Source organism: Stenella coeruleoalba (assembly GCF_951394435.1).
Source record: "Stenella coeruleoalba genome assembly, chromosome: 8".
NCBI lineage: Eukaryota > Metazoa > Chordata > Mammalia > Artiodactyla > Delphinidae > Stenella > Stenella coeruleoalba.
This window is the reverse complement of record NC_137154.1, coordinates 11674726-11804569: the sequence shown is the minus strand read 5'-3', so window position 1 is coordinate 11804569 and position 129844 is coordinate 11674726. Positions and strand designations below refer to the sequence as shown.

Genomic DNA, 129844 nt, shown 5'->3' with positions numbered 1-129844 from the left:
GGAAGAAAATTATCAAGGATTTAGCTGGAGAGGAGAATAAACAAGACACGTGAGGACAGTATTATTTGGGGGTGGGGTGGAGATGACAGCAGTGCTTGGTGAAAGATTGAAAGTGAGGAAGGAGAGTGTAGGGAAGCATAGATGCTTTCAATGTTCTGCCCTGACTCTGTTTAAGAAGCAAAATGGAGAGCAGTCCAAAGGAGGGGGAGGGGTTTCTTCTCCCTAAAGTCAGCTTGAGTTGGCTATACAATACCCAAATTACGATGACCTTCAGATAACTGGGAGAAATTGCCTCAAGGGAGAGGCAAAGAAACAAATCTGGGAGATAGACTGCATGGAAACAGGAGAGGATGAGCTCCCTAAGGGAGAGAATTTTGCAAAGGGAAGACTAGAATTGAATTTTTGAAGAATGGTGAAAGATTAGGGGATACGTGGTAGTTCCCTGGAGAACTAATAGAGGCGTGGTGAATGAATTAAATAATTAAAGCAAACCACCAAAGAAAAAGTACTGTGAGAAGTGAGAAGTGAGGGACTTCCCTGGTGGTCCAGTGGGTAGGGCCCTGTGCTCCCAGTGAAGGGGGCCCTGGTTTGGTCCATGGCCGGGGAACTAGATCCTGCACGCATGCCCCAGCTAAGAGCCCGCATGTCACAACGAAGATCCCGCGTGCTGTAACTGAGACCCGGTGCTGCCAAAATAATTAAAAGAAGTGAGACGTGAGGAAGGCACTCTTAGGAAGGGAATGGTAAAATGGGGCCAGCCGGAAAAAGGCAACCCAGAAAATCTTACCAGGCTTTTGTACTCAGATTAACCCTGTGAGCTGGACTGAAAAAAGTACTCATCTCTAAAGCAGGGATGACAATTACAGTGTGTACTTCACAGGATTCTTGTGAGGATTTAATGGATTTATACCTGTAATGCCCATAGAACACTGTGTGGCATCTGGCACTATGCATTTGCTATTATTATAACGGCACTCAAACTCCAAAATCTTGGGTTTGAGTACTAGCTTGGGCAAATCGCTTCACCTACCTTAGTCTCCTACCTCACCTGAAATTGAAGATGATAACGCGACTTTACTGGTGGCTGTGAAAGAGGATACCTGAAAGGGCTTTGAAAAATGTAAACTACAGATAGATGTCATCGTTATAGCTTCCCCTCCTCAACTTACAATAACTTAAGAGCTAACATCAGATGCTTTCTATGTTACAGGCATTGGGCTTAGTACTTTACATACATCATCCTATTCAGTCTTCAAAACGACTTGAAGAGGTTGGGTACTGTTATCGCTAGTTCACAGTCAAAAAACTGGGTCTCAGAGTGTTTAAGTCTGTGATTTGCCCAAAGAATACAAGATTCCGAAGTCCAAACGCATCAGAAGCTTAAAGACGTGGCCTAACCTGTTGCTTGTGGGGTTAAATGACTGACCTTGTATAACTGTCAGGGATTTAGGGCGGGAAACAGAGTCCCCAACAAAACTCCCCACTCAATAGGAGAGAGGTTGTTGGGTAATGATTGACTTGCAGAGTAACTGGAAGAAATTCTTGGACTTCTATTCGTTTATTTAAAAAAAATTTTTTAAATGCTCTCTAGGGGGCAAACATTGTGTCGGGTTGGGGATGACAGTCCAGCTTACTCTCTGATAAGCTGTTTTCCTCCACTTTCCCTACCCCTTGGTTTCCTCGTATCCAAATGCGGTTCTGCTAATTTCCCCGTTTCCAGGCGATCGTGGGACCTAGACCAGCGAGTCCCCTTCCCATCCCGCCGCCCTACCCCTTCCCGGATGGCAGGTGAGCGAGAGTACTGTGGCGAGAGGCCCTGACCGCCGCGTCTCAGCAACCGTTGGCCCCCTCTGCTGGTGCCCGCCCCGCGCGGGGGCGTAACCGCCACGCCTCCTACTCCGCCCGCCCCCGGGCTTCGCGAACAATGACGGCCGCCGCCCGCCCACCTTTGACGTCACGATCAAAAACAATCCATTAACTACAAGTCCCAGAAAGCCGAGCGGCTGCGCGAGCTCGATCGCTCGCGGCTGTCTGGCACAACTACATATCACAGGGGGCATCGCGCGGCCGCGGCTTCTCCACTGCGCAAGTGCGGAAACGCCTGAGCTTCCGGCGTGGGTCTAGGCGAGCGAGGCAAGCTGTTAGGCTTAGGTCCTAGTTAGTGAGGGCTTTTTGGTTTACAAGTTTGGGCTCTTGGCTGTACAGGTAAGATAATAAGCTCAGGAACGCAACCGTCGCTTCCTTGGAGCCTGGGCAGGTTTCGGTGCCTGGGGAGGCTGGGACAGATGCTGGACCTAGAGCTGCGATCCGGGATCGGAGATGATTCTTCGCTGTTCCTCGGCGTTTTCTAGTTTATGTAGTGATTTTTTTCCCCCACTCCAGCAATCGCTGTTAATCCCCAGAGCAACACTTTGTGTGAGGAAGTGTAAGTTCCTCCAGTTGACAGCTGAGGAAAAGGTACAGAGAAGTTAAGTGATTTTATTTGTCTAAAGACACTGCCAGTGGTTGCTGAGCTGTTTTCTTATTGCTGTTTTGAGTCCGAAGCCGGTATTCTCTGCTTTGCATCCGGATTGCTGGTTCCCTTTCTTGTTGACTGAGAGGGTTAGGGATTGGGCATCTATTGCCTTTTTAAGTCTGGAGTATCCCAGTAGGGCGATGAAGGTGATGTAATCAAGTCTTTCAAACTGTAGATACCGTTTTCTTACTCCGAGTCATGTATTCACTGGGTGTTTCTATAGAGGTGCCTTTGGGTTGTCAAGCTGTATTCTAGGTACTAGAGTTACAGCAGCAAACAAAAATACCCCCCCTTACGTCCTAGTGAGGATAGACAGACAATAAACAAATATATAGTGAGACAGATGGTGATCGGAGGTAAGAAGAAGTATGAAGCAAGGTAAGGAGAAACGTCCACTGGAGGATTTTGAAGTGAGTCCTGACTTCTGTTTTGATCTGATATTTGTGTTCTAGGCACAGCAGCCACACAAAAAAGATGGGAGAGGAGGCCAATGATGACAAGAAGCCAACCACTAAATTTGAACTAGAGCGAGAAACAGAACTTCGCTTTGAGGTGGAGGCATCTCAGTCAGTTCAGTTGGAGCTGCTCGCTGGCATGGCAGAAATCTTTGGCACAGAGCTGACCCGAAACAAGAAATTCACCTTTGATGCTGGTGCCAAGGTGGCTGTTTTCACTTGGCATGGCTGTTCTCTACAGCTCAGTGGCCGCACCGAGGTGGCTTATGTCTCCAAGGACACCCCTATGTTGCTTTATCTCAACACTCATACAGCCTTGGAGCAGATGCGGAGGCAGGCGGAGAAGGAAGAAGAGCGAGGGCCCCGGGTGATGGTAGTGGGCCCCACTGATGTGGGCAAGTCCACAGTGTGCCGTCTGCTGCTCAACTACGCAGTGCGTTTGGGCCGGCGGCCCACTTACGTGGAGCTGGATGTGGGCCAGGGCTCTGTGTCCATCCCTGGTACCATGGGGGCCCTCTACATTGAGCGGCCAGCAGATGTTGAAGAGGGATTCTCTATCCAGGCCCCTCTGGTGTATCATTTTGGCTCCACCACTCCTGGCACCAACATCAAGCTTTATAATAAGGTCAGAGCCAGGGCCAAGGTGGGGTGGAGGGAAGGGCTGCTGTCAGGGTTGGAAGCTGTGCAGAAGTTTGCCAGTTAAAATTCTTTGCTCCCTCTCAGCTGGTATTATTGCCACATGATTTTGGAAAAGACGGTTTCAAAAATAAGTCAACCTCAGATTGGTACACGTTTCTATGGACCTGTTCTTAAGTGATTTATTAAATTTGTACTTAGGACATGAAACACAAGAGACAGAAGAAGCAACATAAAATAAAAATTAAATCCACGTTATGGGGTCACAACCACAGCCATTAAGAATGTCCATTTTTTTATATCTAATTCCACTTATTCTAAAGAAGGCTAAAAGAGCTATGGGTTGGTTTGTTTCTGTGGGTTTTTTTTTTTCCCTCACCTCGATCCTTTCTTCTGCGATCCTTTCTTCTGCAGATTACATCTCGTTTAGCAGATGTGTTCAACCAAAGGTGTGAAGTGAACCGAAGGGCCTCTGTGAGTGGCTGTGTCATTAACACCTGCGGCTGGGTCAAGGGCTCTGGTTACCAGGCACTGGTGCATGCAGCGTCCGCCTTTGAGGTGGACGTAGTTGTGGTTCTGGATCAAGAACGACTGTACAATGAACTGAAACGGGACCTACCTCACTTTGTACGCACCGTGCTGCTCCCTAAATCCGGGGGCGTGGTTGAGCGCTCCAAGGACTTCCGGCGGGAATGTAGGGATGAGCGTATCCGTGAGTATTTCTATGGATTCCGGGGCTGTTTCTATCCCCACGCCTTCAATGTCAAATTTTCAGATGTGAAAATCTACAAAGTTGGGGCACCCACCATCCCAGACTCCTGTCTGCCTCTGGGCATGTCTCAGGAGGACAATCAGCTCAAGCTAGTGCCCGTCAGCCCTGGCCGAGACATGGTGCACCACCTCCTGAGTGTCAGCTCTGCTGAGGGCACAGAGGAGAACCTTTCAGAGACCAGTGTGGCCGGCTTCATCGTTGTGACCAGTGTGGACCTAGAGCATCAGGTGTTTACTGTTCTCTCTCCAGCCCCCCGCCCACTGCCTAAGAACTTCCTTCTCATCATGGATATCCGGTTCATGGATCTTAAGTAGAGACGAGCAGGAAGCTTTGCTGTCTGGGGCATAGAGATCTTCTGGCCATCACCTAAGGCAGATGGGCTGAGGTATGAGAATCTCCCGAGGCCAGGCTGACTGGTAAATGGTGGACTACTCGAAAGCATATATTCTACCTCTTAAAACAGGTGGTGGTAACCTAACTCTTCAGATCTTGAACCAGAAGGAAAACCATGAGAATATAATTGGTTTCTTAGATCACCTGAGTTGCCACTTTGAATGATCTGAGTTCCAGAAAAGTCCCATTTTTTTTCACTATGCTACTATGTGGACTAATTTACTACTGCTTTATATTCTGTATATAGTACTTGTTAGCTTGTTTGTCCAGGATGAGAGAGTGAATTCGAAGGACTCCTTCCAATAAAGTTCATACTTGGGGAAAAAAAAAAAAAAAGATTTTAATAAACATTTTTGCCATATCACAGAAGTTGGTGTAATTTTTAAAATTTTTGTTTTTCCCCTAAGCATTATAGAAACATTATTGGAATGATTTATTGCTGAATGCCTAGAGAAGAAGAAAGCCAAGAACACCTGTGAGCTAAGCAGGTGAATTTTTATGATGAGTCCCCTTTCCTTGGCACTTAGGTAAATAGATGCTAAATCTGTTGTTTAATTGGAACCAGACCGTAAGTCAAAACGTAAATTGAGCTTTCAGGTGGTAAGCTGGGAGAGCCCATTCTCTTTGATCTCTTGTAAATAATTGTCATTCCTGGTTTGGACTTGCATTATTGAATAAGTATCATGATGCCTTTCATCCATTCATTCATTTTTTTAAATAAATTTATTTATTATATTTTATTTATTTTTGGCCGTGTTGGGTCTTCGTTGCTGCACACGGGCTTTCTCTAGTTGTGGCGAGCAGGGGCTACTCTTCATTGCGGTGCGCGGGCTTCTCATTGCAGTGGCTTCTCGTTGCGGAGCACGGGCTCTAGGTGCTCAGGCTTCAGTATTTGCAGCATGCTGGCTCAGTAGTCGTGGCTCACGGGCTCTAGAACGCAGGCTCAGTAGTTGTGGCACACGGGCTTAGTTGCTCCGCAGCATGAGGGATCTTCCTGGACCAGGGCTCGAACCCGTGTCCCCTGCATTGGCAGGTGGATTCTTAACCACTGCGCCACCATGGAAGTCCCCATTCATTCTTTCCACACATTTTTATCATGCACCTATTATGTGACAGGGACCATTCTAGATGGGGGAACAAGATAGATGAAGTCTTGCAGAGCTTACACTAAACATAAAAAGGTAAGTGCTATGCAGAGACTTAAGATTGGGTGATAGGAGAGAGTGGCTGGGAGGCTTTTTAGATTGGATGGTCAGGAAAGGCCTCTTCTGAGCAGACATTTTGAGTTAGGACCTGAATGGCTGTGTGAAATTGGGGCAAAATCTTCCTGGTGGAGGAAACAGTGCAAAACCCTAAGAAAGGGAAAAAAAAACTTAATGTGTTGGATGAAGGGAAAGGCCAGTGTGGTTGGAGTGTAGTGAATCTGGGGGAGAGTGGTAAAAGTTGAGGCTGGGGTTGGGGGAGGGAGGCAGCAAAGACCAGATAATGTAGGGCTTTTGTAATCCAAGAGCAGTGGGAAATGATGGGAGAGGGGTAATGTCTTAGTCCCTTCGGGCCGCTGTGAAAAAATACCACAGACTGGGTAGCTTATAAACGTCAGAAATTTTTCACATTTTTGGAGGCTGGAATGGCCAAAATCAAGGCACCAAGCATGGTCACGTTCTGCTAAGGGCTGTCTTCCAAGTTGCAGATTGCCTGTCTCAACTGTGTCCTCACATAGTGAAAGGGGCAGGAAGCTCTCTGGAGCCTCTTTTATAAAGGCACTAATCCCATTCATGAAGGCTCTACATTCATGACGTAAGCATCTTTCAAATATTCCATCCCCTAATACCATCATCTTTGGAGATTTCAGCATAAGAATTGGGGGGGGGGGCGCAAAAATTCAGGCCATAGCAGGTGGTTGGACAGACGAATGACATGATTTATCAATAATTTACATTGAAGAGATCGCTGCTGTGTGGAAAATGGGTTATAGAGGCAAGAGAAGAAGCAAGGACACAAGTTAGGAGACCTGTGGTAGCTTCAATGTGAGAATGGATTAGAAGAGAGCAGCAGAGGTAGAGTTGGTGAGTAGATTGCCTTGGGATATTTTGGAGGTAAAATTGATAGGACTTGCTGATGGGAGAGGTGAGGAAAAGCAAGTGGAATCAAAGATGATTCCTACATTTTTTTACTTGAGCAACCAGATCCGATTTGAGATCAGGGAAACTCTGGGAGAGGGGAAAAGGAAACCGCAGGAGTTCTACTTCGCCAGCGTTAAGTTTGAGCTATTAGTCATCTATAGGGGATGCCACATAGACAGTTGGAAACATGAGTCTGGAGGGTTGGGGAGAGTTAGGGTTGAAGGTTCGTGGGAGCTTTTGGCCTACAGAGGGCATTTAAAGCAATGGCATTGGATGAAGTCACTTAGGGACTGTGTAAGTGGAAATCAGAAGGAGGCAGAATAATGGGCTTTCAGGGCATTCCAAACATAAAAGGTAAATTATAATGGGAGCTAGCGAAGGAGACTTGACTATTGATCTGGAAGCATGGATGTCGGTGTTGACCTTGAAGGGTGTTGTCTTGGAATGGTGGGGATGAAATCCTGTTGAAATATATTGAGATAGATAAACAGAAGTGGAGATGACAACTATAGAGAACTCTCAAGAAGCTTTGCTTAGAAAGGAAGTGGGGGTGGGGTTATGGAGTCAAGGGAGAGTTTGTTGTTAGGTTTTTAGATAGGATGCCTCAGCATATCAACAGATTCTAGAGGGAGAGAATTTAATGATGGGTATGGGTGTGTTCTTTACATGGGTGTGTTTTTCATTTTTCAAATAAAATGTCAGAAAATTCAGAAGAAAATGAAGGGTGTGGGATCCAGAGCACAAGAGGGGAAACCGTGCCTTAACACAAGCAAAGACATTTCAGAAGGACAGGAGGGAAGGCAGCAGTATTTAAACATAAAAAGGTCTTTGGTGGTTTTGGTTGTGAAAGGGCATTCTTTGCACCTAAATCCAAGCCTAGCATTTTGTTCCTGTCTTCCTGTAAATACCAGAGAGTTGAACTAAAAAAAAAAAAAAAAAAAAAAAGTCCCTGTAGTTTGCCATCTATAGACATGAGGAAATGCAAGTGGAGAGGATTTGAAGAAGTACAGATAAACTACACTAGAAAAAAAAAACAAACTATAAGGTATTACTTGACATATATAGGAAAGTAATTTATTTGAAGTTCTGTGGTCTGGATATCTCATTGTTTTAGTCTAGATCAGTGGTCCCCAACCTTTTTGGCACCAGGGACCGGTTTCGTGGAAGACAATTTTGCCACAGAACGGAGGGAGGGGGTGGGGTGGTGTTAGGCGGTGATGCTAGCGATGGGGAGCGGGGGAGCGGCAGATGAAGCTTTGCTCGCTTCCCTGCCGCTCTCACCTCCTGCTGTGCGGCCCGGTTCCTAACAGGGGGTTGGGGACCCCTGGTCTAGTTTTTACTGTGCAGTACTTTTCAGAAGTGGCTGTCAGTTTAAACCTTATGTTCTATTAAACATCCTTTCCAGGAAATATCTTGCACGATCCTAAGGAAAACTGGATAAGAAAATGGAATCTCTCTCTAAACCTTGGGATAGTGATTATGCCACCATTAGTGCTCACCTATCTAAGAGCTTGGCATACAGTAATCCAGTGTCCTAGGGGAGTTTAGTATATGTGGTTGGTTGACAGAATGTAGGATACTCATTCCTATTTAGCACTGTCTAGCCAAGAGACTAAACAATTTACAGGTTCTTAGACTGTTGAAAGTGGGAAGAGAAAGATCCCTAATCCGTGAAGTTGGGTAAATGAAGTCTTAAAATCCAAGAAAAATATACAATAGGAGAATGACATTTGATTTATTCCTACGGAAACAACCTGATTTACAAATAGAAAATCCTCTATAAATAAAACAAATATTGTATCTCCAATACCTTACCTTTACCTTCTATAAGGTCTAAAGTTTTTAAATTTTTCATTTTTTAAATGAACACTGTCATTAAAAGAGAACTCTCCAGTGTGGTGCAATAAATGGCAGATTGAAGCCCTTTGCAAGAATGAACTAGAACCTGTTATATATGCCATGTCAGAGAAGGAACTAGACTAGACCTCGGAAAACAGAAGGTACACTTTCTCCTTTCCCTTCCTGCTTAGTGCTAACTTATCAGAGCACAGTCAAACCATCAACATTTGACACCAAAGCCGAGGACAGACCACAGGATTTAGAATCACACTTTACAGGTGAGACACCTTGGCTTCAGAGAAGTGGCTGGTGGAACACTTTTTTGAAAGACTATTATGTAATAGCCAGAGCCGCTTTCAAAAGAGAAATGGCCTTGAGCGAAATGAGAGAACACCGGGCCTTGCTCTTGGGTTCACAGCTGTGTTGGGCTAATTAGGGCAAAATGTGGCGCTGTGAGCTAAGTAGAGCTGGCCAGCAGCTCGCCAGGGACTGGAGCTTCTAGAGAACCTTTTCCTTCCTGTCTGTATTCCCGGATTGGGAGAGGTTAGGCTTGGGGGCGTCCAGCCTTTGTGTTGCGGTGAAACACAGGGAAATAAGCGGAGCCAAGAGCCGGCCCTCATTCCAGGGGGCTGCCACCACCTCAGCGCGTATTCCCTGCGCCTCCTTCCACGGTTGGCACTACGGCTCCAAGGCTCGCGGCCGCTCTCCTTCCTCTTCCTCCCGTGCCTTAGGCAGGAGCTTCGGCCCCCACTGACTCTTCCAGTCCCTGCGGCCCTTCCCTGCGGAATTCACAGCCCAGACTTTTCCATCATCCTGGGATTCTGCTGGTACCAAGGAACTCGTCGGAGTTCCATAAAGATGCTCCATAAAGATGGTTTTAAATAAAGTTTTCGCCATCCAAAAAGGGGGGAGGGATTGGGGGAGGGCTATTTAGTGGCCAAACCGCATTGGCCAATGCATGAAGGGGCTGAAGCAGGAAGACGCAGGGGCCAGTGGATGATTGGTTACGCCAGAAGCCTGTCTAGACTGTACCATACTTATTGGAGGGGGGGGGTTGGCGAATTCGGGAGGGTAGCTGCTTGTTCTTGAGTACTTTCAGTAAACACATATAATTATTTTTTACTTCTGAGGATTTCTGCTTCAGGAGGGGTAGAAAGCAGGACAAAGGAAAAAGGAATATTCGCTCGGCCATTTCCCCAGTTCCAACTCCTGCGCAGTACGCCCACCCTCCTCTCCCGGTTGCCTGCGGAGCCTGACGGCCCTGCGCGCGCGTTCTCGTTTTCTCGCGTGGTACGGCGCTGTGCTCCTGCAGCCAATCAGGCCGCGAGGTCGCCGCGGTCGCCAGGGTGCGCGCGCACGCCCTAGAGCGGAGTTGGGGTGGGGGCTATGGGTGAATGGGAGAGTGAGCGGGGGCGGGCACGGCGGCGCGAGCCGCATGAATGAGAGAAAAGTGCCCCGCGCGAGATGTCGCGCGCACCCGGGACAGGGAGCCAATGAGAACGCTGGGAGGGCTCGAGACCCGGCACTGAGGGCAACGGCCGCGCGCCGGCTCGAAGACGAGCGTCACCGGGCCGGGAGCGCGCGGAGCGGGGCGGGCGTGGAGCGTGCGGGGGCCGCGCGCTGCCTCTCAGAGGCCGGACGGCGCTGCTGAGAGGCGGCGGCGACTACGACGGCAGCGGTAACGGGAACCGCGCCGGGGGTGAGTACTGGGGACACGGGTCCTTGCGGAACCGGAAGTGCCGGGCCAGGAAGGTGGGAGGGGAGAGTGACCTCTAGGGAAGGGGGACCAAGGAGGGGGAGGTGGCTTGAGGCCCCATTCCTCCCCCGGGCCGGGTCATCCAACTGCGGCGGGACCCTTGGGCCCCGGAAACGGACGACGCGTAGAGGCCGGGGATCCACGGCTGCCGGGGCTCAGAACGGGTTAGTGTCGGGCCGCCGGGTCCTAGCTCGGGACCCCGGTCCCTCCGCTCCCGGCGCCCAGCCGCCGCCCCTTCCGCCCCCGGCCCTGCGCCCCGAGGCTCTGTCGCCTCCCGCAGCCTGCTCCCGCAGCCCCAGTGGGCCCTGCTGCCGCGGATTCCGTCTTCTCTGTCTCGGCCAGCCCTGCCCCATACGGTGTTTCTCAGTGCCCCGGCTCCGCGCTGGGGACTGGATGCTGTTCCCTCCCTGCGTTTCACGTCCCCTCGCCCCATTCTTCTGATACTTATTTTGGCTCAAGCCTCATCCTGTTACCTGTTCTTTCGCATCCGTCCGCTTCCTCCCCTACCCCCACCAGCCGGGAGCTCCACGCTTTTAGTACTTTGTACTTTTTATAAGTGGGAACTCGAATATATTTGCCATTTTTTTACGTATAGGAATCTGTTATGGGACAGGGCAGAAAGTGTTTTACCCACTTGGCCGCATGAAAACATTGAAATGAGAAGTAAGAAAGTGACAGCGTTATGAAAGGAGGTGTAGGATCACTTACATGTTATACTCTAGACCATTTTTCTGCCTTGCATTTTTCACTTACTGGTGAATGCCATCTCGTCTAGGTTGGCCTTATATTCTCATCTCTATCCTTTTATCCCAGTATCCCTTTGTACTATATTAAATCTCTTCAGAATATTCATTATCACTCGTTCTTTAAATGCTTACAAGATTTATATTGCCATGTACTTTGGTACCTCGGTATAAGATGATAATACCCATATTAAACTTCTGTTTGACTCTTCAGCCAGTATCTTGACATGTGGATTATTCCATGAAACGTTGATAACTGTGTTCAGATTTACTGTATTATACTATTATACCACTTTATTTCCACAAACAATACTTTTGCTCTCAGTCATGCTGCCATGTCCATTTACCCCTTTAAGGAGGTACTTGTATTAAACGTTTGTTAAAGCCTTGAAACCACATATTCTATAGTTTGTTTTGTATATACATATTACTATTACATAGATTAAGCCTGAAATGTGTCATACACATTCCTGTACACCTTTCTTACACTGGTATGGATCCAGACTGCTGGCTCTGATGAGCCACACTCACCCTGCAGTCTCATCCCTGCTACCCACAGTACATCCTTCTGCTAAGCCTTGGTGCATCTTTGTTATACCCAATACATTCTTAGGTTTTGTCTTGTCACTTCTAAAGCATATGCCCTAAACATCTAAGACACTGATATCTTTTGTTTCCCAGTATTGTACTCCCTAGATGCCGTGGCCTTTTATGTCTCTGAATTACTTTGGCAGTATTAGCCCATGTGACTTTTCTCCTGTCAGAAAATATAATCTGAAATAATATATGGTGTTTAACTGATATCCTACCCTAGATAAAATATAAGCAGTGCAATTTTCCATCTTCTCTAATCTTTGGGGTTTTGAGGGGCAAGTTTACTTTAATAGTACTGTCTGTAAAGCAAGAATTTGCTTCTCATTGTTAACAAAGTTACTTAAGCCTAAATTCAGAAAGTTCGGTTTTGATTCCTGTAGGAATCAATCTATTCTAATAATGCTGTTTGGCCCTCTAAAACTCTTTTTTTTTTTTTTTTTTTTGAGAGAGAGAGAATGAATGAATCTTGAAGGAAGGCACCTTAGCCTTTCATGCCACAGAAAAGAAAGGAAGTGCTAAGTTCCAGGGTATGTTGATATTTCACTATTCAAAACTTCTGGTATTTTAATTTCAGCCTTTGGAATTAAGGAAGCTATTACTCCTCTTAGGTGGAAAAAAACCTTAAGTAAATTTTTGGTCTGTAGATTCCAAGTTGTCATCACTGAGCAGGTAGTGTAGTGGGTGAGAAAGAGGTAAAAAGGGTTTGTGTCGGCAAAGGGGCCTGTGGACTCTTGGGTTCTGAACCTGACTGCTTAAGTCATTCAGTGGAATGGCCTCAGGCGTTCTCTAGACTTCAGTTTTACCAAGTGGGATAAAGAACTGTGTCACCAGATAATGAGTTAAATGCTTTGCAATCACTAGACGAAAAGCATCCTATAAAATCCAAAGTGCTAATGTTATTTTACTACTACCATCAACAGAAATAATTGTTATTTTTAATCATATAAGGGAAGGTGGGGCTCACTTGACTTCCTAATAGGCCAATGTAGGAACAAAAAACTGTTGAATTGGGAAGAAAAAGACCAGCCCCCCCCCCCCTTGTTGACTCAGTTTCTCATAGAGGGCATCTCACCTTTCAGTGCAGGGACATTTCTCATCCAGCTCCTTTCATGAGTTATTTCAGAAGACCAGAAATTCAGCTTTTGCCTCTTCAAGTTTATAACTAAAAAGTATAGAAGGGTAAGAGTGAGAGAGACATACACAGAAAGGAAATGAGACTGTCCTAATTTCGTCCTACTTTTTTCTTTTTTCATTGTAGCAATAAATATTCTCTTTGTTCAAAGACAAGTCTCTTTTCTAGGACTGCCCTTCACTGCTGTGCCTTTGTTTGTTTTTAGATTTTGATATTCTTGGTATTTGTTACTGCCCATATGTGTCAGGTGAGATGGGCCCCATCTGTGTCAAGAGCTAGTTCTTTGATGACCTTAGGCCAGCTGAAGCCATGTTTTTCTTTTTTCAACATGAAGAGGACTTAGAAGAGTGAAGAATTCTGAACCCATTGTCCTCCCAATTCTCAGTCCTTTCCCACATACACATAGTGAAGTAGAAAATCATCTTTCTTTCAAAAGGCACTTTTTAACAGAGTAGCTTGTGGGGTTTTAGCCTTGCTGGTCTTAAGAAATGCCATGAAAAAATTTCTCTGATAAAGATATTTGTTTTTCTCCAGGTGAGGCACTGTAACACAGTTGAACTCTGCATCCAGAAAGCCCAAGATTGAAGAAGAAATATCAGAGACATTGACTAACCTGGAAACAGGGACCTCTTTGGAACTTTGCTTTCATCCACAGTAGCTTTTAAAAGTATCATCGAGTGGAACTGATTTCTTCATCTTATTTTGCTTATTGGGAAGAACATGGCTTCAGGGATTATATGTTTCCCTTTAGTTTTGCATGAACTCCGTAGGAAAAGGAGCCCTTAAAGGGTTTGGGAGTAACAAGAGACTGAAGACAGGCAAGCTTGCACCAGCTCGAGCTCTCTCTCTGTTTTCCCTCCCCCTTCAAAGAAAAGGATTTACAACTTAACCTTGTAACAGCTGCTGCCCAGCTTTAACCATCAAGAGAAAGTAAATAAAATTAAACCACCATTGCCAGACTACAGGCCCTGAAGTCAAGGTGTGGGAGTGGTGGCATTGAGAAAGCTGCCTGAAAGGGACAAAGACTGCAGTAAAAACGGCTTCTCTTTAAAGCTGGAAGGGGCGCCAGATTCCTTCTTGGATTGAAATAGAAACACCTCTTTTAGGTGCTGCTCACATCTTGTGGAAGTGTGGTAGTCGTGGAGGTTCTGTAGTATCTCCTCCAAAGAATTTTTCCTTGCTTGAAGTGTTCCGTCCTACCCTGATATCCTCCCCTTCTTTCCTTTGGAAGACTCGCCTCCCTCCATGAGCTGTTCCGTGATCTGTCTGACTGCCCATGTTCTCTACCTGCAGCCATTTTCATGTGTACAGCCTACTGTTTGTCTCCAGTTTTTAAGCTGTACAAGTTGTGTTTCTTAATCTCTCCTTCTGCCTTGTTCTGGGGAGGTGGTTATTCATCATTTGGAATCACCTTTCCCCCTCCCATGTGCTTTCCTTCATTTGAGATCTTTTGACCTTTGGTTTTATTTGGGAGGGGGAAGGGTGATAATTCTAAATTTTCTGCTTCCCTGGTTTCCTTCTGTACTCCTCTGGCCGTTGTCTCCCTCATCCCATTTTCTTGTCTGTTCTGCCGCTGTGTGGGCCTGGGCTATGCGGCAGGGCAGATCTTCCATCAGAGCTCCAACATGCCCGCGGAGTCTGGAAAGAGATTCAAACCCAGCAAGTATGTTCCAGTCTCGGCAGCCGCCATCTTCTTAGTGGGAGCTACGACCCTCTTCTTTGCCTTTACGTGAGTTTTCTCCCAGTGGTGGTATGGGCGGGGGAGCTCCATGGGAGGCGGGCGAGGGGGTATTTTTCCTCTGGAGTTCGGCTACTTACTTGCAAAGGCAAGTGACTGGGAGAGTTTGAGGTCTGATACAGGTAAATCCAGATCCCAGAGATGCGGCAAGAAGAGTAAGAACAGGCCTACCCTCTCGACCTTGTTAGGAATTTTACTCTGCTGACTCCTCTACTTTCCCCTGCCTCCCTTCCTTTGAAATCACAGATGTCTTCATATTTTCCTACCCAGTTTCATCGTTAGATGATTCTGCACTAGGAAGGAAATGGGAGGGAATCACCAGAGTCTTGAAGCAGCCTAAGCAGTCAATTCTGTGAGAGAACTGGACTAGATGAAAGGTTTTTCAAAAAGTAGTGGCTTTTCCCCAGGATATCTGAAGCTTAGATTTGAGACTGTGGGAACTGGGAGTACTAGAGAACTTCAGAGTTGATTTCGAAGGTATACCAGTAAGATGGTCTTGGCTCTTAGTGTTATCAGATGGTTTTCTCTGTATTCTTAAGAGCCAAAGCCTGGAGAAGTGAAGGCCACTGGGAAAGGGCAAGTTTTACTTAGGAAGAGAGTTCTAGAAGGCTTCCTTTATGTTAGTTCCTGCTGAAGGGAATGACAGTCATTTCTCCCATTCCCTGGTCCTATTAGGAAAAACAGTTGGTGTCGAAAGATTTCCCACTTAGGATATTCAGCCTTTGTTCGTCTGCTTGTTACTGGAGGAGACGTGAGTGATTTACATCTTTTTCCTTTTCCCTGGTATTTCAGCTGTCGACTACCTGGCAAGCGTCTTTGCCGTTACCTGTTTATAAATTAACAAGTACCAGGCTTCTGAGCCTTAAACTGTTGAGTCATTGAGTTAGTGTTCCGGTTGTGGCTCTTGGAACAATCAGAGCATGCTAGATTTTCTGGGGAGTTCACTTTGCTGTGATTCAGGCTCAGACCTAATGGTGGGGTGCTGTTTAGAGCCAGTGTGAGGTTGCTGGCAAGAGGAAGAGAATGAATTGACGTGGTAGGGAATAAAAGCAGTTTGGAGTCATTGAAGGATGAATGAGCAGGAGTTGCTGGGGTACAGACAAATTAAATCTGAGATAGGAGGGAAGGGGCACCCGCCCCCTCCACCCAAACAGAGCTTCTGATGCCAGAAGGAATTCTAAAAACTATGGGTCGTTTGGCCAAAAGAGTAATAATGCAGAAGTAAAGTAAATACGATGTTTTCCTATTTAGTTTTTAAACAAGGAAAGAGTGAATCTCTTATCTAAGGTGTGGGCATCATCCTGCTTCCCACCTCTTCTTCTAAAGAGTAGAAGTCCTAGATTCTTTGGCCCCCAGCTCTTCAGCCTGAGCATACCTGTTGAAACCCTCAAGGATTCCACTCCTACCCATAAGGAGTGAGTCTTCAGTGTCAGACTTGTTTTGGTTTCTGCTCTTATGACCACTAAGTGGAATCAGCATTTTAACCAAGGGACATTTATATGGGATCTTAGTATCTTTGTAGTTGTTGTGGTGCTGTATCAGGAGGGATAAGTACAACACCAATTTGACACCCTTAGACCTGCTTAATTGGAGAGGGTCTGTTTTCCTTTAAGAGGCAGAGCCTTCGGGAGTTAGGAAATTTGGGGAACTGGCTAACTGGTTTCTCTTTCAACCCATCCATTCTTGAGTTTGGACAAGCAGAAACCTTGTTCTTAATTTGCTAATCTGGAACCATTGAAGTGTTTGGCTGGTTATACCAGTTTTGCCACAAAGAGTTGTCCTGACATAGACATTTTCTCAACTGAGAGTTGAAGCTGTTTAACCTACTTCCCCGTTGCCTGATGCTAGAAGAGTAGGGGGCCCTCCTTATTCCATGGTCTCTCAGCCCTAGGACAAAGAATTTTGGAGGACAGTATTGACTCTTATTTGGAATTACTGCCTCTAACCCAAAGTTAGAAGAGCCTTAGGTCTTAGCTAGAGTTCTCCCTGGCAGTTTCCTCAGGACACGTTTCTGGGCTGTCTTTTCCTCCCTAGGCTTTCCCCTGTCCACTTTGGGGAGACATAAATACCCTGTTTATCTTACCTAGCTCTTGGTACCTCTGAAATTCTCATCTCTTCCTTGCCATCTGACCATAGCAGTTCCTCTGCAAGTCTACACCTGGGCTGAGGTGTGCCGCTGTTCTCCAGAGCTGTTCTGTCCCTTTTGATGTTCAGTTCTATGTTTAAAACCATATACCACCTAAAAAAGAATTACTGGTTTCAAATAGAGATAAGAGGAAGGCTCTTTTTGAACCAGCTCCTATTTGGGGCCTTAAACCTGTAGCTACTTTGTCATCCTCCTGTTCTCTTCTCTAGGCTACAGCTGTCTGTTCTTACATCAGTATAAACCCCAGGTGAGAATTACTTTAGGACCTATAGGACTGGAGTAGGAGGACGAGCCCTTTCAGTTGGCAGACATAATTAGTGGAGGCCTGTGGGCTTCCACTAATTAGGAACAATTTACCCTCGGAGTCTCTCTGTCAGGTAGGGAGGGCTATGAGCAGAAATTATCAGTTGGGCTTCGTCATCAAAAAAATGGTGATCCTCTTCTGCCCCAGAGAACCTCGAATAGAACAGTTGAGGTCTCCCCCTTTGCCCCCATCCCTCTCATTTATAGGGTTTGTCCAGTACTAAAACTAGGCAGGAGTTATTGGGGAACCTGTGTTAATTCTTTTCCCTTTTCACTATTTGGGAAGGAGAGTGTCTGCTAAAGTAACCCTCCTGGTCCCCATTAGGTAACAGACACTGCATTTAAGATAACGGGCCTGGACCCTCATCTGGCTTAGTCTCCTTTTGTGATTGGCAGGGGGCAGTGCCAGGTGAGAGGAATAAGCACTGTTTGGGGCAAGCTGATTTTGGTAAAGTCTGTTAACCTTTGTGGACCTCTTTCTTCTGTGTATAATGAGGAAGTTGACCTAGAGCAGTTTATTTAAGCAATATGACCTTTTTTTTTTCCAAATGAGATCTTTTGGGGAACCCCAGTATTTAAAATGTCAGAGTAGGGCTGCTCTGGTTCGAGTGAGGCTGGTGCATAGAGGCCCATACACTGCGTATCTCCTCTTTGCCTTCCTGGGGACCCCTGAGACCTTCTTAGGGCTCCTGGCAATACCATTTGAAATAAATCGCAGACTTGTATCCCCTAAAGTCTCTTTGAGCTGTGAGTTAAGTCAGCTAGTTTCCCATATATCTGTTTCTAAAACTGATGAGGTGGGGACTTCCCTGGTGGTCCAGTGGTCAAGACTTTGCCTTCCAATGCAGGGGGTGCGGGTTCGATCCCTGGTTGGGGAGCTAAGATCCCGCATGCCTCGTGACCAAAAAACTAAAACAGAAAACAGAAACAATATTGTAACAAATTCAGTAAAGACTTTAAAAATGGTCCACATCAAAAAAAGAATCTTAAAATAAAATAAAATTGTTGGGGAGGACATGGGGGTAAAGTCTCCGCTGCAAGTGATCCTCTGTGGGAAGGCTGAGTCAGGGTTATCCAGAAATCCGTGATGGTCTTTCCAGTGTCCCATCCATGAAAGAGCTTTCTCCATTACAGTTTCTGCTTCTATCCTCTCTCAAGCATTTCATCCACAGAGTTAGTTGGGCAACCTCAGTGACTCTCCCTTCTGGCCCTTTTTTTCCATGACTGCAGAGGTGCTAGCACCTGATTTGAGTGGGAGCAGCCTCGTGATTTAGGGCATTAATTGAGCAGTGGTTGTTCTTTTCTTCCCCACGTTGTTTTCTCAACAAGGAATAAGCGCCCAAGTCCTGTATCTTGTACTCAGCTGCTTGAAAGTCTGGTAAGACAGGACAAATCAAGTCTCTTACGAGAAATTTATCCACTAGAAGCGGAGAGATTGTTTTCCTGTGGAATCTTGAGGATCCCCAGGGGCAAGAAGTGGGATATTCATTCTAGCCTTGCCTCATCACCAAAGAACACTAGTCACAGTGTTCATACACATAGTCAAAGTATGTGCTAGGCATGGGAGGAATGCATAGACCTGTTCTTTAGGAGCAAAGTGCCTCTGTTGTTAAATGTTCTTGAATCTAGTAGTTCAGAGGAGAGGAAGTGGAGTTAGCGATGAAGGTGGAGCTGGAATGATAATTGATGATGATGGAGATAGTTAATAATGTGGTTTTTTTTGTTTCTTCTATCCCATGAATGCTCAGTATTAAACCAGCTGGTTTAAAAAGAATTCTAGGCTCATTTAAGACACTGTCTCCTTCATTCTCGTACCTGTATTAGGTAGCTGACCTAACAAGCTTGGAGACTTTCCTGTGAATTACCTAAGGCTACAATAGCAAAGCATTGATCAAGACAGGGTTAAAATCCAAAGCTTCTTGACTCCTACTTTATTTTTCTTACCAGGAACTTATCCATTTTTTATAATGGGCAGAGTTAGAGAGGGCTAGGAAACAGATTTGCAGGAGTGTGGGTATTGAAACCCACTCTCCCAATTTTATTTGGCCTTGAAAACAGGAGTGCTAAAGGGATGGGCAGAAGAGCCTGTTCTCCCTGGGATGGTGTAGGTTTGGGAGTCTCATCGGTGAGTCAGCCAGCCTTCTGGGCTACGGCCACTCCCTCTGCTGTGGAGCTCTGTGATTATCGCCATCGGCTAAGGACGAGCCCAGCAGCTCCTCAGCCCAGCCCTCCTCTCCGTCCATCAAAGGCAACAGATTCAGATGGGCCACTTGGGGTGGTCACTTAGGAATCTGGCGAAGTTCTGTAGCAATGGCAAGCCTCTCCCGGAGCCAAGCAGAATGTGGGGTACAGTGGGAGCAGGCTTTGGTCTCACAGGCCTCTCCTTGGTGGGATGTTCCCTCAGAGTGCTCAGGTTGGAAGCAATGGTCTTTGACTTGAATCTAGGAGCGGCTGTTGCCTGTGAAGTTGAGTTATTTGCATCATTTCCAGATGCTGCCACTGTGAGGGCAGGGTTTATTTTGGCAACAGATATTGGAACTTGATTCTAGAATTACACACTTCAGCTGGGATGGGTTGATATCAAGAAGGTTGTAGGGGTAAAGTTCATTATCTAGGGGCAGGTCATTGGCAGGCTGTCCAAGAAATAGAGTGATTTGCTTTGTTTGGAAATGCAGAAACTGGAGGAAGAATGGGTTCAGAAAGACTGACATCTGGGCCTGCAAGGGGACTGATGTCTCATTCTCATTCACCTTAGTTTCCCTCAGAGATGGAGAATACCCTTATTTTTTCAGAAGCTCAAGAGGCCATGTAGCCAGTTCTAGGAATGAGACATTTAAATCACGGACACCTCAGTGTTCTAAGGATTTCATTTCTTTTTCCCTTCTAATTATCTTCCCAGGCTGTAGGAGTCAAGTGAGTCACCCTTTCTCCTCTTCCCTGGGTGGAAATTGAAGTGACAGCTAAGTACTAGGGAGGTGCTCTGACCTGGACGACTGGTTTTCAGTTTCTCTCCCTCCCTCTTTAAGATCCTAGGAGGTCAGGCTTTGGGTGGGGCTGTGTAAAGACTCTTGCCTTCTTGCTTGTATTCCACCCCAAATCCTGCCAAGGTATGGGGACATCTTTTTTGAATGAAAGAACCCCCAGAGGAAGAGGCTTCCATAGGAGACTTTGGTAGAATAAAACTAGAGCTGTGACTGAAGGTCGAAAGTTTTTTCCTTGAAATCACTGCCTGCGCTCTAGCTTCATTATTTTGTCTCCCAATTATGTACTGACCCATAAAGAGAAGCAGAGTTAATTGATAATTACTATCTAAAAAGCCTGGCACATCATAAATATTTACTTAAAATTTTTTTTTTAATGAATGGCTAAATGGAATTTGAATAAATAGATGGTGCTGGTAAAGACTTGTGAGATGCTTTGTGACAATCAGTTTTACTTCTTATCATTAGTTTATTTTTCATTGAGGAGCTCAGTTCTTTTGAATTGTCCTGAATCACTATTCAGGGCTGTGCTTTTTATTTTTTAAAATTTATTTATTTCTGGCTGCACTGTGTCTTCGTGGCTGCGTGTGGGCTTTTTCTAGTTGCGGCGAGCAGGGGCTGCTCTTCGCTGCAGTGCGCGGGCTTCTCATTGTGGTGGCCACTCCCGCTGCGGAGCCTGGGCTGTAGGCACGCGGGCTCTAGAGCACAGGCTCAGTAGTTGTGGCGCACGGGCTTAGTTGCTCCACGGCATGTGGGATCTTCCCGGACCAGGGCTCAAACCCGTGTCTCCTGAATTGGCAGGTGGATTCTTAACCACTGTGCCACCAGGGAAGCCCTGTTCTTTTTATTTTAATGGAGACAGATAACCTCTCAACAGAATCCAGGACTGCTGTGGATTAATTCTCCGGAGTCAGTTGCTGTCTTGTTCTCTTGGTCCCTTCTTCCTTTCCTTCACTGAACTCTTCCTTTCCTTCCGCTGGTCTAGATAAAGGGAACAAGGACAGATGCTGGCCTAATTCTGGAGATTAAGTTCTCAGCCACAAAGCAGATTAGGGTGTTTAGCCACTGTCTTGTTATGGGAAGTTCTTCCTGAGCTGAGACAGGAGAGAGGGTGTTTGATACCACTGACCAAGCAAGCAGCACATCACATGTTCTTTTGACACTTCCAGCTCCCAGGAACCATCTTCAGAGAAAGGGAGAGCTCTTGCAGCATTCCTGAGACATATATCCTGACAGAAACTGAGCTTAATCCTGGACTAGGTCACTATTTTGTCAAGGAAAAGTTACCTAAAGCATATCTCTCGATTTGAACCCTGTGGAATATTGGATATGTGTGGCCAGTTTCTTTTTCCTGCAGGATTTGGGGCTGCTTTGGTCTGATATCTTCCCTTTTTTTTCTCCTCCACTCTTCTGCTTCATTTATTCATCTCGGGGTCTAGTCCTGTGTCTTGGTATCCTTCCTTACCTGTGACTGGTTTCCTTTTCTTTACCTTGAGAACTAGCCTCTAGTTGAATAAAATTCTGAGGAATATCTGATGTATAATGTGTCTGGAGAGACTTTAGGCAGTTGAGAGTAGTTCAGAGCCAGCCGGGAGGAGGGAAGAGAAGCCAGAGAGGCAGGTGGTGTCCCATGCTTTGGGTGAATGTGCAGGTCAGTGGGGCATGGCCGGGGTCCAGAAGCCTCAGGCTGTTCCAGAGAAGGGAATGCAGCTGGTGTCAGTTACATACTTAGTCCCTAGCTCTTGTGCCTGGTTAAAAGGAGGTAAGGACAGAGTCCAAAACATGTGCAAAGATCCACGAGGTAAGAACACAGACTTTAGTGCAAAGGGTTATGAGTCTTGTACCTTGATCAAAAATGAGTATTTACTTATTTATTTTGGGCTGCGCTGGGTCTTTGTAGCTGCGCGCAGGCTTCCTCTAGTTGCAGTGAGTGGGGTCTACTTTTCATTGCAGTGCATGGGCTTCTCATTGCGGTGGCTTCTCTAGTTGCGGAGCACAGGCTCTAGGCACGCGGGCTTCAGTAGTTGTGGTGCGTGGGCTCAGTAGTTGCAGCTTGCGGGCCCCAGAGCGCATGGGCTTCAGTAGTTGCGGTGCGTGGGCTCTAGAGCGGGCGGGCTTCAGTAGTTGTGGTGCGTGGGCTCTGGAGCGCAGGCTCAGTAGTTGTGGTGCACGGGCTTAGTTGCTCCACGGCATGTGGGATCTTCCCAGACCAGGGATCGAACCCGGGTGTCCCCTGCATTGGCAGGCGGATTTTTAACCACCGGACCACTACGGAAGTCCTAAAATGAGTATTTCTGTGGGAAACTAGACCCACTTGTTGGGAAGGATAAAGATAATTTGAGACTTCAAAGGTGAACCACACAAGATTTATATATAGGTATGGGGACTGAATCTTTTTTTTTTTAATATTTATTTGTTTGGTTGCACTGGGCCTTTAGTTGCAGCTTGCCGGCTCCTTAGTTGTGGCATGTGAACTCTCAGTTGCGGCATACATGTGGGATCTAGTTCCCTGACCAGGGATTGAACCCGGGCCCCCTGCATTGGGAGTGTTGAGTCTTAACTACTGCGCCACCAGGGAAGTCCCTGAATCTTTATAGATTTTTTTATGTGGTTGGTGTCCAAAGTGTTAGAGACAGCCCCTCACTTCCTTTATTATCTGTGCAGCTGTCCAGGACTAAGCCTCTACGTGTCACCTGCAGTGCCCATCTACAATGCGATTGTTTTTCTCTTTGTGCTGGCCAACTTCAGCATGGCCACCTTCATGGACCCAGGGATTTTCCCTCGAGGTAAGATCTCCCTCCTCTCTCTTGGAAGTATCTTACTGCCTTTGAAAAAGAATGATTTTTGGACATTTATACATTTGGTCTGGGGCCTTAGGAGTCTTGGGTTTTGGGATACTTTTATAGTCTAATGATGAAAAGCAAGTCAGGATCTTAGGAATATATGTCATAACTTCTAGGCATCTGATCCACTTTGGGTCAACTCTTTGATTTTCAGTTACTCATTCAGCAGAAATTTATTTCGAGCACATGGGTTGGGCATTGTTGCTAGTTTTGATACTATCTAAGATGAATTAGAGAGTGACAGTGTGATAACAAACTGTAACGGAAGCATGAGAAAGGTTCTCTGAGACCTTAGAAAAGGGCACTTATATCTGCCCAGATAAATTGGGGAAATGCTGCTGAAGGTAGGTAGGAAGGACTTTACCGAGTAGAGGATGGAAGGGAAAGGCATTCAAGGAAGAGGAAGCGGCATATACAGAATTGTAGCTGTGAAATGCAGAATTCAGTGGGTGGAAGTTAGAATGCATGGTGGGGCCAGAAGGGGCAAGAGATAAACCAGAGCCAAGTGTAAAAGACTTTATGTGCTAAATTAAATAGATTATAATTCTTCCTTTGGACAGCAAGACGTCTTTAATTGGGGGAATCACAGGATCACATTTCCTTTTACAATAATAATTCTTATAAGAATGTACAGATACCTTTTGGGAGGCTATTGCAATAATGCAGACCAGATGAGAACTTGAATGCAAAGCTGGATTTACAGATTTTTCATTAGTAGACCCAGCAGAATTTTTCATTACTAATTGCTTACTAGGGGAGAGCGAGAGGGTGAAGGAATTGTCTAGGGTAGTTCCAAGGTTCCTAACCTGAAAAATAGGTTGTATGCTGGTTCTTTATAAACCAAGACCCAAGTTACAGACTGTTGAGTGGGTTTGGAGGGAAGACAGAGCATCTTAGACATGTTGAATTTGAGATACTTAATGGATCATTCAGGTAGTTACCCAATGGGCAGTTGAGTAGTCAGACTCATGGCAGAGTCCTCAGCCACGTAGTATTTGAAGCAACAGGAGTAAGATCGCCTAGAGAAAGTAGAATGAGATTAGGAAGGAACGAAAGTCAGCCTGACCAGCACTAACACTGTAATAATGAGGAGAAGGAGGAGCCGCTGAAGAGCCACTGAAGAGGGACTGAGCAAGGAAAGTTAGGAGGAGGACAAACCGGACACAGTGGGAACTGAGGAAAGTTCATGAAGTAGCTGATGGTTGGCAGTATCAGAAATTAGGTCCAGTAGTGTGGTAACTCAAAGTTGCCCATTGTTTTAGTGTCTAAGAAATTAGTGATCTTAACAAGAATAGTTTGAGACATCCCTGGTGTTCCAGTGGTTAAGAGTCTGTGCTTCCACTGCAGGGGGCATGGGTTCGTCCCCGGTTGGAGAACTAATAAGATCCCGCGTGCTGCGTAGTGTGGCCAAAAAAACAAAACCAAAACAAAACAAAAAACCACACACACACAAGACTAGTTGTTTTTTGTTTTTGTTGTTGTTTTTTTTGGCCACATGGCTTGCAGGATCTTAGTCCCCGACCAGGGATTGAACCCAGGCCCCAGCAGTGAAAGCACTGAGTCCTAACCAGTGGACTGCCAGGGAATTCCCAACAAGAATAGTTAATAGTGTGTTTATGTATGTATGCGGGAGAGAGACAGTTAAATTACCAAAACTATAATGGTTTGGAAGGCAGTGAATAGGAAATGAGGAAGCAGAGTCAATGAGTATTAAGATTATTCTTTCAGGAAGTTAAGCAGAGAAGGCAGAAGATGGACTATCTTAGGGCAGAGGGAGGAGTTTTGTTTGTTTAATGATACAGAAGACTTTAGCATGTTGATAGCATGAGGAGGTGGAAGCAGAAAAGAGGGAAGCAGGAGGTGATGAAAGAGGGTAATTGAAGAGTGGCCATCTGGAAGGAGATGCTTTCCTCTGCGTGTTGGAAGTGTTATGCTTACAGAAGTAGGCTGTTTCTGGAATAGGAGGTGAGAGTGAGGACCAACCAGCATTAGTGGAATAAGAGATAGAAAGAGAACTGATGATGGTTGTTACTGATGACATCTCATTTTTCTCTCAAATGTGAAGTTACCTTGTAAGAGTGAGGCAGGTGGGATTGGGATAGCAACTTCAGTGAGATGAGGTTTTTCTGAAATTCATTGTGCTCACAAAGCCTGTGTCACTGTGCATGGTGACTTTTGTTTCAAAGCGTAGATTAACAAAAGGTGCTTTGAGTCCCTAAAGCCAAGGAAGGCTATTTTAATGAGTGTTTAATGTTCATTTATCAAATATTTATTGATTATTATGATATGGTCATTTGGAATGATTATTATGATGGTCAAATAGCTCGGTCTTGAAGGGAAGATAGAGAAGACATTTACATAAATACACTGTGGTAACTTTAAAGAGTAATCAAAGAACTGTAGTACTTTAAGAAGAGAAAGCTCACTTCTGATACATGATAGTGTGGAAGAATCAGATATTCAATATAAGTAGCATTTGAATTTTTTTCCTTTAAAAAACTTTTTTTAAAAACGATTTTAATAAGTAGTGAATATTGATTATATAGAAAGTATAAAAAAGATAAATATATTTCCCAGCCCAGAGATAACTACTGTTACATTGTGGTATATTTCCTTCCAATCAATATTGTGAAGATTTATACATACAATATTTATTTATATATACCGTAAATCTGTAGCATATATATGTGTGTTTTTATTTGTTTTCAAAATGGGATCTTTTTGTTTGTACAGTTCTTTACCTTGTACTTTTTCACTTAGTTACATTGTTAGCATTTCCCTAAGTCAGTACATTTGAAAACTTCTAATTCCTATACCATCACTTACTTAATTTTTCCTCCTCACGGGTATTTTTTTTTTAGATTAATAATAAAAAATGAAAATTGCACACTATAGATGAGAAGGCAAATGATGTCCTTTAAGTTTTGAAGTGGGGTGGTGAGTTTCGGACAGCTGAAAATTGAAAGGGCATTCAGGTAAAGAGAATGTCTGCAACCAAGAAACAGTCCTGAAATGTATATAGGGAACTAGGGGAAGATCTTTTGGGCAAGGGTGTCTGTGTGTGGAAAAAAGGTTGATGTTAGTTCGTTACTTCCTCTTTCGGATTGTTGTAGTTCAGTCGTGTACTTGTAGACACTGAACTGTTACGCAAACTCATTATAGATGTACTTTGATATATAAAGTGTCTCTTTCTTTTGAAATATAATATGTAAACCAAGAATAGCAGCATATCCATATCAGAGCCACCTCTGAGTCATATTCTTAAACCTCGTTTCCCAGTGTAGAATAAATTGCTTCCTCATCTGCGTTTCCATAGTGTTGTATATAGAGCTGATCTCACCGTATTAGAGTTACTAGTTCCTAGTCTCTCTCACCATTAGACTGAATTCCTCGAAGGCAGAGGCCATATTTTAAATATCACTGCATCCCTAGTGCCTAGTACACAGTTCTAGCATAGTCATTTTTTCATTAACTTTTACTCTCTACAGCTGAAGAGGATGAAGACAAGGAAGATGACTTCAGAGCTCCCCTTTACAAAACAGTGGAGATCAAGGGCATCCAGGTGCGCATGAAATGGTGTGCCACCTGCCGCTTCTACCGTCCTCCTCGATGTTCCCACTGCAGCGTCTGTGACAACTGTGTGGAGGTAAGAACTCTGGGTGGGGTTAGCTGAACCTAAGTTATCTTCTTCCTACCCACAGAATAAGAATTGAATCCAGTGGATTCTTGGCCATGGACGAAAATGTAGCCCTGTCTGACTGCCTGGGCTGTGTTCTAGCTCTGGCAGAAAGTGTTAGCAACGATGTACACACGAGAGGTAGAGCATAAATATTCTGTTACAGGAGGAGCCCAAGTGGGTAGGCATAGGCTTTCCCAGCACCATTAGTCAGAGCTCCAGCCTTCCATCCCTGGGCTCATCTTTTCAGTTATTTGACCTGCTTAGTGTTCTCCATTCCTTCCACTTCATCATGCTGCTGCATTCAACCTTTCCAATTATATTTCTTTCTTCTGCGTTCCTTGTCTTTTATTTTTAACCCTTTTTTCAGTGCGTTGTTACTTAGCTGTAAGCAGTTGCCTGCCAGATTTTTCTTCTAAGCCTCTTTTTTCATGAATCTTAATGTTTCTGTAAAGCCTCTGACATTTGTACCTCTCAGAGTTCCTTGGTCACATAGGATAAACTGAGAGGTGGCCTTGGCCTTTGATCAACCTCTGGAACGTCTTCCTTATAGATTGATAGAGCAAGATAAACTGCATGAACTGTTTTTAAATTTTGTAACTAAATGGTGAATATGATGACAGATTATTAAAAGAAACACTTTAAGTTCTGCTGTTTGTTCTGCTTGACAGAAATGATCTAGTGCCGTGGTCCAAGGATGCCGCTCAGTCTGTCTCATTTTGCTCCTAGGAATTTGATCATCACTGCCCCTGGGTGAACAACTGTATTGGTCGCCGGAACTACCGTTATTTCTTCCTCTTCCTCCTTTCCCTGACAGCCCACATTATGGGTGTGTTTGGCTTTGGCCTCCTTTATGTCCTCTACCACATGGAGGAACTCTCAGGGGTCCGCACGGCTGTCACGTATCCTTCAAGGCCTGTGGGTTGCAGGAGTGGGAGGGGGAAGAATGTAGAAAGTTGAGTCCTGTGGCAGTGAGGGTCAAAGGGAAGATGGCTACAGCACGGGCTGGGGAAGGCGAGATCACGTTGCTCTGCTCTCCTTGATTGTCTGGCTTCAGAATGGCAGTGATGTGTGTGGCTGGCTTATTCTTCATCCCAGTAGCTGGCCTCACGGGATTTCACGTGGTGCTGGTGGCTAGGGGACGCACAACCAATGAACAGGTATGGGGAGAAGTGATGGGAGATCCCTGAAGAGCAGGGCATGTGTCTCTTGGCCCTCTCGTTAGTGTATACTTTTTATGATGAGGTGTCCAGGTTCCTCATGTAAGCATGAGTATGGGCCATTTCTTAGTTAACAGACATTTATAGAATGTCTGCTGTATACTGGTCGATTTAGGCACTGAGGTAATAGAAACAGTAAAAGACCTGGGCCAGCCCTCAAGAAGCTTATAGTCCTGCTTAAAGGAAAACAATTATTTTTGTGCCCATAACAATAGCTAACCTTACTTGCTTATTCTTACGTTATGTTATCTTAGTTTTCAATATTTAGAGAGCTATTTATCCCCATTTTACATAAGAAAACTGATGATTAGGGTCAGATAGCTACCATGAAGTGGACCCAGAATTTGAACTGATGACCCTGACTTTGGAGTTCCCATTCTTAGCTTATGCTTCTTTATGGTAGGACTGTATTTTACTCATTTTTATATCTCCCCGATAGTGGGTGCACAATAATTTGTCATTGATTTGTGTTTTGGCTTTTGGAGGTCAAGGTCCCATTTTTTGACTGATCTGGTCCTTTTTCCCTCCCTCTAGGTTACGGGTAAATTCCGGGGAGGTGTGAACCCCTTCACTAATGGCTGCTGTAACAATGTCAGCCGTGTACTCTGCAGTTCCCCAGCACCCAGGTACACCTACCCCTTTGCTCTAGTGTTCACCCTTGGTCAACACTTTTGTCTTCTTTGGGTTTGTTCTGGCTGCCTTTTAGGGAGGGTTCTCTTAGAATGAGAAGTGCCTACAAGGGAGAGGCACACCATCCTTTAATGGACCCTGTGAGTTCAGTTGTATTCTTTAGATGTTACTCTCTTTGGAGAACTGAGGATGAGATTTACTCGAGTGCCTTGAGCTAGGTGTATCTGCCCATAGGCCTGGTCTTGCTGTTGTTCTTGTTCTTCATAGAATCAAAGAAATCAGTTCAATGCTGATCTTTTCCCTGGCCTGGTAGGACTGTTTCTTGTATTTGTAAAACTGCTCTACACAAGGTAGGCAACCATTAGATATTTTGGAATGAATGAGTGAATGAAAGCCCTCTCACTCTTGACACTCAGGTATTTGGGGAGACCAAAGAAAGAGAAGACAATTGTAATCAGACCACCCTTCCTTCGGCCAGAAGTGTCAGATGGGCAGATAACTGTGAAGATCATGGACAATGGCATCCAGGGAGAGCTGAGGAGAACTAAGGTGAGGAGAATTTAGGGAAGTAAAGCTAGGTAATTTGGGGGGGGTCTCGCCCATGGCAAAGAGATGGAAACTTGCTTTGTTTACATCTCTCTTATAGTATCTATCACTTTCTGATTTGTGTTAAAGTTACTTAAACACATATCTTCTTTTTCCCATTAGATTGTAGGTTCATTGACAGTAGAAATTTAGTCCATTCATTTGCATGTCTTCATAGGACTTAACATAGCAGTTTATAGATGGTAGGAGCTCAACAAGTAGATGTTGGTGAAAATAAACAAATAAGTGACAGAATGAAACCCTTGTTGAAAGCTTTTCTTTCTCCAAAACCGTCCCCAAACTGATCTTGTGTCCTGTCTTCCAATTCCAGTTCAGAAGTATGTGATGACTCCCCAGTGCCCCTCTTACACCAGTTTCATACTTTGAGTTGCCCTAACGCTCAGTTCTCCAAATCTGATTTTCCCTCATTTATCCAGTCTAAAGGAAGCTTGGAGATAACAGAAAGCCAGTCTGCAGATGCTGAACCTCCACCCCCTCCTAAGCCGGACCTGAGCCGTTACACGGGGCTGCGGACACACCTCAGCCTGGCTACTAATGAGGGTAAGGGCAGAAGCAGGAGTGAGAATGTTATTTGTTAGCTGTGGAGATGACACAGGCAAGGGCTGGGAGATAATGCTTGTGTTGTGACTGAGAAAACCCAGCAAGTGGTACTTGAACCACTTCTTTGGACAGCCGGGAGAAAGGGGATGACATAACAGTTAGCTATTGGCAGTGAGTTGGACATCTCTGTGTGTCTGTGTGTACTCTCAGCATCCGGACAGACCAGAGAACATTCTGGGATCTGTTTGGTACATTCACTCACTCTGTGTTCTGGGCTGGTATGAGTCTGTAGTCTTGGTTTCAGCAAAATCATTATGCTCCTTTGCTTGGTATATCTTTTCCTACCTTGTCCTCCCCCGGTACTTTAAGGAACTCTAGCCAGGTCAAAAGAACAGCTTGTAAAGTGGTGCCCCCTGGGCCTTTTCTTCCTGCAGAGAGCAGCCTCTTGGGCAAGGACAGCCCCCCCACCCCTACCATGTACAAGTACCGGCCGGGCTACAGTAGCAGCAGTGCATCAGCCGCCATGCCTCACTCTTCCAGCGCCAAGGTACTGAGTACTCTCTAAGGAGTAGGGTTGTCATGTATGCCAGCTGTTCTGGGAGAAGGGGAGGAAGAAGCAGAGGGAAGAGAAGAAAACCAAAGGCATTTTACTAATTGTTGGCTTAGTAACAGCGTTGACAGTTTGTCCTTCATCCAAGAGAGGTCTCGGTAGCATGATAGATAAAAGCATTGATTACAGCATCAGATCTGAGTTCAAAACCCAGTTGTGCCATCACAGAGAAGTTCCTTAAACTCTCTAAGCCCCATTTCCTGCATCTTAAAATGAGATATTATTTGTTCCTACTTACAGATTTACTTTAGGGGTTAAACAGGATAATGCCTGTGAAAATTCTAAGCATATTGCTGGCACGTAGCAAATACTGTTTTTGACTGCCTCCTTGGGCTCTGGGGCCTACTGTCCCAAGAGGGGACAAGAGGGGGAGCACTAAGAACCTGCTTTGCTTTTCTCCCTCAGTTGAGTCGTGGGGACAGCTTGAAGGAGCCAACCTCAATTGCGGAGAGCAGCCGTCATCCCAGCTACCGTTCAGAGCCGAGCTTGGAGCCAGAGAGCTTCCGTTCTCCCACCTTTGGCAAAAGTTTTCACTTTGATCCACTGTCCAGTGGCTCACGCTCCTCCAGCCTCAAGTCAGCCCAGGGCACAGGCTTTGAGCTGGGCCAGTTGCAGTCCATTCGTTCAGAGGGCACAACCTCCACCTCCTATAAGAGCCTGGCCAACCAGACACGTAATGGAAGCCTATCTTACGACAGTCTGCTCACTCCTTCAGACAGCCCTGATTTTGAGTCCGTGCAGGCAGGGCCTGAGCCAGACCCACCTTTAGGCTACACCTCTCCCTTCCTGTCAGCCCGACTGGCCCAGCAGCGGGAAGCCGAGAGGCACCCACGTTTGGTGCCAACCGGCCCAACGCACCGAGAGCCCTCACCAGTTCGGTACGACAATCTGTCGCGCCATATCGTGGCCTCCCTCCAGGAACGAGAGAAGCTGCTACGCCAGTCACCCCCACTCCCAGGCCGTGAGGAAGAACCAGGCTTGGGGGACTCAGGCATCCAGTCAACACCAGGCTCAGGCCACGCCCCTCGTACTAGTTCCTCCTCAGATGATTCGAAGAGATCACCCTTGGGCAAGACTCCACTGGGACGCCCAGCTGTCCCCCGTTTTGGCAAGCCAGATGGGCTAAGGGGCCGGGGACTAGGGTCCCCTGAACCAGGCCCAACTGCCCCCTACGTGGGCCGATCTATGTCTTACAGCAGCCAAAAAGCCCCATCTGGTGTCTCTGAGACAGAGGAAGTGGCCTTGCAGCCATTACTGACACCCAAGTAAGTATTAGTCCATCCTGGCCCCCAATGGACTTAAAAGTAGCGTAGTGCCCTGCAGAAGGTATCAGGGCTTCACCTGTACATTTTAGTGCAAGTGGACCCAGGGTTATCCTGCTTGTAAGATAGCCCTTCATTTTCACTCTTAACTCCAGCTGCCTTCACGGGCTATTCCTGTTAAGAGACTGAGGATTAATACTTTTTTCTTATTTCTGTCTTCCTAAAAAGTAATTTATTTGCCTGAGAGTGAAAGGAATAAGTAGAGGAGAGAGGGTATCAGGCTGCTTGTAAGCAGGGCAGTAAAATAAAAGGGAATCTTTGTGTAAGAAAGTATATATGTAGAAAGCACATTTTTTTCTCTTAACTTTTTAAACTACCTCCCTTTTCGGTGCTGTGTGTCCCATTTCTGACACCTCTCTCTTCTTTTCTTCCCAGAGATGAAGTACAGCTCAAGACCGCCTACAGCAAAACCAACGGGCAGCCCAAGAATATAGGCTCAGCCTCCCCTGGCCCAGGCCAGCCACCTCTCAGTAGTCCTACAAGGGGAGGAGTCAAGAAGGTGTCAGGGGTGGGTGGCACCACCTATGAGATTTCGGTGTGAGCTTTGGGCAGCTCCCCTCCCCCACACCTCTGCGCCTACACCAAAGGGCCCCAGGTGGCCACCTTCCTTTCCTCAAGGGGCTCCCCTCCCCTGCATGGACATTTTTTAAACAACCGATTCCAAGAGGATGAGGACATTTTATAAAATGCAGTGGGGTTGGGGAGTTGGAGAGTTGGGGCCCTGAGACTGGGGTAGCAACCCCCTTCACCTTTTAAGACCTTCCCCTTCCTTAACCCCTGGACCAGACTCAGTGGACATTTGTGCAATTGCTCGCCTGGAGGGAACCAGATCATTTTTAAACCAGAAATAATTTTTTTTATTATTGTTACGGATTCTATTTTTTTCCTCTTCTGCGTTACCAGGTGTGTGTGTACATTATATATATATATATATATATAAATATATATATATATATATAAAATAAATATCAAAGAAATTATATATCTATCCTGGGATGGGAAAATGAGGGAGGGATATGTATAAGGAGGGGGATTTTACTCTTCTTATTCCTCAGACCAGCAGGAAAAGAGGGGAGACATCGATTGAAGTCTTCCTTTCCCCCGTGGTTCCCTCTCTTTGTCCCAGTTACCATCTAAGGAAATAGCACCCCCTGTTGTTGGTGCTAAGTGACCAGGAAAGAAACCCAGGGAGAGGCGCGTCTGGGTGGGGTTCTGGTCAGAGGAGGGAAGGACCTGGAGAGGCGAGTTTGTTTTCTAGGCTCACTGGCACTTAGTTTCCCCCAGGGAAGGGGTCGCAGCCCCATGACTTTGGTGGTGGTGGTGGGGAGATCAGGACAAGAGCTTGGCTGAGCTCCAGAAACAATACTGGATAATCCCCCCTTCTTGGGGGAGAGGAATTGTGGTGGGCTTCTTCAACTGGCCCCTCAAAGCCTTCCCCCAACTCACACGGTTGACATTATTTTTAAATTCAAGGCCGGGAGAGAAGAATCCAAAAAGCAATATTTCTCATCACATGCCAAAAACGGGATAGAGAGAAGGAGTGGCAGGCCTAGGCCCCTCCAGTTGTCCCTTGGGGGGTTACCCCTCAGCCCACCTCAGTATGGTGCTGGGTAGAGGGGATACCTGGGTTCTAACCTTTAAGTAGGGGAGACCCCAGCCTCTAAACAGAAGCCCTTTTATTTTTTATTCTGATTAGCCATTTTAAACCAACAAGGAATAAAAAGAAATCCTGATCTAACCAGCTCCCCCTGACTTGTGTTATTTTGTGTGGTTAAGGCAGGGTGAATGATCTCTGATGGGAAGTTAGTTACATGGAAAACCGCATAAGCGTCTCTGGTCCTGGTCCAACTTTAAGCAGGACTGTAGTGAAAATAACCACTTTAAACAAGAGGTCCTGTTTTTATTTCAGTGATTTAGATGTTTCAGAAAAAGGTCTTTTGGAACCACCAAAACTTGTCATTTCAAGGCTTAGAGAGCTCTTGACTTTTGCCACAGTTTTTCCTTAATACAGAATTTTGTCTCTGGAAAATAAAGCTCATTTTGGATGTAGTCAGAGCTGAGCCAGTGGATGATCACAGTATGAAAGCCTGTTAAAGGCAGATAGGCTAGAGGGATATATGGGTGGCAGTCTGACATCTCATATTGTCTCTTCCGTTGGTCGAAAGCAAAAGGCTGTGCCCTCACTTTAAAAAGGCACCATCAGATACTAAATCTCAGAAAACTGGCCAGAACCCTTTATTTTCACTGTCCATAACTTAAGTATTTAAACTCTTGCTCTGAAATCCTAGTTAAAACGAGCTGAATGAGTGGTTTTCCACCTGCTGATCTAGGTGAACAGTCTTGGCTCACTGCAGCAGATTTTAACTGTTCTGTGTCAAACTGAGCTTAAAGTCAGATTGCATTAGCTTGTTTTCTCATGGATGTTTCTGGTTATCTGGCCTGCTGCAAAGACTGAAGGGATTTATTTTACATTTTGCTAGTTTAGGCTACCTTTTTTTTTTTTTTCCTGTCTTAGACATGTTTTCACATCGGCCAAGTAATTTCATTGTCTTAAGGAATGAGGCAGGTCAAAAGTTCTTATAAAGAGAAGCATTTACCTTTGCTTGCCAGAGGTTTATTTCAAAAAATGATAGGCTTGACCAAGAAGCAACCTTGCTGAAATATGTTGGTGACTGTGGGTGCTTTTTCCATTGGCTACTCTGTTTCAACACAAAACTGACGCAGAACACAGCTGAGACCTAAGTGAATCCACTCCTTGAGACAGAGCCTGAAGATCATCCAGGTTACTGGTTCTCAACATTACAGGCAGAGTGTTATGTGTCTGCTGTGGAAAGGTATTAGCAAGCTCTGCCTCGCCTTTGGACCATGTTCCCCAATCTCATTTTGGTTGTTTCCCTGCCTGCTGATGAGAATGTAATACAAGACCCAAATCCCCTCAGATCTTAGCATGCCTTGGCTTAAACCCTGACTCTCATAGAAAGGCACTTACCTCTTAACAGGCAGCCACACTTCAGCCAGTTTGATAAATGCAATTTTAAGAAAATAAAAATCCTAAAAAATCAGATAAAGTCCTAAATCAAGACAAATGGCACAAAAGAGATGAAAAGAAAGCTTCCTGGGAGAGGAAGAGATGTCCATGAGAAAGCAAACTGGGCTGAGGCTTACAAAAGCAGAGCCCTTCTCTCTTACAGTGTGTTCATCTTAACTGAGCACAGCAGGAGCTGGCTTCTGTCCCAGCGGCAGGGGATGCTCCCAAGGCGGTGGCCAAGAGCCTGCAAGGCAGCTTTGTCAGCGGGTTCAGTACAGCAGGAAGGTCCTCCTGGCAGAGTCCCCTGGTCCTGCTAGCGGAGGCTGCTGCTGCTGCTGGCCTGAGAGCTGCCCACGCCTGGGTGGTCGGGGCTGTGCCGGTTCTGGGGAAGAAAAGTGAGCAAGAGTAAGAGAGCCAGACTCCACCTAGGATGAGTGAGACGGGAAAACTCACCGGGCTGCAGACACCAGCCGCTCCCATACCTTCTTTTTCTTCTTCTCTTTCTTCTTCCGTTTCCGTTCAGGATCCTCTTCTTTTTTCTTTTTCTTCTTCTTGTGATCTGAATCAGATGGTGTTTCTGTAGGAGAGATGAGGAGCCTATCACCTGTCGAGTTCAAAATTCTCCACTGCCGTAAGTCTGAAGACTAGAGGAAAACCCCTAGTCAAGGGCAACCGCTTTTCTTCAAATGACCAGCAAGGATTTGGAGGCAGTGCTTAAGCTCCTGCCCCAAGGTCCTACTTGCCCAGGAGACCCACATTATGTCAATTTCTTCTTTAAGGAGAATCTGGGAGTCCAGGGCTCATAAGGAATTTGACTGGGTTTTTAACTGAGGAAGGTCAAAACAGATTCAGAATGTCCGGTTTTCTGGCTTTGAAGAGAACCACTTCTTACCTGGGGGGACCGGATCCTGGGTACGGCTCTGTTTGTGCTTCTGCTTATTCTTCTTCTTGGGAGGCTGAATATGCATCAGACGACACTGCTCTGGCAACTGAAGGAACCAAAGGAAGGTCCAGGTGAGTAGAGGGAGGGAATCCCCTGCTCCCATCATCTGTTCTGCTCAGTAAGTTATGAAGGAACAGAGGTAGACAGAAAAACCACCTCCGTGCCTCTCAGGCCTCCCCATGAGGGGACTCACCGGGCCTGTGTGGAGGCGGAAGCCAGCCAGCATGGTCCCTGTGATAGGATTAAAAGAGCCACCAAGAATAGGGGGCTTCTCAATGAGGGAGCGGAGGCTGCTGTTGTCATGGGAACCAGGCAGATCAATCATCCCTGGCAGGTCAGGCAGGAAGTTACTTAGCTTCTCCTTCACTTTCTTCCCACAGAATTTATTATAGGCATGTTCCAGGTTGTAGTGTGTGATCAGATTAGTGCTGCCTGTCAGCTCTGTGCTGCCTAGAAGATACAGGGAGAATAATAATAAGAAAAATTAGTACCAAGAGGAGAGAATTTTTTTTTAAGTCATTGACCCAGAAGGGAAAGTAAATTAATCTTTTAAGTGAGAATTACCCAAAAAAAAATAATTTAAAAAGTTATTTTTAAAGTAAGAAATAGCAAAAATAGGGCTTCCCTGGTGGCACAGTAGTTACGAATCCGCCTGCTAATGAGCAGGAGACACGGGTTCGATCCCTGGTCCAGGAAGATCCCACATGCTGCGGAGCAACTAAACCCATGCACCACAACTACTGAAGACCACGCGCCTAGAGCCCATGCTCTGCGACAAGCCACTGCAATGAGAAGCCCGCGCACCGCAACGAAGAGTAGCCCCGCTCACCACAACTAGAGAAAAACCCACGCGCAGTAACGAAGACCCAACACAGCCAAAAATAAATAAATAAATAATTTTATTTAAAAAGTAAGAAATAGCAAAAGTAAATAACATACAATAAACACTAAAAATATAATACTATAGAATGGTAGGTTGGAATGAGAAGGAGAAAAAATAGGCAAAAATCCAAATAGGGCAGCAGTGGAAACTGCTTTAACCCAATGAAGGATACGCTCGGACTAACCAGAGTAATAACTTACATGATGCTTATACTCTGTGTTAAGCACTGTGCACTGTTCTGTGTTTCATAAATGTACTAATGAGAAATTATACTTTTGGCCATGACCAGAATAATACAACCTCACAGCTCAGCTACAACCAAACTTAGGGTCAAATATGACCCAGTGGCTTGAGTGTCTTGCTTCCTTTTTTTTTTTTTAAACTAGCAAGAAACACTAATCACCTTTACAGAGAAAAACAGGAGATTTTTCTAGCTACTGCTACATAACTTTTGTTACCACCATCTTTAGTCTCCTAATAATACCAAATATGATAGCTTTGCCTAGAAGAAAGAAAGGTTTGATTAGAAGCTGGGCAACTAGATTTCTAATCCTAGCCGTCCTCTATGTCTCAGTTTCCGCTTATCTATGGAATGGAGTAAAAGCTACCTTAATTACACAATTTTTCTTAAGGTTCAAATGAAATATTGAAAAGTATAAAGTATTATATAAATGGAAGGCTTTATTAGTATAAATATTTCACAGCTGGCTTTTTTGAAAGAATACAAACTTATGAGTAATTTAACTAGGGTCCAGTGGCGAGGGTAGAAATATCTAGCCTACAATTTCATGTATAGTTATGATGAACACTCAGGGTACAAATGACAAAAGTGACTTGTTTATAATCATTCACTTGATAAAACTCAGGTTCTGAGCTATGAGCCCACTGAGGGCAGAGAAAATGCCTTGTTCATTCACGTACCACTGGTGCCCAGCACACATTAAATGAACAATGTATTTTTCCTCCCCACCTTCAGGCCTTACGTTATTCTTTTCCTTTGTCTTCCCAAGCCAAATATCTCAGAAGAGTGGTCCACGGTAATGGAAGGAGACTCAGTGCCCCCGTACTTCTCATAACTCAGCACTGCTTCCTGCCATTAAGAGTATCCTGATTTTTTTCCTCTCTGTCAGCTCTCCTTCCAGGTGATTATTCTCAAGGCTCAGGTGAGAAGGCACTCTGTGCTTTTTTGTAAATTCTTTAAGAGTCCATCCAACTTTCTGTTTTGCCCATCAGTTCTATGAAGATGACTTATAAATCTCTCTTCTTCAGTTTCCTCTCCTGACAACTAACCTTCCATTTCCAACATTGTCTTAGTTAATTCACTGCAGATTTAATTTTTTTTTAACTCCAAATCTTCCCCACCTCACTCATGGTTCCTTTATTCTAGTACATGGCACCCACATTCTCCAGATATCTTTAGAAGCAGTACTCAGTTCACATATCTCAATGGTTTCCTATTCCCTCAGGAAAAAGCTCAAATTCTTTTGACTGTCACTCACGGTTAAACACATCTTACTGTAACTTAGCTTTGGGGCCTGACCAACTGGTACTCCCCTATGTAAAATTTCTGATCCATCCAAACGGGTATCCATCATCTCCTGAAAAAAATACCCCTCGTATTGTTTCCTTTTAGAAAATTTCTTTTAGAAAAATTGACCTAATTATAGGAAAATTCTTCCTAATTTTCCTCACCAGTATGAATTCTTCAAAGTCCAGCTAAAGTGACAACTTATTCTTGCTGTCATGTTGAACAACAAGAAACACATTTTGAAAACCATTACGCAGTTCTTAGTAGTTGTATGTGAGGCATGACCAGAAAATAATGACATTGATCTTGACAAGAAATAACAGTCATTACTTTATCTTTAAACAACATACTTTTCATTCTTAAGTAAAATTAGCTGCTTAAAAGCAAGGACCAGGCTTACTGATCTCTCTTCCCTTCTCATCACATGCTTCCTTTTTACACACCCAGTGTTTGCCCAGAACGGATAGTCAATATCTATCAAGTGATTGATGTAAATAGGTACAATCAGAACAGGTTAAGGTTAAAGAAACTGCTGGTAGACATCAACCAGTAATTAACTAAAGTCAAGTCAACCTCGCTATTTTTTTTTTTAAGATTTAAAAAATATTTATTTATTTATTTGGCTGCGTCGGCTCTTAGTTGCGGCAGGCGGGATCTTCGTTGAGGTGCGCGGGTCCTCAGTAATTGCGGCGCGTGGGCTTAGTTGCCCTGCAGCATGTGGGATCTTAGTTCCCCGACCAGGGATTGAACCTGCATCCCCTGCATTGGAAGGCGGATTCTTAACCACTGGACCAGCAGGGAAGTCCTTGCTTCAGTTTTTTCAACTATAAAATGCAGATAACAATGCCGATCTCAAGGGACTATTTAAGTATTAAATACTATAACATAAATAACTGCACTGTGAGCCTCAAAGTGTGTAACAATATTCATTATTATTTCCCTCAGCTCTTGATGTAGCAGTAGGACTTGGGATGAACTAAAAGGCATCCTGGAGACGTAACACATCCAGAATGACTCTTGAGGATCTCCCTGGTGGTCCAGTGGTTAAGAATCCGCCTGCCAATGCAGGGGACACGGGTTCGAGCCCTGGTCCGGGAAGATCCCACATCCTGCGGAGCAACTAAGCCCGTGCGCCACAACTACTGAGCCTGAGCTCTAAAGCCCGCGAGCCACAACTACTGAAGCCCACGCACCTAGAGCCCGTGCTCTGCAACAAGAGAAACCACCGCAATGAGAAGCCCGCGCACCGCAACGAAGAGTAGCCCTCGCTCGCCGCAACTAGAGAAAGCCCGCGCGCAGCAACGAAGACCCAACGCAGCCAAAAATAAATAAAATAAATAAATAAATAAATTTATTAAAAAAAAATTCTAATCACTTCCAACAGATGAGGGAAACGCCGAGGCCCAGATTAGGAAGGAAGGCAACACGCCCCAAACCAACAGGAAGTTTGAGGCAGATTTGAAACTAAGTTCGCAAGGATATTAAATCTGAACTCTCAAGTTGCAAACTCAAACTCTGGATAATTTTTAGGGAGCCATAAACCACTGTCAGGGACAGGGGCACGATAGAGCGTGAAAGGTGGTCACGGATATCCACTCTTCTCATTCTCAATCCATCCCAAGAATTCATGTCATCCCTTTGCTTGTGAATCCTCAGAGTCTCAGAGTCCGCTCCGATATACAGCTCTGGAATCCCCACACGCGTTGCCTACTTTATCCCTCACCTCTGCCAGCCGGCTGAGAGGCACGCCCATTCCCTCCTCGTTATGATCTGACTGGCTGGCTTTGGCCAGGCCTCGAACTCACCTGGCAGTTCCCGCATTAGGTAGAAGGGGCCACAACCTGCCGCTGACTTGTCAGCGCCGGAAGGGGCCGAGGCCGCGGTTGGGGGCGGGGCGGGGCCGGGCCCTCCACCCGGAGGAGGAGGCGGTGGGGGTGGAGGTTTTCCAGCTCCGAAGCCGAGTGCGGTTGGGGGCGGCGGTGGGTCAGCCTGAGCCCCGAACAGCGCCGTGAAATTCTCCATCGTCCCCTCTGCCCCGGCGCTGTCCCGGTGTCTGGCGTTAATGACTTTCATTGGTCAATCTTTTCCCGGGGTACCGCCCCCTTCCTCCAGGAGCCTCTTACCATTGGATTGCCTCGGGCCCTGCCTACCCTATTCCGGTAACTACTTCCGGCGCCTTCTGAGAACTTTCCGGAAGTATTACCTACCTTTATTAAATTCTCCTCCTACCTCCGTTCGCCACAGTCATATTCAATAATATGACACATAGAAAAAGCGACAGCTAGGTTAGCCAATAAAGTATCAAATCCCTTTCTCAGTTTTTACCTGCCGTAGAGGCCAATCAGATATCTAATTCCGGGTCCAGAGGTGGTGCATCCGACACTGGGCCCAATGGAAGCCTCAATGGTGGGAGAGGCGGGACCAGACCTACGGACGCCGAAGAGCGGTCGGCGCCCCAAGGGCCGGAAAGATGGCCGTCCTAGCACCTTTAATTGCTCTAGTGTATTCAGTGCCGCGACTTTCACGATGGCTGGCCCGACCTTACTACCTTCTGTCAGCCCTGCTCTCTGCTGCCTTTGTACTCGTGAGGAAGCTGCCTCCTGTCTGCCACAGTCTCCCTACGCAACGCGAAGACGGTAACCCGTGTGACTTTGACTGGGTGAGCGACCCCCGCCTTAGGACCCCGCGACCTTGACTGTCCCTGCCCCTGCCCCTATGATTGCATCTGGGAGCCCCGAGGTTTACCTTTTTGAGAACATCTGAGGTTCCGAGCCTCTAGCGGACTTAACAGACTATTAGGAGTGTAGGGCGTGGATCGTCATCGAGCCTAAACCTCTTGTTTAGGATGGGAAAACATCCGGTTAGCCTGCACAACAGCCTAAGCCTTCTCCCTTTTGAGTCCAAGCTCCTTTTTGTCTCACAGTTCATAGTCGACAACAGACCTACCCAAACTAGGCAAATACACTGCTTTCCAGAGCTGCTCATTATGTAAAGCCTTTTGAGGAACCAGTGAGTTAAACAAGGCAAGTAGTATACTTGTTTTATTGATGAAGAAATTGATCTAGGCGTGGTTAGGCGACTTGTCCAAGGTCACACAACTAGTGAGTGACTAGGGCTTGAAACCACTCTTCGGCCATGGTATCAGCACGCTCTGTCAGCCATTGCTTAATTCAGTTAACAATTACTGAGTGAGGACTGTTAATGCTACGCACTGTACTGCATCCTGGGGATGTAAAAATGAATAAAATTGTTAGGGCTATTGAAATGGAATTGTAGAAAATACATTGCAGAGAAATCTATCTCAAGCCTCTTGCAGTATTCCCTGAGCTGGAGTGGAGAGACCACTCAGAAAAATAAGTTGAAGCTCTCTGACCTCTGCTGTGTAGCCGCATCTGTGTTCTGGGAAAGGAGGATCACCTGAGTTTTTGTCCTTTTTTGAGCCCCAAAATGAGTCTTGACCTTTAACAGAGCCCACTTCCTTACTTTTATTCTCCATCCCTTGTTTACTTTTTCATACTTCCTCTGTCCTTTCCCAGTGTTACTAATTAGCTCAAATGTAGCCATGCTACTTCAAAAGATTCTATTTTTATCTATACCACTTTAACCAAAATGAGACTCAAACATGTAAGTGGTTAGTAATAAAGATTTTAATAAAAGGAGGGACCTTTTATACAATAAATTTCTCTGTATTCTCTTGTCTTAATAATGTGCAAAATACTGTAAGGTTTTATATTTTCATATTACTCTGTTATGTTTTTTGTTTTTAAACTATGTAGGGTTTATGGCCAGTGTTTGTTTTCCTGGAAAATCTGTGTTTTGCTGATTTACCTTGGTGATTTGGAAATTAGAATATAAGGTAAATAATGTTAGCAATAACAGGTAAACTTCAAAATTTCAGTGGCTTAACAGAATAAAAGTTTATTTCTATTTTGTTAAATAAAAAGAAAGAATCAAGTATTTTGCTTTTCCTCTACATACTGTCAGAGTAACCAAATAATTGATATAGAAAAATTTGAGCTAATGCAGAAGGAGTGATAGCATTTAAAAGTCATGTAGCATTCTCGAATGCAATAATACATGTAGACAATGATCATGTAAAGCCATCAGATGAAAGGTTGCTATGTCCTCGGAAGTGATTCAGTAGGGAGTACCTAGTACCTCCTATGATGTATTTTTGGCAAAAGATTTGGATTTCATTGTATTCACATCTCTAGATTTCGTTACCATTTTACAAGAAATATGGGAAATAGAGGATCATCATCGTCAGAACGCATACCATGAGTATTGCCAGCAGCCAAATCCAAGAAAGTCAGACAGTTGACAGTGCAAATGACTCAAGGTCTTCGACAGATAAATAGCCTGGGATAGAAAGGAAGAACATGTATCCTTTAGAGATTAAAGAAGACCAAAGAAACACATTGGCCAAATGCAATTTGTGGTTCTTGCTTGCTTGTTCCTGATTTGAACAAACAACTGTACAAAGTTGTACAAAATCTAATACTTTGTTCTTTGAATTTGAATAAGGGCCAGGTATTAGATAACAATAAGTAATTATTGTTAATTTTGTTAGGTATGATAATGGTATTTTGCTTTGTTTTAAAAAAGAAGTCCTTGGGACTTACCTGGTGGCTCAGTGGTTAAGAATCCACGAGCCAGTGCAGGGGACACGGGTTCAAGCCCTGGTCCGGGAAGATCCCACATGCCGTGGAGCAGCTAAGCCCGTGCACCACAACTACTGAGCCCACACGCCACAACTGCTGAAGCCTGCATGCCACAACTACTGAAGCCCGCGTGCCTAGAGCCTGTGCTCCACAACAAGGGAAGCCACTGCAATGAGAAGCCCACGCACCGCAACAAAGAGTGGCCCCCCACTTGCTGCAACTAAAGAAAGCGCGTGCGCAGCAATGAAGACCCAATGCAGGCAAAAATAAATAAATGAATAAAAATTTTTTTAAAAAGTTCTTATCTGTAAGCAATACTTACTGAAGTATTTACAGGTGAAATGATGTAGTTGGAATTTGCTTTAAGTTCCTCCAGCAAAAGAAATGGGTAGCATAGATGAAATAGAACCATATTGGCAAGATATTACTATTGAAGCTGAGTAATAGGGGTTTATTAAGGTATCGTAGGGGTCAGAAAAGAGTTTTCCCTTTACCCTTCTGAGGTCTTGCCTGAGACCCCCTAATAAAAGACAGATTAAAGACAAATACAAACAGAAGTTTATTAACATGTATAACTTGTATACAGGGGAGATACCCAGGGAAAAATCAGTAACTCAAAGAGGTGGCTTCCAGCTTATATGGCATCTTCAACAAAGAACAATAAGTTTGTGGAGAAATGACAGGATGAAGGAAAGAGTTTTAGGCTTGCAAGAGCAGAAAACTGTGGAAAGGTAAACTAATGGTAGGTAAAGGTTAGTTTGTTATGTAGATTCCTCTGGTGCTGTTTCCAGGTTGATAGGGTCTAAAGTTATCTCCCCTGATTAGTTTTGTCCTTGGTAGAGGTTGGAGGGACACCTTTGAGAATTTACGTCCTACCTTTCGACAGGTAGAGGGCAGGGAGCTTTGCTTTATTCTACTTCTTCTGAATTGCCTTTAGACTCAAAATAATCCTTATGTCAAAGTGGCATATTTTGCTACCCTCAGTATCCTCTCTGCTTTTGTGTATTGTTTGAAAATTTCCTTAATAAAAAGCTTGAAAACAATGAATAAACAAGTGAACAACCAAAGGGGCTCAGGTTTATATAGTTATTCTGGAACCCTGTCTCATGCTGTCTTCAGCTGATGGCTTTAAGATCATCCCAGCATCATCAAGCCAGCAGGTGAAGAAAGAAAGCTGGACTGCAAGGGCATACATACCCTTTCTTATTTTATTTATTTTTTTTTGGTACACGGGCCTCTCACTGTTGTGGCCTCTCCCGTCGCGGAGCACAGGCTCCGGAAGTGCAGGCTCAGCGGGCCGTGGCTCACGGGCCCAGCCGCTCCGCAGCATGTGGGATCTTCCCGGATCGGGGCACGAACCCGTGTCCCCGGCATCGGCAGGTGGACTCTCAACCACTGGGCCACCAGGGAAGCCCTACATACCCTTTCTTAACCACCTGGACACAGAAGAGGCACATCACTTCCATTCACATTCCATTTAGGAGTACTAGTCACACAGTTCTCCCTAGATCGAAGGAGGGAGTCTACCTGCAGTATGCCCAGGAGAAAAAGGAAATAAGGTTTGGAGTATACATGGCCAGTCTTTACCACAGACCCATTCTCTCTCTTTAGAGTATGTTCCTTTTAGTCCTAGCTCTGGTCTCCTGATTGGCCATACTTCCCTTTTTAAATTCATCTTTCCATAATTATAACTGCCAATTCTAATCCAGCTTCATTCTTGAAAACTCTTCCTAATTTCTACTCGGATGTAATATTTAGTAAGGTCTGTCACATTCCCTACCCTCCACTTTACATGTTCATTTCTAAATCCAGTCAGTTGCTTTTTGTTGGAGATTGGGGCTAAAAACCTAAGTCCCTGACTGCTAGCTGTAAATCGCAGTTAATTGGTTCTGTCTGAAGTAAAGATTTGGATCCCTGTATTATAAACAGAAAGGTATGGAAAGCCTCAGACCCTCCCCGTATACTTTCTCTCACAAAGTCCTTGTTATTCTTCATTGCAGTCTTTACTCTTTGAAATTATGTCATGTTTATCGTCTGTCTCACTCATTCACATGGAGCTTACATTCTAGAAAGAGAAAGAACAGTAAGCCAAGGGTACTGAAAACGATCTTTGAGAGCTTTGAAAGGCCTCCTTCAGCTCTCAAATTATATTAAAGGTGCATGGATTATCACTATGAATATTAGGTGGAGAGGAGTGATTTAACTTAAATAAAAACAAATGGAAGAACCATATGTTGTATTAATGGAATATTACTGAGAAAGTTTACCTGGAAAAGTGTTATTTTACCAGGGTCACACTGAGTTGATTGTAATAGCTACAGTTTTATACCATGTACTTTATATTAACTCTTTCATACTCATCTTATTTAATCCTCACAGCACCACTTTGAAATATTCAATCAAAGAAACCAAAGCTCAGAGGTTAAGTGCTTTGCTGAAGGGCACCAGCCAGTTTGTGGCAGGGATAGAACTGGAATCTAGATCTTCTGATTGGTGTTTTCCCCACTACACCTTAGCTGACTCCGGTTATTTCGCTATGGTTACCATTCCCAGTGTGGATCTCTGTTGGTTTTTATTACATATTTGGCTCCCTTGCTCACCCAAATCATTTCTGTTCATGGCATTCCTGTCACTCTGATTTCTGTTCCAGAGAGAAGTAGAGATCCTGATGTTCCTCAGTGCCATTGTAATGATGAAGAACCGCAGATCCAGTAAGTGTAGCCTGCTTCTCTGTCTCTCAAGATTAGGACTAGTGACCTCTGAGGTGCTTTCATCCATGTTATGAGAGGGGCGTTATTTGGTGAACTTGTCCATCATTCCGTGCCAAGGCTGAATTTTATCTTGGACTTTTTTTTTTTTTTTGCGGTACACGGGCCTCTCACCATTGTGGCCTCTCCCATTGCGGAGCACAGGCTCCGGATGCGTAGGCTCAGCGACCATGGCTCACGGGCCCAGCCGCTCCGCGGCATGTGGGATCTTCCCGGACCGGGGCACGAACCCATGTCCGCTGCATCGGCAGGTGGACTCAACCACTGCGCCACCAGGGAAGCCTGATCTTGGACTTTTATCCTCTTCCCCCTCTCCCATTTCAAAATACTCCAGGAACAGGGGCAAATAATAGGTCATAGGAGCGTGCAGCCCAGCCTGACCTGTGACATCTCTGTGTTTCAGTCACTGTGGAGCAACATATCGGCAACATCTTCATGTTTAGTAAAGTGGCCAATGCGATTCTTTTCTTCCGCCTGGATATTCGCGTGGGCCTGCTTTATCTCACGCTCTGCATAGGTAAGGAGACCGCAAGACTTGGTTGTGGGAACCAAATTCCATCCCCAAACCAGATTCTCCATAACCTTCTGCCATATCTTATACCTAATTAACTATGTGTGAGCCTTAGATGATAAGAATCTACAGAGATTTTAAGAGGAAGGGAATGTGTCTGTGTATGTCCACAAAATGCACTCTTTGGTGCTTGAAATCTTTGAGTTGCTTTGAAAGTAAATCCGCTGCCCAAGGCCTTATATGTTTCCTGTGACGACTTTTTTCTGTGTTTAGTGTTCCTGATGACATGCAAACCCCCATTGTATATGGGCCCTGAGTACATCAAGTACTTCAATGATAAAACCATTGATGTGAGTACTCTTTCTCCCTGTTTCTTGGGTCCCTTGTGGGTGATTTTGTAGTTGTGCTCTCTACTCACTAGGAGGAACAGCGGTGCTTCAGAATGGAAGTCAAGGGCACTCGTTCACTGTGGGATCTAGAGGAGAGGTATAGGGAAGCCAGGATGAGGAATTAGGTGCTAAAGTCTGAAACTTTCCAGGAGCCTGTGTAATCCGGTTCACTGTTTGTTCTCTGTGTGTGACAGGAAGAGCTGGAGCAGGACAAGAGGGTCACTTGGATCGTGGAGTTCTTTGCCAATTGGTCTAATGACTGCCAGTCATTTGCTCCTATCTACGCTGATCTGTCCCTCAAGTGAGTAGGACAAAGGGAGGGATGACAGAAATTATACCTTCCCTTCCATTGTTTTTGGCCTTGATTTTTGCATATTGCAACCAAAGGCACTCCCACTCCCATCCCCAAATATCTGTACTTCTACTTCATTGATTCATTCTCTCTTCTTTCACCATGTTAAATAATCTACTTCTCAGGTACAACTGTACAGGGCTAAGTTTTGGGAAGGTGGACGTTGGACGCTACACTGATGTTAGTACACGGTATGTAAGGGCTTGGGCGGGGGATCATTCAGAGTGATATACACAGATGCATTTACAGAGCACCTTCTGGGCCCTGTAGGTACCAAGTGAGCATGTCACCCCTCACCAAGCAGCTCCCTACCCTGATCCTATTCCAAGGTGGAAAGGAGGTCATGCGGCGGCCACAGATTGACAAAAAAGGACGAGCTGTCTCTTGGACTTTCTCTGAGGTATATGAAAGAGTGGGCAAGTTTTGGAGGAGGGTGTGGAAAAGTAGGTAAGTTTTAGAGCCTAACCTGGGTTTAATTCCTAGTTCTGCTACTTGCCCATAAGCTTTGAGAGTGTGGACTAGTTATTAGACCTCATTCATGAATTCACTTAGCAGATTTATACTGTTTCTACCATGTGCCAGACATGGTAGTACTGGGCAACAATTATTTGTTAAGATTTAGTCTCAATGGCTCTTGTACCTATAGTCTTTTTCCTTGGCAGTACATTGGAGATGGTAGCACTTGGCTCACAGGTTTTGTTTTGCAGGTTACATTAAATAATGTAACCATAATTCTTGGCATAGTGACCGGCACATAATACGTATATATCAGTTGACTTTTCCAGGTACCCAAAAAAGGACAGCTGGGTTAGAGTAGATTCCTGTCCTTTGCTTCCTCCTTTCCTAGACTGTGTCTAAATACAATTGACCCTTGAACAAATGGGTTAGAACTGTGTGGGTCCGCTTATGTGGACATTTTTCAATAGTAACTACAGGGCTTCCCTGGTGGCTCAGTGGTTAAGAATCCGCCTGCCAATGCAGGGGACACGGGTTCGAGCCCTGGTCCGGGAAGATCCCACATGCCGCAGAGCAACTAAGCCCATGCGCCACAACTACTGAGCCTGCGCTCTAGAGCCCGCGAGCCACAACTACTGAGCCCACGTGCTGCAACTACTGAAGCCTGCGCACCTAGAGCCCATGCTCTGCAACAAGAGAAGCCACTGCAACGAAGAGTAGCCTCCGTTCACCACAACCAGAGAAAGCCCGTGCGCAGCAACAAAGACCCAATGCAGCCAAAATAAATAAATAAATTTATTAAAAAAAAAAAAAGTAACTACAGCACTACACGATCCATGAGGTTGGTTGAAGCCGCCACACGTGTGGAACCACGGATTCAGAGGAACTGTGGCTACGGAAGGCTGACTATAAGTTATAGGTGGATTTTTGACTGTAAGAAGGGTTGGCGCCCCTAACCCCACACCTTTGTTTAAGGGTCAACTGTACTTACTTCCCAGACATAACACCCCCTTCCAACCTGAACCCTGATGTGTGCACCTCTTTTGCGCAGGAGAATGTGATCCGAGAATTCAACTTGAATGAGCTATATCAACGGGCCAAGAAGCTGTCAAAGGCTGGAGATAATATCCCCGAGGAGCACCCTGTGGCCCCAGTGCCCACTGCAGTGCCAGATGAGGAGAGCAAGAAGGACAAATAGGATCCCTGCCTCCAGTACTTCATCTCCTGTCAATCCCAGGCACCTCTGAGGCCCTGCCCTTTCTGTAGCCACAAGCGTTGCCTGACGCCTTGGCCTTTTTTTTTTTTTCTTTCCCTGTTTGGCTCTGCCCAGGAGGGGCAGGATATTGCTTCTGATTTTTAAGAGGCATCCAGGGAAATGACAGGTATCCTCCAGGAAGGCCTCTACTGCTGTGGTCTGCTATTTGACTGGAAGGAGGGAAAGATCTTATATGGTGGAGGGGGAAATGCTTTCCTTCCAAGCTTGGGCCAGTGTGTCAACTGCTGTGTGCTGCCCACACGTCTCCATCACATGCTGGTTTCATTATTCCTCATAGTGGATATACACAGCCTGCTTAGATTAGATTAAACCCTAACATAACAGGCCAAGATGCAGAGTTAGTGCTAAGATTTTTCCCTCAAGACTCTTGCTTCTTTAAGCCCTTTTGGCTTGGTCTGTGGCCTATATTTAAAAAGTATAAGCCTGTCACTGGTCCCAAGGAGAAACCTTTAACCACAGAGTTTTCTCATTGAAGATAGTATTGAATTATCTCCCTATTTTATGGAGATTGGGAGGAGGGGGAATAGAAGTTTGAGACTTCCTTTGTGTGGTGGGCCCTGGAGGAGAAAGCCCCTGGGCAGGGTCTCACTCACCCTCCTACGTCCTCCCCACACCCAGTTGATGGTTTTCCATAATAAAGAGGCTGGGATTTACTTTTGATTGCGCCTTTGTGTGTTATTCACGTATTAGAAAAGCCGGCAACTGCAGAGGAGTTGTCCATCTTAATTTCAAAGGGCATCCTGATCAGTTTCACCAAATGCTGTACATCGGTCCCCGGGATTGCGAAGAGCTGGCGAAGGTTTAGATTCCTTAACCCTAGAGTTAAGTTGTCTTGGTTTGGGATTGGTCCGCGGGTCCCCGGAAGGAGGTTTTGGGTAGGGATCGTGATGCACACCATTTAGCTGGTCGCGCGGTTACAGAAAAGCCTGTGTGAAGCCAGGCTCGTTGTCAGAGCTGCCCGCCACCCCCCCCAAGCACTGGTGGTTCGGTCTGGAGCCTACCTCCCCCGTCTCTACGTGCGGAGTGGCTCTGCCCGAAGGCTCCGCCCCCAGGCCACGTGGGCGCCCACCGCCACGCTTTCTGCAGTTTAAGAGGTTTTGTTTGGAGAGCAGAGTGGGTTGCGGTTTGGATCTTGGAGCTTGGCTGGCCTCTCCTCGGTGGCCGCGTCTCCACCCTATTCCCGCCCCAGGTCGGCTCGGTTCCCAGCCGGGCTCCAGGCGCCATGGCTTCCCGCGGGAGGAAGCGGAAGGCCGAGGCGGCGCTGGCCGCAGCGGCCGAGAAGCGGGAGAAGCCGGCTAGCAGCCAGAAGGAAGTGGAGGAGGCGAGCGTCGTTATCGAGCATTGGTGAGGGGGTCTGGGGAGTAATGGGGGGCGGGCAAGGGCGCCGCAGACCAAGGGTCCCAGTCTCTGACCTCCCCCCATCTCTCCTTAGCATGAGCTGACGCGTCTACGGGCGCAACGCCGCGGCCCTGAGCCAGGCGCTGCGCCTGGAGGCCCCGGAGCTTCCAGTGAAGGTGAACCCTACCAAGCCCCGGAGGGGCAGCTTCGAGGTGACACTGCTGCGACCCGACGGCAGCAGTGAGTGAGGGCCCGGGGCGGGGCGTTGGGGGGCATGGATCCGAGGCGAGGAAGCGCTGGTCTCAAACCGCCGCCACCTGATGATTTCGGGGACTTGCTGGTGGATTGCAAAGTAATTTCGCTTCACGTGGACTTTTCCCAGGTGCGGAGCTCTGGACTGGGATTAAGAAGGGGCCCCCACGTAAACTCAAGTTCCCTGAACCTCAAGAGGTGGTGAAGGAGCTGAAGAAGTACCTTTCGTAGGGAGGTTTGGGCAGAAGTCCTCACGCTGAGGTTTGAAATGGGAAATGGGGGAGAGTGGACTGATCTCGGTGTGGCTATTGGCGGAGCAGCACTTACTGTTAAACCCCTTATTTCACGCAGGACCTACATTTTCATAACTCTTTTCTGCTCTCAGGATTTCCTCTAGTGGGAATACCTCTTCCCCTTACTGGTGGGAAAAACTGAAGTCCGCAAAAAATGATTTCTATCCAGTGTGCCCTTTGCTAACTCCATGTTTCATTCCATTGTCTTTGAGCTAAGTCGTGGAATACCGATGGTAATGTAAATGATTACAAAAATGCAAATTGTGTCCTTAGAGGATGCAGTTAATTGTTGCCCTTGGGGTGTAGACCAGTTTTATATGTTTAAAAAAACTCATTTTCCTGTAAATCCCACTTATTTATTGGGGATTCCCGTATTTATTGGTAAGGGTTATGATTCTCCCCTTTCCTGATCAAATCTTTGTGTAACTTCAGGTATGCCTACTCCTGTCCTCTTGTCTTTTTTGTTACTGGTGTGTTGTTTCTGTTACCACCCACGTAATAAGCCTGCATTGTAGTCCTCTCACTCCTGGTCACAGGATTTGACCTTGTCTTTATCCCTAGTGCTTCACAGAGTGCTTTGGCATGTTGTCAGGCACTTGATACGCTGAGGGAGATGTCGGGGGAGGATGCAGTCCTTGAGCTCTCCTGGGTTTGTGGGTTCAAGGGAGGAGGGCTGGCCATATGATTGCCTGGAGCCCTTCTCTAACTTTTTTCCCACTCTCATTTTCACAGCCTCTGTCCCTGGTGATGTTGGAGCATTTATGACGGGACATGGCCAAACTTCAGTCATGTGCCTGAAGCTGTGGTTTCTTCTCCAGAAACGGCGGTTCAGTTGTGAGGCAATCCTCTAGTAAGGCACTGAAAAGTTCTTGGATTGGTTTAATAAAAATTAAAGTATTTGAGTTTGATATAATCTATGAGTAATGAAGTAATAAAACTTAATCTTATGGTAAGGGATGCCCTAAGCCAGCCTTATGGGATTGGTCCCCCTTGTGTTTTTCATAACCTAAGGTCACCAATTAACCTGGAACTCCTGTGGTCCCTGTTAGAGCATGTGAAATACTTGTAAAAACTATGGGGAAAAACTAAATAATTTCTTTTTAAAAAAGCAGCTGTATCTTTTTCAACTCACTTCTCCGAAGAGATGATGGAAGTACATCTTCCTGGCCCCTGTGGAGGTTCTGGCTAGACTAACCATACTGGCAGTGACTAAGCCACGCACGTTAGGTACTAGACAATATCCTGTCACTCCCACCCACTTAGTGTTCCATCCCAGCATTGCTTCACACCTCCTTCTGGAACATTTTCTCTCCCACAGAACCCCCACCACAGAGGGCTGGTCTTTCTCAGCTCTTCCTGAGTTGCCTTTTGACCTGGGAGACCTGGCTTTGGCTGTTGGCTGTTACCTATGACCCACTTAGAGTTGTGACACACAGTTTATTGTTTCACTTGTCACTAACTGCAAAATAGATTATAAAGAGGTAAGATGGTTCAAGTTCATAATTTTCTACTCATGGAACGATTTTTGTCTGCCTCCAAAAGCCTGGGGAGGGAAGGAGAGCTGGGGGTATATCTGCCTCTTGTGCTAAGAGGACAGGGCATGTGCCAGCCCGCCCGTGTACCTTCTGTTAGCCAACATTTCCCACCCTCCCAGTCCCTCTAACCTGCCCTCCCCACTCCATTACGTTAGTATGTCCACCTCTGTTTCTGACTCTGAGGAAGGGTCGGGCCATACGGAGGGAATACTCATGGGCACAATTCCCTCTGACATCGAGTCCACCACATCAATCTCTTCCTCTTCAGGGCTAGCAGGAAGTGGATCCAACAACTCAGAGTTGCTAAATCCCTCCTTGCTTGCCTCTGGAGCAGGGTATAATACTTCATCCGGAGTTAGGGACACTTCCAGCCCAGTCTCCACCCAGTTTGAACAGGGAGGTAAGAGGTCCCCATAGGACCTTTGGGGAGGGTCAAGGGAGTTGATGTGGAAAAGTTTGTCTCTCTGACCATCCAGTGGCTGGGAGCTGGGAATTTCCAGGTCTGGAGTCCAAGAGCCTCCCATTGAAAGCACCTCCCCTTCTCTCACCTCAGAGGCCATGACAAGGGGGCTAAAAGGCTCAGTTGGCCCTTTGTTCTCACCAGCAGGTTCCTTTTCCAATCCTGTGATTTCCCTGGGCCAGAGCTCCACGTCTGGCAAACACCATTCTTCCCCTTCAATCCAGTTCTTTCCTGTTTCTGTCAGGTGATAACTAGGGGTCCTGCAGCCCTCAGCCCGGGGACTCTCCAGAGACCCTATGGGTGGCTCGATGTCTGAGCCACAGAGCATGAAGTCCAGGATTTCCTCCAGCTCACTGGTGGCGGCAGCACTGGTGATTCGGTACTCCTCAGCCTCGCACGGCTGCCCGAGCAGGGCTGTGTCAAATGTATAGGGCTCTCTGCGGTCAATATCCAGTCCCGGTTCCTGCCCTGTCAGCTCTGGACTGGACCCAAACCCGGACTTCACCACTGGGTTGTCCGGGGAGTGGCTAGCAGAGAGCAGGATGTCTTGTAGCCTAGAGTGCATGGGGGAGTCCTCACACAGCTCTATTCTAGCAGATGTCACTTCCTGCTCGTTACCTGAGGACGGCCGAGTCCCTGGAGGCTCTTCTGAGTCTTCAGGTTCTGGGATCTGAGGGCTATCTGGAGAGTTTTTGAGGGGAGGCTCTTGAACTACCTCCCAGCAGGTCCCGTTGACGATCTTGCGAAGCTTCACTCTGCCGACCTGCCCCTCTGCGGGGTCTGAGTTAGGTGCCCTGACCTCAGGGCTCTGCTTCCTGTTCCCACCCGACTTTCCAAGACCAGACTGGCTTGGGGTGCTCTGTAGAGGACTAGTTCGCCCTGTTTTCTGCTTGTCCTCTGGTGCTTCTTTCTTTATACTCTTCTGCCGCCAGAGACGCCGGCCAGGGGCTGGGGGTACTGAGCTGGGTCCACTTAAAAGGCCGGCAGGCTTGGACGTACAGACATCAGGAGACAGCTTTGAGCGGCTCAGCCTGATCTTCCTGGGCAACAGTCGCTCGTCCACAGAGGGGTACAAGCTGGGTGAGGAAAGTGCTGTAGGACCAAGGGCAGGGTAACTTTTGTTCTCTTTAGGTCCCTGACTGTGGCTTGATGGTGAAGAGCCTTTTTCTTGTGGAGTTGGGCAGGCTCTGGCCTTCCTCTTGAGCAGAAGCGTGCCCGACAGGTTCTCTGTGTTCTGTCGGTTGTTCTCCTGGGGCCCCTCCTCCTTCCCCGAGGACTTCAATCTCACTGCCCCAAGAGGACAGGGAGTATGGGTAACAGGCAGTGGAGTTCGCGGGCGGCAGATGGATGCCACCACCCTGGCAGAGATGGGAGCAGCACTTGGAGGTTGTAGGCACTCCCTGTTCAGTCTTCGACCCTGAGGGGCCTTCACCAACTTCCCACCCTCTAGATGGAGGGATTCTAGCTCAGATACACGGAGCTGCCGGGCAGCAGAAAGCACATCCTGGGCTTCTTCTCGAGATACTTCCATCTCTGAGGTATACAGGAAGTCCACCAGCTTCCTAAGTGTCCTGATCTTCAGGCCCCCCAGCTCGAGCACCACCTTCCGACCCTGAGCTGGCCTCTCCCGCTCCAGGCGCTCTGTGAAGAAGGGGCTGCAGGCCGAAAGGATGCAGCAATGGGCTGGGACTGCCTCACCTGGAGGGAAACCCAAACACTTTTTATCTGTCTCATGCCGACTGGCATGTTCACGGGTTAAGCACAGACATTACTACCTAAATGTGCTGCCTCTTCTCTCAGTTTCCCTCCACATTAGCTGAAGGATAAATTTAGTTCTTCTACCTGCCTGGAACATTCTGCCATTACCTAGTTAACTCAGTTTTTACCTATTTTAGGCTTTCAGAAAGCCTTCCCCCGCCCTACCCCGTCTGGGTTAGGTGCTCTGCAGCTATCACAGCATTCAGCTATCTGCGCTGTAAGTGTCCATCTCCTTCACTAAACTGTAAGCTCTGTGAGGACAGAGACCGTGTCTGTCTTGCTCACTGAAGTATATAGCCAGTGCTTGACACAAAATAGGGGATCAAATACTTGCTGAGTAAATGTTTTTGACTCACACAAGAGTTTAAAACTTTCTGTAGAAGCTGCTTGTGGTCTAACAGATCATGAGCTCTGGATATGGACGATCAGGGCTCAGTTCTTTCCTGAGCTCTCTTCGCTGCCTGGTATCCACTGTCCTGAACAACCTTCTCATTTTATGGGCATTTCATGGGCAATTTCCATCTCTCCAATGGCTTCAGTTACCAAAGGCTTGCTGATGACTCCCAGATTCTACATCTGCCCAGGTATCTTTTCTGAGATATTAAGCATGCCGTAAGCCTGCATGACTACATGGAGGTCCCACAAGTACCTCCAATGCAACCTTTCTAGAAAGTGAACTCATCATTCCCCACACTCCAAAACTTCCCAATTTTTGCTTCAAAATAAGATAGCACATTCATCCAATTGCCCAGGCCTGAAAACCAGAAGTCATATTTGATTCTTTTCTCTTACCCACTGCATCTAGTCAAATATTAAGTTTTTTAAAAAAGCTAATACTTCTTGAGTCCTTATTATGTGCCAGGCGTCTAAGGATTTTATCAGCATTAATTCAATCTTCACTGCAACCTTGTGGGGTAGCTGTCATTACAGATGAGTAAACTGTGGCATAGTGAAGTAACATGCCCACAATTACAGTTAAGGAGCAGGGACAAGATTTGAACCCAGGGCTACAGTCTATGCTCTTAACTGCAGCAAGTATTGTAAATTCTCTTGAATAGCTCATAAACTATATATTTCTTTCTATTCTCAGTGCCTTAGTTCAGGCCACCATTCCCTCTCTCCTGGATTCCAAAATAGCCGCCTATCTGGGCTCAATAACAATCTAATAATTCTTCTCATTGCAGCCCCAGTGCTGTTTCTAAAGCAGTTAGGACCTTCTTGAAACCTTTAAATACATTTCTCAGTGTGCTGAGGATAAGACCAACTTCCTTGGTATAACACTTCAGACCTGCTGATCTCTCTAGCCACACCTCTGATCAATACACTCATAGTCTGTGCTCTAGCCATAATGAACCACTCGCAAATCCCTGGTCACATGTGTACATCTCTGTACATGCTGTTTTCTCTGCCTGGGAAAATCTTACCCATTTCCTCCTACTTCTATGTGTCCTTCACAACTCACCTATGGGGTTATTTATTTATTTATTTTTAACAGTTGATTTTTTTTTTTTAATTTATTTTTTGGCTGCATTGGGTCTTCGTTGCTGCGCGTGGGCTTTTCTCTAGTTGTGGTGAGCCGGGGCTACTCTTCGTTGCGGTGCGCGGGCTTCTCATTGCGGTGGCTTCCCTTGTGAAGCATGGGCTCTAGGTGTACGGGCTTCAGTAGTTGTGGCACGCAGGCTCAGCAGTTGTGGCTTGCGGGCTCTAGAGCACAGGCTCAGTAGTTGTGGCGCACGGGCTTAGTTGCTCCGTGGCATGTGGGATCTTCCCGGACCAGGGCTCGAACCCGTGTCCCCTATATTGGCAGGCAGATTCTTAACCACTGCGCCACCGGGGAAGTCCCCTATGGGGTTATTTCCTCCAAGAAATTGTCCCTAACACCCATCCCCCAACCTACTCAAGTCTGTGAAGGATGCTCCTCTTTTGTGCTCCTGTATCAGCTTATACTCACCCCAGTGTTATTATACTGCCCAGTTATCTGGAGGCACTGGTTATTTGAACGTCTCCGCTTTACATGGTTTCCTTACGAGGATGGACTTATCTTCATATATACTATATGCCATGCTAGTAAAGTACATTAGCAGTAAAGTATATATACGAGGATGGACTTATCTTCATATATACTATATGCCATGCTAGTAAAGTACATTAGCAGTAAAGTACATCAACCGGGCAGTTGATACTTTTTATGTTTATTTTGAATTAACGAATGCATCCCAACTCTGCACTTCCTAAGAGAACCAATAGACAAGTCACTTAACTCTCTAGGCCTCAATTCACTCATCTGTACCGCTGGAACCATGTAACATTCCACATCTCACAAGGCTGTTGTAAGAATCAAATGAGACACTAAACTGTGCTATATGTGCTCTGCAAACTAGAGTGTTACACAGTGTTGGCTGTCATAATCCTTTTTGATAAATGAAGCAAGTGAACTGGAAAGAGGTGAAGTTACTTGCTCATTTGTTACTGTTAGTAACAAAACTAGGACTTAAACTCGGACTTCTAGTCTTAGGCCTTTTACACTATACCAGGCTCTACCCCAAGCTGATTTAACATTTCAAGTGTAAAGGGAAGGGGTGGAAATAAGCTATATGTTTTTAGGTTTAACAACAAAACAATAAAAGCCATCAATTTGAAGACAAGAAAAAAGGAAAATATGTAATAGTATCATTTAAGTAAGTATCTAATACTTACATTGTGCTTAGTACATTAAAAGTACTGTTCTAAGTGCTTTACGTATGTTAACTCAACGTTCACAACCATCCCACTACGGTGTATCCATGTTTTACCGAATTTCTGTGCTTACAGAACTTTATAATTAGTTTCATTTTTTAAGAGAAGGGGCATAATCTCACTTTCACTCATTGAAAAATGTACCTGTCCTAGAAACAGCTCTTTACCAAATAGCTTACAGCACTCAAAGGCAATAATTACACACTTTCCTGGTTTTGTCCTTCACTGCTTGGCCCTGAAGTCATTTTATCTTAGTCTATGGTGAGTTTTCAATTGAGTCCCTACTAGTCTCTTACCTTCTGCCTGCAGAAGGACATCACAGAACACACCACTCTGTTGCTGGTGATGAAGCTGCAGAAAAGCTAGCCGGAGGAACCGGGGATTCCTGTATAGGATTTTGGGACTGGCAGGAGAGGACATGTTGGTCTCTTAAAAAACCTAGGTTTTCATGGATCAGATTCCTGTGGGTGAAATAATACCTTTCAGAAGCACAATTATACCTAATTTTTTTTTTTTTGTCTTTGAAATGACAGGGAAATTTTGAAAGTGGGAGACAAAAGCATGAGTTGAGGAACCATAAGCCCAGGAATTGTGCCAAGGGTATCTTAAGAAAGAACATCGTAGTGGTTACAGGTGGGAGCTCAGAAACAGCCTAGATTTGAATCACAGCTCTGTTATTTATTAGCTTAGCTGTATAATTTCAGGCAAATGACCTAATTTCTCTGAGTCTTACTTTTCTCATCTAGGAAATGGGAATTATAACAGTCTTGTACTTACCTCGTAAGGCTGTTTTAGAGATTTAATGAGTCAATTTTACCAAATTGCTTAGTACTGTGAGTGTCTGGCGTGAAACTAGCACTCCAAAAATGGAGTTGTTGTTATCCTTAAACCTTCCTCATTCACATTGCCAGAAACTCAACTCCTATGGTGCTCACTACTCATATTCTTCCTGAGCACCACATTTCTGAGTTTCATGGGTATATAGTTCCCCAATTTAACATATTTTAACAAAACACTGTGGAGTATTAAATGACCTCTAGGAAGTCGTACACACCTTCTTTTCTCTGAGCTCACTCTACCACACTAACCAGCAGAGGGTGCACAGTAAAGAAAAGAAGCTGCTGGACTTGGTGGGAAGGTCTCTCACAGCAGTAAGAATATTGCCACCGTGGGTTCAGATGTTCTTGACCGAAGTGAGCCTGATTCCACCTGGAAATGGGCAAAGAATCTGGCCTTTAGGTTTGTCAATCTGGTCAGTTCTCTGGCTAACAATAAAGGAAGGATAATTAAGCGTTCTACCCCTCCCAACACAAGCTGGGTATTCTGACTTCAGGCTCACTACGTCTCCAGCTTTTTGCACTGAGATCCCCACACTCACTGCACAGCTGGTGCTCCTTCCCTGGCACGCAGTTTTCTGTCAGGTGGCACAGAAGCTCCAAACAGTTCACGTCAAACTATCAGGAAAGAAAAGAGTGGAAAGGTAAATTAAGAAACTGTAGGCTCAGTTCCATCCCAGCCAGATAGATGGGGATATGGAGGATGGCAGCTGTTGCAAGGGCCCAGAGGTAGGCCCTGGGGAAGCTTCCCAATCCACCAGCACTGGGCCTTGTCTCCAGACCCAACCTGAAGAGCTCTGCGGCAGGAGATGCTCCTGCTGTCCTCTCCGTGCTTGGGTCCTCGGTCCGGCCTGCCTTGCTTCCTCCCAAGGTCCAGGCTCGCGCGGGACGGGGCTGGGGGTGGGGGTGGGGTTTAGCAAAGCTGCACAACGTCCTGAGGGTTCTCCCCATCCAGAACCAAGGGAATCGGGGTTGGCGGGGGAAAGCAGGGCTTCAGGGAAGGCCCTGCAAAGCTGGGCGCCTCGGCCCAACTCCTTTGAAGAGAGAGCTCTCGGCGCAAAGGTTTCTGGGAATGGAGCGTGGGGATCCCGGAGGCCCTAATTCAAGGCTCACCCAACACCGTCACCTCCGGCCGCACGGGCTTTGCAGCCACTCCCCGGTGCCCTCGTCCTGCCGCAGGCTCGGGGATCCTTATGCACTGGGAAGTGGTGACAGCGAAAGCCTGAGGCCACGCGGCCGGTGCCACACACCTCGCGCCACCTTTCCGCTCACCGCACGTCGCGGCCCCGACGTCCTTCCTCCTCCCCCAGCTCGCGGGCCTACGTCTGCCCGAATACGTTATCCCTATTGGCCGAGGCTCCTCAAAGAGCCAATCACAGGACGAGCGCTTTGGGCGGGAGGCTAAGTCTCGAGGGACTTGGAGGCTGCGGGAAGGCGATAGGGCTGCAAGAGGAAGGGGGAAGGGCCCGCTCGGAAGGAATTCTTCTGGAAGCCAGCCTCGTCCTCTGTACCCGATGAAAACACACGGAAAAGAGGCTCAGGACTCCCAACAGGGCAGGCTCCAAGGTGGTAGAAGGGCATCTGCGGCTTCCCTTTGAGGAGGCTGCGAATGGCCTCGGCCTCACTAAGAGTGCCCCAGGCGTAATGGAGGAGAAGACCTCTGGATGGCTCCAGCTGCACCTTGTCCCCCATGTCTCTCACTAGATGGCTCCTAAGGCCAGGAATGTTCTGGAACAAGGTCTTCGGGCTAGTTTCTGAATTCAAATATTTCACAGATTCCACTCCAGCCCCTCATCTCGGAGACCTGGTGACCCAGGGGGTGGCAGACCTTTCCGTCTGGAGGGGGTCACTGGTGTTGATTTCCTTCGCACACTTCCCGACTGGAAACAGCTGTTCTTAGGGATGATATCAAAAATTAGAAGATCTCGAGATTAAACATTTAGAGAGAATGCCAAGGCACGTTAGAAATCTGGACAGCTGCTCTCTCCCCCGTGCGCGTTAGGACCCGGGTCCCGGCTTCGGGTAGCTGCCTGGTATGTCCAGCGCTGGACAGAGCCGGCTGAATCCAACGCCACTGGGGACAAGGTGTGGTGAATTCGCCCGGAGCAGCCCCCGCGGAGGCCAACTGGAGGCAGGAAGGACGATGTCTGAGAGAAGGGGAACCTGCCCACGGACAAAACGTAGAGGGGTGAGTAGTACAGGGCGCTCAAATGTATCTTTACTGATATTTTACACCTTTTCAAAAAGCATTTGAGGTGGTTGATTGAAATATGCGGGGTGGGGGTGGATTTCCAAGTCAGGTAATATTTTCCCTAGTTTGAGGCTCCTGCTCTTAAAACGAAGAAAGAAACAAGGAACAGAAGACATTTTTGGTTGCCGTCATATTTTGAAGAGGTAACAGTTCGTGAAAGGACATAAAACTTAGCAGAAGGACAGGTTTTAGGTGTTGTCAGCACCCACACACACACAAAGCGAGCAAGCAAGGAAAAACAGGCAGAACAGTACTTGTTCACGCATCTGTTACTGTGGAATCAAGACTAGATTACGCAGGTGCAATACCACTATAGGTGATTCTTTGGGGTTGTAAAGAAAATATAAGTATTATATCTCCTCATGAATATATTATCAGGATTAGATTAATTTTCAAGAGGTACGAGGACACACTTCTTGGTTTTATGTTTTTTTTTTAATCCAATTTTAGTTACATCTTGTGTTAGTAGATTTTCTAAAGGGAATGATAAATGGCCATCCTACGCAGGGCTTCAAAAATGACAAACTTTGTATGGTAATGTGTTGTCATCAGAGGGTAGAAAAGAGTAAAAATGTTTTGTTTTCCTTTGTATGGATAGCCAGTGTTTTTTTGGAGTTGGATTTTTTTAAATTTCTGGGCTTCCCTGGTGGCGCAGCGGTTGAGAGTCCGCCTGCCGATGCAGGGGACACGGGTTCGTGACCCGGTCCTGGAGGATCCCACATGCCGCGGAGCGGCTGGGCCCGTGAGCCATGGCCGCTGAGCCTGCGCGTCCGGAGCCTGTGCTCTGCAACGGGAGAGGCCACAACGGTAAGAGGTCAGCATACCGCAAAAAAAAAAAAAAAAAAAAAAAATTCTTCTCCTTGGCATTTATAGTTTTAGTCTGTTTTAGAAGTAGAGCCATCACAGCACAATGCTCTACCCTACATAATATTTTAACACTTTTTTTTTTTTTTTGCGGTACACGGGCCTCTCACTGCATCGGCAGGCGGACTCCCAACAGCTGCGCCACCAGGGAAGCCCCCAACACTTCTTTTTTAAGTATAATTTTATTTCACGGCTCTTCTCTAATCTTTCACCATTTTATGGTATCTTTTCTTTGTGTGTATGTGGTGATGGTTGTTGGTGGAGCAGTTAAACTTTGAGAGCTGTAAGAGTGAGCACTGACTGTAGTCTTCCATGCATAAAAAACAAAACCAAAAAGCAAAAAAGGAAAGAAAAAAAAGCCCCAAACAAAATCAACCCTGTATCTCTGAACACATCCTCAATCCATTGACTTATCTCCATTTTTACTGCTACCGCTGTAGTCAACTCCATATCACTGCAACTTGACCTTCAAACTAATTTCCTTGCTTTCACTCCTGACCCTACTTTTTAATATTATTGTTATTTTTAAAAATTTTAATTTATTTTTGGCTGTGTCGGGTCTTCGTTGCTGCGCACGGGCTTCTCATTGTGGTGGCTCCTCTTGTTGCGGAGCACTGGCTCTCGGTGCGTGGGCTTCAGTAGTTGTGGCTCACGGGCTCAGGAGTTGTGGCTCACGGGCTCTAGAGAGCAGGCTCAGTAGTTGTGGTGCATGGGCTTAGTTGCTCTGCGGCATGTGGGATCTTCCTGGACCAGGGCTTGAACCCGTGTCCCCTGCACTGGCAGGCAGATTCTTAACCACTGTACCACCAGCGAAGTCCTCTTGCCCTTCCTTTAATCCATTTGTCACATAAGCAGCCAGATCTTTTCAAAATGTGGACTGGATTATGTCATTCTGCTGTTTAAAATCCCCTCAGGCTTTCTTCTACCTAAGAATAAAATCAAAACTCCTTTCTCTAACCTATAGAACCCTTCATATTCTGATTCCCACCTATCCCTCCCTCCTCATTTCCAACATGCTCTGCTGGATCCAGTATGTTTCAGCCCCACATTTTAGGGCTTTGGCATTAGTAGTTGCCATTGCTTATATTTTCTCATGGTTGGCTGCTTCTTACCATTCATATTTCAACTTAAATGTCACCTGTCCAGAGGGACTGTCCCTGACATCCAGTCTAGAACAAGCCCCAAGTCATTCTCATCAGTCTGTTTTGATCTCTGCATAATGTTCCATCTGACATCTTATCTGTTAATCTTCTGCAACCTCCCCCCACACCACCCCAACTAGAATGTAAACTTGAGAGCAGGAAACTTGTCTATTTCATTATCCTTGACGTCTGGAAGAGTGGGATGGTGCTCAGAATAACCCAGAAGGAACTAGTCTTTTTTCTGTTCACTGAGTATAAACAGTTTTTCTCTCAGTGAGTATTAATCCTTGTGATTCTTTATTTGGAGATGGCTGTTTGAGATAAATTTAAAATTTAACAACTTTTTCACCACTGAGTTAACTTTTTTGACTTGTATATAATTTTATTTTGAATGTTATCTACAAATTCATTAATGTTAAATGGCTTGTCCAGGATTATATAACTAGTAAGCTAACAGACTTCATTCATTTATTCATCTGTTGCTAAATATGAGATACAAGGCTGAGCTCTGGGGATACACCATAAACTAGAAAGACATTTTTTATGCCTTCATGGAGCTTATCTTCCGGTGAGGGAGACAGGAACACACACACACACACACACACATACATACACACGAAAAAAGGAAGGCAAAATACTTGCAAGTTACTGGTGGTGTGAAGGAAACAAGCCTAATCCACCTCTAGAAAATCATAGCATATTCTAGATAATGGCTCTGATCTAGGAACCAGTGAATCAACAAACATATGTGTTGATTGTTTTCCTTTGACAATCATCTTTGGCTTTTTTTTTTTTCATCTTTGGCTTTTAAACTTGCTATGTAGGACTAGGAATAGATGGAAAGTAGAGGTAGAAGATGTGATAAGGTAACTGGAAAAGATTCTTAGACAATGAGAGTTAAAGGCTGTTTGTTTCTCTGTCAAATGTATTCATTTCCTATTCTATTACAGTTTGTTTAAACCCCATCAGACAAGTGCTGTGATGTCTGTAACGTCTTCCAGCACTTGGCCACATTAGACCAAATATGAGGGTATATGAGACAAAAGACCAAATATGAGGGGGTGGATAACGATCAGATAAACCTGATTAGAAGGGCACTTTCATCCTGAGGAGGAGCGGAATTTCAGTTTAGAAAGATAAGGAAAGGTCAGATTATGGTTAATAAGTGTTACTTTAATGTATTGGATGAATAGATATGGCATCTTGAAAACAGACGAGGAACCTGGCCTTCATCCCGACCACAGTGTAAGGTAATGGAAAGAGCATGGGCCTTGGAGTCAGACTGATGAGGGGCTCACTCCTTAGCCAGATGAGCTCAGGTTAGTTTCTTAACCTTGCTGAGCCTTGATTTTCTCGTCTCTAAACAGTGGTAATACTATCTCCATGGTGGTGTTTGAGAAGTTAGGGACAGTGAGTGCAAAGTGCCCTCACGTGATAGATGCTTCATTTATTCATTGCTATTATTGGGCAGTGGTGAATCACTGAAAGTTTTTTTGGTAGGATAGATATTGGTAATAATAACTCATTCTTATTGAGTTTGTACTGTATGCCATGCATTATTTTAAGAACCTTATGTGTATTTTAATTCTCACAACAGTCCTGTGAAAGAGATATAGCTATTATCTCCATTTTATAGTTAAGAAACTGAGTCACAGAGAGATTATCTAACTTTTACAAGGTCACAAAGTATGTAGTACATTGACTTGATTAAGTATACTTACAGAAGAGAAGGTTTGAAGCCAGTCAGTCTGACTGCAGAACCTATGCTCTTAACTATTTTAGATTATGAAACTGTTATGAAGATTCATTTGGTAGCAGTTTACAGGACAGATTTTTCAGTAAGAAAGAAAAATTTCAGTTTATCAGTATGATTTTCACATAGCTAATCCCCGAATGACCATAAAATACTAGTCTTTGTCAAGCATGTAAAAAAAAAATTTTTTCAATCTCTGTCCTTCATGGCCTAATAGTCTAAGAACATATTAAAGATAACTCTTAATTCAGAAAAAGAATACTTGCTATAATCCTTTATTTAGGTCAAGCATAAACAGAATGTATGAACTAGACAGTCTTAAGCTCAAAGTTAACAAATAAATTGAATTTTCTAGGTATGAGATTTTCTTTTCCTTACACATGCTCTCGTCTCCTCCAAATATATTGTTTATTGGATATCATTTACTCTCCCCCTCAAACCCACATTATTTTGATTTGGGGACAAATGGGAAGACAGTGATTTTCCTCAACAGCCTAGTGGATTCAGCTTCCTTCTGGTTGAAAGTATAGACACTGAAAATTGTTAACAAGTCCAAGCATTAGGTTTTCTAATTAACTCTAATGCATTTAAACCAAAACAATAAAATTGAGAGTTTACCTCAGATATCCCCTACCGTCCCAATCAACACATTGTAGTCCTGTTTCTAGCATTTCACGCTCCTTCCCTTCCTGTCTTCCTTTGGGGAAATGCTTTGGGGTAGAAAGCAACAAACCAAATAGCAGCAGGCAAATAAAATCAGCTCTTTTTTGCTTCCCCACCCGGAAAGGAAGGAGGGAGCAAGAACCCTACCATCAAAGAGAGCCGAGGTTCTTAGGCATGCCATTCTGAAAACCCCTTATTCCTTCAGCCCCCTTCCCCCGACCCCTCCCAGCTCTGCATAATTCCTCAGAGATCATATAGGTCTCCACTTTAAATATAAATATATATATAAAACTTCCCCCTGTCTTTTTCTCCTCCTCTTGCTCTCCCCCCCTTTTTTTTTTAATTTCCTATAATAAAGTTTCCTATTGGATAAAATCAGCTCCCTGATTTATGCCCGGCTCCTATTGGAAGTTCTCAGGGGCTGACATCACTTAGGAAAGCGAGGGGGTAGGGCTGCCAGATCAGTTTGTCACCACCCAGGCTCCCTAGCCTCTGGCTGGGTGCAACTTCCATTTTAGGTGTTGGATCTGAGAGAAAAAAAAAGAGGGAGAGAGAGAAAGAAGAGCAGGAAAGATCCTGAAAGGAGGAAGAGGTGGCGAAAAATCAACAACCTTGCTGGATTTGTCTTTCTCAGAACATTGACGAAGCCTTGGTTTTCTTTCTTAAAGGACTGGTTTTTAGAAGTCCACGTTTGAGGTGTGTGCCTTTTTAAAAAATATGTGTATAGACGGGTAAAGGAGGATAAGCCAAGTTGAATTTTTGTCTTATGGTAACCGAGGGAATTTAAAAACGAGAGGGTCTGTTATGCTGACGGGTAACTTTTAAGCAGTTAATTTTTCTTTCTACTTATTTTGGGGAATTTTGGTATTTTTATCATATTTAAAGCAAAGTAAAATATTCAAGACCCAGAAACAAACTTCTGGTCTCTCTAATGTAGGGAGATGAATAGATTCAGGGGGGTGAGAGCAATTCCATAAATTTACATTTTGGTGTGTTCTTTGATTTTATGTATTTTTTTTCTAGGTTAGGCTAACAAACTTCTGTTTTCAGAGCCCAAACCAAAAGTTGGTTTTTTTGGCATGTTGCGTGTGGGTTGGGAAAGGAATTTGTCCGGGTCGGAAGCTAGTTATACAGATGGTTCTTCATACGTTTCAAAACTTTTTTTTCTCCCTTTTATCATTAGATTTGTGGAAGTGGAAAGTTGCAGGGAGCTTTGCAGCTTAAATGGTGATATTTTTTTCCCATAGAGAGTTTGAACGGCCCAGATCGGTTTCAGCCCTGCTGTTCCTGGGTGGATCCTTCTTTTACTTTTCCAGGTGTGGTGGGTAGGAGCCTCATTCTCCTTCTAGACTTAGCCTCCCTGCTTTGCCTTATAAAAGAAAATAAATGGATCCATGGTAACTGAATTGCCATCCCCTTACTTCTAAAACTACCTTTGCTAGCAAAGATTTGTGGAGGTATTGTATGTTCAGTCTGCATATACGATAACGTTTGGTTTATGTGCTTAAAGGAGTAAGGAAATTCTAATGATGCTTGTTAGTTCACCTGAGTAAAGTGGCACATGTGAAAATATTTTCAGCTTTGTGCTCTCTGAAAGGGCCTTGGATTAAAATAAGGTTAGGCTAAGAGTAAAACACTTACACAAACTTTAGTGTTTAGGATGCAGTTGAGAAAGCACAAGGGGAATTCTTATTTTTAAACCAAACTGAAAGTTGTTTTTTGGAGGTGGGTTTTTTATTTGGTTAATTTGCCGTGAAATCAGAAGTTTTTAAGATCTGAAGGCCCATGACTGCTTTCATATCTTATATTTAATTTTAAGATTTGTTTTTGTTTTGCAAACACATTCTTGTAAAAATACTGATGCCAGATAACCATATAACCAACTCATCAGTGGCTGAAAACTGGATGTTCTCTTCCTTCTCCCTTTGAAAATGCGAATCATTTGAAAATTAAAACTGCAATAGATACTGCCTAATTGTAACAAGGTGGGCCTTAATATGTAAGCTGCTCATTAGCTTTAAACTGGTATGTATCTATAATAATCCTCTGATTTTGTACCCCCCACCCCTTAATTCTTTTCAGACTAGAGCACTTCCTTGAATTTCTTTTCCAGACATGAGTATTTCTTGAAAGCTGATTTCATTCTTGTGAGGTTGTGGCTTCAGAGGAAATGGAACTTTGTTCCTTCTTTTAATATAATTTATGCAAGGGCTACAGTAAGATTTTAATGTCTGGATCTCCTAATTATAGCAAGTGCAGTTAAAAAGAAAGAAAAAGGACAATGTGTACAGTTTGTTGGGCTGTAGTTCTTGTTTCATTTCCAGATTTTCAAATGCTCTTTCTGCCTTGACCCCAGCCTAGGGGTTTCTTGGTGGATCTTTGGAGAATTGGTCATGTTGCTACCGGAGTGTCAGTTTCCCACTCAGCCTTTAGGGGGAGGGATGAGGGAATCTGAAGAAGGAGTACAAAGGCAGTTTGAAAATAGATTCTGGATGACTGAGTGGTGGTGGTTTGGGTCCAGCTTTAAATGCTGGGCTTTGTGTAGCTGCAGTGAACATCCTAGTTAACTAGCGTCCAGGACTGTTTCACGAACTGAGGCATTGTTTTGACTGGTGTGTACTATTAGAGCCTTTTGGTTGATAAGATGGAAGATTTGTCTTTTACCTCACCTCTACTAGTTCTTCCCGGAAATATAATAAGGGGTGTGAATAAGTAAATCTTTTATTTTTTGTTTTGCTCCCCATTTTGGTTTTGGGGTAAAAAAAGACAAGTAAGTGAGAGTTGTGCAGATTTTTCTTTCCTTGTCTGACTCCTATATGCTGTTGGTTTCTTTGTTATATGACTAAGGTATGGTATGTTCCAGGTGGGGGCCTCCTTTGGGTGCTTAGAGCCCTAGTGCCTTTCTTAGGGTTCCAGTTATGGAGAGTTAGAGGGGTTAGAACATGTTCTTTCAGCTAGGATAAAAATGGGGACTATTGGAAATCTTAAAAATAAAAAAAAAGCTCCAAGTAATTGCAATTCAGCCTTGAATTGGGTTTATGAGGTAGTTGCTCTCTAGGGATGAGTGAGAGAGGATGGATGCAAATAAATTAAGCATAGATCACTATTCAATTGGAATAGCAAAATGATTAGCTCTGTAATAATTTATTGCTTTCTATTTTGGTACCTGGTGGTCCCTTGTTAATAACTGCCCACCCTCCCTCCCCCACCCCCCTCCTTGTTTTTTTACTGAATGCTAAGCATTTTGCATAAACTATTGTATTTACTTAATTTCCTACAACAACTTTTTGTTTGTTTGTTTCTTGGTTTATTTTTCGTTCCTTAAGGAATTTGAGCCTCAGAGAAGCTGAGGTTTGCTGAAAATTTCAGTGCTTGTAAGTGACCAAGGCCAGGATTAAACCCTGGTCTGACTAACTACAAAGTTAGTGGACTTAACCACTAAAACACTGCCATTCTCCACAGAGAATAGAAACAAGAGCCAGAACTAAAATGAGCCCTTGCTAGAGGCTCATCTTGCTGAAGGTCAGTGCTCATTTAGATTTCCAACCCCCTCCGTGTTAGAGTAATGTACGTAAAAAAAATCCATTTCCCATAAAGCCTGTGGGGAGGTGGGGAGCGAGATTTGTTAGAATGGCTATTATTTCAATCTTTAGAACAGGAGTCTTTCCATATGCACACCATTGCCCTCCTCGAATTTCTTAAACTTACTAGAAATGTCTCAAACTTCATTTGATTGTCAGTGAAATTTCTTCTTCCAGAGAATTTTCTGGCATGTGGTTTGGAATGATATTGCCAACTTGCAGGGAGAGGTTTGTAGCAGGTAGTTCAAATAATGTTTATCACACTGTATTAAAATTGTCTATTTATTTATTTTTTGAATTTTATTTATTTTTTATACAGCAGGTTCTTAGTAGTTATCTATTTTAATACATATTAGTGTATATATTGTCAATCTCAATCTCCCAGTTCATCCCTCCCCCCTCCCCCCACTTTCCTCCTTTGGCGTCCATACATTTGTTCTCTACATCTGTGTCTCTATTAAATTATCTTTTATTTTTGTCTTTCCCTCTGTACTGACCTGTTTGAGTGTAGGTACTGTTTTACCTCTGTATCCTCTTAGCACCTATCTTAGTGTCTGGGATATATTGAGGTGCTTAGTAAGCTTTGGTTAAATAGGCACTATGGGAATCAGTGAGGGACTTTTGTGGGGAAGGCTGAAAGGAAGTTGAAATAGGAAGCAATTCAACAAAGATTAATAAAATTGCAATGTAATTTTGAAACTTTAGTCTGTAGTTTCAACCTTTTACACATCTCCCACCTTCCTTTTTTTTGTTTTTGCGGTACGCGGGCCTCTCACTGTTGTGGCCTCTCCCGTTGCGGTGCACAGGCTCCGGACACGCAGGCTCAGTGGCCATGGCTCACGGGCCCAGCCGCTCCGCGGCATGTGGGATCTTCCCGGATCGGGGCACGAACCCGTGTCCCCTGCATCGGCAGGTGGACTCTCAACCACTGTGCCACCAGGGAAGCCCCACCTTCCATTTTTAAATAAAGTTTCTGGAAATAATTGAAGATTTAAAATTTTAATTTCTCTTTAATCCTGTTTTCTTTCTGGGCAGACGGTACAAATAATAGTGTAAAAAGTAAGGGTCCGGGACTTCCCTGGTGGCGCAGTCGTTAAGAATCCGCCTGCCTGTGCAGGGGACATGGGTTCGAGCCCTCGTCCGGGAAGATCCCACACGCCACGGAGCAACTAAGCCCGTGTGCCACAACTACTGAGCCTGTGCTCTAGAGCCCGCAGATCACGACTACTGAGCCTGTGTGTCACAACTACTGAAGCCCATGCGCTTAGAGCCTGTGCTCCACAACAAGAGAAGCCACCACAGTGAGAAGCCCAAGCACCCCAACAGAGTAGCCCCTGCTCACCGCAACTAGAGAAAGCCCGTGTGCAGCAACGAAGACCTAACGCAGCCAAAAATAAATCAATAAATAAATTTAAAAAAAAAGAAAAAAGTAAGGGTCCTAGTCAGTTCATTTCATACTATAGGCAGCTGTTAACTTCAACCACTGAAACCTTAAATGCAGCCATTTTCTTGGGGAGAGGAACTCATTACCCAGAACATATTAGGGCAGCAGCAGGGAACTATTGCTTTCAGCCATGTTGGAAGTGAATGGTTTTTATACTTGTTAATAAAAACAAAAAGCTTGGGAACATAGTGTTTTTTTTTTTTTTTTCCTCGGTACGCGGGCCTCTCACTGTTGTGGCCTCTCCCGTTGCAGAGCACAGGCTCTGGACGCGCAGGCCCAGCGGCCACGGCTCACGGGCCCAGCCGCTCCACGGCATGTGGGATCTTCCCGGACTGGGACACAAACCCATGTCCCCTGCATCGGCAGGCGGACTCTCAACCACTGCGCCACCAGGGAAGCCCGGGAACGTAGTTTTGAACATTAGTGCTTCAAAGAAAGTATGTTTGGATATCATTGTACTTTTTTCACTGCTTTCACTGTGAAACTTCAGGAGATTTTGTTCACAAAGTGGGAAGTTCATGAGTTTAAGAACCCAAATTAATTTTCATGGGAAATTTGGAATAATAGTAACAAGAAATTTGCCTAAAGGAACAAGCCATAGGTTATCAGTATGTGATTTCATGTTCTCTTCCCTTGCAAAAGGGGTTAAATGCTTTGAGAAGCTGAAATAGGGATTGCTCTGCCTAAATGCAGCTGCCTCCAAGGTTTGCAATAGAGGGCATTGATACAGCCTGGCAGGGAGATTGTGAAGGCGGGGAAGAAAAACTGTTCAAGTGGGATATAAGGGTATGGATTGATTTGTAGTTAGTTATATTGTATAATGTATTTTTAGAAGTAATTTTTTCCCACTAAGTCTACTTGGAATTGCGTGTTATTGATTATTAAATATTGAGTATTGAGAACGGGGCCCACATTTACTATTCTGGTTCAGGGACAGTGTTCCCCATTTTTAAGGCCATTTCCTCTCCAGTGAGTTCTTAAGCCTTTCTGGAGTGGTGTGGGCAATTTATTTTATTTTTTTAAAATTTATTTATTTATTTTTGGCTGCGCCGGGTCTTCGTTGCTGTGCGCAGCCTTTCTCTAGTTGAGGCGAGCGGGGTCTACTCTTTATTGCAGTGCGTGGGCTTCTCATTGCGGTGGCTTCTCTTGTTACGGAGCATGGGCTCTGGGCGCGCAGGCTTCAGTAGTTGTGGCACGTGGGCTCAGTAGTTGTGACGCATGGGCTTAGTTGCTGCGTGACATGTGGAATCTTCCCGGACGAGGGCTCGAACCCGTGTCCTCTGCACTGGCAGGCGGATTCTTAACCACTGCACCACCAGGGAAGTCCCGGGGTGGGCAATTTAAATCAAGCATGTAGTGGGAACATTCTAAGGATCCAGACTTTTCTTAAAGCCTTCTCTGATGGCTAACAGATAATTTGGGCATCACTTTCACAAAACTTGTGCCATTGTGTGATGATAAAAGAAACTTTAACTTTTTATTTTGAAAACATTTCAAGCTTACAGAAAAGTTGGAAGAGTAGCACAATAACTCCTATATACCTTTCATTCACCTTGACACCAATTGTTAAAATTTTGCCACAAATGCTTAATTATTCTGTATTTTTTGATCAATATGCTGACTAAACAGGGAATTTCCAATCTCAGTGTTCCATAAATGTAGAGAGGCAAGGCAGCTTTGCATGGTTAAGAGCATGGATGCCAGAGCCAGACTGCATGGGTTCAAATCTTCTACCACTTAACTAGCCAAGTAACCTTGGGAAAATTGTTTAATTGCTCTATGCCTTGATCTCCTTGTTTGTAAAATAAGGACAATAATATTAACCATCTCACAGGATTGTTGTGATGATGAAGTGACTTAATACGTGCAAAATTCATAGGATGTTGCCCAGCTCATGGGAACACCTTGTGTTTGCTATTAGAATGGATACTTTAAGTGAACTCAAACAAACATCATTTGTCTGTTGGACTAAGTTCCCTCTAAGGTGTCTTAAAACCTGAGACTCTATGGTGGCTATAGATGCTTATATTACAGAATAAATGGGCATCCTGGATGGATAGGCTAACTTTTTTTCTTTAATGGGGAAAAAAGTGCCTTTAGCAATAGGCAGGTTTGGGGAGTTACATGGGCAGGGTTGTCCAAAATATGGGTGCTAGGGGAATGGATAACCCTTAATAAAGTAAAGTAAGGTATGAGTGAGGGAGGAGAAGCTGGTGGCAAAGCTTGAATCTCTTGCAGTAATTTCTTAGGAGTCTTGGATACTTTAGGGGAAAAAACAGCAATACAAGTTTCTCCCACCTTTTTGTGTCTACAAGAGACAGAACTCTAGCACCCAAGGATAAACTTCCTTTAATCTTGGCAGAGAGTGGGTTGAAAAAGCTCTCTTTGGGTTTATTATTCTTGACTTTGAACCAGATTCTTTTCCTTGCCGTCTCACTTGTCCAACCAGGATTTTTTAGGATAACGTTAGTTTTGAACGTACAGGAAACAGTTACATAGCAATGAAGGCAGTTTTTTTTTACTATGTCTTTCTTGAAATAAACCTCCCTTTTTTATGTTCAGGAAACATCATTTTCTATTTTCAACCTTTATTTAAACTGAGACTTGTAGGAATTTTGAGTTCATCAGTGCTTCCTATGAGAAGTGTGCCTCTAAGAAAAAAGTCTGCTCTTCTGTGTGGAAGAGCTCAACTGTGGCCTGTGGGAAATACATATGTGTTAGATGCAGCCTTGCCTGCAAACTTCTGGTTTCTTCCAGCCTAAGATTTTCCTTCTTTTTTTCCTTCCCTCATACTAAATAACCCATGAAGCTAGTGTTCTGAATAGTATTTAAACTTAATTTCTATTGACACTCCGTAGCTTCCTGTCATAACTCCTTCACCCAGCTCTCCATATTTTTTTTAAACCCCCATTTCCCTCTACTGATTCTCCTACATTTTCTTCTTTTCATTTGCTTTCCTCTTTTTATTTGGTGTCTCCCTTTGTCTTTTTGCCTCCCGTCTTTTTTCCCCTTAGATTGGTGGTCTTCATGGGCATCACTTTGCCTCACTGACACATAATGTGGAAGAAATTTCTTTTTTTTTCTTAATTTATTTATTCATTCATTTATTTTTGGCTGCGTTGGGTCTTTGTTGCTGAGCGCAGGCTTTCTCTAGTTGTGGCGAGCGGGGGCTCCTCTTCGTTGCGGTGCACGGGCTTCTCATTGCGGTGGCTTCTGTTGTTGCAGAGCACGGGCTCTAGGCCTGCGGGCTTCAGTAGTTGTGGCACATGGGCTCAGTAGTTGTGGCATATGGGCTCAGTAGTTGTGGCGAGTGGGCTCTAGAGCGCAGGCTCAGTAGTTGTGGCGCATGGGCTTAGTTGCTCCACGGCATTTGGGATCTTCCCGGACGAGGGCTCAAACCCGTGTCTCCTGCATTGGCAGGTGGATTCTTAACCACTGTGCCACCAGGGAAGTCCTGGAAGAAATTTCTAGTTCTTAAAATAGAATAAATTGTACTCATGTGGTGAAGGTACAAGTATTAGGATACTGCTTTTGGTTTATTTCAATTAGGTCTAGATTAGGATTAAATGTTATGATTCAAGAAGATTGATTTCTTCTAGTAATTAAGATTTTATTTTTTCGATTTTCAGATCTCATCCACATTTACTCATTAATTACTCATTTTGGTTCAGTTGACAGTAGAGCAAAAGATACTTAGTTTTCCCAAAGTACATTGTCAATTTTGTGTGTGCTTCCCATGTTCTGTATTGGAATGTGGTCTCATATTGAGAGGTCTCTTTGTGGAGTGAAAAGGTTTTTGTTTTAGGGAGCTTACATTTGAAAAACCAAAATATATTCTGGTGGTTGAGGTTATAAGGCATTGTGGTAGAAATTAAGTCAACTTCTCGGTACTTTTGTCAAGGCACCTACAGTTCCCATTTCATTGCAAGTGGAGTAAATATCATTGAAATAAAGTAGCTGGTGTATATTCAGTACACTTTTAAAAATAGAGTGGTCTATTTTAAAGGAGAAATTGGTGCCAATCTGATTTCTTTCCATTGTTTCTTTGTTGGAATGGGGGAAGTACTGTAACCTCTCTGTTCTTCTCTTCTCTGTTGACTACTTTGTAAACCAGGGCAGAATTGGCCATTTGAATGTCTACCCCGCTGAAGGTCAGCCAAATCTGCAGGTAAGGCTACTGGAGACCCCAATTGATGGGCCTAAGGTCACAGTTAGAAAAAATGTGTAGAAAGAAAAATGAAATAATACTGATTTATTTTTCTAAACTTTAACTTTTTGTTTTCATTAAAAAAGTAAAACATCTTCATTCATTCATTCAAAAGAAATTTGAGAGCCTGCTATGCACCAAATAGACCTCACAGAGCTTACATTCTAGTTGGAAGAGATAGATATTAAGTAAGCAAGTAAATATATAGTAAGTCAGAGTGTGATAACACTATTGAGAAAAAAATAAAGCAGAATATGTAGGGTGGTAAATAAGAAGTGCAGGGGTGGAAGTGAGGTTGTTTAATACAGAGTGGTCAGGGAGGGCCTCACTTACAAGGTATGTTTGAAAGAGACTTAAGAAATTAGAGATTGAAGTCCTAAAGATATGGGTACAGAGTGCAGAGGCCCTGAGGCTGGTTTGTTACCAGCAAGCAAGAGAGATGGGGGCAGTATATGTGTTCAGAGAGGTCCAGTGGGTGTGTGTTGGAGATAAGGGGGGACACAGTGTAGGACCTCCTCCTGCACTATACGGTACCAAGAAAAGTCTCCTCGCTTCAGACCCCAGAGACAACAGCTGTTAACGATTTTTTGTGTAGGCTTTGTAAGGAGTTGAAGGAACACCTGGCCCAGCCTCCATCTTCGTCCCATTGTAGAAGTTGCATGTGAGTATAGTCAGCACATAATTTGCAAAGTAGCAGAATTTGCATAGGTTGATGACCCTTGTCTTGGAGAATGATAAAAGTAAGGCAACTACTTAGAATAAGCTTGTATGTGTTTGCGATGGGAGATCAAAATTTTCTTCCCTAGAGAAATCTATTTCTCTACCTTCTTATCTACAGGTTCAAATTTCTGTGAATAGTAGAAGTGACAGCCTTCTTTTTGAGTACATTGAGTTTCCTTTTGAGTACATTTGTTGATTTGGTTTATGACCAAATATTATGCCTACCCCGCTTATCTGCTGCTTTTCGTTTTGCTCATTAGACCAAAAAGCTCCTGCTTCCCCGCAGCCCTAATCATTGGAATTAAATGGCTTCAGGTACCATTTTATAGGTCACCGTATCCACATTTCTGTCTGGCACATCAGGGGACGTGATCAGTCCTGATAACTAACCGTATGTCTCTTTTCCCTTTCTATACGTGTGTTTAAGCAGTAATGGTTGTTAAAGCGTGTTGCTGAACCACTTGGCCTGGTTGGCTTTGGTGGGATTGAAGAAGAAGCACCAACTGTTTAGTGATTGATGTTCTGTGGCAACCCCATAATGGAAAGTAAAAGGATATTTGATTACCAGAGTAGCTGTGTCTTGAATCACCCATTCTTACTTTCCCTCTCAAGATTTCTGGTTTAGCTAGCCTGTCCTTCAGTGAAAGAATTTCTCTGTCTCTCTCTGTTAGGAGTTTAGCCCTAGAACTTGACCTGGTTACCCTCTATTCTTCTTTTTAATTATAACTATCTAGTTGTCATTCTGTTACATAATATCATCCTTGGGCCATGACCTCAATCAGGAAACATTTTTCCCCCTTCCATCCGCTTCCTCTTTGGTCAGGTAACTGTATATCATCTTGCAGGAAGTACTCTAGGCAATCAGGTTCCCCCAAATTTTGAAGTCGCTTTAAATAACTGCTTGATGTATATTACTTCAGCATTTATAGATGTTTGTAGTTGTCTTGAAAGTATGTCTTGCCATGCCATTCTTCTTTCCTAAGTCTTCAGTGACATGCTTCTTTGTGGAAATATTTCTCTTTATGCCTCTTCTAAAAACATCTTGCTACTCACTTGCCCTTACTCAAACCAGAAGTTAGTGACTTGGATAAGTGTCAGAGGTAACACTTGAATCCAGAGTTTCTGGTTACTTCTATTGTCAACTGGGCTAAAATTATCTAGGGTCTTGAATGCTAGATTTAGGACTTCGGACTTCTTTGGGGATGGAATGTGGAAGAGTCTTTGAAAATGTGGCACAGCTCTTTGTTCCTTGGAGGAAAGTTAAACTGAGTCATTTAAAAAACAACTGGGTTTACAAATTGGTACATTGTCTTCACAACAGTTGCAGGTTACATGGTGGCACATTTTAGATTATTAATAACTCGTATTACTCTTAAATATGTACATATGTGACAACATGCATGCAGTATGAAATTATTATATTGGCAACTAGATGAACATTGAATCCTAGAATTGTGTATGGTTTCATTTTTATAAAAATATTTAATAAGATTTGGTTGGATTTTCATATTATTAAATAAAAATTCTAGCTCTGTATGTTAAATTAAAAAAAAAAATTGGGGTTGTCCAATCTGCAGTGTAAATAGGGATGTCCACCACTGTAGCAACTCAGGATTCCAAAGTGAGACAGTTCTTCCTTTTAGGTTCTGAGTCTAGAATATAGCATTTAGGATTGTGTCATTCTGGCCATTTATATATTTAAATCCATGCTTTCAAATCCAGACTGAACAATGAGCTGTCTGCTGAATAGTAAAGCAGGTCCAGATAATTTATTTTATAACTAATGCTTTTTTGGGAGAGGAATGTGGTGGTCAGAAGGTTGTCAGGGATAGGCCACTACGGTGGTTCCCAGTAGCTGACTCTCAGAATCACTTTGAGGGCTTTTTGCAAACATGAATTCTGAGGCATTCCCTCCAGAAATTGAGGTATGAGGGTTGGGGAGGTAGATTTGGGAGATTGTATTTTTAAAAAAGCTTCCCAGGTGATTCTGATCACTTAGGCTTGAGGACCACAAGATCTGAACATTTGAGTTAAGCTACATATCTATATGATTTCTCAGATGGGTGGTTATTTACTTAGTATAAGAAGTAGAGAAGAATAGTTCATGGTAGTAGACACGGTAAGAAGGTGGCTAATTTGAAGTTTTCTACCTCTGTATCCCGTATTATTTTGGAATTACAGATGCCACTGCCTGATTTGGGGATTCTGCCAGCACTTAGTATGGAATTGAGGACTTGCCTCTTAGGGGGAAGGGAAACTTTTAGACCATATCTCCATTTCCCCTCTCCATTTTGAAATTGTGGAACAAATTCAGGAGAGGATGTTAACATTGAAACTCAGCTGGACAATTTGTTTAAAACTCGACAGGAAGGGCCAATGTTACTTCCTGTCTGAAAAGGAAGTGCTGGCTTCCTTCCCTTCCTCCTTGGCTAATGCTGGTCAACTTAGAATATGGGTGGGGGAGGGGCTGATCACATTACTACTTCAGCTGGCTGTTCGTTCCATGGGAAATAGGGCTATCATCAATGTTCAGTAGCACAAGCATTTGCTCCCTTCTTTCCTTGCTTGTAACATGGTGATGGGTGCTCTGTGGGCTCCTGTCTACTTGCCCTTATGTGATAGCCCTGTGCTAGGTTTGGCTGTTGCAGTCCAGGAAGGCTTCCAATCTCCCAGACATTATTTTACATTCAACCTTATACCTCCCCTGTATTCCCTGACATTTGAAAATAGATCAAGGAGTTGTAGGGAAGAAACTGCAATCCATTTGACACTGAGGGGTAGGTTGTGGAAAGGAGAACATAATTGGGCAGAGGGGAGTGGATGACAAAAGTTTCTTATTTTAAATTGAGCCAAGAAAGCATTCCTTCTAAGTGGGGCCAGTTGGCACTCTTCCTGCTATTTTAGTTCTGGCTTCTCCTTCCTACTGGCCAATTGTATTACGTGTTTGATGTGAGTTTGAACTGTGGTCTCTGGGGTTGGGGGGAGGGAGAGTGGTGGAAACAGCTGGCGCCTTCATCAAGCTATCTCAATTATGCTGCTTTTCAGGGTGCTTAGGGGGAGGGTGGTAGAGGAATTGGATGTGTGTTAGCAGAGTCCTAGCAACTCTCAGTAGTGGGATTGGATTCTTGGGCACTCTTAATGCTATGTGGGATGCTGGCTACTTGGAATGCAGCAAAACCTTTTCCCAATCACATTCTTTTCTCTGCCTCCCCTCCAGTTCTTTCAGCTTTGGGCCTGACTTGGAGAGAAAGGGGGTACGTGGGAAGTTATATAGCAAAACAAATTCATACTTTTCCAACCATTGAGTATTCAGCTTAAGTCTTGGGCCCTTCCATTGACTTTCTCCTTACCCATTTGTTATTCCTTTGGTTGGGTTTTCTAAATGTCTGCAAACAGCCAGAGATACAAGTAGACCAGGACTTTTGAAGAAGTTGTGCTGAATTGCGATCAGTTGGCTATACTGGTCTCCTTCCCTCCTTCCCATCGTGGGTTTCTGTATTTCTGAGTCAGCGTGCAGTTTGTCTCACCTACTCAGTTTGAGGCAGAGAACCTGCGGAGCATCCTTTTGGAGTAGCAGTAGCAGCATTGATACGGATGTGTCCAGTTCTGTCTGGGGTGTGTCTTTTATAACCCTCTTTTTTTTTTTTTTTTTAAGTATCTCAGAAAACTCTTCTACTCTACTATTTTTATCTGCTTTTTATATAACCATCTCACACAGTAGTACTTAATTGACTGATTTATTTGGCCTGGGCTATGAATAAGGGAGAATTGGATAAGAATACCAACAATTGTAACTAATTTTTAAAATTATTCTTGAGTGAAAAAGGGAGTTAGTCCGATTTAGTGCTAGGTAAGCGATCTCTAACTTTTTTGTGTGTGTACTTCAGTGATAGAGTTTGCAGTGGCTAGGACCTGCTGTTAAGTTCTGTTCTAAAATGTAGTGTTGCTCAATATTCTTTTTTCTATCCCGTTCTAGAATGGCTGACTATTGTGTATATACCTGCCCCACTTCCTTTCATCTGGTTATATCATAGCCAGATATGGACTAATTCCTTCTAATTGTGCTGTTTTAGACTTATCTCCTTTTGCATCAGCATGTACTATCTGAATCAGGCTTCTGCATGGAGTACTTCTAGCAGATCCAAGAAGAAGGGGAAAGGAGTGTAGGAGAAAGGGAGGAGAAAAGATGAGAAATGATAGTGTATTACTAGTTAGTTGCCTGGAATGTCCCTCTGGTTTGAGAACTCTGTGCTGAGCCTTATACTACGCTTTATGCAAGAATTGAGCCCTGGGGGCAAAGGGTGTTGTTTTGGATTTCAAGAGTCTTTGGCTAAATAGAGCTTGACTTCTATCTGCATCTTTGCTTCTGAAGTTTAGAGCTGACGTCCAGTGGGCTTGTTTAAGATAGCAGAAAAATGTATCATTTATCCCATTCTTGGTGTCAGCTGCGGACCCTTACTAGGAAGGGAGGCTTTCTTTTCTGATGAGGTTCCAAGTCTACAGCCCCTGATCCACTCCAGGGGGAGTAGTGAGCGGGAAAAGCTGTTTGTTGTGTTGACTTTTTTTTGCTGCAAGAACTACTGTGCAATTCCTAGTGGGCCTCCTTTCATTCCCTAGGGAAGTAGATAACTTTGCTCCTAGCATCTGCTGATACCTATTCTGCCTCTTCGTAGGGTGGAGTCTGCTGCCTTTGTTTGTTCTGTTTGGGGCCTCTTAAAAAATCAGCTTTATGCTTGTGGGGAAAAGAGTTTGAAAGACTTTGAAAACAGTAGAAATGGGTGATAGAGAAGTTGACAGAGGATGTGTCCTGAAGTAGTTTTTCCAGGTGGGAATATTCCATTGACTGAATTCAGGTTGGTTATCAGATTGCCACGATGAAGCTTTCTATGAGATGTATCGCACGTAGCTGAGCTGAGTATAACACCAGTTTTAAGATCCGCGGCCCCCAAAGTGAAGAAACTAGCTAAGCGGGAATGTTGAAAATCCCCTCAGCCCCTCTGAACCCTTAGATCTTCACACAGTATCTTTCTGATGATTCTTAAAGGCCTGAGCTTTGTCCTGTGTAGTGTTGGCTTGGGTCGGGGAGGAGGGTTGTTTTCCCTGAACATGATAAGGAATTGAGCAGGGCAAAGTGGGAGCTCTGGCTGGTGATTGGTAGACAGGATGCCCTGGAATGCAGTTGGCTTGAAGCCCAGAATCCAGCACTTTGTATTTGTTTGTTTCTGGGAGACTGTGGTCTGGTGCTACTGTGACAGGAAGTGAGAAAGCTGGGAGTGGGGGAATGGAGAGGGGCGATGTCTTTGTGGTTCTCCTGTGAAATCTCTTTGTCCCTGGAGAGCAGCCCTGCTACAGGGCTCTACTGAGAAGAGAGCAGCCTTTGTGTGTCTAATGGGTCTCAGAGCATCTAGCTACTCCGAGGGATTAGGGAGTGTGAATTCTGACTGTGGCCTCTTGCGTTTTAGCACTTGAGTTATATAAATGGCTTCGATCTCGTAGTATTGGGGCTCTCACTGACTTTTATGTGTGCTACTATTATTTACAGATCTCTAGGATTTAATTAAGAAAGGAATTTTAGAAGGAGATAGATGTTTATTTGTATTATGTTTATTCACTGTGTATATTGCAGATACCTTGTTGAGTCTGAAAGGAATAGAGAGAACCAGGCAATGCCGGGCCCCTACATTTTAGGTCTCATCCTTCCAGTTGACATCTTACTACATACAGAGCTGGAGAAACCTACCCATTTTTTATTTTAGTATTGAGAGGTACTGGCAATTCTCTGTTTGCGCTTAACTAGGGAATGGTTGGTAGTTTCCTAGGATTTTTTTTTTCTCCTCTGTCTAGACTGAAATAGCACCTGTAACATTCTCTGTCCCCGCCCGCCGCCCCCCACCCCCTCCCGCTGCCTTTTCCTCTTGTTTTGTGTTTTCCCTGCCCTCCATTCCAGCTGTGAAACAGGCATCTCTTCTCACTTTGTGGATTGGGTGGCTGAGTCCTCAGCTTCTTGCCAGGCTGGCTAGTCCCTGAGCACACGCACAAGCCGGCCTTTGATTACCCAGGAGGACAGCTGCCCTAGAGGCAGATTGCTAACATACCGCTAGAACAATCCCTCCCCTCTGTTCTGATGCTGGCTAGCACAGTCTTCCCTGCTTCTAGTTCCTTCTGTTTCCCACCCCACCTCTGATCTGATCTTTGCTTTTGGTTTAGTGAGATGTCACGTTAAAAATGAGAGTAGGGATGTTTGTGATTAGATTTCTTTCTTGAGCTGTGATTAGAGAATGTGGCACGTAGTCAGATTTCTATAGCGGGCCAGTCAGTGGAAAAGTAGGTGATTGTGTACCAAGTAATACCATTACTTTTGCTCCTCTCACCTTTTCTCCTGAGTTCTTTTTCCTTTTAAAATGGGAAATCTAAGGTATTTCTCAATTCTGGCTGTTCTTCTCCAGAATTGAGTGAGGTCTTGCTCTTTAGAATGAAGGCAATACGCAAAGGTCTAGGTGCTTCCACCTCATCCTTTCTCACTCCCCTCCCCCCTCCCCCCCAAAATTTACTTTTGGTCACCTTCTCTATTTGAGTTAGAATGACTTTTAACCACAGGAAGCGTAGAAAGTTCATACTCATTTCACTCTATCAAGGAGAAGGAACATGGACTTGGAGTAGAAGAGATGCGTTTCTACCACTTACTAGTTATATGATGACCTTGAGCGGGATAGTGAATACTTTTTTTTTTTTTTTGTGAATACTTTTTTAAAAATTAATTAAATTTAATTTATTTATTTTTGGCTGCATTGGGTCTTTGTTGCTGCACACGGGCTTTCTCTAGTTGCGGCACGCGGGCTTCTCATTGCAGTGGCTTCTCTTGTTGCAGAGCACTGGCTCTACGAACAGGGGCTTCATTAGTTGTGGCACGCGGGCTCAGCAGTTGTGGCTTGTGGGCTCTAGAGCGCAGGCTCAGTAGTTGTGGCGCGCAGGCTTAGTTGCTCCGCGGCATGTGGGATCTTCCCGGACCAGGGCTTGAACCTGTGTCCCCTGCATTGGCAGGTGGATTCTTAACCACTGTGCCACCAGGGAAGCCAGTACTTCTGATGCACAGTTTACTCATCTATAAAAGGGGCCAACATTACCTCAGAGGTTGTTGGGAAGAGTATCTGTGAAAATTTATAGGGGGAGGTCAGTAATTAATGACTCACAACTTCTCTCCCCCTGTAAGGTCAGATTTTCTTCTTTTAGATAGGGAGAAACATTTCCTTCAGCTATCTGCCCTGAGCTGAAATAGGACCTTCATATTTCCTATGATTTCTTCATAGACTCACACCTTCTCTCTCTTGCTTGTCTCAAAAGGGAGGCATACTCTAAACCTAATGGAAGGGGTGTCTTGTTGCTCTCTTCAGGGCTCAGGGCTTTCTTAGGAAGCTGGACTGTAACTATGATTCAGTTACATGCTTTCAGCTTTTCCAAGTCATCTTCAAATGATGGGCAGAGAGATGGTGGGAATGCCAGGGATAGAAAGTTAGGAGGTTTGGTGAGAAGCTGCCACTTTAAAAAAGGACTGTGAGCTCAGACAGTTGGGTGGCCTCTAGTAAACCTTAAGGTTAAGCTTTTTTTCCATGAATTTTTTCCTTCTAGCCTAGGGTAGGGAAGAGTGTAAGGTGTCCTAGTTAATTTTAGGATTTCTCTTTTATGACAGGAGTTAAACACTACTGTTCCATTTTGACTAGACTTTTTCTAATTTCCCATTGTATACCTGACCTCCTCTCTTTTCCCCTTCTTTTGTAGAATGGAGAAAGGCATTTGGCCTCTCCCCTTCCTCCAGTCTGACACCTCCCTCTGTTTTTTGCCCCTCCTTCTTATCTTTGTTTCCTTATTGGCCTCTCCCTAAAGCTCTGCTTTCTCCTTATAAGGCTGCGTGAGGTGCCTTTGGCAGGGTTGCAACAGGGATACAGGTAAGTAACTTGATGTGTCTCAGAGGCTCAGGATTGAGAGAAAATTCAGTGTTATCTGTCCCAGTGGAAGGCCTTGGAGAGGCACGTGGGTGGTGGGGGAGGAGAAGGAGGTGGCCTGGCCTGAGAGATCAGAAGGGCTTGTTAGACCAGTCCTGTGTGTGTGTCATACACTCTCCAGAGAGAAGCAGGTTTTGTTTCTTTCCATACCCTTTCAGTCCTGGGCCCCCTCAGGAGCTGAGAGCCACACCCTTCCTTTGCTTCAAAGCCAGTCTAGCATTTAGACATTTTAGTATCTTATGGTTTGGGGGGTTCCCAGAATACTTGGGAGGGGAAAAGAGAGCAAGAAGAATGTTCCATCTGGTTTCTGAATTTAGGGTCAAGACGGTGGAGGTGATTTTTTTTTTTTTCCTTTTAAAGTCACAGTAAAAACTTTAAATCCTGACAGGTAACTAGAATGTTTACGGTGTCCTAGTGACCTATAGAGATTGCTAGCTCAGCCGCCTTGTAACAAGTATTTCTTTAAAAAAAAAAATCCTTTCATATATTTATTTTCCCTTTTTTCTCTGAAACTCCAATGAGATAGAATGATCACTCCTTCCTAAGAGGAGGGTGATTTGCCGGAGACTCCCTTAATTCATCAGATTTGTGTTGGACACAGTGAGACCTAGTCCTTCCTTGTAAAACTGAGACTCCTTCAGTCAGCCTTTTGAGTGCTCTTAAGTGGAGAAGCTGAGCCTATCATAAAGCAGATCCCCAGGGAAGCACAGAAACTGCTAAACACCTAAGACAATGCCATTTCTGGAATGTCAAGTTTTGTAATTCTGAGAAGTGCCCAGTTGACATGAGACTGTGAAGTGAGCAGAGTCCTTTCTCCATCTTATTGCAAGTCACGTTCAGAGACTTGGGGTTAGCGTGGGAGTGAGTTTTTCCAGCAGGGAGAAATATGAGAGTTGTTCTGACTGAGCTTTGAATTGTTCTAAGCTTTGGATGGTGGAACTTCAAGTGGTGGGTGGAGTACTAAGACTTTGGACTTTGGTATAAGCACTCTGTGATAAGAAGCCATAGAAAAACTATTGACAAAACACATTCCTTTTGATTTAAAAATAAGGTGCCAATTTTCTCTGTTTGTGGTTGAACAGCATTAATTGCTTTGAACTTGCGGCAAATGCCAGTTAACGCAAATGAATGCCTTTTCGGTGTTTGGAAGACCTACCTTTTTTGGTTTGAATGTTATGTAATACAGTTCTGTAGTGTTACAGGTGCTATATTTTATTGATTGGTATTCTTTAATAGAAGGCTCAGTGTGCTTTTTAAAAAAGCAGTTTGAAATCCCTAGGGTGATGTAGAAGAGGAATTTTGCTTATCATTGCATTTAGAGGGAAGGGATAACTTTCTGATAATCAAAAAAACTTTCTGATAATCAAAGGGATAATCAAAATTGGTTTTGATTTCATAATGAAGAAATAGGAAGAAGTGAAGAGGGCTGCGTTTGGACCTGGCTCTACAGAAGATAACACTTCTTTCCTAAGAACCCAAAGACTATTTTTCGGGGTTTAGAGTTCTCCATCTGAAGACACGTAACTTTTCTGCTTTCCGCAGAGGCCTCTATGCCTGATCCTGCTCATCTCTTTGGATATACTTCTCTGAAGTGCATGGAGGCGGCAGACACGTTCAGAGTTACCCAGCCTGTAGTTTTACATATATTAGCCCATTAAAGCTAAACTCTGAAAAGTAATAAAAAGTAAAACTTACAGGGGTTATTTATAACTTCTCCAAGGTCTCACAATTTGTTTTCGGCAGAGCCAGGACTTGAACTCCGGGTCTTTTGACCCCTGGCCTGGAGTTTAGTTTTTTTTTTTTTTTTCCCTTTAAGAGTGTGAAGGATTCCTGTAGTTTACAGAGCTACAGTAAGTGGGAGAGGGGAACATGTGGAGACGTGTGGTTTATTCAAAAGCCCTAACAACACGACCAAAACTCTAGTCTCTTGTGTTAACTGTTTGTAATAGTATCGTATTGGTAGCAGTAGCTTTCTGTGCGTCAAGACATTTTCTAAGTACTTTCCATGGATTGTCTCGTTTAATCATCACAACCACCCTGTGTATTTTATTTTTCCCATTTTACAGAAAAGAAACCTGAGGATTAGAGAGATTTGCCCAAAGTCATATAGCTAAGAAGCAATGGAGCTGGGATTTGAACGCAGTCAGTGTGATTCCAAAGTTTATGTTCTTAACCTCTAAAAATTAAAATTTCAAATTATATTTCTATGGCCAATTTACAGTAGAACAAGTCATTGTGGGGACTGTGCTATTGGCAAGTGACTTTCTTCTTTTCCTCTTTTACCTGGTTGGCATTGTCAGACTGTTTGGTCTTTCTGGGTATTTGATTTAATTCAACTTCTTCTGGTTCAGAATTCTTACAGAAGAGATTGAATGTTTACTGTTGTCATTGCTTGAATGTGGGAGCCTTGTTGTAGACTCGTAGGTCTATAGGACCTATGGCTTGTTAAGAGTAAAACCAGGGCTTCCCTGGTGGCGCAGTGGTTAAGAGTCCTCCTGCCAATGCAGGGGACACAGGTTCGATCCCTGGTCCGGGAAGATCCCACATGCCGTGGAGCAACTAAGCCCATGTGCCACAGCTACTGAGCCTGCGCTCTAGAGCCTGTGAGCCACAGCTACCGAGCCCTCGTGCCACAACTACTGAAGCCCACACGCCGCAGCTACTGAAGCCCATGCTCTGCAACAGGAGAAGCCCCCGCAACGAGAAGCCCGTGCACCGCAGCGAAGAGTAGCCCCTGCTCACCGCAACTAGAGAAAGCCTGCACATAGCAACGAAGACCCAAATGCAGCCAAAAATAAAAAAATAAATAAAATAAATTTATTTTTTTAAAAAAAAGAGTAAAACCAGTTACTCTGAGAAAATCTACTGTTGGGGAATTGCAAGGTTCACTTGTTCACTTTGCTCCTCTCCCTCACCCTGGCAATTCCTTGATGATCTTTTTTTATTTTTTGGCTGTGCAGCTTGGCTTGCAGGATCTTGGTTCCCTGACCAGGGATTGAACCCGGGATCACGACAGTGAAAGCCCCAAGTCCTAACCACTGGACCACCAGGAAATTCCCGATGAACTTTTTTTAAGTGAGGACAAGTGTAATCCATAGTAAGTGGCCAGCCTGTAAAGACGTTGGCCTGTAGTCTCAAGGCTTCCCTGATTCTAACTGCCAACATCAGTTAATGGTTTGCAGATTCTGGTCTATAGTATAATTTTCTTATGATGTGTATGTTTGGCATGGAGAAGACTCTCAAGTCTCTGAGTTGTGAGGTGGGGTACTATATATCTTGCCTAACTGCTTCGTTCTCTTCCCCCACATATGCTTTCTTTTTCCTCCCATTTACTTCTTTTCTCCCACTTATTTCTTATTTGTAGACATTATGGATAACCCTTTAACCTAAAGATAAATGGAAATTTTTTCTTTTCCCTTTTTCCTGTGATGTTTGGGTAGAAAGCTCTTAAGAGTTGTAAGAGAGAGGTGCTGGACTGTCCATTTTATATTGGACTTAAGTTCAAAATTTGCTATTAACTGAGACCTTGGGTAATTTCTACACCTATAGCCTGTTTTCTCATTTGCAGTAAAACTTCCTTAGAGTTGCTGTAAGGATTGCCAGGATAGTAAATGTAAAACATTCAGTAATTGCTAGTTCTTTTCACCTTCCCTTTCTCCTTAGTAATAAACTGCTAAGGCCTCACACAGGGAATCGAGAGCTCATTGTAGCAGATGTGTAATTCTGTGATAACTGCCAGGCACTTAGGAGAAGCACCCTGTGTCCCAGAAACACTGGTCTAGGTGGGACCTCCTAGTAAATAGTGTTGGAGTAGGGAAACCAGCCTCATCCTCTCCTTAGAACCCAGTTATGCACTTGATCCAGTTAATTTCGTCTACTAGTTCACAAAATAGTTTTGGGCTGGGGCATTACTATTAAGTAATGTAATTGGAAGATAGAAACTAACTCTTGAAACAACTTAATACCTCACATTTGTATAGCATTAAATTCTCAGCCGATCCTCACAGCAACTCTGAGTTAGACGGGGCTGGTGGTATTGGCATCTTACAGATGAGAACGTGGCAGTGACTTACTGCCATTGTTGGCTAGTGGCAGAGCCAGGACTTGGACCTGTCTTCTGAGTCCAGTTCTGTCCTACAAAGCTCTGCTTCTGCCCTCTTTCAGGCAGAAAATTTCCCCCATGCTGTTAGGCCTAGGAATCTGATCTTCTTTTTCTTAACTTTTCTGCCTTCTTCTCCAAATTAGAGCCAGGTGGTCAGCTTTTAAAGCCACGAAGATGGGAGAAGCTGATGTTTTTCCAGATATTGCTTCCCGACCTAGAGCCCTGGGTAGAGGCCCTACTGCCCTTCCTAACTCCCTGTATTGTATTAGCTAAAGTTGTGGGGGCAGAAAGTGGCAATTTTATGGAAGGGTGACAGTTTCTCTGTGCAACAGGGAGTGTTGGCACTGTATGCCTGAAGTAGTGGTAGTTTGGTCTTTTATTAGCAAAGAAGATTACAGGGCAGAGACTGCCAGAGTGCTAACTACAGTTCAGACAGACCCTGTTGAAACCCAGAACTGGAAGAATCTCCCCAGCTCTGGGTCCTCTTGGTGTGGAAGGTTCATAGGTCATTGTACATAGCAGATGAGGGCAAGTGCAAATGAAGTAACAGAGATGAAAAGGGAGCAACATTCAAAAAAAATAAGGCTACTTATTAAAGACCTTTGAGTGGCCTGTTGGAGTGCAGGGTGGGAATTGAGAAAGTGACAATGGGCTTTGGACCTAAAGGAAGAACAGGAGTTGATAAGTGACTGCGGGAGCCCAGAGCCTGGGTAGGAGGACTTTGGAAAAAAGACTGCCACATTCTTGGATTTAGATCCACTGGAAGGAGATCTAGATCCACTGGAAGGAGTCTTGGTGATGGAGAATTAATTAAGGAGTTTATTGGGTACCTATTTATCAGTTCCTCTGGGTACTCTTGCTTGCTGAATACTACATATACTCTAAAGCGAGCAGGCCCAAGCGATTGTGCTTGGTGTAGGGCTCTGGGGAGCGTGGGAAAGGGAACTGAAGCTAAAGGCTTAGCCTAGGCTAGTCCCCACATGTCTTCCCCACGACGACTATTGCATTGGTTTCTCAATATCTTTGTGGGCATGCTGGGACTGGGCTCTGAGGTTTCTGCCTTAGGGGTGGGAAGGAGGGGGAAGGGCATTCCAACAGCCATTTTTTTTTTCCTTCCCAATTTGGTTGCTGGGAACAGGGGGTAAGTGAATATATATCCATATTATGACCTGCTCCTGGTTCTCTACAGAAATACATGTAGAGGAACTCTGACATGACAGTAGAATCCAGGTTTTAATGAAAACTACGACCAAGGTCCAAGTATTTGAAAACAGAGCAAAGTCCAAAGGGCATTTGTCACATTAAGCAATTCCAAGTCGTATTTTAAATTACTCCCTTCCATTCCCAGATTGTTTTTTCCCCAACACGTGCCCTTGCTGCTCTTTTTTTTTTAATGTATTAGGTATATTTTATTTTCCTCTCATTCCTATTTTTCCTCCAAATATTTCTACAGCTCTCTTCTTCCTGCTTCCTCCTTGCTGTGGTGGCTGGGATGCTTCTCCCATGATATTTTGAATCTAGACTGGGCTGTTCTCTGTTAAACCAATCAGTTACGACCTTCTCTAAACAGGTGTGTATGTAAATATGTTTATTAAGAATAAAAAAAATTTTTAAGTGCCTTTTTTCTGGAGGGGTTGAGGAGAGGGTGGGGAATAGGGGAGAGGGTTTATTCTAAAACCTGCCTTTCAACGTGGTATATCTTGGGCTGACCAGAAAGTCTCTTATAGCCAACTTATAAGAGAGAAACCCTACTAAATCCAACAGTATGACTACAATGCCCCTCCACTTACTAGCCAGCTTGCAGATTATGTAATAGGGTATGGGGAACTCTTCGCTTCTGAATATCATTTATTGTGGAAGTGGTACACATAAACCCTCTAGATACTTGGATATTTACCCTTAGTTGGAATATGTAAAGAGGTAAAAATGTAGCCTGTTTAGAGCTTTCTGCAGGATAACAGAGATGTAGGAAGTTCCAGCTATTAATTGAAGGTTAGAATACGAACTACTTCAAGGGGTAACTTTATAATTTAATATAATGCTCCTTTTCCTACTCCACAAAGAGATGTGAAGGTCACTGAAAATGTTGCCTTTTTACACATAGACTTTTTTATTCTGTTGCTTTCTTGCCTCTGTTAGCCAAGGCACACATTCTGCCCTCAATATTGTAGTATAGTGTTGTTGTTTTTTTTTTTTTTGCGGTACGCGGGCCTCTCACTGTTGTGGCCTCTCCCGTTGCGGAGCAACAGGCTCCGGACGCGCAGGCTAAGCGGCCATGGCTCACGGGCCCAGCCGCTCCGCGGCATGTGGGATCTTCCCGGACTGGGGCACGAACCCGTGTCCCCTGCATCGGCAGGCGGACTCTCAACCACTGCGCCACCAGGGAAGCCCTGTAGTATAGTTTTTAGAAGTAGAAAATCCCTTTATAAATGTATCCAATTTGAGGGCTTTAGTTTTATTTCCTGCCTTTGATGGTGGGATTTTTTTTTACTGCATCCATTTCTTACCGGCGTTTTAATTTAGCATATTCATTTAGTATATTTTGCCACCACTCCAGCAATTTCAGTGTTCAGATTTGGGAGAGGTTAAGTAAGATCTGTACTGCCCCTGTATCTCAGAGGTGGCTCGCCCCAGCAGGAGAGCGTGTGCTTGTCTATACTGTGGAGTTACATCTTTCATTGAGTTGATGCCAGCAAATTTTTCCAGGGGAGAATAACCTAATTTTAAACTCATGTCATGACTACAGCCCCTAGGCACATTCTCCCTTGGATCTAGTTGCACTTTTCCTTTCAATAGGTATTTCTTGTGGGGTGTTGAAGAGGGTAATGGCCAAAGGATCCTGCTTGAACAGACACTGGTGGTGGGTCCAGGCTTGGTGGTGGCTCTCTTTCTGTGCTGCAGTAAAACCACGAGAGGGCATCTTTGGCTCTGGGATTAATAATTCATCTGTCTTCTCTGACCTGTGACCTTTTCTTTCTCTCCTCTCTCTTACCTTTTCCCGGTAGTGTGAAGTGAGGGAGGCCTTCTCCCTCCTTCCTCCTCCCCCTGTGATCCACCTTCCCTTTTTACCCTGCCCTGCGGCGGCTCTGCCCCTTACCTTCATGGACGACTCAGAGGTGGAGTCGACCGCCAGCATCTTGGCCTCTGTGAAGGAACAAGAGGCCCAGTTTGAGAAGCTGACCCGGGCGCTGGAGGAGGAACGGCGCCACGTCTCGGCGCAACTGGAACGCGTCCGGGTCTCACCACAAGATGCCAACCCGCTCATGGCCAACGGCACCCTCACCCGCCGGCATCAGGTAACCCCTCTCTCCATCAGACCTGCAGGTAGGACTTTGGCATGGTCATAGAGAGACTATGATCCTTCTTGGGAAACTACTCTCCTCGTGGTTATGGGCTGTCCAGTGCCCATGCCTCATGATAACCTTTACAGGCGTGATAAATGCTGATTAAGAGATAGGGAATATTGCTGCTGTGCTGAGTTGGGTGGACTTATCTCTAGAAGCATCCATCTGACTTCTTGTTTGCTGGAGTGGGGTTTCTGGGATGCAGTTCTAGTAATGGCAGATCCTATAATTTGAAGCTGTGCTCAGGTTACTTGTTTTTTTTCTTGTATGTCCCCCCCCCCCCCCGCCCCCATATCAGAAATTCAGGAAATTAAATGCCTACTTAGTGGTTGGGGCAGTTGGGCATCTTGTATCCTCCCTCAGAGAACAGTTTGCTCAGAAGGTGTGGCAGTCAGCGTTCATAAACTGTGCATCCCTGCGCCATGCTCTTCTTGTTGGCTGTGCAGATCATTCCTTGGAGGAAGGGGTTATTGTTAATTCTTTCGGTTAGAGTTGGAGAGCGAGCATCATGCTGCTGTTTAACCCAAATAACCACAGGAGCCAGTGGTCTCTGGGTTGGCTGACTCTGCTGTGACTTGGGAGAGTTGGTGTTAGAAATGAGAAGTATCTTGTGTTTCCTATGGTTTCTGTAGTCTGACTTCGCTGTGATGTAATCTGTCTGAGGTTTTGTGTGTGTGTGTGTGTGTGTATGTGTATGTAGTAGGCATTGCCTGATAGACTTCATTTTAAGAGATCTCTGATGGGAACGAAGAACAGTGCTCATGCTCCAATAAGTCCTTTCATTGATTACTTATTTATTTTTTAAGATGGAGAAGGTCCCTCATGCTAAGGAGCGTGTTGAGTGAGAGGATATAATTCCAATTGGGGATGATCAGGAATTTGGAAGCAGTGTGTTTGCAGTGTTCCTAGGATTTTTATAGGAACAAGAGTAGAGGGTTAGGGTTGAGGGAGGGGTATGTATTGAAAAGGAGAGCAGGATTGCTCAGCCTTGGAGGTGGTGGGGAATTCCAGGATTTAGTACGTGGATTCTCTCTCTCTCTCTCTTTCTCTTTTATTTTTAACTTCTGCTCAGCAATGAAACCACACCCTTCCTTCTTCCTGAAAGTAATGTTTAACTTCCTTTCCCTACAGCATTACACTCCCTATGTAATGGGAGTAGGGTGGGGGAAGAGTCTCCCAAGGTGGCTGAATCTCACTGTATTCTTTTTGAAGGGGAGTAGTCAAATGTATTTTTACGTAGTATAATGTTATTAGATTATTTCCTGCTGTTTAAGACAGAGCAACTTAAGAATGACATTTTTGAACGTGTTCTGTGGCTCTAATAATTGGTGATGAAGATACTGAGACACCTGCTTGAGGGGAGTTGAGATACTTGTTTTCTTTCTACTTGGAAAGAGAAACTCATACTTCTTGCCTCTTTCTTTAAAAAGCTGCCTGGTATGGGAGTTTCCAGTGGTTGTAGAGCATGAAGATGCATGAAACAATAAAGAAGGCTTTGGAAACCCCCCAACCTAGGCTTTCCAAGTTTCCTTATGTTCTTATGGCTTTCCAAAAAGATTTCGTGGGGAACTTATCTGAGTCTCTGCTGTTTATTCAGAAAATAGTTTTTGAGTACCTATTATGTGCCAGGCACTGATCAAGGCACTAGGGAGACAGTGAACAAAACTGACCAAAACCAAAACACAATAAACCTCTGCCCTCATAGAGCTTACGTTCCTATGTTCCAGAGACCCAGTCTGCCAGAGTTCTAGGCCCGGTTCCAATTTTGAGGTGTTAAGTCTAAGGAGTGATGTGCTTCTTTTATCTGTACTGACAGAAGGACTCCAGGCCACAAATGTCTTCTTGAAAGGCCTTTTCCTGTTTGGAACAAAGATCATTTGTCTTTGATAGAGCAAAAGAAGGCCACAAAATGAATTGTCTTCTTGTGGGCTATGTTTCAGAACGGCCGGTTTGTGGGCGATGTTGACCTTGAGCGACAGAAATTTTCAGATCTAAAACTCAACGGACCCCAGGTAATTCTTTTGGCTCAAGGTCTGGGTTGCTTATTCATATCTTTCTTACTTCCTCAGCTTAAGAGCATATTGGTGTCTTCTAAAGTGCCTGGCACATTGTAAGCGCCCATTAATTAGTTTCTTTCATTTAGGAAAATTAAAAAATGGAGTTTCAAAGTATAAATGTAGTTTTATTTTGGAATTAATTGTAATGCCCATTGATCCAGTATTTGATCTCTCAATTACTGCATCCCTTTTCTAGAATGGGCGTGGTTCTACTTTGCAGAAAACCGTGCCTAGAATCTGGCTGACCTTGAGCCTTAGGCATATCTGAAGAATAGCATAGAGCTATTCAGAAGATAGCTCTTATTGGGGTTTTCTGGTTCATCTTAAAAGTTCTTACTGGGTGAACTTTTTTTTTTTTGAAGGATCCCTCAGATGTAGATGTAGCTGCAGTTTAACACGGTTCATATTCACTTAGATGATCAGAACTGGGAAGTTGTATCTGCTGTCTCTGGCACTTGGGTGTTGATGTAGCTGTAGCTAACTCAGTTCCTGTTTGTTAAGTGACTAGAACCGGGAAATTATGTCTTCTGCCCTTTTGTACAAATTCAAAAGTGGGGCCAGGCACCCCTCTACAAGTCCTGGGGCCCATGGAAGGTGCAGTGTCTTTAGGGAGGCAGTGCCTCTCATTGGGATGGATTGTTAGTATATGTGGCTTAATAATAGCTCTTTCTGTTTTCTCTTTTCCATGTAGGATCACAGTCACCTTTTGTATAGCACCATCCCCAGGATGCAGGAGCCAGGGCAGATTGTGGAGACCTACACGGAGGAGGACCCTGAGGGAGCCATGTCTGTTGTCTCTGTGGAGACCTCGGATGATGGAACCACTCGGCGCACAGAGACCACAGTAAGCTAAGACTTGTACAAGGTCTGGGATGATGGGGAAGTTCTTCCTATGGTCTTCATTAAGGGGAGGGGCTGAGCACTTAATTAGGGTGGGTGAGGAGCCACTGATCTGTGGTAAAGGCATAGAGAAAGTGATCTCTGGGTAGACAGAGAAGATAGAAGAGATATGGGAAGATCTAATGGAATGAGGAAGAGTCTGCAGTAGCTTCCCTTAGAGGCATAGTTAACTGCCTGTGCAATTTTCCTGCCTGGAGAATTCCTATAAGATGGAGAGAAGGGTAGGTGGTAGATTGCATGGCATTTCTAGGTAAAGCGAGCTGGGGGTAGAGGTTCGTTTCTTTTCTTAGAGTGGTCTAGAATTTAAGCTTAATTTGTTCACTTCATTAATTTTTCTTTTCTCTTTCTTTACTTGAAGGTCAAGAAAGTAGTGAAGACTGTGACAACACGGACAGTCCAGCCAGTCCCTATGGGACCAGATGGGCTGCCTGTAGATGCCTCATCAGTTTCAAACAACTATATCCAGACTCTGGGTCGTGACTTCCGCAAGAATGGCAACGGGGGCCCTGGCCCCTATGTGGGGCAAGCAGGCACTGCTACCCTTCCCAGGAACTTCCACTACCCTCCTGATGGATATAGCCGCCACTATGAAGATGGTTATCCAAGTAGCAGTGACAACTATGGCAGTCTGTCCCGGGTGACCCGCATTGAGGAGCGGTATAGGCCCAGCATGGAAGGTTACCGGGCACCCAGTAGACAGGATGTCTATGGGCCCCAGCCACAGGTTCGGGTAGGTGGGAGCAGTGTGGATCTGCATCGTTTTCATCCAGAGCCTTATGGGCTCGAGGATGACCAGCGTAGCATGGGCTACGATGACGTGGATTACGGCATGATGTCTGATTATGGCACTGGCCGTCGGACTGGGACACCCTCTGACCCTCGGCGACGCCTCAGGTAGGCAAGAAAAAGGGAAGAAAAGGGTCTTTCAAAGACAGCAAAAAGGGGTTGCTCTTCCTTCTCCATCTAAGTGCTTTTTGGGATCAGAGGTAGTTGTGGCCCCCTCCTCTGCCTGTTTTTGTGGAAGACCACCCTTTTCTTCCCTTTTCTGATTTTACTAAGTATTGACATGCTTTTTTGTCTCTTTTTCATTGTAGAAATCATATATTTTAATTATAGAAAACAACTTGTGATGGTTCTTGGTCTGTGTTCTGAAGAGTGGCCTTTGTTTCTGTGCCAAGAGTTTCTATATTTTCTGCCTAAGATTTGACCCCCTTTTGGAACCTGGTGTCTGAGGCTATGGAATATTTGTTCTTGTGAATTTCTTCAGCTTCTGGTTTGGTGTTAAGAACAAGGTTGAGGGTTTTAGGCCAGAATAGATAGTTAAGGGTATATATAAGAACCTTCGCTGTGATGGTTTTAATCTCAAATAAAAACAAACCTTGATCTCACGAAAACCCTGACACTTTGTGCTTAGGTGCTTACATTTGATTGTAAAGTGAAATGGGGGTGGCTTCCTTAGAGGGTGGTACATTATTGACACTCTGAAAGGTCACTAATTCCGACTTTACTGTTTATCCCTGGGGATTCTTTGGTGATGTGAAAAAGGTAGTAATTGACGTTTGGACTGGTAGATGGTTTGCCTTGAAAAAATGCTTTAGAATGCGAGTTGGCAAACCTTTTCTGTAAAGGACCAAATAGAACTAATTTAGACTTTGCAAACAGTATATCGTTTTTGTTGTATGCCGTTGTTCTTCTTTTTACAACCTTTTAAAAATATAAAAACCATTCTTAGTTTAGTTTTGGGACTGTACAGAAAACAGGTTTGGCCCATGGGCTGCCAATCCGGCTTTAGAATAAATCAGAGACTGTTTTCCAGGCAAAGAGAAACGATAAGAATGAAGGGAGAAGATTTATGGATGTCTTAATGGTAAGGATATCCTAACAGCTGTTGCTGAATTTCTGTATGAGGTCATGACTTTCTAAAACAAATGCCTTGGTGCTCATTTTACTTATATGACGTAGCTTTGGTGAACAGCAGACTGGGCTGGGCCCAGGGGTAGAGGCCTCATTACCTAAGCCTGAGTCACTCACCTTTCAGGTGTCTTTTGGACAGCAAATCCACCTCCTATGTGATTCATCTTTTATTCCTGGGGTGGGGGCACATCAGGCCTTAGTTGGTGCAACTTGGAGTAGTGGTAGATAACAGCTATCACCAAAGGAGTCTGCCTAGGGTGTTGGCTTCTTCTCTTTGTTGACAAGTCTGCTTTTTCTGACTTCCTCATTAGTAGAGGGATTGGATCTAGGTGGGTGCTGGTGGCCAGGTCATTCTGTGTTGTCCCTTGCTGTGGCAACTGACATAAAGAAAGAGGGCTTGGGCTTGGTTCTTGGGTTTATTCCAGGGTGATACTGGACTTGGAAACCTGCTTGACTAGCAAGAACATTTGCTGCTTCCTGTTCTGGGGCTAGGAGAGTAATACAAGGTCAAACGAAAACAGTAAGGCAGAATGATTTGTAGAAAAAGCACTGAACCAGAAGACCTTGGTTCTAGTTGTGCCTTTGCCACTAGCTGTGTAGCCTTAAGCAAGTCATTTAATCTTTCTGGGCACAGCTTTGTTATTTGTAAGACAAAGGAAAGAATGTCATGATCCACTTGTAAAAATAACTTGAGTGACCAAAATCTTCAGTTATGGTAGTTGTTTTGTAATTGCTTATATTAAAATAATAATAAAAGTAAAAACATCATCACTACAAAACTAGATAAGCACACCATCCATTGATAAAGAACTACTGTTAACATTTTGATGCTTTTCCTTTGAGTTCTTTTTCTTATACATGTAAACACACTCTGACTTTATTTTTCCCCTACTGAAATGGAATCTTAATATGCTGTTTAGTTGCCTACTTTTAAAACTCAGCTATATAACCTGCTTATTTTGTTTCACTGATATTGCAAAATAGTGATCTTTTACTAACTGCTTTGTCCATTTAAATCACTTTTGAGTGGTTGATGTTGACAGCTATGAGGCAGGCCCTCTGCTCAGGCTAAAACCTTGAGGGTTTGGTGACAGTGGGAGTGGTTTTGCGGAACAAACGACGGGCTTATTTGGAGAGTTCCACACAATGGATTCTCCTCTCTCCTGTGGGAGCCACAGAGTGAGATGAGCTCACTGATAATGGGTCTCTTCCTTCCTGGTGGTTATGAATAAATAATAGTGTGACAGACTCACCCTCTAGTGGTCGTTGGTAGTACTGAAATAGGAAGCAATATCTCTGGTTAGATGTTTTTCTTTACCTTCAGTTGCTCTGTCTGTTCCTTTTCATAGTGACTGGGTATCCCAAATGTGATGGTGGTCAGTAGTATCTATTTTGACAGAATTGGAAGTATTGTCTTTAGAAACTGGAGACTAGAAATTATGTCTCAAACACATTTGTTGAGTAGCAGAGATGACCTTGGGATGAACTGGTGCAAACTAATGTTCAAGCTTACACCTACCTCATCAATACCAAAGCCAAGTCCTCACACGAGGTGTTAAGACATCCTTTACTGCTTTTACTCTATCATCTCTTTTGTAATAATTTCCAAAATAGGGTAAGGAGAGACTTAAATGTGAAATGTGTTTAAGGGTCTTATTCCACCAGCTCTTTCCTGTGTGTAAGTAAATGCCTTATTTTCCCTTTAGCCTAAGGCCTTATGAGAGCTGTTCTCAGACATTGTTCGCTAATTTCTGTGGTACCAAGTCAGCTGGTTTCATTAACTCTGCTGTCTGAAGGTTTATTTCAATCTCTATCTGGAGAAGTTTAGTAGGTGTCAGATATCGTTCAAACGCTAAGCAGTCAGGATTTGGTTCTTTTTTGTGATTAACTCTCCGAATGCTTGTTGCTCCTCCAAGCTAGTAAACTTCACAGAAAATAATGGCAGCTTTAATCTAATTGCAGATGCGTTTAAGATTATTGCCTTATCTCATTAAGAAAAATTGATCAGTATATTTTTTATGCAAAGGAGAGATAAGATCTAGTGTACTAGAGCTGGGGTTACTCATTCCTTGAAGATGAGGGGTAATGGGAGCCCCCCAAGAAACCAGGCTTAACAACTTAATGTATTCCTTTTTTCTTTCCGGTTCTTCCAACACTGCAGGAGCTATGAAGACATGATTGGTGAGGAGGTACCATCAGACCAGTACTATTGGGCTCCTTTGGCCCAGCACGAACGGGGAAGTTTAGCGAGCTTGGATAGCCTGCGCAAGGGAGGGCCTCCACCCCCAAATTGGAGACAGCCAGAGCTGCCAGAGGTGATAGCCATGCTAGGATTCCGTTTGGATGCTGTCAAGTCCAATGCAGCTGCATACCTGCAACACCTGTGCTACCGCAATGACAAGGTGAAGACTGACGTTCGGAAGCTCAAGGGTATCCCAGTACTGGTGGGCTTGTTAGACCACCCCAAGAAAGAAGTGCACCTTGGCGCCTGTGGAGCTCTCAAGAATATCTCTTTCGGGCGTGACCAGGATAACAAGATTGCTATAAAAAACTGTGATGGTGTTCCTGCTCTTGTGCGATTACTCCGAAAGGCTCGTGATATGGACCTCACTGAAGTTATTACTGGTGAGTTCTAGGCCCAAGGGAAACTGCTAGGTTAGGGTCACTGTTATCCCTTAGAGAGATTGAGAACTAGAAGGATTTCTAGTCCTTTGACTGTTGATTAAATGTTGTGGCCTTTGGGTCAGATCCATCTCACAGATTTGGATCATGCAAGGTTTTCCAAATTTTAAAGCATTGTTTGCTAATGTTTTAAACGCAGAAGATTTCACTTAAAATTCCAGATTCTTGCCTTCTATTTTAAATGTGCGGGAACTGGTAGCAATGGATCTATTTTGCTACCTGGCAGTAGCTGGTCTGAGCTGATTGGGGCACGTGCTCTCCAGTTCGCAATAATTTCCAACATGTTATCTCTGACCAACTGCCACTACTTAGGAAGTTGTCTCCCCAGAATTGAAGCTGAGTGTCAGTTGGCACTTAACCCATATTCTTGTAATTTCTTTAAAATACCTGCTTGTCCTGACTCACCTGCCTGGCATGTATAGGCATTTGTGCTTGTGGTCCTTGCTTTAGAAGAGTGGTTTTTCAGATTGTGGGTCATACTCCATTAGTGTGTATTGAACACAACTTTGTGGATCACAATCAGCGTTCCAAGAGAAAGAAAGAAAGAAAGAAAAAGAAATAGCATAGATCATTAGTTCTCAACTGGGGGTGATCTTGCCCCCCAGAGGAAATTTGCAATGTCTGGCGGTATTTCTGGTTGTCATAACTTGGGAAGGTTGGGAGGGAGTGCTATTAACATCAAATGAGTAAACTCTGGACATACACTAAACATTTAATGTTGGGCAGGACAGCTCCCCACAACAAAGAATTATCTGGCCCAAAATGTCAGTGGCGCTGGGATTGAGAAGTGGGTGTAGATAGCCTAGAGGGTATGGCTTATAATAAGTATTGTTTTATGAAACCTTACTTCATGGGATGTATATTTGTATTGAGCCATAATGTACAATGTATTATTGTGGGTCACAGGCTAGAGCTTGAATATCATTACAAGGTATTTGGTCATTGGGGAAGACTGAGAAATGTTGGAATAGGGCATTCTCTTTGGCATTCTTCAAGCATACTGTCTTGGGTGCTGGAGAGCTATCTGATGAGTTGTCTCTGCCAGGAACCCTGTGGAATCTCTCATCCCATGACTCAATCAAAATGGAGATTGTGGACCATGCACTGCATGCCTTGACAGATGAAGTGATCATTCCGCATTCTGGTTGGGAGCGGGAACCTAGTGAAGATTGTAAGCCGCGCCACATTGAGTGGGAGTCCGTGCTCACCAACACAGCTGGCTGCCTTAGGTAACATAAGGGTTCTGAGAGTATGAAGGTAGAATTTTTGAAGACTAACTTAAATTGCTTTTAAAAAAAGTTTAAACTCCTTACTGTCACTCAGCCTCCGTTCCTGTTTGTATTGCACACTATGACTTCAACCTGTTTTTCTACCTTTGTCACTACTCCCTTGCATATCATATATGCCTTATGTGGGGAACGGCAAGTAAACCACATATCTTCCTCACTTCTGTGCCTCTTTGACTTTGTTCATATAATTTGGTAAACATTTGTTCAATACCTACTCCACGTAAGGCAGTCGTTTAGTCCTAGGCTTGTGTGTACCTGTGTTCTTGCCTTCAATTATTTGTATTTCAAGTCAGGCTGCGATAAATGCAACAAATGGAGTACAAACTACTAGAAGGATAGAGTGAGGAAGAGCTCTTCCTCTGTCTGCAATGCCTTTCTCTGCTTATTTATCTTTTGAAGCTAAACTCAAGTGCTTTTATTTCATGTAAGTTTTCCTGATTTCTTTTTCTAATACCCCGTAAATGTGCGATATATTCTTTCTCTCTTTGGAATATACCCCTATGTGCTCTGCCCCTATTCTTCACTTGTACTTCCATAGAAGAAGTATCTATTCTGTCTTAAATTATTGTTGTTGGTATACTTTATTTATACACCCCTCTCCCTGGCCTGGTTATAAATGTCCTGAAAGCAGGAACTGTTTTATTCAACTTTCTGTCAACTCCAGTGCCTTCCTTATAACAGGTACTCGGTATTTGTTACAGTGAAAAGAAAAGATATTAAGGGGGCTTGTAGATGTTAAGGATATTAAGAGAGGGTTTCTAGATTTTAGTCATCTTGAAGCCTCTCCTTTTTCCCTCAGGAATGTCAGCTCGGAGAGGAGTGAAGCTCGCCGGAAACTTCGGGAATGTGACGGTTTGGTGGATGCTCTCATTTTCATTGTTCAGGCTGAGATTGGACAGAAAGATTCAGACAGCAAGGTAGGTTAATGGGTGAGAATTCCATTCACAACAACCGTGAGGTACCCATAGTGCAGACCTATCATCTCAGGCTTTCAAATAACATTAGATACCTATACCAGCCCCCACTCCTTAAAGTGGGCGTTCACCATAGACGAAAACTGTTTTCTTTAGAATTTCCTTCACCTATATATTTTAAAGCTGTTTAGCCATACTTGCATTTTTTTTCTGATTAGGAAAAAAGTCAGAGTGAGCCTGAGTTTTGTGTTAACACACCAAATGGTAGCAGAAACCTTCTGTTAGCCTGAGGCTACAAGAATTTTGAGAAGCGTGGGCACTTGAGGTATTGTGAGAGATGATGAATTGGGCTGTGCTTTTGAGGATAAATATTTTAATACGTGAATCGTGGAAGCCTGTACTTGCTAGGAAATCACTATAGTTGTTCTCTTCTCTCATTGAACCTTGTATTTTGTGATCCCAAGCTTGTGGAGAACTGTGTTTGCCTCCTTCGGAACTTGTCGTATCAAGTTCACCGAGAAATCCCACAAGCAGAACGTTACCAAGAGGCACCTCCCAATGTTGCCAACAGTACTGGGCCACATGCTGCCAGTTGCTTTGGGGCCAAGAAGGGCAAAGGTGAGTCTTGGTTCCTTGTTCCTTGCTCTTTAATGTAAGGATGGGGAGAGGAAGGAACACGTTTAGCTTTAGGTACAAAATACTTGCTGAGCAAGTACAGGAATCAGCCCAGTCAAGGGTGTCTTTTTGCTCTGCTGCCGCTTCCCCTGTGTCGTGTGCTTCATGGTGGTGACGGTGGTGGTGGTGGCGGTGGTGGTGGTATTGGCATCAGTAATTGGGCAGTGAAGGCCGAGAACTCAACTAATCTGGGGCCTTCTCCCCCATTCCTCCTTTGTGTTTCCTGTGTTTTTCTTTTCCTCTCCGCTTTCCTGCTTGTTTTCCCATGATCCTGTTGACATCTCTCTGCCGCATTTTTCTTCCTTCATTTCTCTCCTCTACTTTCCACCTTGGGTGATGCACTGGAAGATGAGTGGTTCTCCAGAGGTGAGTGGAATCTTTTAAGGCGCTTACCTACTTCTAATTTGCATGTTTTGGTTTTAGCTTCCCTGGTATTTCTTTGCCTAACCCTTCCCTGTGGATGCATGTAGGAAAATTCAGTTGAGGATGGCCACTGAAACAAGTTTAGCTCTTCTGAGCTAATGGCTCATGGCATGCTATTTCTGGACAGCAGCCCCAGTTATCAGGACTCAGGACGGTAGCAACAGTAGTGGTTATCCTTGTCTTACCCACGTGCTGCCTGTTTTCTGTTCTTGTATCTGATAGGGACAAGCTGGGGATCCTGGTGTTTTGTCTGTTTGTCTGTTTTCTTGTTTTTTGCCCCTCTTGATGCATCTCTGATCCAAAGATTTTGACTGAAGAATAAAAAAATATACTGGGTAGACTCTTCCCTTTCTTAAACTCTTTACCCCTTCCCCCTTTTTTTAATTTCCAAAGGGAAAAAACCCACAGAGGATCCAATAAATGATACAGTGGATTTCCCTAAAAGAACTAGTCCTGCTCGAGGTAAGATATGTTTTTCTTCTCAGGCTCCATAGAGCTCATGAACATAGTCCACAGATAGGTGTTTGGCAGCCTAACAGTAGGCTGTACAGTACGTTCACTGTTCTGTCTTCTCTGACTTAAGGATTTGAAGTGATGACAGAAGTATTTGGAAACTAATAACAGTAACTTTCAAAGGACTTCTTGTTATGGCAACTCTTCAGATTACTTGAGGATAAGGACCTGATGGTAGTCTAGACCAGAAACTTAAGTACCCTAAGTAGCCACTAGTTCTTGGGACTCAAACTTTACTTGTTATAAGAAGTCTCTTTATCACAGTTTGGATCTTTATATTCATCAATATGGTGAGTCCAAAATTCACAGCTCCCCGTGGATATAAAAATTCAGATGTTATTAAATTTGAGCCCCTTTCACTTAATCATAGTTCAGGTGGGCAGAATGACTCAGTTAAGTTAGAAATAATTCATCTGAGATGAGGAATCTTTAACTCTGAGTGCTATCGATGAGTAAATGAATCCCTTGAGTGCCAAGCAAGGTCAGAGTAAACTGTGGGAGGAGAGAAGAGGCTAGGAGGAGGGAGAGACAGGAGTTGCATATGAGTTGATATCTGTTTTGCTCTTGCCATGGTTGATTTATTCTTAAGGCTACATTCTTAAGGCTACATCTGACTACATCAGATGTAGTAGTCAGACCTCTTGAGTTTGCTGTTGGGTGAGTGGGAGGGGTTAGAGAGTTTACTGGTATTGGAGCATAAACCCATTAATCCAGAGTACTAACACTGGAGTTCAACCAGCCAGAGCCTGGTTCGTAGGTACTGATGAGTGTCCTCTGCTTTCTTGTCCTTTCTTGTGCAGGCTATGAACTTTTATTTCAACCAGAGGTGGTTCGGATATACATCTCACTCCTCAAGGAGAGCAAGAATCCTGCCATCCTAGAAGCCTCAGCAGGGGCCATCCAGAACTTGTGTGCTGGGCGCTGGACGGTGAGTACCTTTTACAAAATGGATTTGGAGATGGGAGGACTTAGCTAACTAGTTTGCTACCATTTATAATCTGTTCTACTTCTTTCCATGTGCTACTTGCAGTATGGTCGATATATCCGCTCAGCTCTGCGTCAAGAGAAGGCTCTTTCTGCCATTGCTGACCTCCTGACCAATGAACATGAGCGGGTCGTGAAAGCTGCCTCTGGAGCCCTGAGAAATCTGGCTGTGGATGCTCGCAACAAAGAATTAATTGGTGAGGAGCCGTTACCTTAGCATCTAGTACAGCACCTTTGATCCAACAGGTGCTAAATAATTTATTTGTTGAAAGGGCTGAGGAAGAATCCTAGTCCTCCGTAGTTTGTGAATCTGGAGGTTGGAGAAGGTTATAGTTTAATGGTTCTTGGAAAGACAAGAGGGGCTGATTCTTCAAAAATAGAATAACAATATCTATCTATTGAGCATGTACTTTGTTACTAGGGATTGTTAAGCATGTCTGTATATTCTCATTTAAATGTCACCACTTTACAAGGGTCCTTTTTTTAAAATTTTTTGTTAGAATAAGGAAACTGAGGGTCAGGGAAGTTAAGTAATTTGTCCGGAGTTAATATAGCTCATAAGTGACAGAGCCCAGTTTTTGTTTTTCTTAAATTCACAATGACTGTTCTATTAAGCTATAATAGTAGTATAATATTCTGTAGTATAGTATTCAGTGTACTATTTTCATTAGACTATCTGAATGGACTGTGTAGCATATTTGAGATAAAGTATTCAGATTGTTTTAATGTGACTGAAAGAGAGAATAAATAAAAGAATAGGAAGGACAGTATATCCATGGCTATTCCAGGTCCTTTGCTCTTTTGAAATGATAATCCTACAGGAGAAGGAAGTTGATTCATGTGGATAGTATCTATGCTTGATATGAGCAATGCGATTAAGTGTAGTGTTAGGCTCCTAACAACCTGACTCAGCTTGTTCTCCCCGCACACATTCCTCCTGTCTCACCGCTATAGGTAAACATGCTATTCCTAACTTGGTAAAGAATCTGCCAGGAGGGCAACAGAGCTCTTCCCAGAATTTCTCTGAGGACACTGTGGTCTCTGTTTTGAATACCATCAATGAAGTTATTGCTGAGAACTTGGAGGCTGCCAAAAAGCTTCGAGAAACACAGGGTATTGAGAAGCTGGTTTTGATCAACAAATCAGGGTGAGATTAACACTTAAAATTACAACTGGAAAAGTTTGAATATGAGAGAGGGGTTGCTGGGAAGGGGCTTTCCCCTTTTGCTTTTTAAGGTTATTTTCCCTTATTTACATGGAAAGTATAAAGAGGTATTGCTCTTTTTTCTGTCTTCATGTTGATCCATAAATTGATAAGACTCTTACATCAAACATTTCTTTGTGTCACCGTTTGAGTTAAAACATAAGACTTGGTGAATACTTGATCTTGCCTGTTTTGGGATTTATATCCGTACGTTACATTATATTAGAGAGTACAAGTTTTCAGCTTCTTCCCTCGTCTTACATCCAAATTCCATCTGGTGTTACTTTCCTCAAAAGGAACCGCTCAGAAAAAGAAGTTCGAGCAGCAGCGCTTGTATTACAGACAATCTGGGGATACAAGGAACTGCGGAAGCCACTGGAAAAAGAAGGATGGAAGAAGTCAGACTTTCAGGTAGAATAACTCTTGGGACTGAGACTTTCACCTTTTTTTCCCCTTGGTCTCAGGTAATGCTTTTGTCTTTGGTTCTTCTATTTCACTGTCACACTGAGTCTACTTTTTTGTTTTTTTTCTTTTGTATTTTGACGGCATGTGGGATGGTTCCCCAACCAGGGATTGAACCTGGGCGTCCGCAGTGAAAACGCTGAATCCTAACCACTAGGCCACCAGGGAACTTCCCCTGAGTCTACTTTTGCCCCAAGTCACTGTGTGTAAAGAAATCATTTATTAACTTTCCCCCCAAAATGGTGCCTATAGTTCATTTGCTGCTGAAATAGCTCTGGTCTTCCTCTGTGTCATAGCACAGTGTAAATGCCAGTGGTAATGAAGGATGATGATGGCCTTTTTGACTTTCTCCGAATCTGCCTTAGCCCTTTGAAGGAGTTTGCCATTTTCTGAACTGTCATTTTCTGAGACTGTATCTCCTTGATAGCGTGAGTGTTTGATACCTTTGTAATCTGTTCAGAACACAAATAGAAGCCTAATATCCTAGTTTTTTTTTTTTTTTAATTTATTTTATTTTATTTTATTTTTTTGGCTGCATTGGGTCTTCGTTGCTGCAAGCGGGCTTTTCTCTGGTTGCGGCGAGCGGGGGCTACTCGTTGTTGTGGTATGCAGGCTTCTCATTGTGGTGGTTTCTCTTGTTGGGAGCATGGGCTCTAGGCGCGTGGGCTTCAGTAGTTGTGGCACACGGGCTCAGTAGTTGTGGCTCGCAGGTTCTAGAGCTCAGGCTCAGTAGTTGTGGCGCACAGGCTTAGTTGCTCCGCGGCATGTGGGATCTTCCCGGACCAGGGCTCGAACCTGTGTCCCCTGCATTGTCAGGCGAATTCCTAACCACTGTGCCACCAGGGAAGCCCTAATATCCTAGTTTTGTTTCACTATATAGGTGTTTATTTAACCCTTACGAGTTACCTATTCGGGAATAAGGACCTAAAAGTCTGAGCCCATTAAGAAGTAAGATAAGGGTGAATTCAGTACTCAGTGACATTATTGTGTTTTGTTTGCCTCCAGGTGAATCTAAACAATGCTTCTCGAAGCCAGAGCAGTCATTCATATGATGATAGCACTCTCCCTCTCATTGACCGGAACCAGAAATCAGGTACAGTAACCAGGGGACATAGCCCTCTGCTTTTATTCCACTTCTGCTATTCTTCTGCTCTTCTTTCGTTAGATGGCTTACCATCTAATGAAATAGCATATATATTTATTTCTGAATGAGCTTGTCTTTTGGTGGAGGGAGAGTAATACTTCACCTCAGGATTATAACCCAGAAGCTGGTAGACCTGAGCATCAGCAAATAAGACAGGCAGTTAGCCTGCGTGTGACTCCCCCATCTTTGCTTGTGGACTTAAAATGACCAGGGAGCGAACCCTACTCTGTTTCCTCTATTTACGATATACTCGGCATATAACAGTGTATAAATTTAAGATGTACAGCATAATGATTTGACATATGTATATAGATAGTGCCTGACTTAACGACGGTTTGGCTTATGATTTTTCGACTTTGTGGTGGCGCAAAAGTGATGTGCATTCAGTAGAAACTATTTCAAATGCTGAGTTTTGCTCTTTTCCCTGGCGAGCGATAGCATGGTGGGACAGCGTCTCACACTGCAGCATCGGCTGCAGCTCCCAGTTAGCCATGCAGTCATGAGGGTGGACAGCCGATACACTTACAGCCATTCTGTTTTTCACTTTTAGTACAGTATTCAATAAATTATATTATGAGGTATTCAACACTTTATTATAAAGTAGGCTTTGTGTTAGATGATTTTGTCCAACTGTAGGCTGATGTAAGTATTGTGAGCACGTTTAAGGTAGGCTGGGCTAAGCTATGGTTGGTGGGTTAGGTGTATTAAAATGCATTTTCAACTTATGATAGGTTTATCAGGATGTAACCCCGTTGTAAGTCCGAGGAAGATCTGTATATTGCAAAATGATTTTTTTTCCCTTTTGAATTTTCATATAATACCAAGTAGTATGTGTTTACTGTTGAAAAATTAGAAAATACAAACCAGAAAAATGACAACAAAAAAAGTCACTTATTTCTGTTATCCAGAGATAACCACTCCTATTCTATCTCCTCTAAACACTGCCATGTGAGCAGATACATTTTTCTTCAAAAGACAAATCATATATTTAGTGCTTATTATAACCCTTTTAATCTTAATGACACTTGGGTTTTGCCTCAGTCAGGGTTCTTAAAATGTGGTCTGAGGATCACCAAATCTGTTGACATTTGTGCTGATGGTGCATAAGCAGTGGTGGTGCTTTATTGCTGGAGGCTGAGTGTAAACCAGGGCGATGACACCAAACCAAACTAGTTGTTGTAGTCTTTGTTGCCATGCACTTGCAGTTATAAGAAGGGCCAGTTTCTGGAGGGTAGGGGGAAAAAAAGGAGCCAAGTTCACTTAAGAACGTACTTGATGGAACTGTAACAATGTTAATTTTATTGTTTCTGCTCTTGAGTACACAGCTTTTTAATAGCCTGTGTTGATGATATAGGGGGTACTCATAAAGCACCCTGCAGCATACCAAAGCATGATGGTAATCTTGAGGAAAAGCACTTGTGCTATTGTTGGAGTTACTAGGTACACTAACCACTTTTTTTTTTTGGAACACTATTTTTACTTAAAAAAATAGACATTTTCTTGAAAATGAACACAGTGAGCTTGTCAGTTTGAGGAAAAATAACTGACAGTACTTGCCTGAATTTTCAAGAGAAAATTTTATTTTTATTTATTTATTTTTAGAATTTATTTATTTATTTATGGCCGTGTTGGGTCTTCGTTTCTGTGCGAGGGCTTTCTCTAGTTGTGGCAAGCGGAGGCCACTCTTCATCGCAGTGCGCGGGCCTCTCACTATCGCGGCCTCTCTTGTTGCAGAGCACAGGCTCCAGATGCGCAGGCTCAGTAGTTGTGGCTCATGGGCCTAGTTGCTCCGCGGCATGTGGGATCTTCCCAGACCAGGGCTTGAACCCGTGTGCCCTGTATTGGCAGGCAGATTCTCAACCACTGTGCCACCAGGGAAGCCCGAAAATTTTAAATTTTGGAAGAATTGTATCTGTCACTGTGAGCCTGGTAACATCCCAATAGTTAATATACTTTTAAATGAAATCAGTGGCGATGTTAATGAATGTGATTTTTTTGATATTATATCATGAAATGTGTTAACATTTAGAAAATCTGCATAACTCTGTGAACCAGTATTTTCCAAGTGACCAGTGCATGATTTTCAAAATCATGCATGAGTAACTGATCCATTCAAAGTGTAAGACAGACCAATAGATGTTAATTTAACAGACTATGAAGAGAGCCTTAGTTTGGATTCACATTCCTTATTGCGCTAACCTTAAAGAAACTCGCCTTGTCGAGTATTAGTATACTATCAAAGAATATCCACAGTTATCTGAAAAGACTAATAAAGTTCTCCTCCCTTTTCCAACTTCTTATCTGTGTGATGCTGGATTTTCTTTATATAATTCATCCAAAATAACATCACAACGGATTGAATACAGAGGCAGATATGGGAATCTAGCTATCTTCTCTTTAAAGATGTGCAAAAATGTAAAACAGTGCTTTTTATTTTTTTTGATAAGTGTGTACGTTTATAAAGCCATCTTGAACAATTTGGTACACTATCCACTGTGATGCTACTAAAAATCAGTTTGATTCTTTTTTTTTTTTTTTTTTTTTTTTTACTTTCTGGTGAGAAAGAAACATTTTTAATTTTTATCCTTTTTTTTTTAATTGGAGTATAGTTGATTTACAGTGCTGCGTCAGTTTCTGCTCTACAGCAGAGTGAGTCATTTATGTTCATCCAAAATAACATCACAACGGATTGAATACAGAGGCAGATACGGGAATCTAGCTATCTTCTCTTAAACCAAACTTTAAATATGTGCAAAAATATAAAACAATGCTTTCTTTAAAAAAATTAAAAGTATTATTTATGTTAACGGAATAAGTATTGTTCTTTTAAATGAAATAAATATTTAAAATAAATTTTAAATGAAATAAATATTTAAAAGCACTGTAGCTATTAATACATGTAGTCTATACCAGTGAACATTCTTTGGATCCTCATAACTTCTAAGAATATAAAGGGGCCCTGAGACCAAATAATTTGAAACCTGCTGGCTTAGAGTGAATCGTTTCTTATGTTAGAGTCTGTAGGAAAGGGATCTCTTTAAGTTCCATGAGGGCTTTGTCTAGAGCCTGGCACTTGTGGTGGGTGCTTAGTAAAAGTTTGATGGGAGGGAGGGGGAAGGGAGGACAGACTAGAGAGCAATTTTTATGAGTTTAGATTTTGAAGAGTTGGGTTTTGACCTGGATAACTTTCTGACTCCCTGTAGATAAGAAACCTGATCGGGAAGAAATTCAGATGAGCAGTATGGGATCAAACACAAAATCATTAGGTAGGTGATTAATTCCTGCCTAAGGATATGGAGTAAGCCATATTATCATATGGGATGAGGAGAACTGTGTGGCTCTGTAGCTCTTTCCAGCACCCGCACCATTCACCTTCCTGGAAGGACACTGGCTGGACATTCCATTGGGAAGGATTCAAGGAAGTGTAGTAAAATCTGATCTGTCTACCTTTTTCCACATTCCCAAATGCTCAAAGGTTAAAAAAAAAAAAAGCTTCATATTCCTCCCCCATTAATACAGAATCAAGCGTGTGTCCCTAAACTGTTGCTCACAGCCTTTCACAGTCTGACGCCAGGTTCGCTCTGTCTTACTCTCCATATACTCTGTTTGAGCCCACCTAGTCTACTTGCTATCCTGTCTCTTCACTCTATACTTTTTTATCTTGCTCTTGTAATACCTCCTATTGGAATGTCCTTCCCACTTGCTTTGTAAACGGTCTTCATCCCCAAAGGCTTGGCTGAATTCCTGTCTACTCTGTTAGGTCCTTCCTAACTATTGCAGCTCACCTCACTATCTTCTCCTAATTCCAGTACCCTTCATAGATCTCTTCAGTTTAGCTTTATTATCATATATGATATATTTTGCCTTCCCAGTTAGATGTAAGTTTTTTTATGTCAAGGACCACCTGACCTTAATGCCTTTGGTAAAGCTCAAATGCTTTACCAAAGAGGTGCCTAAATCACGTTTCTCTGCCTAATACATATTTTACACTAGAGGGGAACATCATGTCTCTGTACTTTTTTTTTTTAAACTAGATAACAACTATTCCACACTGAATGAGAGAGGAGACCACAGTAGAACACTGGATCGATCTGGGGATCTAGGCGAAATGGAGCCATTGAAGGGAACGCCCCTGATGGTAAATTCTCTTTATATACTATTGTCCTTCTGAGGCTAGTTCTGTTTTGAAGCCTGCATGTTCTGTGAAATAGGAAAAAAGGACTTAGTGAAAGACAGCACCTTTCCTTGTAGGGGTTTTCAGGGAAAAAGTAGGAGTTTTGACTCACATTGGGGTTTCTGGTGCCATTGTTCTGCGACGGTCGAGATGGGAGAAAGAAGGCCATGACTGTGTCGCTGGTGTGGCTAGCGCCAGCTGGTCTGTCCTCGCGTTGCTCTCTTTCTGCGCCTGGCTTTGTTTGAATATCTTGCCCTTCACTTGCTATTACCTTGTTTTGTTTGAGTTTACGAATCTGGGGATTTTCCCTAGATCTGGCACGCACTCATGTTTTCTTACTCTCATACTAACACATTGCATGTGTTCACAGCAGGACGAGGGGCAGGAATCTCTGGAGGAAGAGGTGGATGTGTTGGTTTTGGATGATGAGGGGGACCAAATGTCTTACCCCCCCATGGTACGTCCTTCAGCCACCCCCAAGATCATCCTTGAGGAGGAGGTCTCTGTGCCAGCAGTTTGCCAATCATGCTGATCTGATCAGTCAGCCGCACGGGGCTTAGGGGTGCTGCTTCTGTGATTGTTACCTCTTAAGAGGCTGGGACGTGCCGCTGGTGATCTGATTCTCCATTATGTGCTGCTTTCTTCCCTTCAGATTTGCTCAGCTCTCTTTTGGTTCTCCTTATTCCCAACCCTATTAACATCTCTTTCTCTTTTTTCCCTACAGCAGAAGATTTAGCACCACTCTCTCCGCTACATCTGGGCTTATAATATATGTACTTTTATTTTTTGGTGGTGAAATGGACTGATGATTTTTCCCTTTCTTCGCTGGACTGTTGTGCCCACTGCCACACTGCCTCCTGCCCTTGTAGCCCTAAGTGGCTGCCTTCTTTCCATCAACTCCCTAACTTCTTCCAGTGAAGCTTAATTGTCCCTCCTCCCCCCTCCAGATCCCCTGCAATTACTCCCAAGAAGCCTGACTCAGTTATATGCATATCTTGAGAGACTGCTGCAGATTAGCTCTTTTTGCCAGCTCTCCCTGGAACTCTTGGCCTTGTGTGGAGGGAGGGAGAGAGTGGGAATCCTCACTGGAAGCTATGGGAAGAATTGGAAGTTACATGCTATATATGCAGTGTCCAGCAATCTGATAAACCCATGATTCTTAAGCAAGATTTTTCTTCTCTTGGTGGGGAAGGGACCTTTACTTTTTTGGAGAGTGGAGGGCGTGAGCTCTTCCTTTATTCCTAATGACTATTTTTGAAGCAAAGACGGCCGGCGACATTGGCACATACCACTTGGCAAGGGCCCTTGAGCAAGTGAAGGTTTCCTAGAGCGGAGATTAAGAAACCTTGCCCTCCTCAACTCCAGGGCAGGGACCATCAAGGACCTACAGACTCCATCTCTTCTCCAAGCCTCATGCCAGCCCTGGGCTGCAGCTGCTGCCCCTTACTGAGGCTGTCCTTAACCCTCCTCTCCCATCCTGTGATAATAATGTCTGCTGACTTGGCCTGGCCATTTTCAAGAGGCTGTAGAAAGAGGAGAATATGTCAAGGAAGACTTCTTGGGTGAGAAGGAGCAGAAAGATGTCTTCTGGGGAGAAGAGCCTCTAGGAGGAGCGAGTAGGAATGTACATGAATCATTTAGTCTGAAACTGTCAGGAAGCTACAAAGCTGGCTTCCCCCTGCCCTTATTTCTCCTTTTTCTCACCCTTATAGCCCCATCCTCCCCTGCTTCCTCCCTGGATTGGTTGGCTGACTAAAGGACTTGATGTACATACTCCTGCCCCCCTTTACCCTTAAAAAGGTGGGGTTCGCCCCTGGCTTTGCCTCTTCTTTGTGCCTTTGGCCTGGGGTGCGTCTCCTCCTTCCCTTCTATGTGCCTTTCTTTGCCTCTGCAGTCTCATTTCTCATAATTTTGCAAATTATATTTTGTTGCTTTCTTACCTACTTCTTGGCCCTAAATAGCAGAAAGAAGAGGAGAGGTGATCTAGAGAACCTCAGTCTCTCCACTGGGAATTGGAATAGCCTCTAATTTTAGCCATAGAAGGTTTTTCTCAACTGTATATGTTGGGATTTTGCAAAAATCCTGTTCTGATGAACCTCCAAATGAGATTGGTGGGAGGAGTGAGTGGTGTGACTCTTGCTCCTTAGTTGCCCAGAATGATTGTCGTCTCTGAAGGGGTTATAGGGAAGTCGTGTCCATATCCCCCTCCCCGACCACCCCCCCACCCCTGTTCCTCCTCCTTTTAGTTTAGTGTATATTAGCAGGTTGGGCTAGAGGAATCAGCTGCTATGCGGTTGATTTTTTTTTTTTTTTTTTTTAACCCTTTCCCTTATTTGCCTTTTACTCCTCCCCTTAATCTAAAAGCTCCGTTTAATGCAACTGGAAATCTTTATGCTCCTCTCTCCCCCTTCCTTTATATATTGAGGCTTTGGGGTAGGAGAAAAGTGCACAACCCCCCACCCGCCTTCCCTCTGCATTAAAATTCCTTATTTACCCCTTTTCCCCTTCACATTTCGTCCCACTCCTTTTCTGGCAAAAAGGAGCCTTTTCCTTTCTGTGACCCTGAGAGCATACTGCACAGGGGAGATCGCCCCCATCCAGATGTGGCTCCACTCTTGGTTTCTCTTGTCTTCTTCTGCTCTTTTCCTGGTGCTCTTTTTGTCGGTGGGGTGTGGGTAATAGAACAGCCATGGGCTTTTGGGGACCTTTAACTGTTTTTTCCTTTTCATTTATAAAAACACTAAACGTTCAATTTCAGAGAACCAAAAATCCCACCTTCCCACCGAACACTACTAAGGGGCATGTCTTCTGCTCCATACCTTTTCTGTTTTTCTTTCTCTCTTGTTAATGCTTTTAAAAACAAATGAGTTTTTTTATATAAATAAAGTTTTTAAAGTGTGTATGTGGGGGGTGTGTGTCATTTCTTCACTTTAAGCTGTATCTCTTCTCTCCTTTTCATCTTGGTTACTTCCTTATGTATCAGTGTCCTTTTTCTCTGCAGAGCAACTAGAAGGGGATTGTACCAGGACTGATTTATTTTGAGCTCAATCCCAACTCTTAACAAGGAACATTCTTTTTAATTATATATGAAACATTTTTCCTCTGAAGATTCTTAAAAATTAAATGTGGCTAAGTAGAGCACGGGAAGCTTGTTGCTAACTTAGAGATAGGAAACTGAAGTATAAAGAATTAATAAGTCACTGGGATTCTTTTGCGACATTTGACAAAACTAACGTTGAATAAAGCTCATTGCGATTCATGACCCTCTTGAACATTTATGGGTAGAAGATTAGAAACTACCAGCTCCAGCTATCATCCTAATAAGTCTGAATATGTAGAATTAAAAGGCTCACTAGGCCATAATGTTGCTTCTCAGGCTATTCGCAATCTTTTAGTAAGATGATAAGGGGCAGGCCTATAGCTGCTTCCTCTGTGTCCTCCCAAGTAATATGTGGGTGGGTCGCAAATACTCATTGGATTACCAGGGGTTGTCTTTACTGTAGAGGCCAAGGATTAAGACCTACAGAAAGGGGCTTATTTCTCTGGGGCCCATATTTCCTGTTACATTATTAAGACTCGAGAATTTATGTAAAATGCTTTCTGTATGCCCGGTCTTTAGATTAAAAATATATAGCTGCTTCTGGTGATGCTCATGTCTCAATTTTGTTGAACTAGGTCTTGGGTATGAAAACTTTCTTGGGCTAGTTAAGACCAGGAAATCTAAGCATTGTAGCTGATAACCTTTTAAAGCTTGATTTGTGTCTGACAGTTGTAGTTTCAGAAGGATGAAGCACAGAGCCAAAAAGCTATTAGAGTTTACTTTGCAGAGAGGGTTGGCAGACCTGCTGGAGATTTTTTTTTTTTTTTTAATGTAGAAAAACCCGGCTACTGGTGAATAGCCTTTATTTCTGTCATATTCTTTATTATGCACTGGCATTGAGCTACATAGAAACCTTACTCTTCTCTCGATTGGTCCATTTGTTTTATCTCATTCAATAAATATTTCCCCAGCATCTTCCATATGCCAGGCATTGTTGTGTATGTTAGGCTTAGATTAGAGAATGAAACAGATGGACCCTTTCTCATGTGCAATCCATGAGAATTCTATGCAGCTGAGATCTGTGGTCTTTTAAAAACATTTTTCTGCCCTTAACTAAAACAAGGTGTTAAAAGAATGATTTGTAAAGTCCCTGTATCTTGTTTCTTGACGCTGATTTAGTAATGCTTTTGAAGGTTCTTGGTATCTCTTAATACGAACTTTAGGAATCCTGTGTATTTTGTCAAGATTTGCCCATTTGTTCCCTGATCCTTTAGAGCCTGAGTTGTTGTTTTTTTTTTTTCCTGGAGGCGGTTATAGATTATGCTCAACCACTCTTCTGCCTCAGTGAGTCTTTTTTGTGAACATGTTTGTGAAATAGCTGCGATGAGTCTTGCTGTGACATACTTTCTGACAGCTCAGAGCTATGACCTCACTTGGCCACTTGCTCTTTCTTGCTGAACTAATGCACTTTGTTACAGACTAGAAGTATCTCACCCAGGAAGAACTAAGGATCAGTTACTCTAGATCGTTATTTTTCATTTTGTCTGTCTTTATATCTGAAGTACAGGATAGTAAAGGTTTATCTTGGTATTTTCATAGATAGAGTTACAGACGAACTACACCCAGCCTTATAGATCTGAGCAAGTACACAGGAATTACCTGGGAAGCTTGTTAAAAATGCAGATTTCCATGCTGCGTTTCCAAAAATTGCTTAAATAAGTGGGACTCAGGAATCTGAAATCTTAAGTAACCTGGGTTATTCAAATGCCTGTGGTGAGTTAATTGCAACTTGAGACACTAAAGACTTGCTTAAGAATTCAGCTTCAAACTAGAATCCAGGATGACTGGCTTCGACTCCCCTGGCAGTGATACTAGTTTCATGGTGGGTGTGGTGATAACCACAAGAAAGGAGTGTTCATATAGGAAACAGTGTTTATCTCAAAGGAATGAGTGATTGCTGTAGAATCTGAGATGACAGTGACAGGCTGACATGTAGCATGTAGGCAGGAGAAACTTCTTTTGTAAATCATGTCATCTATATAACGCCCAAGCTGATGAGAGGTGAACTTAGCCCTTGATACGGGGCCCTCTAGGGCAATAGACAATTCCCTGGAGCCGATGGCTCTAACTAAAGTGTCACTTCCGGCTACAAAGGGTACCTCAGCTGGGAAGCAAGTGGCCCCATTGGCCAAAGCCAAGGAGGTGTGTCTGGAAATTTAAATCACTCCTGAGGGACAGCCTATGCCAAGAAAGCACGCACCTGCACGTGCCCACCCCCACGACATTGTAGGAGCTAATTTCTTTTTTTTTTTTTTTGGCTGTGCCCTGTGGCTTGTGGGATCTCAGTTCCCCACCCAGGGATTGAAGCTGGGCTATGGCAGTGAAAGCCCGGAATCCTAACCACTAGGCACCCAGGGAACTCCGCAAATTTCTTTTTCATGTAAATTTATGAAGTTGTTTTTTTTTCTGGCTGCGGTGCGCGGCATGTGGGATCTTAATTCCCTGACCAGGGAGCAAACCCTTGCACCCTGCAGTGGAAGCACGGAGTCTTAACCACTGGACCGCCAGGGAAATCCCAACCTATGACCTCTTGACTTTGCTGCTGTCTACATCACGTAAAACATGAGTTCTTCAGCTGGTCCACCCAGAATTTAGGGGCAGACGTGGATGGAGAGGAAGCTGGAGGAAGTGAGGTAGGGAAAGCATAAATGAAAATAGTCATTTTCTTCTGTCTGTATTATATCCTGACTATTTTTTCCCTTTTTATGTAGTATGAAATGCAGCCATGAATGGATTGAGTCAAGAGCATTATACCTGTTAGTGTAATTGTAGGAGCCATAAATATTATTGTAAGCATGTGGCAACTAGCTATTTTGTTTTATTTTTAGCTGAGGAGAAACTGCTATGCTTCTCACTATATACATTTCTATCTTTATTGTTGAATAGGACAGGTTCTTCCACTTTTATTTAGGATACAGAAGGGATTACTATCTTGCTGTCTTTGCCCAGGTATTTGTAGCGCTAATGGACAAGTAGTCTGATGCCATAAGGCATTTGTGCCTGAGGAAAAGAAAAAGAAATAGGAGCTATTCACGGTAAGGTGCCAGGCACTTAACACTGCTCTCGTCTTCAACTCTTTTTTGCTCCATCCTTAAGGCAAAGTTAGCATCGGGCTTTTGCAAACTTTGCACTCTGGGCCTTTTTACAACCCAGTCTGTTAGAATCAAGGGTGAGGGGAGTATAGTGTGTATAGTTGGAACTAATTCAGACTTCTGTTTTTTGGCATTATGGTGGATTGGATACTCTGAAAAGTACTTTCAGCAGAAACAAGATGCTGGGTAAAATGTATTTATTTTAAAAATAGTTAAAAACATATTGCTGAACAAGCACAAAAGTAAGGAATCCATAGATCTTAAAAAATGAAGTGAAAACTGGAATTGTAGGGAGTAAGCAACTGCTAGAGCTAGCTTTTACTCAGCTTTTGCCAAACTCAGCAGGCTTTCAGCATCTATTTTAGTGACTATGCAGGGTATGGGAAACAAAACGAAGGTGACTCCAAGTAAAGCCAGGATACCCTCAGTGTAAAGGTGAACAAGAAATCAACTCTGTGGAAGAGGGCAGCAAGGAATTTTATGTCTCAGCCTTGATATTACCCCAAAACTGGGCTCACCTCTTGGTGGGTGTCAAGCCAAAGACACAGCCAAGCCAAAGATCAGGAGAAAGAAAGATTCATTACTTGCAACAAGTAAGGAGAACACCAGGGATCTTTCCCAAAGCAGTGTCTCTCTGGATCAGCAAAGTGGGGGAAGTTTTAAGCTAAGGCTACATGCATATTCATGAAGGAGCTTGGGCTCAGGAGAATTCACCATAGAATTGGGGCTAAGGTTGACAGAGTACAAGCTTTAGTTGATTGAAACCAGAAAAGGTCAACATCACCATCTTTAGGTTCCAGTTGATCTGGTGGTTGAGTGCCCAAGGGGATGTTTAAATTCTGAAAAACAGCTCAAGAAAGTGCTTCAGACTAACCTTTACCATTAAAACAGAACTGGGAGTCTCTAGAACTCATTTATTAGCCTTGCTGTTGTTACTTCTCTTGCCCAGTAACAATTTGTTCTTTTGTTCCCTTAAGATCATTATTACTGAGACCTGTTCAAGGGCAGGCATTGTGGCCAGGCTTAGATCGTAAAACGGCTTAGGCCTAAAATGGCTTCTCTTATGTCAAAAAGCTATATCTGGTTCTTTTCTGGGCTCCCTACTCTATCTGCTTAGAGTTCATCTTGCCTTCAGGTGATTTCCAGAAGCAAGTGCAATCCCTTGAAGACCTCAATTCCTATATATAAACTCCCAAAGCAAATCCTGCTTAAAAATTTTAAGATGCACAAAGAAATAAGATGCCACAAATGGAAAAGGGGCCAAAAAGTCACAGAAGCTGATCCTTAAATACTTCCGATGATAGCATTGTCACACAGACTAATGAAATAACTTTTTGATTAATGAGCTAATACAAGTTTGAAGCTAAGAGGTGACAAAAAACAACCCAGCAGATTTTTTTGGGGAAAAAAAAGCCTTTCTGAATTAGAAATGAAAAATACAAATTTGAAATAAAAACTCAGATTAAATTGATTGGAGAAATTGAAGGGGTTCTAGTGAATTGGAAGATCTCAAGAAATTATACAGAATGCAGTCCAAAGAGAATGAAAGGAAGAATGGAAAATGGCAAAGAAGTTGAGAAGCAGACAATAGAGGACAAGTGAATGAGAAGATCTAATGTACTAAGGTATCTGGAGCTCCAGGAGGAGACAATAGGAAGAGACGATATCCAAGGAGGTAACCACCGATCAATTTTCAGATTTGATGAAAGGCACTAAACCTCAGATTTGGGAATCCCGGTGAGTTCGCCAAGCAAGATGAAAAGCAGCTCGTATCTAGAGACATTGAGGTAAAATGCTCTCTATCTTGAGCAGCTAGAGATAAAATGCAGACAAACCTTAGAAAACAGCCTAGATGGGGGACTTGTCAGCACCAACAATGAAAGCCAGAAAACTGGAATTCTTTCGCTGCATCCCATTAACAAAAGAAGTTACCATGGAAGTTGACACTTGGTAAAACTTTTTTAAGAAAGAGGGCTGATTAGAAACATTTTCAGACAAAAGCAGAGTTTGCGCAGGTAAGTCAGGATTCCTGAGGCAGAAGGAAAATGGTCTTAAATGGAAAATCTGATTCAAGAAGGAACACTGAACAAAGATACTGGTAAATAATGTTGGTAAGAGTAGGTAAGCATTAAGTGTAAAAACTGTAATTTGTGGGAGGGAAATATGAGCTAGAATTAAAATACTGGACATCAATAACATGTAACTTGGGGTGACTAGAACACTAATTTTCATGTTCTTATATTCAGGAGGAAAGTGAATGTATTGATTAGCTTAAGACTTCTGTGAAACTGTACATATTAGCTAGAATAACCACTAGAGAACAGAGCATATCACCTTCAAACAAGTAGAGAGGGAAGAAGGCAAGAGGAGGATGGGGGGATCAGATCTGGTACTACCTCTGACAGAACCATCTAAACTCCCAGGGTACCAGTTATAGGAAGTGGTGAGGAGCCTACCCGTGTATCATGGAACTGGGACATAGTGTATGCAGAAAAAGAACAGTGAGTGAAGTGTAGGAGGGGGCAGAGAGAACAGGTCTAAGATAGTTTCCATTAAAGCAAAGTTAAAATTTAAATAAAAATTATTTGCTGGGTTGTGTGTGAATTGGTCAGCCTGACTTAAAGATAGGAGGTTAGGACAGAATATTTTCCTATCTTGCCCACTGAATTGTTGACTCCTGGAGCCCTTCAGGATATGGAACCTTATAGTTTTACATCGGAGGAAGAAGAGTTAAATGAAAATTGAATCCATGCCCTCTATGTTTCCAGACCCCAGACCCCAGACCCAGATCCAAATAAACACTATAGGAAGATGAGAAAAAAATCCAAACATGAAACATCCAAGCAAACCCTACTCTCTTTGCTGCTAGTTACTTCTCTTTGCACTAGGAAACCATGCAGCTTCTTCAAAACAAAACGAACAAAAACTGCTCCCAAGCCAGAGAGTTCTCTAGTTTCATGCCCCTAGTGACATCACCAACATTCTAGGAAGAAAATTCTCTCCTCCTTTTAGTCCTTGCTTTCAGGACCTCCTTTCCCTTCTTAAATACTGATGTACCACCAGGGTTCACATCTAGCCTGCTTCTGACTTTTTACTGACGGAATTCCTGGGAGGGACCTGGGTTCAACCTGATTCTCACCATGTCTTTGTATTTTTGAAAAGTCAGACCCCAGGCTCTCTTCTCAGTCTGGTTAAAGTCTGATGGTGGACCCTTGGTAATTCAGCTCTACTCCGTCTTGTAAAGTGTCTTGAATTCTGGTAACTCTTCTTCTAGTGATGGTTATCTCATTGCGAGTTGCTTTGTAACTTGTATTTTACATAATGTCACTTAAGTGACACTGACTTTTGTAAAGTGGAATCCTACACATATTTGTTCAATAAATACTTTATACAGGTGCTAGGACCAAAGGCCATTTCTGTTTTTGAGCCCCAGGGATAGAGGCATTAAATTTATTAGTCAATGAGATAAGCGTTATTATAACGATGCTAGAAGAAGGGTGAAGTCTGCTTGGAGTGAGGGCAAGACTTCACTGAGAGGTGATATTTTGGTTGGTTTGAAAGTATAGCTAGCATTTCATCTATTGGAGAAGATGTGTCATGCAGGACAGATGGCATAATGTGAAAAATATTGAGGTGTGGGTATCCTCATAGGTGAGGGGAAGTTTATTTTATAAAAACATTTCATCTAATAAATGGGGTGATTGAAATATCACCATTTTGCCATCCTTAATAAATAGATCTTAGGCACTGAGCATCAACAGCTGCTAACATCACAAAAAGAGACAGATACCACCTACAAAGTGGTTTTAAAAAAAAACAACAAAAAACCTGAGTCTGATCAAACCTCTACATCCAATTACTATTTTATAGGAAATACAGAGGATGTGGGAAATGTTTAAATACACTATGGGGATGCAATTAGCAAAATGGGGCAAGAATTACAAAACAAATGACCTAATTTTTAAAATAAATTAATTGCAAGAGGAAAAGAGATGGAAGGATACTTATAGACTGAAAGATATCAGTCAATCTACAGATTAAAAGACATCCACCAATCACAATGCATGAGTCTTATTTGGTTCCTGATATAAACATAACATTTTATGAGAAAATTGGAAATTTGAACACTGGATACTTGATTTTACTAAGGGATTATTGTTTTTTAGATGTGACACTGGTATTGTTGGTTATAATTAATTCCTTGTCAGACTGAGCAATGTGATGAAGTTCTAGTGGATGGAATGTTACGAGGAAGTTTGCTTCTAAGTAGTGTGGGGTAAGAGGTTAGAGGTGTAAATGAAACAAGATCGGCTGTGAGCTAATAATCATTAAAGCTGGATTATGGGTATACGGAGGTTTATTATTATATTTGATTTGATTTTTATGTATATTTGGAATTCCCCATAGTCAAAAGTTTTGAAAAATGGTGAAAAACAATTTGGGAGCTAATTGTTCCAGGTATGGGACTAGGAAGGGGGGATGGTGGCAGCAGCTATAATGCTTGGGTTATAAGTACTTTTACTGCCACAAGCAGGCCAGTGGGATTCTGGGAGGCGTTGCCTCCAGAGCAGCCTCACGGATGGGAGAGGGGTGCTGAGCAGAGGGGACAGCTGCTGTGTAGCTCGCCTACACATTTTAACAAGAACAGCTTTGCTTCTGACTTTTATTAAATTGGACTTCTCAGTGATATTTCATTTAAAAACAGGATTCTGAAGCTTTAAAAATTTTCACTATTAGGGGAACAACTGAATATTTTAAAGACTATCCCTTGAGCTGTTGTCCAGAAGATTGGAGGCAGGGAAATCAGCTAAGAGACTGTTGTGATATCACAAATGAATGAGAAGTTTGTTTTGAGGGGAATGTAGCTAATGAACATTTGGTCTAGGAGGTAAACATTTTATGAAAATGTTTGTTTTTTTTTTTGGCTGCGTTGTGTCTTCGTTGCTGCACGCGGGCTTTCTCTAGTTGCAGCGAGCGGGGGCTACTCTTCGTTGTGGTGCGCGGGCTTCTCAGTGCAGTGGCTTCTCTTGTTGCAGAGCACGGGCTGTAGGGTGCACGGGCTTCAGTAGTTGTGGCACGTGGGCTCAGTAGTTGTAGCTCGCGGCCTTTAGAGCGCAGGCTCAGTAGTTGTGGCGCACAGGCTTAGTTGCTCCGCAGCATGTGGGATCTTCCCGGACCAGGGCTCCAACCTGTGTCCCCTGTATTGGCAGGCGGATTCTTAAACACTGTGCCACAAGGGAAGTCCCTATGATAATATTTGTAATAGTTGTTTCCCGGTCCACAAAGGACAACAAAGAGGGTGTGGAAATATGCTCACTCTTCTAACAAAGTCAATCTCTCTGAGCACCTCCTAGAGTACAGGCTGGAAGCCAGCTCCCTCTCCTACCCCATTCTTAGCAGAACACCAGAGCTCCTCCTTGCTGCAGTCTCAGCATCTTTGATCACAGTCTATTCTTGTCCTCCTGTGCACCATGACTGATCTTATAGGGAGGTAGGGAATGGTGACCACTTCTATCATCACTGCCCCATCTCAACTACAGCTGCCTCAGGTATGCCCCACCACATCTACCTGACAGTACTCTGGATTCTTATAGCAGCTGAACTCCAGATTGTAAAACCCAAGAGTTAACCACCATTTCTTCCCTTATCTCCACAACCTTGGAGTCTATCTGCCTAGGAAAATCCACTGACCTTCCCTCCTATTACTGTCCCCTGGAGCTGATGTCTTCCTGACCCCTGTGCCTTTAAGCCACACATCCATCCACCAAGTTCCTGTGGCTAATAAAAATAAGCTATTAACATTCCAGACTTACAGGTGAAAATGATTTAGGTACATCCTCAGCGTTCTCCACCTCACTGGCTTTCCCTTCACTCTGCCCTGGTTCTGCTTGGTTTCTCAGAGTTTGTAGGTTTTTGTTCTTTTTTGAAAACCTTGCCCCGGCCCCTGACTTGCCGCTTGAGTGAAGCTTCTCAAGTTCTCTTTGTGCGCATCAAGACAGTTCTTAGGCGTCTTGAATTATGGAACTCCTTGAGAATCTGATGATAGTAACCGACTTTATCCAGAAAAGTGCACACACACAGTATTTTGCCTATAATTTCAAAGTCTCTAGATTTTTAAAGCTGTGCTCAGTGCATCAGGAAGCCTTTTGGTGGTGGTGGTGGGATTGCTTGATAAAAGCGCAATGTTCTTTGGCTCTCCCCCAGACCTATTAGATCAGAATTTCTGGCGGTAGAGCCTAGGAATCAGCAATGTAAACAATCTCCCTGGTTGATTCTTAAGTACACTAAAATTTAAGAAAGTGTGCTCTAAAGACTCAGTTTATCTTCGCAGTCTATCTCATCTTCCCCTCCCAGCCACTTAACTATGGTTCGAACTCCGGAGTCCTGGTCCTCTAGGGCTATAGTGAAGCCCCCTGTAGGAGAAACTCTAGAGTCTGACAATGGGGTTAGGTCTCTTTCATTTCCAGGCATAGTTCTAAATTTAGAGAGCCAAGGCATGTCTAAGAGAGCCACATTTCCTCCCTTCCTTTGATCCACCTTGCATCCATTCTTTATGTATTCACTTTCCCCAATCCAGAGTGGAAACTCCCTTCTAATGGAGACACAGATTCCCACCCAAAGCAAGGTGTCTCGTGCCTCTGCATGTTTGCCTCATCTCATGTGTATTAGTCCTGTGGATAGCCAGTGGTTCAGAGTTAGAGGGCCTTGTAATTGGGGTAGAAGGATACAGGAAACAGGTTTGTGGGGTTAAATCTAAATGCTAGCAGGTCCAGGTACATCCTTGACGTTCCAAACTGACGACAGAGTAGAGAAGGTCACTGAGTAACTTCCTTTTAAATGATTCTTTTTACTGGCTATAAGCATTTTTTTAGATGTAATAACTGAAAACAATTTAGCAAGTACAGAAGTACAGTTTTTTATTTGTTTGTCTTAAAGCAGAAGATAAGTCAATTATAATCCTGGATCCTGTCATCCAGAGGCAACTACTAGTAACATTTCGGCATCCTTCCATCTAGTATTTTCCTATTAAAAAAAAAACCATAATAGAGCTTATACAATACAAACAACACAGTTACCTGCTTCTCTTGTCTAACATTGGTTTATAACATTTCCCAGTTAATTCTTCAAGACCATAATTTTTTTTCATGGCTGTATGATATTTAATCAAATGGATATACCATTATTTATTTAACTTTTGCTCAGTTGTTGGATACTTAGGTATACTACTTATGTATGGTATTATAAATATGCTGTAATAAACATCTTTGTGCATAAATCTTTGTCATCTGGATTATTTCCTTAGAAGAGGAATTTCTGGGTCAAAAGTTAAGAACATTTTTTTTTTAAGAACATTTTTGAGGCTCTTGATATACTGTACCGAGCTATTTTCAAGAAAGGTTAGCTCCATGGGAACGTCTTACCACACGCACACGTGGAAGTTGCACTACATAACAAAAGTGCTTCAAAGGGTTTGCACACAAGCAAGATATTACAGTGAAGTGTGGGTGAATAGGACTGAGAGGAGAGGGCCAATGGAAGCAACTCCTGGAGGAGGAGGTCTGTTTTGTTAATACTAGAGCAAAATCCTGTACCACATCCTCTCAGAGACTTCAGGCTTGAGTAAATATTATGACAGAGTTTTGGACTATGAACCCCAACCCAGTTTGCCATTGGTATTCTAATCTCTCAGGAGACTTGCCTCCTTTGTTCTTGTTCTTTCTGCTGTAGCTACTGTTATTTCCCCTTTGGCGCCTCTGCTAAGACTACTGCTGTCTTTTTCCTGTGCTGTTCCTGCCTTGAAATGGGAATAAAATTTTCTTCCTTTGATAAGTAGAAGTCCTTGTTGGCCAGCTCTGGATCCTCAGCTCTAGTGACCACCCGCCACCCTCCCATCCTTGCTTAAGAGTGGCTTTACCCACTCTTTCAATTTCTTGTAGTTCCCTTCATTCAAGAACTTGAAACATGTTCCCCAGAGACTGGGCTGGGGAAGCGTCTCATGCAAATAGAGCTCCAGTGTTCTGTCTTATCCTAGATTTCCTGAGGTTCACTTGCACACTGGGTCCCCCTTCCCCAATTAATAAATGAACACATCTCTGAGATTTTCTAACGTTAAACCATTTGAAAAATTGGAAGATTAGATTTAGATTATCTTCTGACATAGGTGAAAAACACTTGGGTACTAGTCCTATTTCTTCCTTTAACCAGTTGCATGACCACGGGGTAGTCTATGTACTCTCTGGGCCCCAATTTCCTCATCTATAAAATGAGTCATTTGGGTATTGTCATATTTAGGTTCCTGTCAACTCTGATAGTCTATGATCTGAAAGGAAATCGAGTTGTTTTTTAAAGTTCACTGCAGAAACAAGAGACACAGAAAGCTAAGAATAAAGATAAACCTATTGGGTGATGAGTAGATCATTTGTAATTCAAAATGTTATATGGGTTAGCACAGAAATAGGTCCTTCTACATAAGACTAGGATAAAGCATCACAAATCAAAGAGGGAAGAAAAGTCAGTAGATGGTGTTGGGATGATGGAGTTAACAAGTAGGAAGAAAAAAATCTAAGAAGATTTTTTTCCTCCCATACCACATAATACGTTTATTTAGATTTTAAAAGTTATATTTAAAAGGGGGAGAAAACAAGTGAATATTAGATTTTAGGGAGAAGAGCTTGCAAACTCTTTGAAAAAAGTTATAATATGTTTTTTTGGTGCAGTTACAAAAAAATTGAGTGGAAAGTACAGAGAGTTTCCATATATCCCCTTACTTAGTGTCTCCCTACCCACCCCTGAACCAGTTCCCCTGTTATTGATATGGTGTATTCATGAGCCAACATCGGTTGATACATTGTTATTAATTGACATCCATACTTTACATTAGGGATCACTCTTTGTGTGAGTTTCTCTTTCTGTGGGTTTTGACAAATGTGTAATGTTTCCACCATTACAGTATCATACAGAATGGTTTCACTACTTTAAAAATCTTCTGTCTTCCTCTAATTAATCCCTTCCTCCTCCCTAACCCCTGGCAAGGATGGTTTTTTTTTTTTTTTTTTACTATCTCCATAGTTTTGCCTCTTTCAGAATGTTTATAGTTGGAATCATACATTAATGTAACTTTTTCAGATTGTCTTATTTCACTTAGCAATATGCATTTAAGGTTCCTTCATGTCTTTTAATGGCTTGATAGCTCTTTTAAAAATATTACTGAATAAGATTTCATTTTTTTAATTTATTTTTTATTTATTTATTTTTTAAATTTTTTGTGGTAAGCGGGCCTCTCACTGTTGTGGCCTCTCCTGTTGTGGAGCACAGACTCCGGATGTGCAGGCTCAACGGCCATGGCTCATGGGCCCAGTCGCTCCACGGCATGTGGGATCTTCCCGGACCGGGGCACGAACCTGTGTCCCCTGCATCGGCAGGCGGACTCTCGCCACCAGGGAAGCCCTGTTTTGTTTTTAATTTTTAAATTTTATTTTATTTATTTTTTTATACAACAGGTTCTTATTAGTCATCAATTTTAGACACATCAGTGTATACATGTCAATCCCAATCGCCCAATTCATCACCGCCCCCCCCCCCACCGCTTTCCCCCCTTGGTGTCCATACATTTGTTCTCTACATCTGTGTCTCAACTTCCACCCTGAAAACCGGTTCATCTGCACCATTTTTCTAGGTTCCACAAATATGCGTTAATATACGATATTTGTTTTTCTCTTTCTGACTTACTTCACTCTGTATGACAGTCTATAGATCCATCAACGTCTCAACAAATGACCCAATTTCATTCCTTTTTATGTTTGAGTAATATTCCATTGTATATATGAACCACATCTTCTTTATCCATTTGTCTGTCGATGGGCATTTAGGTTGCTTCCATGACCTGGCTATTGTAAATAGTGCTGCAATGAACATTGGGGTGCATGTGTCTTTTTGAATTGTGGTTTTCTCTGGGTATATGCCCAGTAGTGGGATTGCTAGATCATATGGTAATTCTATTTTTAGTTTTTTTTTTTTTTTTGCGGTACGCAGGCCTCTCACTGTTGTGGCCTCTCCCGATGCGGAGCACAGGCCCCGGACGCGCAGGCTCAGCGGCCATGGCTCACGGGCCCAGCCGCTCCGCGGCATGTGGGATCTTCCCGGACTGGGGCACGAACCCGTGTCCCCTGCATCAGCAGGCGGACTCTCAACCACTACACCACCAGGGAAGCCCTATTTTTAGTTTTATAAGGAACCTCCATATGTTCTCCATAGTGGCTGTATCAATTTACATTCCCACCAACAGTGCAAGAGGGTTTCCTTTTCTCCACACCCTCTCCAGCATTTGCTGTTTGTAGATTTTCTGATGATGCCCATTCTAACTGGTGTGAGGTCATATCTCATTGTAGTTTTGACTTGCATTTCTCTAATATTTAGTGATGTTGAGCAGATTTTCATGTGCTTCTTGGCCATCTGTATGTCTTCTTTGGTGAAATGTCTATTTAGGTCTTCTGCCCATTTTTGGATTGGGTTGTTTGTTTTTTTTAATATTGAGCTGCATGAGCTGTTTGTATATTTTGGAGGTTAATCCTTTGTCTATTGATTCATTTGCAAATATTTTCTCCCATTCTGAGCGTTGTCTTTTCATCTTGTTTATGGTTTCCTTTGCTGTGCAAAAGCTTTTAAGTTTCCTTAGGTCCCATTTGTTTATTTTTGTTTTTATTTCTATTACTCTAGGAGGTGGATGAAAAAAAATCTTGCTGTGATTTATGTCAGAGTGTTCTTCCTATGTTTTCCTCTAAGAGTTTTATAATGTCTGGTCTTATATTTGGGTCTCTAATCCCTTTTGAGTTTATTTTTGTGTATGGTGTTAGGGAGTGTTCTAATTTCATTCTTTTACATGTAGCTGTCCAGTTTTCCCAGCACCACTTATTGAAGAGACTGTCTTTTCTCCATTGTATATCCTTGCCTCGTTTGTCATAGATTAGTTGACCATAGGTATGTGGGTTTATCTCTGGGCTTTCTATCTTGTTCCATTGATCTATGTTTCTGTTTTTGTGCCAGTACCATATTGTCTTGATTACTGTAGCTTTGTAGTATAGTCTGAAGTCAGGGAGTCTGATTCCTCCAGCTCCATTCCTTTCCCTCAAGACTGCTTTGGCTACTTGGGGTCTTTTGTGTCTCCATGCAAATTTTAAGATTCTTTTGTTCTATTTCCGTAAAAAATGCCATTGGTAATTTGATAGGGATTGCACTGAATCTGTAGATTGCTTTGGGTAGTATAGTCATTTTCACAGTATTGATTCTTCCAATCCAAGAACATGGTATATCTCTCCATCTGTTGGTATCATCTTTAGTTTCTTTCATCAGTGTCTTATAGTTTTCTGCATACATGTCTTTTGTCTCCCTAGGTAGGTTTATTCCTAGATATTTTATTCTTTTTGTTGCAATGGTAAATGAGAGTGTTTCCTTAATTTCTCTTTCAGATTTTTATCATTAGTGTATAGGAATGCAGGAGATTTCTGTGCATTAATTTTGTATCCTGCAACTTTACCAGATTCATTGATTAGCTCTTGTAGTTTTCTGGTGGCATCTTTAGGATTCTCTATGTATAGTATCATGTCATCTGCAAACAGTGACAGTTTTACTTCTTCTTTTCCAATTTGTATTCCTTTTATTTCTTTTTCTTCTCTGATTGCTGTGGCTAGGATTTCCAAAACTATGTTGAATAATGGTGGTGAGAGTGGACATCCTTGTCTTGCTCCTGATCTTAGAGGAAATGCTTTCAGTTTTTCACCACTGAGAATGATGTTTGCTGTGGGTTTGTCATATATGGCCTTTATTATGTTGAGGCAGGTTCCCTCTATGCCCACTTTCTGGAGAGCTTTTATCATAAATGGGTGTTGAATTTTGTCAAAAGCTTTTTCTGCATCTATTGAGATGATTATATGGTTTTTATTCTTCAATTTGTTAATATGGTGTATCACATTGATTGATTTGCATATATTGAAGAATCATTGCATCCCTGGGATAAATCCCACTTGATCATGGTATATAATCCTTTTAATGTGTTGTTGGATTCTGTTTGCTAGTATTTTGTTGAGGAGTTTTGCATCTATGTTCATCAGTGATATTGGTCTGTAATTTTCTTTCTTTGTGACATCTTTGTCTGGTTTTGGTATCAGGGTGATGGTGGCCTCATAGAGTGAGTTTGGGAGTGTTCCTTCCTCTGCAATTTTTTGGAAGAGTTTGAGAAGGATGGGTGTTAGCTCTTCTCTAAACGTTTGATAGAATTCACCTGTGAAGCCATCTGGTCCTGGACTTCTGTTTGTTGGAAGATTTTTAACCACAGTTTCAATTTCATTACTTGTGATTGGTCTGTTCATACTTTCTATTTCTTCCTGGTTCAGTCTTGGAAGGTGATACCTTTCTAAGAATGTGTACATTTCTTCCAGGTTGTCCATTTTATTGACTAGAGTTGCTTGTAGTAGTCTCTTAGGATGCTTTGTATTTCTGCAGTGTCTGTTGTAACTTCTCCTTTTTCATTTCTAATTTTATTGATTTGAGTCCTCTCCCTCTTTTTTTTGATGAGTCTGGCTAAAGGTTTATCAATTTTGTTTATGTTCTCAAAGAACCAGCTTTTAGTTTTATTGATATTTCGTATTGTTTTCTTTGTTTCTATTTCATTTATTTCTGCTCTGATCTTTATGATTTCTTTCCTTCTGCTAACTTTGGGTTTTGTTTGTTCTTCTTTCTCTAGTTCCTTTAGGTGTAGGGTTAGATTGTTTATTTGAGATTTTTCTTGTTTCTTGAGGTAGGCTTGTATTGCTATAAACTTCCCTCTTAGTAGTCTTTTTCCTGCATCCCATAGGTTTTGGATCGTCATGTTTTCATTGTCATTTGTCTCTAGGTATTTTCTGATTTCCTCTTTGATTTCTTCAGTGATTTCTTGGTTATTTAGTAACGAATTGTTTAGCCTCCATTTGTTTGTGTTTTTTATGTTTTTTTCCCTGTAATTGATTTCTAATATCACAGTGTTGTGGTCAGAAAAGTTGATGATATGATTTCAATTTCCATTTTTTAAAAAAAAATTTTTTAATTATTTATTTATTTAATTTTGGCTGCATTGGGTCTTCGCTGCTGCTTGCGGTCTTTCTCTAGTTGCAGAGAATGGGGGCCACTCTTCACTGCGGTATGCAGGCTTCTCATTGCAGTGGCTTCCCCTGTTGCGGAGCATGGGCTCTAGTTGTTGTGGCCCACGGGCTTTGTTGCTCCGTGGCACGTGGGATCCTCCTGGACCAGGGATTGAACCGTGTCCCCTGCGTTGGCAGGCAGACTCACAACCACTGCGCCACCAGGGAAGCCCTCAATTTTCATAGATTTACTGAGGCTTGATTTGTGCCTGAAGATGTGATCTATCCTGGAGAATGTTATGTGTGCACTTGAGAAGAAAATGTAATCTGCTGTTTTTGGATGTACTGTCCTAGAAATATCAATTAAATCTATCTGGTCTATTGTGTCATTTAAAGCTTGTGTTTCCTTATTAATTTTCTGTCTGGATGATCTGTCCATTGATGCAAGTGAGGTGTTAAAGTCCCCTACTATTATTGTGTTACTGTTGACTTCCTCTTTTATAGCTGTTAGCAGGTGCCTTATGTATTGAGATGCTCCTATGTTGGGTGAATGTATATTTATAATTGTTATATCTTCTTCTTGGATTGATCCCTTGATCATTATGTAGTGTCCTTCCTTGTCTCTGTAACATTCTTTATTTTAAAGCCTATTTTATCTGATATGAGTATTGCTACTCCAGCTTTCTTTTGATTTCCATTTGCATAGTATATCTTTTTCCATCCCCTCACTTTCAGTCTGTATGTTTCCCTAGGTTGGAAGTGGGTCTCTTGTAGACAGCATATAGATGGGTCTTGTTTTTGTATCCATTCAGCAAGCCTGTGTCTTTTGCTTGGAGCATTTAATCCATTCATGTTTAAGGTAATTGTCGATATGTATGTTCCTATAACCATTTTCTTAATTGTTTTGTGTTTGTTTTTGTAGGTCCTTTTCTTCTCTTGTGTTTCCCACTTAGAGAAGTTCCTTTAGCATTTGTTGTAGAGCTGGTTTGGTGGTGCTGAATTCTCTTAGCTTTTGCTTGTCTGTAAAGCTTTTGAGTTCTCCATTGAATCTGAATGAGCTCCTTGCCGGGTAGAGTAATCTCAATTGTAGGTTCTTCCCTTTCATCACTTGAAATATGTCATGCCACTCCCTTCTGGCTTGTAGAGTTTCTGCTGAGAAATCAGCTGTTAACCTTATGAGAGTTCCCTTGTGTGTTATTTGTCATTTTTCCCTTGCTGCTTTCAATAATTTGTCTTTGTCTTTAATTTTTGCCAATTTGAGTATTAAGTGTCTTGGCATTTTTCTCCTTGGATTTATCCTGTATGGGACTCTCTGCACTTCCTGGACTTGGATGGCTATTCCTTTCCCATGTTAGGGAAGTTTTTGACAATAATCTCTTCAAATATTTTCTTGGGTCCTTTTTCTCTCTCTTCTTCTGGGACCCCTATAATGCGAATGTTAGTGCATTTAATCTTGTCGCAGAGGTCTCTTAGGCTGTCTTCATTTCTTTTCAGTCTTTTTTCTTTATTCTGTTCCGCAGCAGTGAATTCCACCATTCTGTCTTCTAGGTCACTTATC

At 43.6% G+C, this 129844-nt stretch overlaps 7 protein-coding genes across 27 annotated transcripts; 5 read left to right on the top strand and 2 right to left on the bottom strand.

Moving 5' to 3' along the window:
• The first annotated feature begins 2099 nt into the window (after positions 1–2099).
• Positions 2100–5400, top strand: CLP1 (cleavage factor polyribonucleotide kinase subunit 1). 3 transcript variants are annotated; one of them, XM_079929250.1, is made up of 3 exons: positions 2100–2205; positions 2968–3595; positions 4021–5400. In XM_079929250.1, exons 2-3 carry the CDS (start codon positions 2990–2992, stop codon positions 4690–4692), a joined length of 1278 nt encoding a protein of 425 aa, XP_079785376.1. In that variant the 5' UTR covers positions 2100–2205; positions 2968–2989; the 3' UTR covers positions 4693–5400. The 3 variants fall into 3 exon arrangements, with proteins under 3 accessions (XP_079785376.1, XP_079785377.1, XP_079785375.1); XM_079929251.1 differs by having other exon boundaries at positions 2140–2457; XM_079929249.1 differs by having other exon boundaries at positions 2140–2893.
• Positions 5401–10155: 4755 nt separating this feature from the next.
• Positions 10156–32117, top strand: ZDHHC5 (zDHHC palmitoyltransferase 5). 5 transcript variants are annotated; one of them, XM_079928689.1, is made up of 13 exons: positions 10416–10432; positions 12273–12353; positions 13493–14687; positions 22791–22912; positions 26458–26615; positions 27375–27547; positions 27703–27805; positions 28400–28491; positions 28912–29044; positions 29518–29641; positions 30076–30188; positions 30657–31516; positions 31949–32117. In XM_079928689.1, exons 3-13 carry the CDS (start codon positions 14584–14586, stop codon positions 32112–32114), a joined length of 2148 nt encoding a protein of 715 aa, XP_079784815.1. In that variant the 5' UTR covers positions 10416–10432; positions 12273–12353; positions 13493–14583; the 3' UTR covers positions 32115–32117. The 5 variants fall into 5 exon arrangements, with proteins under 5 accessions (XP_079784814.1, XP_079784815.1, XP_079784816.1 ...); XM_079928690.1 differs by lacking the exon at positions 10416–10432 and adding an exon at positions 10550–10653; XM_079928688.1 differs by lacking the exon at positions 12273–12353 and having other exon boundaries at positions 10156–10432.
• A 2733-nt stretch (positions 32118–34850) lies between these two features.
• On the bottom strand, positions 34851–40022 carry MED19 (mediator complex subunit 19). Its single transcript, XM_079928697.1, has 5 exons — positions 39761–40022; positions 35738–35994; positions 35494–35590; positions 35084–35178; positions 34851–34983 (listed from the first exon to the last, which is right to left on the bottom strand). The coding sequence occupies exons 1-5, from the start codon at positions 39975–39977 to the stop codon at positions 34915–34917; spliced, it is 735 nt and encodes a 244-aa protein (XP_079784823.1). The 5' UTR covers positions 39978–40022; the 3' UTR covers positions 34851–34914.
• A 36-nt stretch (positions 40023–40058) lies between these two features.
• On the top strand, positions 40059–49011 carry TMX2 (thioredoxin related transmembrane protein 2; the record flags this gene model as incomplete). 3 transcript variants are annotated; one of them, XM_079928695.1, is made up of 9 exons in its annotated part: positions 40557–40614; positions 41732–41811; positions 45267–45327; positions 45788–45901; positions 46169–46245; positions 46479–46585; positions 46762–46827; positions 46907–47036; positions 48144–49011. In XM_079928695.1, the coding sequence occupies exons 3-9, from the start codon at positions 45285–45287 to the stop codon at positions 48288–48290; spliced, it is 684 nt and encodes a 227-aa protein (XP_079784821.1). In that variant the 5' UTR covers positions 40557–40614; positions 41732–41811; positions 45267–45284. The 3 variants fall into 3 exon arrangements, with proteins under 3 accessions (XP_079784822.1, XP_079784820.1, XP_079784821.1); XM_079928694.1 differs by lacking the exon at positions 41732–41811 and having other exon boundaries at positions 40080–40614; XM_079928696.1 differs by lacking the exons at positions 41732–41811; positions 48144–49011 and having other exon boundaries at positions 40059–40614; positions 46762–46816; positions 46907–46999.
• Positions 49012–49459: 448 nt separating this feature from the next.
• SELENOH (selenoprotein H) lies at positions 49460–51164 on the top strand. The gene is made up of 4 exons (XM_079930433.1): positions 49460–49712; positions 49801–49946; positions 50089–50219; positions 50984–51164. Exons 1-3 carry the CDS (start codon positions 49591–49593, stop codon positions 50187–50189), a joined length of 369 nt encoding a protein of 122 aa, XP_079786559.1. The 5' UTR covers positions 49460–49590; the 3' UTR covers positions 50190–50219; positions 50984–51164.
• A 132-nt stretch (positions 51165–51296) lies between these two features.
• On the bottom strand, positions 51297–58892 carry BTBD18 (BTB domain containing 18). 4 transcript variants are annotated; one of them, XM_079930430.1, is made up of 4 exons: positions 58690–58892; positions 58119–58194; positions 57037–57949; positions 51297–53944 (listed from the first exon to the last, which is right to left on the bottom strand). In XM_079930430.1, exons 3-4 carry the CDS (start codon positions 57158–57160, stop codon positions 51933–51935), a joined length of 2136 nt encoding a protein of 711 aa, XP_079786556.1. In that variant the 5' UTR covers positions 57161–57949; positions 58119–58194; positions 58690–58892; the 3' UTR covers positions 51297–51932. The 4 variants fall into 4 exon arrangements, with proteins under 4 accessions (XP_079786556.1, XP_079786558.1, XP_079786557.1 ...); XM_079930432.1 differs by having other exon boundaries at positions 57037–57201; XM_079930431.1 differs by lacking the exon at positions 58690–58892 and having other exon boundaries at positions 57037–57201; positions 57795–58227.
• A 163-nt stretch (positions 58893–59055) lies between these two features.
• CTNND1 (catenin delta 1) lies at positions 59056–111882 on the top strand. Of its 10 annotated transcripts, XM_079928680.1 has the most exons (20): positions 64733–64945; positions 73389–73442; positions 87757–87873; positions 89309–89599; positions 91588–91659; positions 92396–92548; positions 92963–93498; positions 96680–97143; positions 98246–98429; positions 99289–99406; positions 99868–100021; positions 100895–100963; positions 101815–101942; positions 102045–102195; positions 102953–103145; positions 103499–103613; positions 104670–104757; positions 108012–108074; positions 108843–108946; positions 109707–111882. In XM_079928680.1, exons 4-20 carry the CDS (start codon positions 89405–89407, stop codon positions 109716–109718), a joined length of 2799 nt encoding a protein of 932 aa, XP_079784806.1. In that variant the 5' UTR covers positions 64733–64945; positions 73389–73442; positions 87757–87873; positions 89309–89404; the 3' UTR covers positions 109719–111882. The 10 variants fall into 10 exon arrangements, with proteins under 10 accessions (XP_079784807.1, XP_079784806.1, XP_079784810.1 ...); XM_079928681.1 differs by lacking the exons at positions 64733–64945; positions 73389–73442 and adding an exon at positions 59056–59764; XM_079928684.1 differs by lacking the exon at positions 73389–73442 and having other exon boundaries at positions 109710–111882.
• The last annotated feature ends 17962 nt before the right edge of the window (positions 111883–129844 follow it).

Bases quoted from the DNA above. Each gene is read 5' to 3' on its own strand.
- CTNND1 (XM_079928679.1), top strand. From the start codon at position 89,405: ATGGACGACTCAGAGGTGGAGTCGACCGCCAGCATCTTGGCCTCTGTG. The intron at 100,964-101,814 runs GTAAGATATGTT...TTTCTTGTGCAG, and splicing joins AAGAACTAGTCCTGCTCGAG to GCTATGAACTTTTATTTCAA. The intron at 103,146-103,498 runs GTGAGATTAACA...TTTCCTCAAAAG, and splicing joins GTTTTGATCAACAAATCAGG to GAACCGCTCAGAAAAAGAAG.
- CLP1 (XM_079929249.1), top strand. From the start codon at position 2,859: ATGGTGATCGGAGGTAAGAAGAAGTATGAAGCAAG. The intron at 2,894-2,967 runs GTAAGGAGAAAC...TTTGTGTTCTAG, and splicing joins AAGAAGAAGTATGAAGCAAG to GCACAGCAGCCACACAAAAA. The intron at 3,596-4,020 runs GTCAGAGCCAGG...TTTCTTCTGCAG, and splicing joins ACATCAAGCTTTATAATAAG to ATTACATCTCGTTTAGCAGA.
- ZDHHC5 (XM_079928688.1), top strand. From the start codon at position 14,584: ATGCCCGCGGAGTCTGGAAAGAGATTCAAACCCAGCAAGTATGTTCCA. The intron at 29,045-29,517 runs GTGAGGAGAATT...TCATTTATCCAG, and splicing joins GAGAGCTGAGGAGAACTAAG to TCTAAAGGAAGCTTGGAGAT. The intron at 30,189-30,656 runs GTACTGAGTACT...TTTCTCCCTCAG, and splicing joins CTCACTCTTCCAGCGCCAAG to TTGAGTCGTGGGGACAGCTT.
- MED19 (XM_079928697.1), bottom strand. From the start codon at position 39,977: ATGGAGAATTTCACGGCGCTGTTCGGGGCTCAGGCTGACCCACCGCCG. The intron at 35,179-35,493 runs GTAAGAAGTGGT...TCTCTCCTACAG, and splicing joins CCAGGATCCGGTCCCCCCAG to AAACACCATCTGATTCAGAT. The intron at 34,984-35,083 runs GTATGGGAGCGG...TTTCTTCCCCAG, and splicing joins AAGAGAAGAAGAAAAAGAAG to AACCGGCACAGCCCCGACCA.
- BTBD18 (XM_079930430.1), bottom strand. From the start codon at position 57,160: ATGTCCTCTCCTGCCAGTCCCAAAATCCTATACAGGAATCCCCGGTTC. The intron at 53,945-57,036 runs GTAAGAGACTAG...GTTTCCCTCCAG, and splicing joins TGTCCTTCTGCAGGCAGAAG to GTGAGGCAGTCCCAGCCCAT.